Raw genomic sequence first — 144,179 nt, forward strand, 5'->3', positions numbered from 1 at the left:
CAGCAAAACTATTAAATCCCAGCAGACTAGGTGAGCATTGTCCTTTACTCGTTTTAATTTAGTTTTCACTTTCAGAGAGAAATCAATGTTTGGCTCCTGAGAGTTGTCCAAGAGGTAGATTTTTCCTATTCAGTTCTGTCTCCTGAGCGAGTGCCAAGATATGCTGTTAGGCTAGTTTCACACTAGCGGCAGCTAGTGCATGCGTGCCGCTGGGGGTCCACTCCGGCCCCATTGACTATAATGGGGGCGGGCTGGAGTTCCGGCGGCAGCACGGCAAACATGCCGACGGGCGGCCGGAATGAAACTATGACATGTACTATTACATATAAATCTTTGAACTTTGCATATTAATTTGTGAAGCACATAGCCTGTGATATATGTACTTGCCATATAGATTGCTTATCATTGCTTCACTTGGAATATATTAAGCAATTCTGCATTAAAGGTGAACTAAAAATTGAATATCATTGATGTGACCAATATCAGTGTTTTTTTTGCTGTTGAAAACAACTTCCAGTAAAGGAAGTTTTATTAGAATGAACTTGGAGGCACAAACTCAACACAACTCTTCTTATTATCTGGCATGCAAATAAAGAATATTCAAGGCAAGTACAAACTGAATAGCATTCGGTATTAAGCTATGCAACTCTGCTTTTCAGCCATTCGAGAAGATTCTGGGAGGATGTGCAGTCTTTTTCTTCCATTCATGAGTATCTCAATAATTGTTCAAGTGAATTTAAATCATAAATCTTTCCATATAAATAGTATAATAATAAAAAACCTTATTCATATAGCGACAACTTATTCAACAGTAATTAGGTAACAGAACAGAGGACCCATTCTGTCAGTATCTGCTCTGTGTACCTTTCACTATGTTTGTTAATTTATCCTTGCTCTGTTCCCTGAAGGCCCCTGCAATACTTAGGAAGAAATCGCCGTCCAGTAGTAGGCCATCATTTATGCATTCTATTACAGAATTGCATTATGATCTGTGGTAACTGAATTGGCTCAATGAACTTGAGTGCTGGCCAATCAGGGGGGGGGGTCGGAGTCAGTGTATGATGTCACAGGTCACATGGGTAGATGTCCATTATGACCTAAAAAGATATTTAAACAGGCAACTGTTAGCCACAGTTGCCTGTGATTAAGATGTTATTCTTATACTCTGGATTGTAATGTAGAATGTTTGTGCATTCTGGTTTCTGATTTGGCTTTGGATTTAATTCTCCTGGTATTGACTTTGGCTTCTATGAGTCTGCTCTTTGGTGTCGGCCTCCAGAGCGGAATGGAGACAGAACGGAAGCAAACTGATGCATTCTGAGCGGATTCCTTTCCATTCAGAATGCATTAGAGCAAAACTGATCCATTTTGGACCGCTTCTGAGAGCCCTGAACAGATCTCACAAACGGAAAGCCAAAACGCGAGTGTGAAAGTAGCCTAAGGCCACATAAAGAGGTCACAATGGTGCAAGGACATCAATCAACCAAGTACGATCAGATATTAAATGAAACACAGCACATACAATATAGAAGACTAAAATTTATTGAGTACAAAACAGTTTCACAGTGTTAATCAGAATGTAAAAATATAACATGCAGCTATTGTAGAAATGACAAGTATTTACCGTAATACCTATAAACAGACTGTGCTAGATTTGAGTACAAAGGCTAAATATTAGCATCATGTAAGAACAGCAATCTTATATCATCCAAATCCACAACAAAGAACTCTTTATTCACTAAGACACAGGTAAACAAATACTTAACACATACTGTATGGACATTTAGGGCTCATTCATATGACCATCCGTGACTGTATTGGGACCGCAAATGGTGGTTCCGGAATATACGGGCACCAGCTGGGTAAATCCCATATTACTGATGCGGACCCATTGACTTGAATGGGTCCGCATTCTGCAAGAAACGGTGCGGTGTACAGAGAGGTATGTATCGGAAGCCCACGGAAGAGCTTCCTTGGCCTTTCTGGTCCGGGTCTCCACAACAATATATGTCCTCTCCTTCACTGTATACTCAAGTCAGTGGGTTCGCGCCGCAATACAAGATTCAGAGGGCTGATGCCCGTGTATTGCGGACCGCAATGTGAATGGGCCCTTATACTGTAGCTGTTAGTATGGGCATTTAACAGACACCAAAATGAATTTTAACATGGGCATGCAAGGAACATAGGGACTCTCCAGGAGTCAAATGGTTGCATCAGCAACTGCACCACCCAGTGTGCAGAAGAATCTTTCAATGCCCAAAGTCAGATCAGGTTGGAGAATGGACAATATGTACCATATTGCTTGTCATGAGACTTTAAGGATAGCTTTGTTGTACAACTGGAAGATGCCACTTACATTGGAAAAATACATTATATGAACCATATGGGGGAGATTTCTCATCCCCCACATTATGGTTTAGGCTTTAAAAATTTACAAAACCTGGGCTTGCCTGAACCTCGTTGTAAATTAAATGCATCCTCTGGCAGTGCAGGGCCCATCAAGACCATTGTAGCACACACTGGCTTTGATAAGTCAGGGCCAATAGGTCCAAGAATATGCTCCATGTAAACAAATGACAAACTCAACATCTTCTATAACTGAAGCTTTCTCATTAGATAAAATGGTAACCGTTGACTGGATAATGCAGTTTAGTTGAATTTTTTCACATACATTGCAACAGATGAAACTCTGCATGAATAAAACTATATATTCTCCAGAAGTTCTTCTAACTCCAACACATCTCTACTAATTAAAACAAACAGGTTACCTTTTGTTGCAGCCTATTGTACAGGGACTGTGGAGGCTGTGAAAACTGTAAGATTTTGTTTTTAATACAAATATGGAAAATTATAAAAAGAAAAACCCTTTTTAAACAATGTTCAGCATAAAAAATTGGGGGATTGTCTCGCCATACATATTCCACAATTTTTAAACCAGCACCTGGATCTGAATACTTTTGTGACTGCATGTAATTCAAATGTAGTATAGCCACTAAGTTATTCGACAAAATATATCTGTACAGCGCCGCCTGCTGTTTGTTCTTTTCCTTATTTCTTTGTCCACCTCATACTTCAACTGCCATCAGCCGTCTCTTCTGTTAAAAGCGGTGACAGTTACAGGGAAAGGTACGGTATACAGGGCTGCTAGCTTGAAATAGATTTAGTAGAGCACTTGGCACAATGAATGGAGAGATCTCTGGATCCATGTTAGGTACAGGGCTGGTTCTAGCTTTGTTAGAAAGATATTGTCATGTGCTATATGGTGTCTGATTTTAATGTTTTACATTTATCATGGGATAACCCATTTAACTGAAATAAAAGGACCCAGCCTTCAGTCACAATTGGGTATATTTCTGACTAGTTAAACTGTAGAGCAGATGGAGATGATCAATATAAGGCTACATTCACACATCAGTATTTTTCTATATCCCGAATTTCGGTCCGTTTTTTGCAGATCCGTTGTTCCTGAAAATGTTTCCGTATGTCATCCGTTTTTTGCGGATCCGCAAAAAACTGAAACATGTATAAATTTCACAAAGCAAATAAAGTTGTTTGGATTTCTTTGAAAAAAAAAAAAAAAAAAAGTGATTTCTGTGGGCAGGATTTAATTTCCAGGAACGGATTCCGCATAAAACGGATGACATACGAATGTCATCCCTTTTTTGCGGAACCATTGACTTTGTATTGTACAAGGATCCGATTTTTGCGGAAAAGAATAAGACAAGTTTTATATTTAGTCGGACATGCGGAACGGAAGAACGGAAACGGACAGCACACATTGTGTTGTCCGATTTTTTTCAGGACCGATTGAAAATGAATGGGTCCAGAACTGGCCCTGATCTGTTCCGCAAAAAACTGAACAGATCAGGAAAGAAACAACGGACGTGTGAATGGACCCTAAAGGTGTATTTGCAATAGCACTATCATTTTCCTTATTCAGGTATTTTCATCAACATTTTCCAATAAAGAGCTAAATCATGGAGCACATATCTACATTTATCTTTTGCAGTCAGTTCATAGATACTCGTGCTTGCCCAGGTTTCCTGCTTCCAATGCCAAAACTTCGAAAACTGACTTCACTTGCTGTCTAAAATTTGCCACCCCTGGACAGATGCCATTATCAAAAGATTATCAATGTTATTCTCTTCACTTTCCAGAGGTTTTAATTTTAAGGCTGATGGTTGTATAAGGCTATGATCACAATGGCACAACGATTTTGAGGGATATATGATGAATATGGGGTATCCTTTTTAATAATGGTGTAACTGGCGTTAATTAATTTTGATAGGTCCGTTTAGGCTTCCACCAGATTTCCATTTTTTAACATGATAATATAGGGCATAGATATTCTGACATGGAAAACTGACAGAATGGAACCACGAAACAAAGTAAACTGAGCCTAAAGGACATTTTTTTTTTTAAGGAATGGTACATAGAAATACATAAAAAGTACAGAAATGTTAACCTAATGTTATATTTACCTAAAATTTTTCATACCATATATTAAGTATAGCAATTCATAAAATCTATTTCACTAGTAATAGACATAATGGCTTTTTGCATGCTAACCAATCGATAGGTTTCTGTATAAATACTTTCTCTTTCTATATTAGAACTCCAGTAAACATTTTGGCACAGGTTTATTATACTATTATCAGCTTAATCAATCAAAGATTTTAAATCGGGGATGTTTTTTATCTCAAGATCAAGTAACATTTGTCCAAATGCTTTTCCCTGAAAAAATAAGAAAAAAATAAATTGGAGTGTGAAGTCAAACATCTAGGAAGTGATACTTTATATACCGATATATAACCTACAAAGTTCAACAGATCCCTTTAAAATAGTTAAGACTAATCACAAATGGTGTTTATCATGCACTATGGCACATTTTTGGCATGCCGCATGCTCCCTAATAAGGCAGTCAACGCTCGCAAGAGCCTGTGTAGTCAACCAGCAGACTGATGTCTACTATAAACCTAGTAGATCACCTACGCCTTAAGGCCACTACTCAAACTTCAGGCTGATTATTGCTAACAATCGCTGGTACGAATGCTCATTAGCATTTATCTGCTTGTTCATTGGGTAATTAGATATTTAATGCAGTCACCTAAATTACTGTCAGCACTCTGGGGGACCTGATGGCAGGGAAGGCAGCCCGATGCCTTCCTTAGGTATCGTGGCTGCCTTCCGTGACAGCCTGTGAGATCCAGCCCCCTGGATCTCACAGGCAGGAAGCTGTAAATGCATTACATTCAGTAATACACTTACAGCCAATGCTTTACAATACAGAAGTATTGTAAAGTGGATCAGACCCCCAAAAGTTGAAGTCCCAGAGTGGGACAAAAAAAAAAGAAGTAAAAGTTTCAAGTAAAGAAAAAAAAAATGCGTCCTTTCCCAAAATTAAGTATTTTATTTATTTTTAAAATAGGGAAAAAAAGAAAAGTAGACATATTATGTATCGCCACATCCGTATCGACCGGCTCTATAAAAATATCACAAGACCTAACCCTTCAGATGAACACCGTCAAAAAAATAAGATAAAAACTGTGCTAAAAAAGCCATTTTTTGTCACCTTACATCACAAAAAGTGTAATACCAAGTGATCAAAAAGTCATATGCAACCTAAAATAGTACCAATCAAACCGTCATCTCATACTGAAAAAAATGAGCCCCTACATAAGACAGTCGCTCAAAAAATTAAAATAAACTATGGCTTTCAGAATATGGAGACACCAAAAAAATCTTTTTTTTTTTTTTCAAAAATGCTTTATTATGTAAAACTGAAACAAAGAACAAAAAACTGTTGTCATATTTGGTATTGTCGCGTCCGTAACAACCTGTTCTATAAAAATAGCCCGTGCCCGTACAGCAGTTTACGAACACATATGGGGTGTTTCTGTAAACTACAGAATCAGGACAATAAATATTGAGTTTTGTTTGGCTGTTAACCCTTGCTTTGTTACTGGAAAAAATTTATTAAAATGGAAAATCTGCCAAAAAAGTGAAATTCTGAAATATCATCTCCATTTTCCATTCATTCTTGTGGAACACCTAAAGGGTTAACAAAGTTTATAAAATCAGTTTTGAATACCTTGAGGGGGTGTAGTTTCTAAAATGGGGTAATTTTTGGGTGGTTTCTATTATGTAAACCTCACAAAGTGACTTAAACTTGTCCTTAAAAAGATTTGCTTCCAAACTTCTAATGTCCCAAAAAAATAAAATGGCATTCACAATATGATCCAAACATGAAGTAGACATATAGGGAATGTAAAGTAATAACTATTTTTATTACTATCTATTATAAAAGTAGAGAAATTGAATTTTTTTTGTAAATTTGGTATTTTTTTTATAAATAAAAATGATTTTTTTTTTACTCAGTTTTACCACTGACATGAAGTACAATATGTGACTCAGAATGGCCTGGATAAGTTAAAGCGTTTTAAAGTTATCACCACATAAAATGACATGTCAGATTTGCAAAAAATGGCCTGGTGCTTAAGGTGAATATGGCAGGTTCCTTAAGGGGTTAAAGTGTAACTGTACTTTCAAACATAGTGACATACCACAGGTTTTAAATGGTAGGGGTCCAAGCACTGGGACCCCTGCAGATTGCTAAAAAAAGGGAGTTAGAAACTGTGTTCTACAGCACTGTCTCTCCTCACTGCTGAAGACGGACTCAGTAAAAAGTCTATAAGGCCTGTCTCCTGTCTGTCATGCTCATATTGTATCTGTCAGCATGATCAACCCTATTAAAACAGGTATAATTTATGGTAGGGCTTACCTAGCTGATGCCTTTCCTCCTCTGATGTGGTAGGGCACTTAGGAGAAATCAGTGTTGAAATGATATACAAATTAGGGCTTAAGTGCCCCGAGGGTGGGTCCTAGCCACTAAGTGTACCTTAGCTCCTCTGCTCTACAAGACAGCTCTTCTTCCACTTGATTGACATGGCCAGGCGTCCATTTTGTCATGCCTTTTGGCCCTGTAATCCTACACCAGCATCGTTCACTTCATCCTTGGCACATGCGCAGTACATCTTATTTTCCTGGCCCTGTCACAAAGAAGATGCTGCATATGTGCCAAGGAGGAACTGAACAGTGCTGGTGCGAGATTACAGAGTCAGGTGAGCTGACAAATTAGATGCCTGGCCCTGTCAATGAAGTAGAGGGGAAGTGTTTTGCAAGGCAACTTAAAGAGGGCCCGTCTCCACTGCTGACATGTATGTTTTAGTAAAAACTTGTATTCCACATGTAATGGCTCTATGTTTTGCCATTGTTCTCTTATTCCTAGTACAAGTTTATGGATAAAGGTACAGATGGGAGCTATTTTGGGGGGTGTCCTTACACAGTCTAGCATTGTCCAATCAGTGCTGCCGGTGGAAGACTATGCAGGGACACCCCCAACTGGTAACACCCATTTGTACCTTTATCCATAAACTTTTAGCAGGATTAAGAGAAGAACGGTAGAACATAGAGTGATAAGAATTGTTATTACATGGGAATGCAAGTAGCTACTGAAACAGGAGAGGTGACATGTCCTCTTTAAGCCCTAATTTGCATATCATTTAAAACACATTTATCTTTAATGTCACAAATCATCAGTGGAGGAAAGGTACAGTATGGTTTTAATCAGCTGGGTCAACCCTACTACACATTATGCCTTTGTTTGTTTGATAGGGATGACAGATGCCCTTTAATAACATTCCTACTGAATACATGTAATATAATGTTAATGCCCTTTAAACTCTGCTGTCCTGATAATATAAAAACTATAAACTCAAGATTTGTATATTTAATGGACAGTATACAAACATTTATCCTGAATCTCAGTTCTCCATCGCACTACTATATTGGAATTAAAGGGGTTGTCCAGGATTAGAAAAACATGTTTTTTTTATTCCAAAAACAGCACCCCCCTGTCCATGGGTTGTGCCTGGTACTGATGCTCAGCTCCACTAAAATGAATGAGGCTTAACTGTAATACCACATACAGTGGTGTAACTAGAACTGACTGGGCCCCACAGTAAATTTTTGAATGGGGCCTCCCCCTCAGTCTGCAGACTTCAGAACGGACCAAAAAATAAATAAATACTCGTCTCACTTCTCCACCTATGGGTGCCTCTGCTGTTCGTGCAGCACCGCGTCTAGGCAGACACTACACTGCGACCTGACTTTGCACAGTTTCAGGTCATAGTGCTCTCTTACATACACTACTTCCAGTCTTGAGGCTGTGTGCTGCCAGGACTTAGTGCAGTGCAGGAACCAGCAGAGGTGTGGCGAGTAATAACAGTGCTAGGACTAGGAGCACTGAAAATAAACCCATTTGCCTTTCTCCTTGGCCCCTCCCTGAGTTCAGGCCCAGTAGCAGCCACTTCCCCTGCTTTCACAGTAGCTAGGCCCATGACCACACACAATCTGTGGAAAGGTGAGCTGTTGTTTTTGGTAGAAAGCCGCCATCCTTTTCTAGTCCGGAACAAACCCTTTAATAAGCACAGCACATACCGTATGTGCTTATTAAATACTATACCTGTGGGTCACTCCTCAATGATGCAATGCCTCCACCGCCTAGTGCATTCTTCAAAACAAAATTTAATCCATATATTCCTGGCAACTCATATCTGCAGAAAAGAAAAAGAAAAAAAACACAGCAAAATGTTAGATGTAAGAAACACACTCACTCCAAAATTTCTACCTATCCTTCTGATAACTCATGTGATCAAATACAATCTGATTCCAGACAAACTATTCAACAGAACCTGTCCTCACAAAATTACCAGTGACCTACTGCTAACAGGACTCCATTACTCCATCTCGACCTATGCTCTGCCCTTGGCAATAATTATCACTCTGCTCCTCCAGATTCTCTCCTCACAAGGCATCAAAGGTCTGGCACTGTCTTGGATCTTCTTGTTTAAGATATTTAGTGCCTCTCAGAATCTGTCCACAACACCCAGTATCCCTCTCCCAACAAGTGTGTTGCCTAGGGGTAACATGATTCAGCCATCATATTTAACCCCTACAGGATCCAGCCTGTTTGGACCTTAAAGGGTTTTCCCAGGATTTGGTCTCCTTTTAATTATGCCCCCTAAGATGTAGTACTTGAAAGGGTTTTTCTCACCAAAAATATTCTACAGTTTTCAAACTAGTACCTGGATTTGAAAACTTTTATATTTCCATGTAATTTAAAATATTGTATAGCTACTGAGTTATTCAATAAAAAGTGTATCTGTATAGAGCCACCTACTGTTTGCTCTTAATTTCTCTGTCCTCACTGAGATGGAAGCAAATGCTCAGTTCCATCCTTCAACTGCCACCAGCTGCAGCAGAAAGGACACACATCCCCAAGAAAGGACATACCCCAAAAAGTTGACAGCTTGAAATAAATCTAGCAGAGCAATTTGAGCAATGAATGGGGAGCTATCTGGGTCCATGTGGGGTACAGAGCTGGTTCTAGCTTTGTTAGGAAGAGATTGTAATCTACTAGATTATGTGGGATTTTCATTTTTTACATTATTCATGGGATAACCCTTTTAATGAAAGTATCATATTCACCTGCTCCCTGGTGCTCTGCCTCCATTTGGAAATCCTCCAGTCCCCGGTTTATTTACTTCCAGCTGCATTACAGGGGGTCACATGCACCGCTGCAGCCAATGACTGGTCTCAGCGATGATGTGTTCCAAAGCAGTACATCACTGCTGGGGCCCTTGAGGACACGTCACTCATTCATGAGGTAAGTCATTGGCTGCAGCAGTACTCATGAGTACCCGGTCCAGAAGTAAAAAAAAAAACGGGGACTGGACTATTGCCAAATGGAGCCATGGCACTGGACCAAAGGGGAGTAGGTGAGTATGATTCAATCATTGGGTACCAAATGCTAGGGAGCTTAATTACAAATGGAACAAATCCTGGAAAATGCTTTTAATTGGTAACTAAACTTTAGTACATCATGCAGGATTTGGTAAGCCCTGTAGCATGTAGTACTTTATGAAAGGCCTATAATAAATTTTTGTAACATACTTTATTTTTTGTATCATTTTATGTACAAAATAGGAACTCAAAGTTCAGGTTGTCTATATTACTTTAGAATCCGTACACCAGTATGCTGCTGACTTGTATGCAGTGTATGGCTGTATGGATTCCACTGTACTGCAGACATAGGGGCTGCAGTGAGCGATGTACTGGCAGAATCAGACAAATGTGCTATGCACAACTTTCAGCAAATTGGAGCAGGCGCTGGCCACAGGCAGGGGCAGCAATGTGCTATGCAGAGCTCCTGCCTTCGCCAGCTCTGCTAAAAGCTCAGCATAGCGCACTGGTGCAGGAGACTCTGTACCTATGTGCTATGCCCTGCTTTAACTGAGCTGGGTGGTCACTGACAAAAGAAGTGATGTCTGCTCCTGCCAGTATATCACTCACTCACCCCCGAGTCTTACTGTGTGGGCAGGAAAAAAAATTATAAAAAAGAAGAAAAAGTCCCAAATCGCTTTCCTACTCCGAGCGATGCTGGTTCCACGTGAAGTGGGTCCCGTTCACACAAAGTCTGTAAATAAATCTGAACCGCGCTGCTTTCACTCAGCAGAAACTGATCCAACCACTTAGAAGTATGTAGAGAGTTTTTTTGACATAGTCAATCACTGGTTCAACAGATGCGGCTTCTACAACCTTGCTCCTATCTCCTGTATTAACCAGAAAAGGATCACAACATAGTAAAGCTCCGCAAACTTTTTTCTTTCACCCAGCACTTTATTGTACTTACAAGAAGTTGTAAAATCACACGGCTGTAGTAATAAAAAGCCAGTTTTCCATCAAGTGCCTGACCCGGTTTCGCCTCAGCTATGTCAGGAGATAGGAGCAAGGTTGTAGAGGCCGCATCTGTTGAACCAGTGATTGACTACGTCAAAAAAGCTCTCTACATACTTCTAAGGCTACTTTCACACCTGCGCTAGGTGCGGATCCGTCTGGTATCTGCACAGACAGATCCGCACCTATAAATGCAAATAATGGTATCCGTTCAGTGCGGATCCGTCTGCATAACAGCTTTTTCAGATCATCGTGAAAACTCAGATCCGACAGTATATTCTAACACAGAGGCGTTCCCATGGTGATAGGGACGCTTCAAGTTAGAATATACTAAGAACTGTGTACATAACTGCCCCCTGCTGCCTGGCAGCACCCGATCTCTTACAGGGGGCTGTGATCCGCCACTATTAACCCCTCAGATGCCGCACCTGGGGGGTTAATAGTGGCGGATCGCAGCGTGGAGACATAGAGGCTGGGTGCCGGGTATGGGATATGTCCGGCAACCTGCGTTTGTATTAAAGGGAACCTGTCATGTGGATATTTGATTATAAGCTAACTAATTATATACAATCATTAACTACTAAAAAGTGCCTTAGATGTATTCACTTACTGGTGTGACAGATGGTTACCTCATAATATACACACAAAGATGCCACATGCCGCATGCTAATGAGCTGATTCGAGTCTGGCGTGATGTCATTGAGTCCAGCGTATATTTAATTCAGAGCTATAGCCACTCCCCTGCCCACCTGCTGCTGATTCATATGGAAACAAACTGTCAGTCAGCAGCAGGTGGGCGGGGAGAGTCAGGAGCTCATGAATATTCATGACTCATCATTATCAGCTGGAGCTTTTCAATACAAGATGTTGGCAGATTGACTGGGTCAATTAAAGAAAGTGAGCCAGCATTTTGCTAAGCGAATCAGTCACTTATTTATGTTGCCCTTAGTTAGGACACCATAAAACTGGTGACAGGTTCCCTTTAAGCATATACGATATTCATTGGTGGTGCAGTGGCCACAGCCCCTCCCCTCCTCCTCCCTGCTATCAGCCCATTGGTGGCAGCAGCACAGGGGGGAGGGACTGCCTCCTTCTCCCCTGTGCTGTTGAGAAGAACATGGCACGCGCTGACAGCAGCGCGCCCCATGTCAGTAATGTGAAAGCGGCAGAGGTCTAGGCGCAAATGGCGACAAGACTACAAAGTCTTGTCGCCATTTAGCAATTCTAGATTGCATTTGCAACCATTTTGGTCGCCATCTGGAGCCCTGCATTGTCTATTATGAGACAACCCCTTTAAAGTGCCACATGCTAGGATAGTTAAATAAAAAGGAAAAGATCCTGGAAAACCTCTTTAAGGGTATAAAAAAGAATGGGTGATGGCCCTCTACTGAGAAGAGGCTCTGAATGCAAATAGGCATAATCACACCCACTCCTAGCTCCTGTCCTGGCCACCTCAATGCTGCACAGCAATGGTGGACATATCCCCTGAATACGGGAAGTGTATGATGTGATGGAAAAATGAATGAAGCCAGCAAAAGAGACAATATGGACAAATACATTAGGAAGTGCCTTGTATTAACTTTCTCTACGTGGTAAATGTCATTTGCTGAAGTGAGAGTACCCCTTTAACATTAAATAAGAAAAATTAGGGCTGAAAATAAGGCAAAATGTTACAAAAGATAAACATTCCTAAAATTCCTAAAATTTAAAAATGCAACATTTCTGAGGCACTGGCTTAAAAGCATATTACTCTTTATAAAAATTATTTTCCAGATTCATTTATCATCACTATTCCGCAACCGATTCTGCACAAAGTCGAATGTGCAATGAATCAATCCACCAGTATCATAGGGTCACAAAGCTCATTCTGAACTTTCCTGCTTGCTTTCAGTGTAATGCAGTTTTGGCCACTTGGAACTGAAGAAGGTCTCCGTTTATTTAGAGATTTTCAGACATAAATGGTGACTTATGAGCTTTATATGATACACCGGGGTTGAGGCCAGTGCAGTGCTTTACACACTTCTGGATAGAGTGAATAATATCACCTCACATAGTATTTGAATATCTTTGAAAAAAACTATATATTTACCTAAATTTCCACTGTGATCTTTATCTGGTACACCTACCAGAGCATATAAATATGACTGAGTACAGCAGGCTGGTTTTCCAGCCTGCATTTGTGGGAGGGGCATAGGGTACTTAACCTTCCCTCGCTGCATCCATCAGACGTCGGCATCGCGTGGTGCGCATCTCGTGTTTCGGTGACGTCATCCGGGTGCGACTTCCGGTTCCGGCCTTCCCTGTGTAGACGAGCAGCGGCGGCGGCGTCTTTCATCTCCGTGGTAAGCGACTCGGGCCCGGTTTCATACTGTCGCCCGTCGGTACGTCCGGCCGGCCGGCCCCAGCCTCATGACCCCCCCCTCGCTCACCAAGCTCCCTCCGCATGGCCATCCTGGCAGCCCCTGCTGATTCCCGCCCGGTCCCTCCCACGTCCGGCACCCTCGTCAGACTCGAGTGCGCCATCCTCGGTTCAAGTGGCCACCGCAGCTGGGCGCCGGGGGGGCCGCGGGCAGCAGCGGGATTTTTTTCGCCGTCCCCGCGGCAGGGCCTGCCCAAGTGATCATAATAAACTTGTATTATATTGCATATTCTCCCATTATGAGCTCGTTATTTCTGCACATGACATAATCTGACCAAGCGGCAGCGTGCTACGGAGACGCGCGCCGGCCACACAAGCTCCTCCTCCTAGCCCAAGGCGGCCTACAGGGGGCGCTGTGCGGTCCAATACTGCACAGGGACTGTGAAAACGTGCATCCATTGCTTCCTCTCTGCACGTTCTTTCAATCCACGTTCACACACCTTTTTGCCAGGAACAACTCTCCTGACGGGCCAGGCAGTCTACGGCAGGGTCAGTGACCACCGGAGCACGCCATCACTCCTCAGAGGAGCAGCCCTCACCCACCCCGGAGGGGCTGCACCCAGACACGCACACGCAGCAGAGTGCCGGGGCCTTCTGCTCGGGGCGGGTCCGCCCCGCTACAGCTCCCCCAGGGTTCGTGCACCCCGGTTTCCGGTGCCGGAGCTGTGGTGGGGGGAACTTGCCCAGGACGGATCAGCAGGGCAAGTCAGGTCCCCTTTCCTGGCACGCTGCACGGCACAGGCGTGTCTTCCACCCTTCACCAGCCCCCCCTCATCCGTCCATTGCTCCTGGCAAAAAAATAAATAAATAAAAATATACCTCTTCGTGTTCTGTCACCCTGTTCCGTTCAGGTTCTCTTCGTGTCCTGTCACCTGATCCGTTCAGGTTCTCTTCGTGTCCTGTCACCTGATCCGTTCAGGTTCTCTTCGTGTCCTGTCACCTGATCCGTTCAGGTTCTCTTCGTGTCCTGTCACCTGATCCATTCAGGTTCTCTTCGTGTCCTGTCACCTGATCCGTTCAGGTTCTCTTCGTGTCCTGTCACCTGATCCGTTCAGGTTCTCTTCGTGTCCTTGTCACCTGATCCGTTCAGGTTCTCTTCGTGTCCTGTCACCTGATCCATTCAGGTTCTCTTCGTGTCCTGTCACCTGATCCGTTCAGGTTCTCTTCGTGTCCCGTCACCTGATCCGTTCAGGTTCTCTTCGTGTCCCGTCACCTGATCCGTTCAGGTTCTCTTCGTGTCCCGTCACCTGCTCCGTTCAGGTTCTCTTCGTGTCCTGTCACCTGACCCGTTCAGGTTCTCTTCGTGTTCTGTCACCCTGATCCGTTCAGGTTCTCTTCGTGTCCTGTCACCCTGATCCGTTCAGGTTCTCTTCATGTCCTGTCACCTGATCCATTCAGGTTCGCCTCGTGTCCTGTCTCCATATCTTCTCAGGTTCTGTTCGGGTCCTGTCACCTGATACGTTCAGGTTCGTTTCATGTCCTGCCACCTGATACGTTCAGGTTCGCTTCATGTCCGGCCACCTGACACGTTCAGGTTCGTTTCATGTCCTGCCGCCTGATACGTTCAGGTTCGTTCGTGCCTTCTCACCTGACACTTTCAGGTTCATTTCGTGTCCTGTCACCTTTTAGGTTCAGGTTTTCTCGTGTCCTGTCACCTGTTTTTTCAGCTTTCTCTTCATGTTCTGTTACCCTTCATGTCCGGGCGCCCGATACGGTCAGGTTTCGTCATGCCCCCTTGCTTGTCAGGCTCAGTTTGTCTCCTTCACGATCCGCACGGATTTTCAGGGCCGGTTGCCTGACTCTCCCACTATCACTCAATGTTTTCCAGTCGTCCTGTCAAGGTCCTTCACCCGTCCTTGTCCACCCATGTCAACTCCCTCCCCACTGTCCTGTCACGCTTTTTTCGGCTTCAACATGCCATCACAGTCAGTTCAGGCTCTTCACCTCTCTCATTCGGGTCCCGTTGGCTCTCCGTCGCCGTCATGCGCGGGTCATGTCGCCTCGCTGGCGGCCACTATGGTAAATTCCACGTTGACACCCAGCTGAGGCCTCGTCACCAGGGGCATCTCAGGCTTTCGGTCTCGTTTACGGGACCCAACCTTTCCAAGTCACCTGTCGAGCAGCTCATGCTCCTTTCATTACCCGACATGCTCAGGCCAACTCGTTTTCCGGCTTCGTGGGGGCCTCTCGGCCATGGTACCATTTTCTTTTTCTCCAGCAACCATTTCCCGGCATACCCCGGGGTCTTCAGTCCGATCTTTCTGCACAATCCATCACTCTCGTTAATTCCTGGCCCGCTCAGGTTGTCATTTTTCTTCCCTCATTCAGGTCTCGTTCTTCCTGATCATCATCTGCGTAAGTTCCGTTTTCAGAAATATTGTTCGGCGTACCTCTTCACGCAGGTACCTGTTAAATTCTGCCTCGCTTACAAATCCCAGGTTGCGGTTGCGAGGTCTCACCCTCTTTGTGAATTTTCCCGGGCTTTCGCTTACTCCCAGGTTCCCCTTTTTTCCACCCCCATTCCTCTTGACTCCAGGTAAGAAAAAAAATATAAAAAATTTTGTGGGGTTATTTGCATGAGTTTTGTCATTTCAATTTAGATCCTCCCAACAGGGTCCAGCTCAAACGAGGGCCATCCTTCCCGATACCATGTCCCACGTGTCTGACATTGAAGACTCAATGTCTATCCCGGAGTCAGCAATCTCCGAGGCAGCCAGCCGTGCTTCATACAGGCACTGGACCATCCCCAGGTTGATCACCGAACTCAAAAAGAAGGGGATCCGTTACTCTGCATCGGCTCGAAAGGCAGAGCTATATCGTCTGCTCTTTCCTGAAACGCCCAGGGCCCCTGAACCACCCAGAGCTTGCGAAGACCTGGTCTCCATGTCGACCATCCAGCTATCATTGACCCAGCTCCACGCAACCATAAACAATCTGGCATCCTCGATTTCGGACATCGACTCACGACTCCAGGTCATCGAGAACAAGGATTCCGCGTCTCCTCCCCCGGCGGAGCCCGAAGCCGTTCCTTCTACTTCCCGGACCAACCCACCAGGTACAAGTCTTGGCACTCCCGACATCGCCCCCGCTTTCTTTGTACCAGAGAACATCAGGCGGGATATCCTAGCAGGAAAGGACATCAACTTGGCCGCTATCCTGATCTCTACCCACGACACAGTCGAAAATCGGACAATTGCCTGCGGTGACGTATCGGTGGTGCTGAGATCTAAAGACGTCCGACTTAACAGAAAACTCCCTATTCCCGAGTTCATGCTGACCTTCAGCCTGTACCGTGACATCGTGTGCTCCGTTCATCCCCACCGCAGGGAAGAACTAGATACCTACCTATACCGGATCACCGAGCTAGGTTACAAGTACGGCGGCTCTGCTTTCTACGAGTATCACCGGTCGTTTTCCGCAAAAGCTGCAGCGGCGTTCCTCCAGTACCAGCATGTCACCAACTTGGCCGTCCTAGATATGGAACTCTTTTGCAGGCATTTTGCCGGCCAGAAAGCCCCGGCTTGTGCCAGCTGCCAGTCTGTCCTCCATGCTTCCGACTGGTGCCCCATATCTCCAATCCAACTTCTGCCAGACCAACGACCAACTCCAGTGTGCCAAGGTCCAACCCCCTTACGGACAAACTCGGGCGACCTATCACCTTTTTAGGGAAGAACCAAGTTTGCAATAATTTTAATCTGGGTTTCTGCAGCTATGACAAGTGTAAAGCCTTACACATCTGCTCCATTTGCTTTAGGGCCCATCCGCAGTCCTCCTATTCCCAGCGCACGGCCAAGCGCTCATGACTAGGCGGGGTCGACATTGACCTATTACTCTCCCTCCTCCAACGGCATCATGATCCCAGTTTCGTCCTTTTCCTCAAGCAGGGTTTCTCCGAAGGCTTCCACACAGGGTTAGTCACCCTCCCACAGGTCACCCATGAATGCCCCAACCTTCTGTCTTCTCTCGCGGACCCCGTGGCAGTGGACGAGTTGTTGGAGGCCGAATTGCAGAAGGGCTTCATAATCGGTCCGTTCGCTCAGTCTCCTTTCCTGGTGTATCGGGTCAGCCCCATAGGTCTGGTCACCAAAAAAACCTCAAATAAAAAGAGATTAATATACGACCTGTCTGCTGCTCATGCATCCAGCACCCCCAGCTTAAATTCCCTGGTCCCTTCAGACAAATTTTCAATGCAATACTCTTCTTTGGACGAGGCCATAGAGCTCATCTTACAGGTCGGGGCAGGAGCCTGGTTGTCAAAGGCTGACATTTCTGATGCCTTTAAGCTGCTGCCAATCCTGCCTCACCTGTGGAGGTTCTATGGCATCAAATGGAGGGCTAAGTATTATTTCGCCACCCGCTTGACGTTCGGGTCAAAGAGCAGCCCCTGGCTCTTTGACCAGTTCGCCCAAGCTCTCCACTGGATCCTGGTGAATCATGTCCACTGTCCGAGGGTGATCCATTACTTGGATGACTTCTTGCTCATCGAGCAGGCGGTGCCCGCCCCGGACAGGCTGGACAGCCTACTCAACCTGTTCAGCCGCCTGAACGTTCCCGTGGCTTCGGCAAAGGTCGAGGGACCGTCCAGGGTGATCACCTTCCTAGGCATCACCCTGGACACCGTCAAGATGGAGGCCAGCCTTCCCCTGGACAAATTAGTCAGACTCAGGGACTCTGTGGCCAGGCTCGTGGGTACCCGCACGGTGTCAAAATTGGAACTCCAATCTTTATTGGGGTCCTTCAATTTTGCCGCCAGGATCATGCCCCAGGGCAGATCCTTCACCTCTGGCCTGCTCAGACTCCTCCCAACAGCCTCGGATCAGCATGCCCTCGTCCACCTCGGACGCGATGCATTGGCAGACCTGGCCATGTGGTCAGTCTTTTTGTCCAGCTGGAATGGCATCTCCCTCTTTGTTCCTCAGTGGAACGATGCCTCCCCCTTGGTGTTCTCTGACGCTGCCGCTTCCCTCGGTTTTGGGGCCATCTGCGGGGACCAATGGTTTGCGGGTCCTTGGCCCACGCAGGTCTCTTCTGACCAGGAGGCTGCCAAGTCCTCCCCCTTACTCGAGGTATACCCCATCGTAGCGGCTGCTCACGTCTGGGGGCAGTCATGGAGGGACAAGCCGGTGTGCTGCATGACAGACAACCAAGCAGTTTTCGACATCCTCGCCAGGGGCAGATCCAGCTCCCCCAAGGTTATGCGTCTAGTTCGCAAGCTCACCTGGCTGTCCTTACAACACAATTTCCGTATCATCTGCAGGCACATCGAAGGCAAGAAAAACACTGCAGCTGATGCCCTGTCCCGCCTAAACTTTAATTTGTTTTTTCAGATCATGCCGGGAGCACGGAGAGTCGGGATCACCCCCCCAGGGTTCGAAGACTTGATAATGGACTAGATAAGTACATCTCCGCAGCCCATGGTCTCATCCGCAAGTCACTCTCAGCCAACACTGCCCGGAACTATTTAACGGGGTGGAACACCTTCAGACGGTTTTCACTTCTTCACCCCAGGGGGGACAGGGACAAAGTCTCCTTCGTCCTGGCCTTCCTGGCTTACTGCCACAAGGAGCTACGACTATCCCACAATACCATCAGACTCTACCTGGCAGGGATCCAGCATCACCACATGGTCAGTCACCCCAGTCACTCCTCCTTTTTTTCCTCTCAGGCGGTCAAGGCGGTCCTGAGGGGCATCCAGAAGCTCTCTCCTCCATCCGCTCCCACCAGGCAACCGGTCACAGGGGACATTTTCCCAAAAATTTCGGCTGCCCTAGATGGTAGTCCCTTTGGCCCTTTCAAAAGCCTGGTCCTCAAAGCTGCCCTCTATCTCATCTTCTACGGGTTCCTCAGGCCTGGGGAGTTCTGCTGCACCTCGGCACGGAACTTAGGGCCAGCAATCGGTCAGCTCCACCGCAGTCTCGACCATTTCATTTTCTTCCTTCCTTCCTCCAAGACCTCCCAAGTCGGTCCGCCAGTGCAGATCGAGTTTTTCAATTCATTCAACCCTTGGTGTCCCGTGACAGTTTTCAACCAGCTGCTCTCCGCTCTACGTGACAGAACTCCCGACAGCCCCTTACTGCCTTTTCCCGTGCTCTCTCTGACTTCTGCGCAGTTCATCAAACACATCCGCTCCTTAGCCTCGGGGCTAGGTTTTCACGCTGCCTCAATATCCGGGCACTCTTTCCGAATCGGAGCCGCATCCGCTGCTTCCAAACACGGCGTGCCCGCTCACGTCATACGGAAGATGGGACGGTGGCAGTCTTCGTGCTTTTCCCGTTACGTCCCCCATCCACGGGCCGAGATCGCCAGGGCCTTCTCCAGTCTGGTTCTGTAAATTCTCAACCAATAAACTGCCTAAATCCATGTTTTGCCCCCTTTTCTGGCTCACCCGCGTTACATGGCTAAAGGCACACCACTAGCCAAGTTAGGTTCCACATCTCCAGTTCTCCACCTTCGGCCAGCGCTCCCCCGGAGCCTTGACCACAAGTACAGCAGGCTGGTTTTCCAGCCTGCATTTGTGGGAGGGGCATAGGGTACTTAACCTTCCCTCGCTGCATCCATCAGACGTCGGCATCGCGTGGTGCCCCACCCTACCCTCCCTCATCTCCAGTCTCGCTCCAAGCTCAGACTCCCTGGGTTAGCCCCCTTTTCTGGCTCACCCGCGTTACATGGCTAAAGGCACACCACTAGCCAAGTTAGGTTCCACATCTCCAGTTCTCCACCTTCGGCCAGCGCTCCCCGGGAGCCTTGACCACAAATAATATATGGCAAACAATATGCAAAAAAAAAAACTGCACAAAAAAAAAATAACCAGGCAGCGGAGCTGCTCTGCTATATTATTTAATCAGGTGAAAGTGGCCATCAGGATCATAGGCCATAACCACCGCTGAGGTGCGGATTTCTTTGTGTTTCTGTCACATTTTCCATTCCATATGTAACTTGCGGATTTTATTGCCAATTCTGATGCGGTTTCACCTTGATCTCACCTTTTGCATTGCAAATCTGCACTAAAAATCCACACAAACAATTGACATGCTGCTGATTTAAAAATCGACACGGCAGGTCAATTTCTTAAAAAATAAATTAAAAAAAAGGAAAGCGTACATGAGATTTGTCAAATCTCATTCACTTTGCTGGTACTGTATCATGCTGCAGTTTTTCCACAAGAAAATCTGCACAGAAAAACTGTGTGTAATCCACAATGTGTGCAGGTAGTCTTAGGGTATGGCCACACGTTCATGTTTCTTAATGCCTCATTCACACGTCAATGTTCGGACAGTGATTTCCATCACTGATTCTGAGCCAAAGGCCGCATGCAACATCCGTGCAGTGGGTCTGACCCATTCAACTTAAATGGGTCCATGGTCTGTCCGCACTGCAAAAAAATATGACGTTGTATTTATTTGCAGTGCGGAGCAACGGAAAGAAACACCACGTAGTGCTTCCTGTGTTCCGTTCCACATCGCCGGAATTGCGGACCCATTCAAGTAAAGGCTGGTGGCCGTGGATTGCCGACCCGCTGTTTGCGGTCCGCAATACGGCCACGGCCGCCCAACGGCCGTGTGCATAAGCCCAAAACCAGGTGCGGCTGTAAACACACAACAGGTGCAGATCTTTCACTTATACCTAATGTCTGTGGAGGCTCCAATCCTGAACAAAACACTGACGTGTGAATGAGGCCTAATACAGTTTTGAGGAAAAAAAGAGAAGTTGTATCTATGCTCCTTTTATGATCCACTCTGGCTTTTGGCTCCCAAAACTGCATCAGGAAACCTGATTGTGTGGCTGTACCCTCAGGTTGCTGCCACACATCGTTTTGGTTGTGGCAAAAAAACATTAAAAACACGTGGTTTTTGCAACAACATAACTGCATTTATGCTGCTTTACTTCCGGCAAAGGAAAAAAAAAAACACACAGAAAATGTGAATTACATTAATTACAAAGTTGAATTGATTAATACAAGCCACTTACTAATGTATTGTTATTATCCATATTGCATCCTATGCTGGCTGAATTTAATTTTCAGTCTTATTATACACTGCTTGTATCCAGGGGTTACAACCACCCTGCAACCCAGCACCGGTGGCTTTGCTTGCACACTTTAGGAATAGGCGCCATCCTCTTTGGTGGCCAGGATTGTGGGAGTGCACATAGGCCGGCACTTCTTCTAGCATGCAAGCACGGCCACCATTGCTGAAAAAGACGGTGGTTGTAAACAAGCAGTGTATTATGCGACTTAAAAATGAATCAAGCCAGCAAAGGAGGCAATATGGACAATCACAATACAATAGAAAGTGTAATAGCATTCTTCTGGTGGCGTTTGGATGCTTGCTTACAGCAAAACCCACCTGAAATGGGCTGAACTGAAAAGTTTGAAATCCATGGGTAAAACCTGCAGTATAAATAAAAGTGAGGCTGATTGAGAACCCACACCACAAGTCATTTTATGCTGCAGATATTATCGGCGGTACATGCATGAAATTTCTAAAACCGCATCCATTTAGCTTGTACTGTAAATGCTGTGGATTTTCTGCACAAAATTCCACTGCTGAGAATCCACCGCGTTTATGCCACATGTGAACCTACCGCTAGAATGAGGCAGAAGGGGAGGAGATTTATAAAAAGCTTCATTATATATATTTATATAGTGAGGAACAGAAGTATTTGAACACCTGAGAAAATCAGTGTTAATATTTGGTACAGACGCCTTTGTTTGCAATTTCAGAGGTCAAACGTTTCCTGTAGTTCTTGACCAGATTTGCACACACTGCAATAGGTATTTTGGCCCACTCCTCCACACAGATCTCCTCTATAACTGTCAGGTTTCGAGGCTGTCGCTGAGCAACACAGAGTTTCAGCTCCCTCCAAAGATGTTCTATTGGATTTAGGTCTGGAGACTGGCTAGGCCACTCCAGAACCTTGATATGCTTCTTACGGAGCCACTCCTTGGTTATTCTGGCTGTGTGCTTCGGGTCGTTGTCATGTTGGAAGATCCAGCCAAGACCCATCTTCAATGCTCTGACTGAGGGAAGGAGGTTGTTGCTCAAAATCTCACAATAAATGGCCTCTCCTTAATACAGTGCAGTCATCCTGTCCCCTTCGCAGAAAAGCACCCACAAAGCATGATGTTACCACCCCCATGCTTCACAGTAGGGATGGTGTTTCTTGGGATGCAACTCATCCTTTTTTTTACTCCAAACACAACGAGTGAAGTTTAGACCAAAAAGTTATATTTTGGTCTCATCTGACCACATGACTTTCTCCCATGCCTCCTCTGGATCATCCAGATGGTCATTGGTAAACTTCAGACGGGCCTAGACATGTGATGACTTGAGCAGGGGAACCTTCCGTGCAATGCATGATTTGAAACCATGACAGCGTAGTGTTCTACTTACAGTGACCTTTGAATCTGTGGTCCCAGCTCTCTTCATGTCATTGGCCAGCTCCTCCCTTGTAGTTCTGGGCTGATTCCACACCTTTCTTATCATCAGTGATACCCCACGAGATAAGATCTTGCATGGAGCCCCCCGTCCAAGTTGAGGAAGACTGGACGGGCCGAAACGCGTCCTGTGTATGGATCAATCTGTGTATGGATCAATAAAGCATTGAAGAAAAAGCGATACGCCTGCTGGGATTTATTCAGATTCTATAGTGGGAGCGATCCCTTCCCGTGCAAGCAAATTTACAAGGTGGTGAGCTGTCTTTCTTCTATATCGAATATCCAATCTAAGGGAGACTGACAGTCATCGTTAGCCTCTTCCAATTTCTAACAATTGCTCCAACAGTTGATCTATTTTCACCAAGCTGCTTGGCAATTGCCCCGTAGTCCTTTCTAGCCTTGTGGAGGTCCACAATTTTGTCTCTGGTGTCTTTTGACAGCTCTTTGGTCTTGCCGATCATAGTAGTTGGCGTCTGACTGACTGTGGGGTGGACAGGGGTCTTTAAAGAGCTCAAACAGGTGCTACTAAGTTAGATTAATGAGTGGAGTAGAGGTGGACTTTTTAAAAGGCACAGTAACAGGTCTTTGAGAGACAGAATTCTTGCTGTTTCTCAGGTGTTCAATACTTATGTTCAGCAGTGCAAGACAAATAAATTCTTTAAAAATCATACAATGTGATTTCCTGATTTTTTTATTATTATTCTGTCTCTGAGTGAGAATGCACCTACAATGTGAATTTCAGACTCCTCCATGATTTCTAATGGTGTTCAAATACTTCTGTTCCTCACTATATATATATATATATATAAATATATATATATATATATATATATATACACACACACACACACATATATATATATTGTAAGAAGGTACAAGGAATCATTGTGGATGATAGTTACATGTTACCAAGGTTTCTGGCCTTCGGTGGAGTAAGAGCCGGTTTTTATGTGTCAGCAGCAGTTGCTGTTTGACACCTTAATACTTAGTATGGCTGTATAGCTGATCCGGGAGGGGCTCTTACTGGGAGTAGTAAAAGTGCTGGGTGGGTGACTACTCCCCAAGTTCCAGCCCGGGTTTTGCCAGGCCTAAAAACCAGCCAGCACTGCCAGGTGAGGAGGATTACCTCAGTCTGACAGTGGAGCTCAGGAGGCGTGTGTGCTGGGAACTGAGGCTTGTGCCGTGCTGGAGGGCTAAGAGCCCTGTGTAAGGGAAATGGTCCCCCTAAAAGCCTGCTATGGACTGCTGGAGGCAGAACTGCCAACAAGGTGATTTTTCCTATGTGGACATTCCATTGTGTGTGAAGACGTTTTGTTTTTGCTTTATGTGTGAATAAACATGGAAGTTTGATTTAAGAACTGGTAATTTGCCTCTGTACTGCGTCGCACACCCTGTCTACCAGAGCGAATCCCCACAATATATGTACATATATATATATATATATATATATATATACACACATACACACATACATACATACACACAATAATTATATAAATAAATCAATGCCAAAATATGCTACTCAGCATGGGTACGTACCTGGCCACTAGTTGCTCATCAGGATGATCTCTCTGCAGTAAGTGCTGGAAGTACTCTTCTACAACTTGCGAGGTAAGTGCTCTTTTCAGGTATGGGTAATACAAGGGATGACGAGCCACAACACCTACAGTACAGAAAAACAGCACTCTACAAATAAACTGCAGGACAGCTATTTTTTGTTTGGTGAGGCTGGAGATAAATTAGAGATGAACTAGAAAGCTTTAGTAAATTAACATCCAATAAAATCTCAAGAATTAGACTATAGTCTGCATGGTCAGAAATGTGCCAGATTATTTTAGTTTTGTAGTAAAAATATAATTACCTATGTTGGCAATGTTTCCTTTGTCGCCACTTCTAGTGTAAGCCAGGTCCTCTAAACGATATGTATAAGGGCCACTTGGTAAGTCTGCAGGAATATAAGAGGGCATATAGTATTACTGGTATTCAGTGATGTCTGATAAATGAGTTGTCCCATTACAAGAACATATCCCCTATCCACAGCACAGGGGATGAGTGTCTGATTAGCAGGGGACCCCGACGATCATGAGAACAGGGGCCTGTTACTCTATCTAAAGGATTAACTTACAATAAATGGATTGTACAACCCCCAGTCTAAAATCAGTTAAAGGCGTTATCCAGGAAAAGATATTTATAACTTATCCTCAAGATAGGTTATCAGTATCAGATCTGTGGGGGTGTGACACAGCTGATCAGCTGTTAGAAGAGGTCTTAAGCTCCGCCGCCTTTTCCTAGGCCAGTGACATCACTGTACATCGGTCACATAGTCAAGTTGCAGCTCTGCCTCATTCAAGTCAAGAGGCTGAGCTACAATACCAAGCAGTGCCACTATACGATGTACGGCATTGTCTTTGGAAAGCTGTGGGAAGCCTGCATCGCTCACCATAGCGCCGGTGAGCGCAGCGGCTCCCTGAAACAATTGATCATCGGGGATACCGGGACTTAGCCCCCCATTGATGTGATAGTGATGACCTATCCTGAGGATAAGTCATCATTATCTTTTCCAGGATAACCCCTTTAAGACCTGTAATGCATTTCTCACCTGTTCCTCTGCCCCCTGTAGACCAAAAGTATGACATCCAGTCCATTCACTGGCCTCAGCGGTGACATGTTCCTGAGTGACATGTAATCTGTTTTGGAATCTGAATGCACGGGTTGTTTTACATAATCAGCAATTCATATGAACAGCCGTCATGTAATACATTTTTCTTTAGCAGCGGTCCTTGCAGGAGAATTGCCTGAGTGGCCCCAGCAAAAACGTTTTTTTCCAGCAACAAGTCCCAGTTGATCAACCTGGGGCCCACATTCTAAAAGGGATTTTCTATGATGAGACAACTCCTTTAACTTATACTTAATGGGGTTTTCCACTTCCTGGCTACGGTTGATCAATTTGTTTGTTAGATGATTATATGGCACTTACTAATAAAGCCTTTGTAGATATTCTGCACCATTTTCTATAATTCATAAAGTATTCTCCCTTGTTGGCCAAGACACAGAGGTCCACTCCATATGTTGATATGGCTGCTGATGGAGAGTCATGTGACCAGGAAAATCACTGTCTCCTCCATTCAAATACACTGCACCTAAACTAAACTATCAACATTGCAAGTGCAGATGGTAGATGTGGTGTATGTGAGTGGAGAAGACTGATTGATGTGTCTGGAGTTACTTTTGCCTAATCACATGACCCTCCATCAGCAGCCATCTTATGGACAGGTCTCCTGTGAAGATTTGCTCAACAAGGGGACAAGAAATATAGCAAATGGCACAGAAAATCAACAAAGATTATATTAGTGTTATATAGTCATCTTACGTACACATTGGTCAAAAGTAGTCAGAAAGTGGCCAACCCCATTAATCTGATTACATTTTATTATGTCCACACACCTTTAGGCACCTCAGGTGTTACAGGCTCGACTTCAGAAATGTATTCATCCACAGTGAAAGAGTGATCATCCACAAACGCTTCTATATGTTTTCCATCCATAAAAATGTCAATCTGAAAGACATATAAAGACGTAACATGTGAATTTGATCCTTCTATTACAGATTATGTAGATCTAAGATTTCTTAAAGGAGAACCTGTCACATGGAAATGCAGTGCAGTCTGCAGGCAGCATGTAATAGAGCAGGAGGAGCTGAGCAGATTGATATATAATTTCATGAAAATAGATTTAGAGTAATAACTTGTAATTTATTTATTTAAACCTCTGTAGCACTGCCCATATGACTCCTCAGCATAGATTGGACAGAGGTTTTAGTCACTGGGTAGGACCGCCCACATGGCTCCTCAGCATAGATTGGACAGAGGTTTCAGTCACTGGGTAGGACCGCCCACATGACTCCTCAGCATAGAATGGACAGAGGTTTCAGTCACTGGGTAGGACTGCCCACATGGTACCTCAGCATAGATTGGACAGAGGTTTCAGTCACTGGGTAGGACCGCCCACATGACTCCTCAGCATAGATTGGACAGAGGTTTCAGTCACTAGGTAGGACTGCCCACATGGCTCCTCAGCATAGATTGGACAGAGGTTTCAGTCACTAGGTAGGACCGCCCACATGGTTCCTCAGCATAGATTGGACAGAGGTTTCAGTCACTGGGTAGGACCGCCCATATGGTTCCTCAGCATAGATTGGACAGAGGTTTCAGTCACTGGGTAGGACCGCCCACATGGCTCCTCAGCATAGAATGGACAGAGGTTTCAGTCACTGGGTAGGACCGCCCACATGGCTCCTCAACATAGATTGGACAGAGGTTTCAGTCACTGGGTAGGACCGCCCACATGGCTCCTTAGCATAGATTGGAAAGAGGTTTCAGTCAATGGGTAGGACCGCCCACATGGCTCCTTAGCATAGATTGGACAGAGGTTTCAGTCAATGGGTAGGACCGCCCACATGACTCCTCAGCATAGAATGGACAGAGGTTTCAGTCACTGGGTAGGACCGCCCACATGACTCCTCAGCATAGAATGAACAGAGGTTTAAATGAATAAATTATAGGTTGTACTGAATCTGTTTCTATAAAACTATATAGTATATCAGTCTGCGCAGCACCTCCTGCTCTATAACATGCTGCATTTCATAGTGGCAGGTCCCCTTTAAAGGGGTACTCTGACCACAGACATAAATGAACATAGCCATGTCTGATGGGGTGCGTTTCACTATCTTTAGGAAAAATTGAGTCCCATGAAATGCTTTGGGCCTGGAAAAACAGCAATTAGTAGGAAAAAAGTGGAGGAAATGGAAACAGTAGGAGTGGGTTCACACAGAGGTTCTTAGTGGCATTTTTATAGTAAAATGCAAGCTCCAGATATTACTTGAAAGTCTATGGGAAATACAGACGTGGACAAAATTGTTGGTACCCTTTGGTCAATGAAAGAAAAAGTCACAATGGTCACAGAAATAACTTTAATCTGACAAAAGTAATAATAAATTAAAATTCTATAAATGTTAACCAATGAAAGTCAGACATTGTTTTTCAACCATGCTTCAACAGAATTATGTAAAAAAATAAACTCATGAAACAGGCATGGACAAAAATGATGGTACCCCTAACTTAATATTTTGTTGCGCAACCTTTTGAGGCAATCACTGCAATCAAACGCTTCCTGTAACTGTCAATGAGACATCTGCACCTCTCAGCAGGTATTTTGGCCCACTCCTCATGAGCAAACTGCTCCAGTTGTGTCCGGTTTGAAGGGTGCCTTTTCCAGACTGCATGTTTCAGCTCCTTCCAAAGATGCTCAATAGGATTGAGGTCAGGGCTCATAGAAGGCCACTTTAGAATAGTCCAATTTTTTCCTCTTAGCCATTCTTGGGTGTTTTTAGCGGTGTGTTTTGGGTCATTGTCCTGTTGCAAGACCCATGACCTGCGACTGAGACCAAGCTTTCTGACACTGGCTAGTACATTTCTCTCTAGAATTCCTTGATAGTCTTGAGATTTCATTGTACCCTGCACAGATTCAAGACACCCTGTGCCAGACGCAGCAAAGCAGCCCCAGAACATAACAGAGCCTCCTCCATGTTTCACAGTAGGGACAGTGTTCTTTTCTTGATATGCTTCATTTTTTAGTCTGTGAACATACAGCTGATGTGCCTTGGCCAAAACTTCGATTTTTGTCTCATCTGTCCACAGGACATTCTCCCAGAAGCTTTGTGGCTTGTCAACATGTAGTTTGGCATATTCCAGTCTTGCTTTTTTATGATTCGTTTTCAACAATGGTGTCCTCCTTGGTCGTCTCCCATGTAGTCCACTTTGGCTCAAACAACGACGGATGGTGCGATCTGACACTGATGTTCCTTGAGCATGAAGTTCACCTTGAATCTCTTTAGAAGTCTTTCTAGGCTCTTTTGTTACCATTCGGATTATCCGTCTCTTAGATTTGTCATCAATTTTCCTCCTGCGGCCACGTCCAGGGAGGTTGGCTACAGTCCCATGGATCTTAAACTTATGAATAATATGTGCAACTGTACTCACAGGAACATCTAGTTGCTTGGAGATGGTCTTATAGCCTTTACCTTTAACATGCTTGTCTATAATTTTCTTTCTGATCTCTTGAGACAGCTCTTTCCTTTGCTTCCTCTGGTCCATGTCGAGTGTGGTACACACCATATCACCAAACAACACAGTGATTACCTGGAGCCATATATATAGGCCCAATGGCTGATTACAAGGTTGTAGACACCTGTGATGCTAATTAGTGGACACACCTTGAATTAACATGTCCCTTTGGTCACATTATGTTCTGTGTTTTCTAGGGGTACCATCATTTTTGTCCATGCCTGTTTCATGAGTTTATTTTTTTACATAATTCTGTTGAAGCATGGTTGAAAAACAATGTCTGACTTTCATTGGTTAACATTTATAGAATTTTAATTTATTATTACTTTTGTCAGATTAAAGTTATTTCTGTGACCATTGTGACTTTTTCTTTCATTGACCAAAGGGTACCAACAATTTTGTCCACGTCTGTATGAAAAGCAGGACACACAAGTGTTCTTTGGCTAATGGCGTTTTTAATAATTAGGTAACATTTTTGGGTCTCGGATAAAAAGTTGTTCACACAGTTGTTTAGGAAAATAAATGCCATGAAAACCACATGCAGTATGGAAAATAACACAAGCGTTTTATTGGTGAGCAAATTTGTGCGTATGGGGAATCTAAAGGAAATTTTGCAAAAACTGAACTATGTTTGACATGCATGGAGGAGTGAACATGGAGAACAATGGCTACCTAATTGCTCATGTAGCTAGTAATCATTTAGGCCTGGTTCACACCTGAGCGTTTTACAGCGCGTTCCTACGTGCTGTAAAACGCTCAACAGGCGAAAACCCATGTTTCCCTATGGGCATGGTTCTTACCTGCGCGTTTTACAGCGTGTGCTAACGCGCTGTAAAACGCCTTACGCCCAAAGAAGTACAGGAGCTTCTTTGGGGAGTATTGTTGCGCGTTCTGTACATAAACACCTCTGTTTTTCATTGAACGCCTCTGTGGTCAATCGCAAGAACGTGCGTATGACGCGCGTTTCCTATTTCCAAAAACGCGCTGTAATATGCCCCCGAAAACGTCCGACAATAACGCGCGTATCAAATACGCTCAAGTGTGAACCAGGCCTTAGAGTTATTTATTTAGATTAAGTTGCTCATTCTCCTGTTACAGCAGTGATCTCCAACCTGTGGCTCTCCAGCTGTAGCAAAAGTACCACTCCCATCATGTCCTGATAGTCACTAGATTAGCAGCAGTTGGGGAACACTGCTCTATGGATAGCATTTGCATTAAATAAATATTAGGACAGGCATGCTCAACCTGCGGCCCTCCAGCTGTTTTAAAACTACAACTCCCACAATGCCCTGCTGTAGGCTGATAGCTGAAGGCTGTTCGGGCTGTCTGGGAGTTGTAGTTTTGCAACAGCTGGAGGGCCGCAGGTTGAGCAAGCCTGTATTAGGAAATAAATCCTCAAATACACTTACATTCACATTTTTCCTGGGATAGAGGAAGAAAAATGGTTTCAGGACCGGAGACCTATGACGGCAAAGGAAGGGATATTAGTAGTCCACAAATCCAGTACAATATTTATACATTTTTGCTATTTTTTGGTAATTATATTATTACCCTAAAGGCCTCTTTACATGGGCGGACAATTGGGGCAATTATTGAGACAGAACATTCATTCCTAGGAACACTGGTTCCCAATAATTGCCCGGTGTAAAGGTGCCACCATAATTCATCAGGTTAAAGCATCGCTGATGTGATCATTTAAGTCATCATTTCTGGGCAGCAGACACTGATGTGTAAAGAGTAATCTGCTGCCCTGAAAACAATTAATGTTCGTTACTGATAATTGCCTGCTTGGTTGGCCTATGTAAAGGTATCTGGAAATAGAGTTTTCTTTTTGTTTATGCTTATGTTACATGAGTTCAGATAATTGTGCACATATGGCAGTGTAATATTGGCACAGATTACCGGATGAACAAGTAAACACTCATTTATCGGGTAATTGGAATCTTTAAGCAGGTTTAAAAATCGTTTGCCGGTGGCAGATCGTGCTGTTTAATCATGATCTGCTGCCTGAAAACAGTGATTCGGTGTAGGGGCGAGCTAAGGTTTAAAAGGATTACTCGATTGAATCGAGTAATTCGACACAAAAAAATCCTTTATGCAAGACTCGTTTTTGTCATGTGACCACAGAGAGTGAGTGAAGTGAAGCTTTTCACTCACCGCTTCGTGGCCTCCCGACTAGGCACCCTACACATCAGCGCACATACAGTATCAGCACCACTCCCGGGGGCCAATCACAGCGCTTCTAGCACAAGAGCAATGCAGATAAGAGCTCTTTTGCTATTGGCGTATGTTTGCAAAGGGTTATTGGCTGGTAACGGATGATGGGCGGTGCTCCAGGCAGATGGGCAGAGCTGTGCGCTGCCTGTATATTGTCGCAGCTTCCGGTAAACAATGTTACGGAACAAGTGTAAGTGTAATATGCTCTGTGTACGGCGTTGTGTGTGTGGACTCTCACGGCTGTCGTTCCCATGGCCCGGTAGTTGTTTGTAAGGGCAGTGGTGTGCTTCTACTGTGCTGTGGAGGGCTCACAATTCATTGTAGAGTTGGGGAAGTGCTGTGTCTGGATGTGTGCGCTGTGCTGGTCCTTGTGACCGAACTGTACAGAGGAAGGAAGGGCTTACCACCTTACTGCTTTGTGGCGGGCACAGGCGACGACTGGTCTGTGTGTGAGCAGTGTGGTTTCAGGAGGGCTGCCCCCTGTGAGTGTGGGTAGTATCTTACTGAGGAGAGTTTGTATATCCTGAAGGGCCAGTGGTGTCTATGTGGCAGGGGGTCTGGCAGCACATGGCTTTGTTGTTTGGGAAGGCCAAGACATGAGTGGTGTTCATTGGTCTTGGTTGAAATTGTGACACTGGTGGCGGTGGTCTGGATTGTGGCTGGCAGTAGAGAGAGTGGTGGTGGTCTGCATTGTGGGTGGCAGTAGAGAGAGTGGCGGTAGAGAGAGGCTCCCTGCTCCTAGGTCTGCCTTGAGCGCCGAGCTGATCACTCGGTAGTCAACTTGTTTGTCTGTTGGTCATGTGACGCTGGCCTCGTCACATGACCATCACTCCCCACTATAAATACAGGCAACCTACTGGTCCCTTAGGCTGTCTATTATTATTGTTATTTAGCTTACCTTTGGATTTTACCCTTGATCGGCTTCCTGACACCTCTTCTGCCTGCTCCCTGAACCTTGACGCTACCTCTCGGATTTTGACCTCGGCTTGCTTTTGGATTTTGTCTTTGCCTCTTCTCTTGTACTGATGTGACCTCCTGGATTGACCCCAGCTAGTTGACCCGCCTCGCCCTTCCATTTTTGGCGGTACCTTGCTTGTTCCACCTCTCTGTCCGCTCTAGTGCTACCTCTCATTGGCTGTCCGCTTCCCTGCTGTCTCTATCTCTCTGCTTGCACTTACTCAGGTCAGGGACTGTCGCCCAGTTGCGCCCCGTCACCTAGGGCGGGTGGTGCAAGTAGGCAGGGACAGGGGACCGGGTGGCAGCTCAGGGGGTGCACCTCCGCTCTATGTTTATACCTGCGACGCTACCCCATGACAGATCCCCATTACAGTCAATGGGTATCCAGCTATGACAGATTCAGCCAGTAAACTCTGTCAGTCTGTTCCTCCACCAGAACAGACTGCCGGAGTTCACAACATAACCTTAGATACACATTCTGGCAGAAGAACAGCCTGCTGGAGTATACTGTATGGAGTATAGCCAGATACAACCAGCTATATGCTCTCATTGACTGTAATGTGGTCCAAGGCCATCTGGCCATGTTCCGGCATACATGCTGGGTATTGTCCAAAAAGTTTAGTTTTTTTTGTCCGGCAAAAACCCAGCTTGAATGCTGTAACAAGGCCGGACCCCATTACAGTCAATTGCTGCAGCAGCCTGCAGTATCTAGCTATACCCAATATGGTACATTCTGTCTGGCTATTCTTCTGACAAAATGTATATTGCAGCTGTGAAAGAAGCCTTATGTGTGTGCAATTATTTGCTATACCAATGAAAGAAATAAAAATAAAGCAGAATACTCGATTTCTAAAATAATCGTTTACTGCAGCCCTAGGACGAGCAATGGCACAAGTGATAGCTCCTCCCCATACTGTAGAGGAGAGCGATGCATGTAATAGCAGGGGTCTACTCTGCTAAAGAGAAGGCGATTACAATCACCTTGAAGATCTGCACGTGTAATATAAGGTCAGTGTCCAAGTTCAGATACAGGTAATTGAGTTTTGATTAATACTATGAAAGTTGGTGCTGCCCGTCTCATTGAATGGGGCGGTAGTATAGTGATGACAACAGTGATGACCAGTTCGCATTGTTCACCCGTGAACATATGCGGGCTGCCATCTTTTTTTCACAAGTCCGGCCAGGCACTGGGAGCAGCCCGATGAAGGCCCCTGGTGGCTGTTCTCGGAACTGCCTGCTCCCGCTGACCGCACATGTTTTCAGACTGGCTCGCGCACAGGCACAGGTAAGGACTTACCTGTACATCGCCGGACTTGTGAAAAAGATGGCAGCCTGCATATGTTCGCGGGCGAACAATGCGAACTGGCCATCACTGATGACAAATGCTCTATTCAAACTTCTCCTCACTGCAGCCATGCAATAAGGAGAAACAGGTGCTCAGGATCTCCATTCTAGTGATCATGGGGGGGGGGGGGGGGGGAGGAGGAGGAGAAAGAGTGTTCCACCAGACATTTATCATCTATCCTGTGAAAAGGTGAGAAATGTCCTTTGTGGGAAAACCTCTTTAAGGCTATTGGGATCCCTTTTCACTAGCTAAGTCATCAAGTATGGGCTTTCTGTTATATCAAACAGCAGCATGAACTCTTCAATGTACTTTACTCTGTGGGGATCCGGAAAACTAGATTGGGTTTACCAAAACAGACAACTGCCTTGTAGTTTCCTTAACAGCTTTGTTCAGCACATGCTATGGTATTTTGTTCTCTATTCTACAGCCTGTGTGGGATTCCCTTTCTATAAGAACAGAAATAATCACTAATAAACCACTAATACAGTTCAGTGCAGAAAGTTAACAACACTCACACTCGAGGGCGTCCACCAACAACAGCAGTGAGACCTGGAGCTATGGTAAAAGTAAAAAAACATGACATTCATCAAAAAAAACTATTTTTTAAAGAAGCCATAATGTGCTGTCTGTGCTTTCTATAAAGGATAATGATATATAAAACCGGCACTCCTGTTTTATCTAAACATTTCATTATCTGTTAAAAAAATTCAAACAAAACAACTAACACAATTGGAGATATTAAACTAAAGCGCTGCTCTTCTGACAGGTAAGATCCGCAAGATCAAGCTCATGGACAACCAATAGTGACTGATATGACACCCTGGAAGATTTGGCAGTTCAGTTTAAAGGAGTTGTCTACAACAGATAAAAACAGGATCTGCTTTTTTCAAAAATCCTTTTTTTTTTTTTTTTTTTTTTTTTCACAACCTGTGTCTACTATTGAAGCTCAGCTCTACTCATCTGAAGTCAGAACTTTTATTTAATCTCAGACAACTGGAAATCCTACCTAAAACTGAATATGTAATTTCGGTTGATGTTTGCATAGATGTCCCAAGTTTAGTAGGAGTGTTTGAGCAGTTTTAGCATATAGGGACCTCAAGCATCCCTTCTAGTCTGAGCTTGGGGACTGAGTTATCATCTAACATATTACAAACTATGCAAAACTTATAATAGTCCAGTTGGTGGACTGTATAAATGGGATATGGAATGAAATTTTAGGTCTGAATGCTGTTTGTAATCTCTTGCTACAGGTGAAAAACACTGTTCAAGTAAATGATGTGGAAAGAAAAAAGACAAAGAAGTGAAAGGATTCGGCAAGTGCCCCTTGGAGACATACACAGAAATATATCCAGGAATGAAAGTAAAATGGGGCATTGAAATACATTTCTAGACAAATTTGCAAATGTAGACCAATTTTAATACAGTAAAAGGGTTTTCCAAGATGTTAATAATGATGACCTATCCTTAGGATAGGTCATCAGTGTGCGATCGGTGGGGGTACGACACCCGGGACACCTGCCGATCAGCTGTTCGAGAATTCGAGAAGATAGCAGTGCTGGCAGTAGTGCCGCTGCCTTCTCACTGCTTTCCCTAGGCCAAGTGATGACACTTTCATCTGTCAAGTGGCCTAGGCACAGCTCAGCCCCATTGAAGTGAATGGGGCTGAGCTGCATAACCAAGCACAGCCGCTATACAATGTATGGAGCTGTGCTTGGTAAGCTCTGAGAAGGCTGCGGCACTCACAGGAGTGCCGGTTCCTTCTCAAACAGCTGATCCTCGGGTGGCCCCAATGTCGGACCCCCACTGATCAGATACTGATGTCCTATTCCGAGGATAGGTCATCAGTATAATCTCGGGAAAACCCTTTTAATCTTACAATATACCTCTAATGGTATGCAGAGCATATAAATTGCTTAATAAAGTTGCGGTTCTTCCTAGCAATGTATAATAATGTTAAACTGTGGGAAAATGAGTGTCTCAAGTCATAATGGATTCATATCTCTTTTAGTTAACAGTCTTGTTTTGATGGCCTGCATAGGGAAATACACTGTCACCAAGCCATTGCCCTTGTTGGCTAGGAAAAGTCTTGACATTGTCAGCTATTATCTGTATGAGTAGGGTCAAACAGGGAGCAGGTCAAACCGTTAAACTTATGACTTCTTTTGCAACGCGTCTTCAACTTGCTATGTACTTCTTATCAGTCCTAATATTTATACATACAGAAGCACTTTGAAACCTCAATACACTAACCAGCTGCCATTGAGGAGTCAAATGGAGGTCAGACCAATGTGAATTACAGGTCACTTGCATATATATACTGTGAATGCATGCAGATGCTCTCTCTACAATCTCTTTATCAAAAGTAAGCTATTCAACCAATTTCCATGCAAAACAATCTTGTTATAATTCTCTAAGACTTTTGACTTTTTATTGCAAAAATAATAAAAATATACAGCTGGACAATACAACTATGAAACCACCATTTTTGAGAAATGATTCACTTATTTTGTATGCTTTTCTATGAGAAGGGTACGTTACATATTGACTGCTGAGGGTCTTGGGGCTGTGATCCCGTCAAATTCCAAAGAAAAGAGGCAGAGGTGCTTAGATGTAAAAAAATTTAAGTTTTTCCCCATTATACTTCACTTGATATCCCATAATGAGAAAGTGAAAACAACATTTTTGAAATATTTGCCAATTTATTGAAAAGGAAAACACTACAATCTTGCATTGACATAAGTATTCAGACCCTTTCTCAGTTGAAGCACCTTTGGCAGCGATTACAGCCTCCAGTCTTCTTGGGTATGATGTCTACACACCTGGATTTGGGGGTTTTCTGCCATTCCTCTCTGCAGACACACTCAAGCTCTATCAGTTTGGATAGTGACCATTAGTGGATAGCCATTTTCAGGTCTCTCCAGAGATGTTAGATTGCGATTCAGGTCAGGGCTCTGGCTGGACCACTCAAGGACATTCACAGAGTTGTCCGTAAGCCACTCCTGTGCTGTCTTGGCTGTGTGCTTAGGGTCAGTGTCTTGTTGGAAGTTGAACCTTCAGCCCATTCTGAGGTCCAGAGCACTCTGGATCAAGATTTCATTAAAGGGGTTCTCCAGGAATTAAGAAAATGAAAATACTTAAAGGGAACCTGTCATTAACTTTATGCTGACCTCACTGAGGGTAGCATAAAATTAGTGACAGCAATGCTGATATCCACAGTGTGTCACTCATGAGCTAAAAGTAAGTGGGTTGCTAAGAACCAGCATCATAATCATTGCAGCACAGGCCTTGAAAAGAGTTAAATCTACCCGAGAAGAGTCATGGTTATTCATAATCTCCTGCACGCTCACCCATCTGCTGCTGATTGGCAGTTCTCTCCTAGAGAGAAAGGGAGAAAACTAGGTAGAAGACTGTCAGTCATCAGCAGGTTAGCAGGGTGAGCAAGAATTCATGAATAACCAGGACTCTTCTCAGGTGGCCATGACTCTTTTCCAGGCCCAGTCTGCAATAATTGTGATGTCGGTTCTCGGCAACCACTTACTTTTAACTTATAAATGACAGACCGCTGAAATCAACTCACCTGTCTCGACTTTTTTCTGCCATTAGTATGGGCAGCATAAAGTTGATGCATCTGCTCATGAACTCAATTCCTACAGAGATTCAGCTAAAGATTCTATCAGCTGTATTCAGGATCATAATCCCTGACAAGTAGGAGAGGAGGGTGAGGCAGCTCTTTACCTCAGTGCTGTGAAGTAACTTGTCCTTATGTGTGATTAGGACAGGTTTTGTGTGTACTAATAGGACAGCGGCCATTTTGTTTCTCCTAATCATTGCTCCCTAAACAAAACAATCAATTATACCTAATGAAAGGTATTTGGGAATATATTTAGAATAAAGTAATATTTACGTATTTTCATTTTCTTAATTTCTGGAGAACCCCTTTAAGAATGTATCTGTACTTTGCTCTAGTCATCGTCCCCTTAACAATAACCAGTCTTCCCTGTCCAAGCCACTGAAAACACGCCCACAGCATAATGTTGCCACCACTATGCTTCACTGTAGGGATGGTAATGGCCAGATGATGAGCAGTCCCTGGTTTTATCCAGACATGACACAGTTGAGGCCAAAAAGATAAATCTTGGCTTCACAGTCAGAGTCCTTTATGTGCATTTTTGCAAACTCCGGACAGGCTTTCATGTGTCTTTTACTGAGGAGAGGCTTCTTTCTGGCCACCATGCCATAAAGACCAGATTGGTGGAGTGCTGCTGTGATAGTTGACCTTCTGGAGTTTCTCCCATCTGCACACAGGATCTTTAAAGCTCATCCAGAGTGGGTTCTTCGTCACCTCTCTTACCAAGGCCCTTTTCCCATGATTACCTACTGTAGTTTGCTGTTAACAGCTATAGGAACTGGTTGTTCCAGACTTCTTCCATTTATGAATTATGGGGGCCATTGTATTCTTGGGAACTTTCAATGCGGAAGAATTTTTTTGTAACCTTCTCCAGATTTGGGCCTCCACACAATCCTGTCTCTGAGCGCTACAGACAGTTCTTTCCACCTAATGTAAGACCTTTTCTAAACAAGAGAATGTCTTTTCAAATCATGTCTAATCAACTGAATTTACCACAGGTATATTCCAAACAAGGTGTACAAACATCCCAAAGATGATCAAGAAAACTTGAAAACTTATGTTCATGCAAAGTTTTTGTTTTCCTTTTTTAATAAATTTGCTAAATTTCTAAAATTCTGTTTTCACTTTCTCATTATGCGGTTTTGAGTTCAGATTGATGAGGGGAAAACGTTTTTTTATTTGTGTAAAAAAGATTATGTCGAAAAATGATGTATTTTTCTTTTCTGAAAGTTGATTAAATTCTACAGCCAAAGTATGGATAATTTTGGACTCACCCTCGTATACTGGCTCCTGGTAAGTCTGTGTGTGCATACACCCATTGCATAGCAATCTGGGGAGGTCCTGAAGGGGCACAATGCTCACCTAAGCTTTCACCTCTTCATTTGTTTTAGCAATCGGCGAGTGTGTGCAGCTTTGAACATTTTGACGTTCCATCACACCAGGTGAAAGGTTCTTTCTGAGGACCTTCTTTTAAAGAAAGATCGTGGAGGAACAATCTATCGCTAGCAAAAGATCTGACTTTCAGGTGAAAAATTCTAAAACAGATGACATTTTTCCAGTAGATGACTATTATTTCTCAGCTAAAACAATTGTTCCTTGATAAATTTCACTTGTCAAATGTTTTCATATAGTTGAAATGGTCTACTTTAAATAAATTTTAGTCTAATATCTATAACCACCTTAACAACTGGACTTTGATGAAAATGTGTGATTAGCAAGAAGAATTGAAGAAAAAATACAGAATATTGCAAACTCTGCATTTAATCACAGACCACATGCTTGGTAGGATTTCTGTGCCAAATTTACTGAAATCATGAGAATGACTTTCTGTAAATGAGAAATGACAGTGACATTTGTTGTGTTCATTTAGAGCATTTGACCATTGATTGAACTCTCTTGTATAAATATAGCTCTAAATACAATAACACAGCCATCTTGGTATCTTCACAGCTCAGTTCAAGCATACTTGAAGGTCAAATTCCAAAATATTGCTGTTAATTATACTTAAAAATAATCGCTGAATCTGTAATGAACTTGAAAAAATAAAACATACAAAAGAAGTGAAACCAGCTAAATGGGGGCACCCTAGCATTATGTTATTATGGATAAATACATGTTAACATATGGTCCATGGGCATTACTTTTATGACACATTGTACATATATGGCTTTCATGAGCACTCTATACTGTATGTGGGGAACTTCACATTTTGGCTTATGCATAATGATTCTCTTTATTTACAAAACATAATCTCCTGTTGGTATATACACTTCTCAACATTGCAATTGGACAAGAAGAATAAGTCATGGAATTATGGAAATCAGGCTTAATAGACATGTTGATGATATGCAAATGATAAATAATGGCGAGTATGAGAGCCATGTGTAGAAATACATGAATGTCAAGATATGCTTCTGGCAACTGCCATTGCAATTTCTAACCAATGATGTCCCAGATGTGCTCGATGGGAGACTAGTCTGGAGATGCTACAGACCATGGTAGCTTATTTAGGCAATGCAGGCTGCTCACTATAGCACAAGCAACATGCAGTCTGGCATTGTCCTGCTAAAAAAATGGCTCCTGGGACACGACCAAATCAATGTAACGCCGAGCAGTTAGTGTGCCTGAAATGACTAGGGGGGTCTGGCTACCATGCATTATGCCACCTCACACCATAATCACAATAGTAGGACTAGTGTGATGTTCCCTTGTGTAGACCTCTTCATGGTGTTGCCCACGTGGTCTCCAAACCAAATTTCCAACTATCATTGGGTCCAAGACAAAAGCAAGACTCATCACTGAAAGGGATAGAACTCCTTTCCAGCTTCCAAAGAGGTCTTCCTGTAGACCATGATAGCCTTTAAAGGCTATGTACACCTTCAGAAACAATTTTATGACTGCATCAAATAATTTTTTCAGTTGGCCTTTATTAAAAATATTGAGCTGTTTTGTCACAAAGGTTTAACAGTTTTTCTAGTTGTGTGACTGGAATTTTCACTTTGTGCTCTAATAAACCTTATGTCTACACTAGTGGGAGACCATAAACACTTATTTATGCCACCTTCTTATCAGTAAGATAAGAACTGAGCTATAATGAGTGATTAGTAGGTCAGAGAGCAGAAATAAAGAATCCCTGTGCTCATGGTCTGACGGAAAAGACTGAAAATCCAAAAGGGTGCCACTAGAGCATCTCAGCTCTATACAGAAAAAAGGGTTCCATATATTTAAAAAAGACCAATTCAAAAATTATATTTAGCTCAAAATGAGTACAATGCAATCATAAAAAAAATGCCCTCAAAAGGTGTACATAGCCTTTCAAAGCGGTGGTGTGAAGTCAATGAAACCCTGTAGTTAGGAATCTAGCTTATAGCCCAAGGTCATGTAAACACCTTCTAATGGTCTATGTAGAGACTGTATGCCTCGCTAGCGTTCCTTCCTGACAGTTGGCTGATTGCTCAGTGAAGGAGAGCCTGGAGGAGATCTCCTTCACTGTATGAGGATGACGGATCGCTATTGTGATCCCTCATCCTCATACAGAATCATAGTTTCTAAGCAGCAGATGACAGTTTAGACCACATGATCTGCTGCCCAGGAGCCATGATCGGTGGTGCTTGCATGAGTGACAGGATCGATGGCACAATTACATGGCCAAATTGTTGTGAATGAATATTTTCGGGCCGTGTAAATGCACCTTTAGTGTATAGTTTAGTGGGTGCACTGTCTATTCACTTTTTATCTGTCAATTATAATAACAGGTACAGTACAAAGAAACTTACCCATTCCAGTGCCTGCAGGTGCAATCTCCCTTGCAAAGATTTCTAGAGCTTTTTTCTGCTTATGTTGAACACCAAGCCAAATGACTGCTTCTCGAACAAGCTGAAATATGGAGTATTTTAATAAAATCACTAAAATGGAGTTTCAAATATTACACAAATTTCATGTTCTGTGTAAAATACAGCACTGTTTTGGGCAGGTGTAGAAAATGCTGCACAGTAAGGGATCTTTCACACCAACATTCTTCATTCCCATTGTCCTGTTCCGATAGAGAAAATAATGGAAGTGCTGAATCTGTCACATAAATTTGACAAACTGACCTAAAATAACTCCACTAACTAGAATGGAACCCATTCAATTTAGTTTTGTGATTCTGTTGTTTTACTGGACAAAAAAGTCCTGCACACAGGACTTTCTTGTCTAGTCTGTTTGACAGAATCTTTAACAAAAGTCTCAAACGTAGCTCACGATGCAGATGTGAACGAGCCCTAAAAATGCTTTAAAAAATAGAAGTGTTAATAGTTTCTTTTTATCAATAACCAAAATGCAAAGTCAATGAACAAAAGACAATTAGACATCAAATGCCCTTTTACACCACTATTATTTATTTCCGTTGTTCTGTTCTGTTATAGGAGTAGAACAACAAAAATAAAGTAAGTGCTGGATTCAGCACATACCGTAACTGACACAAACGGAGCCAAAGAGATCCCATTGACTATAATGGGATCCATTTGGTTTCTGTCCGGAAGAACGCTTTTTCAGCAGAAAAAAAGTCCTGCAAGACTTATCTCTTCTGGTTTTGATGAAATCTATGATGGAGGCCCCTAACAGAGCCTCCAACGCAAATGCGAACATGCCCTAAATCAAAATAAATATTTGGCGTGACCACCCTTTGCCTTTGAAACAGCATCAATTCTTCTAGGTACACTTGCACATAGTTCTTGAAGAAACTGGTTATGGAAGTTGTTCCAAACAGTTTGGAGAACTAACCACAGATCTTCTGTGGCTGTATGCTTGCTCATATCCTTCTGTTTCTTCATGTTCTAGACAGATTCCATTGCGTTGAGATCAGTGTTCTGTGAGGGCCATATCATCACTTCCAGGACTCATTGTTCTTCTTTAGATAGTTCTTAACACTTAGGATACCGGAGGGTTTCGTTTTGCGTTTTGCTTTTTTCTTCCCTGTCTTCCTGGAGCCATAACTTTTTTCTTTTTCTGTTCACATATCCATATGAGGGTTTGTTTTTGCGGGACAGGTTGTACTTTCTAATGCCACCATTTAACATAGCATACAATGTAGCTGGAAGTGAGAAATAAATTAAAAACTGGAAAAAATAAAAACTTTGAAAAAATATTTTTTTACATCACCATATTCTGATCTGTAGTTTTTATTGATACCATTTTAGAGTGGGTGTGTCTTTTTAATCACATTTTGTAAATTTTTTGGGGGTAAGAGAAGCAATGAAAAAATGGTGAATCGGCCATTATGATACTTTTTCCGTTACGCCATTTGCCATATCGGAAAAATAATGACCGCGATCGTCATTATTGCCAGTTGTGGACAATAACCGTGGGCCTCTGCAGTTTGAAACAGCAGAGACCTGCCAGCTATAGCACCCGAGCAGGCAACATATTTAAAGACCCTACCAGCTGCGTACCTGTACAGCGCTGGTAGCTAAGTGGTTAAGGACACTGGCAGTATGTTTGGGGCCATTGTCCTGCTGCAGAATACATGTGGAGCCAATCAGATGGCTTCCTGATAGTATTGCATGTTGGATAAGTATCTGCCTGTATTTCACAGAATTGAGGACACCGTAAAAAATTTATTTTACTATTGATGACCTATCCTCAAAGAGATCAGCTGTTTGAAGAGAACACACCTTTGCCTTCTCTGCTCTGTAGAAATTGCAGTGGTGAGCAGGTGTATGGCGTCCCCATTCACTTCTATGTGATGGCTCTGCAGTATTCACATGAACAGACAAAGCTGTCCCTTAGAAGTGAATGGGGATACAATACTTGCAATTACACCTGATGACCACTGCAATTGCTGCCACGAGCAGGTAAACAGAGCAGAGAAGGCATTACCTAAAAGAGTGCTGCCTTCTCTTCAAGCAGCTGATCGGAGGGGGTGCTGGGGTCGGACCCTGCTGATCTGATATTGATGACCTATCCTGTGAATAGGTTCTTCAATACCAAATAGTGGACAACCCCTGACCAAATCCCTAACTCAATTTGCTGAAATGAAGCCCCAAAGTTGCAAGGTACCTTTACTATACTTCACTGTTGCCTGCAGACAATCTGCACCACTCTCCAGCCTTTCACTGAACAAACTGTCTTCTCTTACAAACATTTAGGGTACGGCTACATGATGACACTGGTTGCGTGACATGAGTCGCTGACAGGATAGCAGAGTAGTGGTGATTCCACAGAAATGAATGGGATCGCTGAAGGAGTCACAAAAATCCAGCTGGATTTTTTGCAACTCACACAGTGATCCCATACATTTCTATATGATCACCGCTACTCTGCTATCCTGGATGCTACCAAATGTCACGTGACCAGGGTCACCATGTTGCCATAGGCTTAATATTTTGACTCATCACTTTAGAGCACCTGGTTGCGTGACATGTATCGTGGCCAATTTTCTGCACCAGAGTTATTATGCTGGTCTTGTTTCCACGTCAAAGCTATGGCTTTTTGGCTAAAATTATTCCACAAAACCCCTTCTGACCAGACTTCTCAGAGCAGCAGAGAGGTGTACTGGTTTCGACCAGTTCTGAGCTGATGTCACTACTGGATATCGTCGTATTTTGAAGGGAAGTGAGCATGATGTATCTTTCATCTGCTGCACTAAGTTTCCTTGGCCAACCACTGTGTCTACGGTACTCTACATTGCCCGTTTCTTGGTGCTTCTTCAAAAGAGCTTGAGCAGCACATCTTGAAATTCCAGTTAACTTTGAAATCTTTGTCTTCGGGGGACCTTGTGATGCAATATAACTTGTGTGTTGTTGCTGTGCTCAGTCTTGCCATGGTGTATGACCTGTGACATGATACTCTCTTTCACAAACTCACCTCGGTACCAGAGTTTGGCTGTTTCTCACCCAGTTTTAGGCCTCCTACACAGCTGTTTCCGTTTCAGTTACTGACTGTTTCAACCTACATCTGAAAATTAAGATCATTATCACGTTTGGTATAAATGGTTAAGGGTACTTGCACACTTGCGTTAAACTTTTCCGGTATTGAATTCCATCCTAGGGGCTCAATACCGGAAAAAAACTGATCGGTTTTATCCTAATGCATTCTGAATGGACAGCAATCCGTTCAGTATGCATCAGGATGTCTTCAGTTCAGTCACTATACGGTTTTTGGACGGAGAAAATACCGCAGCATGCTGCAGTATTTTCTCCGTCCACAATTTCGGAACACTTGCCGGAATGCCAGATCCGGCATTATTTTCCATTGAAATGCATTAATGCCGGATCAGGCCCCAAGGGTTCCGGAAAAAGGGATGCGCAGACTGTTAAAAATGTGAAAAAGATAAATACTGGATCAGTTTTTCCGGATGGCAACCGGAGAGACGGATCCGGTATTGCAATGCGGATCCGTCTACAAATGGTATCCGTTTGCATACAGATTGCCGGCGACAAAACTGCCTGCCGGAATCCAACAACGCAAGTGTGAAAGTACCCTAAGCATACACCTGACTATAATCCTACAAAATCCCTGACTTTGTGCAAGTGTACCTAGAAGAACTGATGCTGTTTTGTAGGCAAGGGTCACACCAAATATTGATATGATTTAGATTTCTCTTTTGTTCATTCACTTAGTAGCATTTTGTTAAAATTAAACTATTGATTAAAAATTAACTATTAACACTTCTAATTTTGAAAACATTAATTCTTTAAAACATACCTGCCTAAAACATTTGCACAGTACTATATATCATAATAAGGAGGATAACACTAGGCTAGGGCTCCATGGTGACTTTCCACTGCAGGAAAACCACAACCAAAATGTTTCCTTTGCATGTGATTCTCACAATAAATCCGACCATACCCAAATTCATGCAATTATTATGCAACCAATATCCTATATAGTGTAAATTGTGAGGTTACAACTTTCTATTGAAAAATACACCAAAATCTCTGTGAATCTTCAGCCTTATTTAAAGGGGTTATCCCATGACTAAATAAAAATTACAAATCAAACATTATATAGTACATGACAATCTCTTTCCAACAGAGCTAGAACCAGCTCTGTACTTTACATGGATGAAGGGATCTCCCCATTCATTGATCTGCTACATTTATATTAAGCTGTTAGCTTAAAGGGGTTGTCCGGGATCAAATATTTTTTTTTTTTAACTGCTTACTCACTGTTAGTAGCCAAATCTATCTTCCTAAGATGTTTTTAGGTAGCTTTTGCTCTGCTGCATGGCTCCTACAGTCCCCAGCAGACTGTGTACATATCTGTTTCTGTATGCCATCACTTCCTGCTGCAGTGCATTGTGGCTCCCAGCGCAGCTCAGCAGCTCCTGGTTTCTACAGTGTAAGATCACCTCCCTGCATCCGCCCCCTCATACATAGTCAGCCTCCTCCATAGATCCACCCCCCTCTTACATAAACTCCTCCTTGCTCTGTCTCTTGCACACGTCATGTGCTCAGTGTTTGCAGACAGTGAACCAACACACAGGGAGCAGCTCCATCTTTCCACAATGGTAGATCATTTTTATGCTTGTGCTAGTTACTCATGGTATACAACCTTAGGGATAGCAGACTGCAACAAACTATAAAGGCCACGCTCCCACATCTATCCATAAACATCGCTGACAGCGTCACACTATAAGGGCCACGCTCCCACATCTATCCATAAACATCGCTGACAGCGTCACACTATAAGGGCCACGCTCTCACATCTATCTATAAACATCGCTGACAGCATCCCACTATAAGGGCCACACTCCCACATCTATCTATAAACATCGCTGACAGCATCCCACTATAAGGGCCACGCTCCCACATCTATCCATAAACATCGCTGACAGCGTCACACTATAAGGGCCACGCATTCAAAATACCGGAATGCACCCGCACTAAATCTGGACCTATTCACTTCTATGGGGCTGTGCACATGAGCGGTGATATTCACACATCACTAGTGCGTTGCGTGAAAATCGCAGCATGCTCTATATTGTGCGCATGGTGCGCAATCGCAAGCAAGTGTGGATGCGGTGCGATTTTTCACGCATGGTTGCTAGGATGAAAGTCTATTCACTGTATTATTTTCCCTTATAACATGGTTATAAGAGAAAATAATAGCATTCTGAATACAGAATGCATGGTAGAAGGTCAATATAATAAACATTGGTGGCGCAGTGCGCCCCACCTCAATATAATAAACATTGGTGGCGCAGTGCGCCCCCCCTCAATATAATAAACATTGGTGGCGCAGTGCGCCCCCCCTCAATACAATAAACATTAGTGGCGCAGTGCGCCCCCCCTCAATATAATAAACATTAGTGGCGCAGTGCGCCCCCCCTCAATGTAATAAGCATTGGTGGCTCAGTGCGCCCCCCCTCAATATAATAAACATTGGTGGCGCAGTGCGCCCCCCCTCAATATAATAAACATTAGTGGCGCAGTGCGCCCCCCCTCAATATAATAAACATTAGTGGCGCAGTGCGCCCCCCCTCAATATAATAAGCATTGGTGGCGCAGTGCGCCCCCCCCTCAATATAATAAACATTGGTGGCGCAGTGCGCCCCCCCTCAATATAATAACATTGGTGGCGCAGTGCGCCCCCCCTCAATATAATAAACATTGGTGGCGCAGTGCGCCCCCCCCTCAATACAATAAACATTAGTGGCGCAGTGCGCCCCCCCCTCAATATAATAAACATTAGTGGCGCAGTGCGCCCCCCCTCAATGTAATAAGCATTGGTGGCTCAGTGCGCCCCCCCTCAATATAATAAACATTGGTGGCGCAGTGCGCCCCCCTCAATATAATAAACATTGGTGGCGCAGTGCGCCCCCCTCAATATAATAAACATTGGTGGCACAGTGCGCCCCCCTCAATATAATAAACATTGGTGGCGCAGTGCGCCCCCCTCAATATAATAAACATTGGTGGCGCAGTCCGCCCACCCTCAATATTATAAACATTGGTGGCGCAGTGCGCCCCCCCTCAATATAATAAACATTGGTGGCGCAGTGCGCCCCCCCCCCCTTATTTTAATAAACATTGGTGGCACAGTGAGCAGTGCCAATGAGGGTTAAAAAATAAATAAAAAAATTAACTCACCTCCTCCAATTGATCGTCTCCTGTTCTTTCTTCGGGACCTGTCAAAGGACCTGTGGTGACATCACTGTGCTCATCACATGATCCATCACCATGGTAATGGACCATGTGATGAGCTCAGTGACGTTACCACAGGTCCTGAAGAAAGCACAGGAGACCGGCAGCTACGCGATCAACTGGAGGAGGTGAGTTAATTTTTTTAAATTATTTTTAACCCTCATTGGCACTTCCCACTGCGCCACCGATGTTTATTATACTGGGGGAGGGGGGGGGGGGCGCACTGTGCCACCGATGTTTCTTATACAAATACAGGAGGCGGTGCCGGAATCAAATTGCCGACACCCGACCTCTGTGACAGGGAGCTGCAATCAGCGACAGTTAACCCCTCAGGTACCGCACCTGAAGGGTTAACTCAACTGCAGCTGATCGCAGCTCCCTGTCACAGAGGTCGGGTGCCGGCTATTTGATTCCGGCACCCGCCTCCTGTATTTGTATTAAAGGTCAGTTTTCTTCATTGGTGGCATTTTGGTCGCCATCTGGAGCCCTGACTAAGGCTAATCAGACCTCAGGGTCTGATTAGCCTTAGGTCCATAGCAACCAGGACGCTTTTGTTAGGCGTCCGGTTGCCATGGCAACGATCGGCCGCTGCAATCGCAGCAGCAGGGGCGCGATGGTAGAGAGTGGGAGCTCCCTCCTTCTCAACCACATGGATCAGGATGCCGCGCACCTGTTACAGAGTGTTAGCTGTTACAGTTACAGCTAACGCTCTCTGCTGATGGCAGCGGCTCCGTTCCTGAGCCGCTGCCATCAATATCTGCACCACAAGGAGCGGACGCATGGGGGGGGGGGGGGGGGCGCATTTGTTATATATGGGACAATTGGGGCAGAAAGGAGTGGAGCATTTTAGGGAAGGCACTTTATTTCACTTTGACGTCACCGGACTGGAGGGGCGGAGCTTAGCGCAATCTTGGCCAGGAGAGTTACTGCCCCTCCTAGACTTTTGAATAATTAATTAGGCTGTCAGTGACGTCACCGGGCTCCCTGAGCAGCGGAAGAGGAAGCTTTCCTCCTCTGCAAGGGACCCGGTACGTCGTCACTGACTGAAAGAAATCAGTTACCGTATATGCCGGCGTATAAGACGACTGGGCGTATAAGACGACCCCCAACTTTTACACTGAAAATATAGAGTTTGGGATATACTCGCCGTATAAGACTACCCCTTTTTCAACACACAGCACCATCCCTGGGTACCTCTGCCATCCCTGAATCCCACCACCATCCCTGGGTACCACTGCCATCCCTGCATCCCACCACCATCCCTGCATCCCACCACCATCCCTAGATACCACTGCCATCCCTGCATCCCACCACCATCCCTAGGTACCACCGCCATCCCATGGTATCACCACCATCCATGCATCCCACCACCTTCCTTGTCCTCCCTCCCTGCCTCCCAGACCCTAAACATGTGCCACCTATACCCTGAACATGTTTTTGTTATGTTATTCTTCATATTCACATTCACATATGCACATCTGCGCCGCACTTAGATACGCCGCACTTAGATACGCCGCACGGAGAACTCGCACATGCGCAGAAGCGAGATGCGAGCGGCCGGGATGATGGCGGTACAAGGAGCATACAAGGTACAGAGCAGGGGGGAGGCATACAAGGTACAGAGCAGGGGGCGGTATACAAGGTACAGCGCAGGGGGGGCATATGCCGTGGGTTAGATCGCAGCTCTCAGCTGCTGGAGATACAAGGCAATAGCCCGGGCTCTCTCTGTTGATAATTCGGGCGTCCCGGCACTGCAGCGCCCGCCATAACCGGCGTATAAGACGACCCCCCACTCTAGAAAATATTTTCTAGGGCTCAAAAGTAGTCTTATACGCCAGTATATACAGTACTTCCTGCCATAAAGGTTTTGGGTAAAAAGGCTACTTAGAAACATGCTGAAAAGGTAGGACATGGGTGTATGTAAAGTGTGTGTATGTGCAATGCTATTAAACAATGGTCCCTAATCCCGGACAACCCCTTTAAGGGGAGTATGTTTTCTACTACAGCTCAGGGGGCGTGTCCATGCTCTGCCTATCATAGCTCAGGAGGCAGTCGAAGGATGAAACTGAGCATGTGCGGCCTTTCTCAGTGAGCAGGACAAAGAAATAAGGAATAAAACAAAGCAGGTGGCGCTATACAGATACATTTTATTTAATAACTCAGTGGCTATGCTATATTTTTTATTACATGCAGTTTCAAAATAATTCAGATCCAGGTGCTGGTTTGAAAAATCAATATTTCTCATGGGACAACCCCTTAAATGGTTAAGTTCATCAATATATCTACACATGCGTGTATTGGTTAACTGTAAAAACTAGTAAAATAGCAGTATAGGTGACAATTTTTGAAACATAAAAATGTAATCACTTATATGAGATAGAATGACACATTCAAAGTTCCTTTGAAAGTCTTGATATACATTTCCTGTTAATAAGTGATGCACAATAGCATGTCTTTTACAAAGTAAAGAATACATTAGTAAAATTGACTGCAACAAAGATAAGTCAAATCCACTAAAATGAGTATTAATGTACCCTGGGAAGCATTTTATAAAAAGCTTTCCCACGTGTACCGTTTTTCGTGAACATAATAAAATTCCAGTTGAGGATGAATTACCAATAAAGCATTCCAAATAAATATCATTGAACGAGCTGTCTAATGCCTCATTCACACAGTCAGTGATTTCTATCAGTGATTGTGAGCCAAAACCAGGTGCGGCTATAAATACAGAACAGGTGCGGATCTTTCCCTTATACCTTATGTCTGTGGAGGCTCCACTCCTGGTTTTGGCTCACAATCACTGATGGAAATCACTGACCAAAACACTGATGTGCGAATGAGGCTTAAAGGGGTTGTCTCATCTGAGACAATGGGGGCATATCACTAGGATATGCCACCATTGTCTGATATATCCTAAACAGAGCCCCTAAAGTGGTGGAAGGTGCACTGCGCATGCGCAGCCACCCTCAATTCATTTCTATGGGGCCGCTGAAAATAGCCGAGCGCTGGCTTTTATCTGTGGGCCCATAAAGGTGAATGGAAGCGGTGGCCGGTCATGCGCAGTGAGCGATGGGACTGGCACCTATCAGACAATGGGGGCATATCATAGCAATATGCCCCTATTGTCTCAGATGAGAAAACCCCTTTAACAAAACAGGCAAACTAGTACATTACATGTATGTACATGTAGATCCGTGTCAAACTCTGCATCAAACCCACGTCAACATCCATATGAGCTATATGTGGATTCTGACTTGGAATTTGCTCTGCATTTGCCACGAATTTCATCCTAGAGTGAAATGGAGAACTCTGCAGAATATATTGACATGCTCTGGATTTAAAATTTACATTGAGTCTCAATTTCCACATGTATGCTGTGAAGATTTTCTGAAAGAGATTCCTCATCCACTTTGCTGCTACTGTAAAAGTCTGCATATTTTCTACCCACAGTTCTGCAGTAGAAAATGTTTAGAAAAGCACTTACATTTGCTACAAATCGTGCAAAATGCGATTTATGAAATCACTTGCGCTAAAGGGAATCTGCTACCACCTTCATCCTGAGCATTGTCTGTGCTATATGTAACTTTCTGAGAAGTTTACGGTTTACCGCTGGCAATCAGAGTGCCTGTTTACTATCATATGCTGTCCACATAAACCCTATGGCTGCATACAAACTCTGTGGCAATGCGTGATATCACTTGGGTCCTTCATTTGAATCTGACCAAGGACAACATCTGCATGGAGCTTGTATGTTCTTCCCATGGGTTACCTCCAGGTATTCCATTTTCCTCCCACACTGATAGGAAATTTAGATTGTGAGCCCCATTGGGGTCAGAGTGATGCTAAGGTCTGTAAAGCGCTGCGGAATATGTCAGTGCTATAGAGGTGCATAAAATAAATAAAACTTCTGAGATTCACCTTCTTTGTTCCTGACTAAGGATTATAAAATAATCTGCAAACCCACAAAACTGGAAATAAATAAGACTGAAATGATAGTAACACAATGATCAAAATGATAGCAGCGTATGCTATATTAGCATTTTACTTTCGCTTGCCTTCATAGAGGTTCATGGGGCTTACAAATAATGAATATACTCTTGCAAGTGCATTGATCCCAAAAACTTGATAACCTGACATCAATGAAGACCTGTTAATGGCAGACTGAAGAAATTTTACTATATCTTATACAGGTGAAATTCGAAAAATTTGAATATCATGCAAAGTTAATTTATTTCAGTAATGCAGCTTCAAAGGTGAAACTAACATATTAGATAGACTCATTGCATGCAAAGTGAGATATTTTTAAGCCTTTATTTGTTATAGATTGGATGATTATGGCTTACCGCTTATGAAACCCCAAAGGTATCCTTTGCTCAGGGGGTTTGGATTAATTAGCTGACTACAGTGTGACACTTTGAGCCTAGAATATGGAACCTTTTCACAAAATTCTTATTTTAAGCTACATTACTGAAATAAATGGACTTTTGCACGATATTCTCATTTTTCGAGTTTCACCTGTATACTTATGCACACAAGCAAAACGATTGGAAATACGCACATCTTTGCCTCTGGTATGTGGCCCATAGACATCTTCAGCGCCAATAACCTGCACATGCACGGCACTATAATCCTCCAAACCAAGCCGTGTAAACATTTCTCGCGTTCTAAAGGAGTGCAAAACAGAAATATAACAGTATTAATCACAGGTCAACCTCTTAGGAATGTCACCTTGTCTGGTCTATGTATGCAAAGCAAAAGTTTCCCGCGCAGTCCCCAATTGCTGTGTGATCCAAATAGGACAAAAGGGGCCCACGAACTGAAGGGAAAAGTAGCTGCACATGAGCAGCCACCCTCCTTTCACTACTATGGGACTACTGAAAAAGCCCACGCGCACAATCCCATAGCATTCAATGGAGAGGATGCGGCACATGCCCAGTGCATAGAAATGTATGCAGTTACCACTGAATGCAATGGCAGCTGTAATTCATCTCTGTGCGCTGAGCTACCCCTAATGTTGGCTGCAGGAAAATGTATTGGATTTATGTCAGGAAGAGAAGGAGTTTAGTGCTGTGAACCTTCTTCCCCCATAGCAGCTGCACAGGTCTGCCTCAATGGTAGATAAGCTACTAAATATATACTTATCAACATTGAAATTGAAACACCAAAAAGGAAAATGTGAAAATAGTGGAATTATGGAAATCACACAATCAACAGGCATGTTAATGATATACAAATGATAAAAAATATTTAAAACATCTCGATTTATTCAGCATTGCTGCTTGTTAAGTGGAGGTGAAGAGCTGCATTTACATGCAGCAATCACCTCCACAGTATAAGGGCTAGTGATGGCTGCTATCACTCGTCCCCATACAAAATCATTGCTCCTGGGCAGCAGAGTGCTGTTTAGACAGCATGATCTGCTGCCCGGACATTATGATTGAGGTGTCCCCTCCAATCATTTCACCCAATGAACGAGTGATCCACTTGTTCATCGGATGATCTGCAGCACCTTTAGACAAGCAGATTATCGGGAACGAGAGTTTGTAGGAACATTTGTTCCCAATAATCGGCCCAGATATCAGGCCGTGTAAATCCACCTTTCAGGGGAGGACTGGGAAATTAAAGTGGCTCTGGGGAAAAAAAACTAATAGTTGATTCTAACTTGACCGAAGGCAGGGCCAATATAAGTAGGCAGGGCCAACAAAAGTACGCGGGCCAGCAATACTGCAGTGCAGCACAAAATGCTGCCTCCACACTGCAGCATTCAACTCTGAGGGCGGTTGAATGCAGGAGGGCACTCTTTTCTGCCAGCTAGGTGCAAAAGTATCAGAATCTGCTAGCATTAAGGGTCCATTCACACGTCCGTGTGTGTGTTTTGCGGATCCACGGATCCGCAAAACACGGACGACATCGGCGATGTGCGTTCCACATTTTGTGGACCGCACATCGCCGGCATTCTCATAGAAAATGCCTTTTCTTGTCCGCAATTTTTTCGGGATCGGAATTGAGTCCCCGGAAGTGCGGATCCGCAATTCCGGATCCGGGCAGCACATTGTGCTGCCCCATTGAAATGAATGGGTCCGCAATTCCGTTCTGCAAAATGCGGAACGAAATTGCGGACGTGTTAATGGACCCTAATGCTAAGAGCATCATTACATACCCGACCGGCAGCCATGAGGAGGGTTTGTGCTGCTCCCTGGGCATTGGCCCACTGGGAAGTTTCCCTGTAGGGTGTATGGTAAGTCCACCCCTGCCACCTTTACAATTGCCAACCAATGATGTCCCAGATGTACTCGATGGAAGACAAGTCTGGAGATGCCGCAAGCCATGGTAGCACATTTAGGCCATGCTCACAGTGGCGCAAGCAAAGTGTGGCCTGGTGTTGTCCTGTTGAAAAACAACTCCAGGGACACTTTGGAGAAATGGCCATACCACTGGTTCCACGACCAAATCAATGTAACACTGAGCTGTTAGTGTACCTAAATTGAAGACTAGAAGGGTCTGGCTATCATACATTATTCCACCTCACACCATAATCCCAGGAGTAGTCCCGGTGTGTCAGTCCCTTGTGAGGGCCTCTTCATGAAGTTACTTGGTATTTTAATGCTGAGGAGTGTAATATAAAATCCTAATCAAACTGTCAGATTCTACTTAAAGGGAACCTGTCACCGGGATTTTGTGTATAGAGCTGAGGCCATGGGTTGCTAGATGGCCGCTAGCACATCCGCAATACCCAGTCCCCATAGCTCTGTGTGCTTTTATTGTGTATAAAAACCGATTTGATACATATGCAAATTAACCTGAGAGGAGTCCTGTCCCTGACTCATCTCACATACAGGACTCATCTCAGGTTAATTTGCATATGTATCAAATCTTTTTTTTTTACACAATAAAAGCACACAGAGCTATGGGGACTGGGTATTGCGGATGTGCTAGCGCCAATCTAGCAACCCATGTCCTCAGCTCTATACCCCAAATCCCGGTGACAGGTTCCCTTTAAAGAGATTAAAATTACATTTTGAAATGGAAAGAGACATCAAAGCTGTTGCAAAGACAAAGCTAGATTGCATCATTCATCTTGTACTTTCTATTCCAATTAAAAGGGTTGTTCGGGCTTTTACTATTGATGACCTATCCTCAGGATAGGTCATCAATATCAGATCAACGTCGTCCGACACCTGGCACCCCGGCGATCAGCTATATGAGGAGACGTGCAGTCTCCCTTCTCTCTCCCTGTCCACTGCTGCTGTCTATGGTCTTTGCCATAGACAGCACTAGCGGACAGGAAGAGAGAAGGGAGATGGCACATGCCCCCGCTGATCTGATATTGATGACCTACTGTATTCTGAGGATAGGTCATCAATAGTAAAAGCCCGGACAACCCCTTTAAGATGACTAGGCTTGAGCGAATTGAGCTTCGGATCATAGATCCCAAGTCGATTTATTCAAACAGTTCGTTTTAATGCTGTACGTAGACCTGTTTAGCATCCGACTTTGGGTGAAACAAATTTTTCCTTCACGGAGGCAATGCATTTTAATGCTGTATTGAGACAGGTCTCTCTAACACTTTGTTTTAATGATGTACAATGAATTGACTTCGGATCTAACACTAAAGATGACCCATGATCAATAGCCAGTGGGCACTGTACGGTTTCCCTGGCAACTGAACCACCAAGCTTGCAGTTGCATCTTTCCACACAGTTGTGAGATCAGACTGGAGAGTATGCTAGATGTACACTTAAAGGGAACCTGTCACCAGTTTTATGGTGTTCTAACTAAGGGCAACATAAATAAGTAACTGATTCTCTTAGCAAAATGCTGGGTCACTTTCTTTAATTGACCCAGTCAATCTGCCAACATCTTGTATTAAAAAGCTCCAGCTGATAATGATGAGTCATGAATATTTATGAGCTCCTGACTCTCCCCGCCTACCGGCTGCAGATTGACAGTTTTTTTCCATATGAATCAGCAGCAGGTGGGCAGGGGAGTGGCTATATCTCTGAATTAAATAAACGCTGGACTCAATGACATCACGCTGGACTCAAATCAGCTCATTAGCATGTGGCATCTTTGTGTGTATGTTATGAGGTAACCATCTGTCACACCAGTAAGTGAATACATCTAAGATACTTTTTTAGTAGTTAATGATTGTATATAATTAGTTAGATTATAATCAAATATCCACATGGCAAGTTCTCTTTAAATATATTTTTAGAGAAAGGAGAAATTGAGCCAAGTTCTATTACCTTTTCAGAATGCTCTCTGCTGTGCGCCTTCCTTTTTCTGCTGACCTTGGCCCTGCCACAGCACATACAGCAGTAGCTCTGTATCCATCAAGATATGTGGCACAAACCTGGTTATGGTTATTATACTTGTTACATTTAAAATTCATTGCTTGGATTTGTTGTAAAATGCATTGCAAAGACATACAAAAATGCTTGACAAGGAAATTGTATGCTTCATTTTTGTTATAATGCTTTGTATTAGCTCCTAATTTTAATTTGCCAGAAAAAAAGGAGATTTTTGTGGACTCACCTGTAAAATCTCTCTCTCGCTGAGTTCATTGGGGGACACAGGACCGTGGGTATAGCTGCTTGCTGCCACTAGGAGGTGAAACTAAGCTAGAAAGTGATATGCTCTCTCCTGACTAGGGAGGGTATAGCTGGCAGGGGAGGAGCTATCACTTTCTAGCCTAGTGTTGCCTCCTAATGGCAGCAAGCAGCTATACCCACGGTCCTGTGTCCCCCAATGATACGAGCGAGAAATATTACCACTACTTTGTAATATATGTTACGGTATTTTTTGCTTTATAAGACACACTTTTTTCTCTCAAAAGTGGGGGGGGGGGGGGGGGGGGGAATGGCAGTTCATGGTAAAAAGCAAAAACTAATGAGCTCTTCCATTAAGTACTCACTAGTACACAGAAGGACCAGACAGTGGTGACCGAGCTCTGCTGTGGCATGACTGCATACAGCTGTGTGATGTCAGGTCACAGTGCAGCGCTGCAGGAAGAGCGTGCTTGATGTCCCAAGTAATAGCGTTGTCCGAACAAGGAGAGGAGGTTCTTTTATCTATTTTTTTTTTGTCTGATCTGAGGTCTGATTAACATTGGGGATGGGGGTGTTATCTGATATCTGATTAACATTGTGGGGGGCTCTGATATGAGGTCTTATTAAGATTGGGGGTCTAAGGTCTGATTAACATTAGGGGGTCTGATCTGTGGTGCGATGAAGATTGGGGGTCTGATGAGAATATATATTTTTTTCTTCTTTTGCTCCTCTAAAACCTAGGTGCATTTTAATGGTCTGGTGCGTCTTATATAGGGAAAAATACAGTAACCATGTACGGAATAACTAAATTTATTATACAAAAACATGTACAATGTACTGATGTACTACGGGTTCAAGAGGTCAAGCATGTGGCAAACATTTGTGAATGGCTTATATTTACTGTCAACGTAGTTTGATTTAGCACTTTTGCAGAAACTAAAATGGAAGTGAACTGCCTCTACAGTACTGTGCATAGAGCTACTCTTTATGCAGTTCTCTGACATGTTTACAAACCTAGAGGTTATATTACACTGCTCAATGTTTGGTCAGTGCATGATAGCATGTCCATAGGCACTTATTTGCATCGGCCTCATCTTACTGACAATGATATCGTACAAAACATATCTATTAACTATGTATACTGCTTTCTAAAAAGAGCAAACCTTATAAAATGAGGAAGGTTGCACTCCTCGGGCACCTTGGACAGAGACCGCTTCAGCGTCTGAGAAAGCAAAACACAACGGTGAGCTGGAATAAATTAGACTTGTATGCTTTTCTAAATAGTTATTCATTTTGAAGCTCAACAACTATATTACACTCAGGTACTCTGTTTAATCCACAGAAAGTGGCAAAACTCAACTAGTCAGTGAAATCATAAATTCTTTTTTTATGTATATTTTAGGAAACCTGCCACCTACTTCATGCTGCCCTCGCTCAGCATAGCATGCAGTAGTCACTCGCATGCTGATATCAAATTTACATGATACTTGCTGCAATGTGCTGCCAGCACTGTAAGCAAGGAGTCTGGCATATTCATAAGCTGTGGTCTACCTTGCCCACTAGCCATTGATTGATAGCATTCTCTTATTACTGTGCATAAGGAGAAATCTGCCAACCAGAAGCAGCAAAAAAAAAAAAAAAAAACCTCACTGACAGCATGCTGCAATTAATAACATATATATTTGGCCAAGTTACAGCATATTCAACATTGTAGACAAACTGTTGAAATCACTGTGACAGTGACTACTGCATGTGCAGATTCCAGGTCCATGTCCTAAGCCTGAAAAATTGTCAGTTTCATCAATTAAAACAATTTTACCAGCTCTGGGTTGATATTTAAATATCAGCTAAACAGAACTCTTTGTAACTGCATATTATGGCACCTTTCTCCAGAGTGATCTCAGTGCCTAAATAAGCAATTTCTATCACAAGTCACAAACCTGCTGAGAACAATCAGGTCTGTGTAGCCTGCTGCTAAATATTCCCTATTCACATACGTTATTGTACAGTGCATAAATCTGCACTTAGGGCTTTTCACACTTGCGTTCTTTTGTTCCGGCATAGAGTTCCGTCGTCGGGGCTCTATGCCGGAAGAATCCTGATCAGGATTATCCCCATGCATTCTGAATGGAGTGAAATCTGTTCAGGATGCATCAGGATGTCTTCAGTTCAGGACCGGAACGTTTTTTGGCCGGAGAAAATACCGCAGCAAGCTGCGCTTTTTGCTCCGGCCAAAAATCCTGAACACTTGCCGCAAGGCCGGATCCGGAATTGCCATTGAAAGGCATTATTCCGGATCCGGCCTTAAGCTAAACGTCGTTTCGGCGCATTACCGGATCCGACGTTTAGCTTTTTCTGAATGGTTACCATGGCTGCCAGGACGCTAAAGTCCTGGCAGCCATGGTAAAGTGTAGTGGGGGAGCAGTATACTTACCGTCCGTGCGGCTCCCGGGGCGCTTCAGAGTGACGTCAGGGCGCCCCACGCGCATGGATGACGTGATCGCATGGACACGTCATCCATGCGCATGGGGCGCTCTGACGTCATTCTGGAGCGCCCCGGAAGCCGCACGAACGGTAAGTATACTGCTCCCCCGCTCTCCACTACTACTATGGCAACCAGGACTTTAATAGCGTCCTGGCTGCCATCCGTCTTCAAATGCTTTCAGTTCACTTGCGTTTTTCCGGATTCCGGCAAATGGAGTACAACGCAAGTGTGAAAGAGGCCTTAATGACTTGTAATGACTAAGTGCAAACAGAATTTCAGAAATGTTTGTAAATGTATTAAAAAAGGAAACATTTTAGATGTTTTTACACCCTACTTGGAGTTCACCTGTGGTAAATTCAGTTAACTGGACATTATTTGCAAAGACACATGCCTGTCTTTATAAGGTCTCACAGCTGACACTGCATATCAGAGCAAAAACCAAGCCATGAGGAGGAAAGATCTATCTGTAGAGCTTAGAGACAGGATTGTGTGGAGGCACAGATCTGGAGAAGGGTACAAAAAATTTCTGCTGGACTTAAAGGGATATTCCCATCTTGGACATTGGGGCATATCGCAAGGATATGTCACCAATGTCTGATTGGTGTGGGTCCCACCTCTGGGACCCACACCTATATTTACAACAGAGCCCACAATGTCCAGGAAGGTGCACTGTGTATGTGCGGCCACCCTCCAAACTAAGTAATCATGGGACTAAGTAATCATGGGAGAAGGGCGTTGGTAAGAAAGCTAACCAAGAACTCAACGGTCACTCTGGCTGAGCTCAAAAGATACTGGGTGCAGATGGAAGAAACTTCCAGAAGGACAGCGATCACTGCAGCACTCCACCAACCTTTTTTGGCAGAGTTGCCAGAAAGAAGCCTGTCCTCAATAAAAGACACATCAAAGCCTAAAGGACTCTCAGACTATGAGAAACAATATTCTCTGGTATGATGAAGAAAAAGAAAGCTGTATGGAGCAAAGTTCAGATATATTATTAATGAAAACCTGATCCAGAGTGCTTTGGACATCAGACTGGTCCAAAGGTTCACCTTAAACAAGACAATGACCCTAAACACATAGCCAAGACAACACAGGAGTGGCGTAGGGACAACTCTATGAATGTCCTTGAGTGGGTCAGCCTGAGTCCCTGGCTTGAACCCAATCGAACATCTCTAGAGAGACCTGAAAATGAGCTGCCCACCTACGGTCCCCAACCTGAGCTTAAGGGAATCTGCAGAGAAGAATGGCAGAAAATCCTCAAATCCAGGTGTGCAAGTCTTGTGGCGTCATAACTAAGAAGACTGGAGGCTGTAATTGCTGCCAAAAGGTGCTTCAACTTAGTATTTATTTTATGCACTTATATAGTGCTACTACATTCCACAGCGCTTTACAGACATTAGCATCAAGCTGTCCCCATTGGGGCTCACAATCTAAGTTACTGGGCTAATGCAATAATTTAGTTGTTCCTTTTCAATAAAATTTGCAAAGATTTTTTAAATATGTTTTCATGGATTTTCTCCCACACTCTAAAGGCTTACTGATAGGGATAGACTGTGAGCTCCATTGGAGACAGCAAGCAGTGATAATGTCTGCAAAGGGCTGCGGAATATGTCATCGCTATAAGAGAGTAAAATAAATAAATAAAGTGAAAGGGTCTGAGGACTTTCCAAATACACTGTAGATGGTCTGCACACTGTAAGCAGCAAGGAAAAACAGTACCTTCCAAGAGCCAAATGAGCAATAAAGAAGGGAACTAGTTTCTGCAGCCAATGCTCTAGTGTACAGAAGAGGTACATACAGCCAGGTCCATAAATATTGGGAAATCAACTTAATTGTAACATTTTTGGCTCTATACACCACCACAATGGATTTGAAATGAAACAAACAAGATGTGCTTTAACTGCAGACTGTCAGCTTTAATTTGAGGGTATTTACATCCAAATCAGGTAAACGGTGTAGAAATTACAACAGTTTGCATATGTGCCTCCCACTTGTTAAGGAACCAAAAGTAATGGGACAATTGGCTTCTCAGTTGTTCCATGGCCAGGTGTGTGTTATTCCCTCATTATCCCAATTACAATGAGCAGATAAAAGGTCCAGAGTTCATTTCACGTCAGCTATTTGCATTTGGATCCTGTTGCTGTCAACTCTCAAGATGAGATCCAAAGAGCTGTCACTATCAGTGAAGCAAGCCATCATTAGGCTGAAAAAACAAAAGAAACCCATCAGAGAGATAGCTAAAAAATTAGGCATGACCAAAACAACTGTTTGGAACATTAATAAAAAGAAGGAACGCACCGGTGAGCTCAGCAACACCAAAATACCAGGAAGACCACGGAAAACAACCGTGGTGGATGACCGAAGAATTCTTTTCCTGGTAAAGAAAACACCCTTCACAACAGTTGGCCAGATCAAGAACACTCTCCAGGAGTGTGTGTCAAAGTCAACAATCAAGAGAAGACTTCACCAGAGTGAATACAGAGGGTTTACCACAAGATGTAAACCATTGGCGAGCCTAAAAAAACAGAAAGGCCAGATTAGAGCTTGCCAAACGACATCTAAAAAAGCCTTCACAGTTCTGGAACAACATCCTGTGGACAGATGAGACCAATATCAACGTGTACCAGAGTGATGGGAAGAGAAGAGTATGGAGAAGGAAAGGAACTGCTCATGATCCTGAGCATACCACCTCATCAGTGAAGCATGGGGGTGGTAGTGTCATGGCGTGGGCATGTATGGCTGCCAATGGAACTGGTTCTCTTGTATTTATTGATGATGTGACTGCTGAAAAAAGCAGCAGGATGAATTCTGAAGTGTTTCGGGCAATATTATCTGCTCATATTCAGCCAAATACTTCAGAACTCATTGGACGGCGCTTCACAGTGCAGATGGACAATGACCCAAAGCATACTGCAACAGCAACCAAAGAGTTTTTTAAGGGAAAGAAGTGGAATGTTATGCAATGGCCAAGTCAATCACCTGACCTGAATCCGATTGAGCATGCATTTCACTTGCTGAAGACAAAACTGAAGGGAAAATGCCCCCAGAACAAGCAGGAACTGAAGACAGTTGCAGTAGAGGCCTGGCAGAGCATCACCAGGGATGAAACCCAGGGTCTATGCGTTCCAGACTTCAGGCTGTTAAAGACTGCAAAGGATTTGCAACCAAGTATTAAAAAGTAAAAGTTTGATTTATGATTATTCTGTCCCATTACTTTTGGACCCTTAACATATGCAAACTGTTGTAATTTCTACACAGTTCATCTGATTTGGATGTAAATACCCTCACATTAAAGCTGACAGTCTGCAGTTAAAGCACATCTTGTTTGTTTAATTTCAAATCTATGGTGGTGTATGTATAGAGCCAAAAATGTTAGAATTGTGTTGATGTCCCAATATTTATGGACCTGACTGTAATACCTCAGTCTGCATAAGGAAATGCTCTCCATCGAATACTGAACTGTTAACACTTAAGCACTTTTTCCAAGGTGAGCTTTTACCTTCTGCACTAATTTTGGGTGAACAAAACAGATGAAAAACATAGCCTGAAAAGTTCAATTTCAGTTCATACAGTGTCCACAGGAAGTATGTACAGCACAGATAACTTCAATTAACAAAAATAATGAATGGCAAATGAAAAGACATTAACTTCCAATCTGCTTCTGTACGTGTCAAAGCACTTGAGTCTAAATTGTGTAAGGGATCTAAGTTTTTACCATCCGCTCCAGAGAATGTTTAAAAAGTTCACAGGAAAGTTCATTTAGAGTTCAACCATGTTATATTAAGTTTTTGTCAAGGTAAAAGTTCATTGGGAGGTTAAAATACATTTCTTTACATCAACCCTGAAAAATACACTTGTGGCTATAAGTCAATAGAATATAGATCACTAGGTAAACATTTACATTCCCAATCTGTCTTCGGCTTTAAACCTAGTACATAGCCCATCAGATTTCAGATGGTAGTACATAAATCACTACATGCATATACACTTAGAGGAGTACAAAAAGTAATTTTAGGAAAATCTGAGTTTCGCATATGCAACTGAAGTGTCATAAATAACAAAACTGAAAGAAATAAAAGCACACATATATTAGAGGTCATCTATAGGCTAGTATGTTCACATTAGCTTCCATCCCAACCTCTGCTGTTCCCTAGCCTGTTCATGAATGACATGAATGTCAGTGGAGGTGAGGAAGACCTAAAAAACCCAAGTCTTCATGGACAGCCTTACCCTCCATTTATTATGAAATAATTTTGCAGTTTAGTAGTCTGGGAAAGAAGCTGGTAGAGTTCTTTTTGCCTTGTATTATAAATGACCACATCAGCTGCCATTTATAGAAGGCCCTCAATAAAAAAAAAACATGCATGGATAACCCACCACACAACAAGTTTAACTACTCACAATTAGGCCTCATGCACACGGCCGTTGTTTTGGTCCGCATCCGAGCTGCAGTTTTGGCAGCTCGGATGCGGACCCATTCACTTCAATGGGGCCGCAAAAGATGCGGACAGCACTCTGTGTGCTGTCCACATCCGATGCTCCGTTCCGTGGTCCGCAAAAAATATATAACCTGTCCTATTCTTGTCCGCGCTTTGCGGACAAGAATAGGCAGTTACATTAAAGGCTATCCGTGCCGTTCTGCAAACTGCGGAACGCACACAAGCGCCATCCGTGCTTTGCGGATCCACGATTTGCGGACCGCAAAACACACAACGGTCGTGTGGATGTAGCCTTATTGTCTCTTTTTATCACTCTCGAATAGTAGTTAGTGTTAGATATTACTCAGGGAAGAACTGGGAATTCTCTCCACAAAATACCTATCCAAAGCGTCCCACAAATCAACAAAACGTAGAATGGTGTTTCATTCAATCAGGGGCAGGGGGAGACAACCTTGGTGCGGTAAGAGCTCTATTATAGCAATACTATGGTAGTTTCTAAAGATCTACCTTGATAAAAAATCTTGACTGAATTTATCAGGAGGGGAACTTCTGAAGTCAGTTTTTCCTGAGTTACTGGAATTTTGGACAAATGAAGCGTTGCACATTGCTTGATAAATTTGGAGCTTCTTTAGGCTACTTTAACACTGCCGTTTCTGGGTCCGTCCTGTGAGATCCGTTTCAAGGCTCTCACAAGCGGCCCCAAACGGATCAGTTCAGCCCCAATGCATTCTGAATGGATAAGGATCCGCTCCGAATACATCGGTTTGGCTCAGTGCCGCCTCCATTCCGCTCTGGAGGCGGACACCAAAATTCTGCTTGCAGCGTATTGGTGTCCGCCTGGCGGTGCGGAGCCAAACGGATCCTTCCTGGCTTACAATGTAAGTCAATGGGGACAGATCCGTTTACATTGACACAATATTGGTGCAATTGTAAACGGATCCGTCCCCCATTGACTTTCAATGTTAAGTCAGGACAGATCCGTTTGACTTACACTTAGACTTACATTTTTTTTTTTTACTAAGTTATGCAGACGGATCCGTACTGAACGGATATCAGAGTTTGCATTTATAGGTGCGGATCCGTCTGTGCAGATACCAGACAGATCCGCATCTAACGCAGGTGTGAAAGTAGCCTTAAACATTACAGTTTAATCTAGAAAAGTTACTCAAATTTACATTAGGACAACTCTCCACTGGAGTAAGATTGCACCTACTTTTGCAACTTTTTGTAAAGTAAATAATGTTTTTACAAGAAGATGTTTTGCTTATTTTTTGTGCCCACATATTCTAAGAGAAAAGACACTGCATGTTTGCAGCACAATAACCTTATCACAGAAGAACATTTTCACTGGAGCAGATGGATGTATCAGGTTAATAACAGAAACAAAGAAGAGGCAACCAGTGACTCCTCATAGTTCAGCTAAAGCTGGCCTTACATTGGTGATTTTACCCTACACTGGTCACCCCTAATGACTTATTTCAACCACTTATCGCTGTCAGTCACCCTTTGTATGTGACACAAAAAAATGGATTTATGTACTTACCGAAAAATCCTTTTCTCGTTGGATGCATTGGGGGACACAGCACCATGGGTATATGCCCAGCTGCCACTAGGAGGCTGACACTAGAAAGGAAAAGTGTTGGCTCCACCCAGATGGGCTATACCCTCTGCACAGACACTAAACTACCCAGTAGGTCCTAAAGCAGTAGGAGCATCAAAAAACCAGAGCGAAAAGTGAAACCAACATGTCCGAAACCAGAAAGAGGACCATTATCAAAGAGTCCCGGGAAACCCGGAAAACCTGAACAAAGAAAAAAACAACAAGGGCGGGATCTGTGTCCCCCAATGCGTCCAACGAGAAAAGGATTTTACGGTAAGTATAAAAATCCAATTTTCTCATGAATGTACAGCACCATGAGACGTCCCAAAGCAGTCCCTGAGGGTGGGAAGAAACAGCCATGCGAAGAATCTAGTGCACAGCCGCTTGCAGAACCCTGCAACCCAAACTGGCATCAGCAGAGGCCAAGGAATGGATATGGTAGAACCTGGAGAAGGTGAGAAATGAGGCCCAGGTGGCGGCCTTGCAGACCTGGGAAGCAGAGGCTAGATGCCGGACCGCCCATGATGCCCCCGACCGCCCTAGTGGCTTCCTTGACAGCCGACCTAATCCAACATGAGATGGTAGCTTTGGAGGCTTGTAAACCCTTACGTGAGCCCTCAGGGACGACAAAGAGAGAGTCAGAACGACGAAAGGACTCCATTAACTGTAGATACATCCGGAGAGCCCATTCCACATCCAGACATTAGAGAGACCGCTCTCTGGGATGAGAGAGGTTGGGACAGAATGAAGGCAGGACAATCTCCTCATTAATTTGGAAGGAGGAAACCACCTTGGTTTCCTCCTTCCAAATTAATTAATTAAGAAAAGAGGGAATTGGGCGCAGGACAACCTTGTCCTGGTGAAAAAAAACAGAAAGCGGGACTGACAAAAGAGCGCCGCCAGATCGGAGTCTCTGCGAATGGAAGTAATCGTGACTAAAAAGGCAACCTTAAAGGAGACATAAGAAAGGGAGACCTGTTTCAAGGGCTCGAAGGGAGAGGACTGAAGGGCATCCAGGAACAAATTCAAATCCCAGGGTTCCACTAGGGAACAGAATGGAGGGACGCGATGAGCCACCCCCTGAAGGAAAGTCTTAACTTGGGAATGAGAAGCCTAGGGCCTTTGGAAAAGAACAGACAGGGCCAAGACCTGACCTTTGAGAGAGGCCAGGCGGAGACCTTTCTCAAGGCCGGCCTGAAGAAAGGCAAGAATCCTAGGGATGGAAAAAAGGAGAGGGTAAACCTCCTATATCTCTTCCCTCCCCTTCTACTTCTTCCTCGGGTATTCAAACTCTTCAAAATGGATCGGGTCCCGGCAATATTGATGGCTCCGGACTGGCCCCGCAGGTAGTGGTACGCATATCTCATCTTCCTGCTCGCCGACGCCCCATGGCGGCTACCTCTGCGTCCCGACCTCCTTTCCCAAGGTCCACTATTCCACCCCAGTTTACCTCGGCTTCATTTAACGGCGTGGCTGTTGAAGCTGCTGTCCTGAGATTCTGCGGTCTCTCCGAGTCAATTATCCAGACTATGCTTCATGCTCGTAAACCCTAGTCAGCCAGGATTTACCATCGTACCTGGAAAGCTTATTTTGCTTGGTGTGAATCTGCTGAGACTGAGTTGGGACCACGGGAGCACCAAGGCATCTACCGCCAGAGCCTGAGGATCCCGAGACCTGGCGACGGAAAGCAGAAGTTTATGATTCAGACGGGAGGCCAAAAAGATCCATGTCTGCGATTACCCAACGCTGACAGAGCTGTTGGTTGAAACACCTCTGGATAGAGAGACCACTCGCCTGGGTCGAGACGTTGGCGACTGAGGAAGTCAGCTGCCCAATTGTCCGGCGTTGTAGACATCGAAGAAAGCGGGCACCTGTCCCTCTGCCCACTGTAGGATGTGAAAGGCTTCCTTCAGGACCGCCGCGCTTCTGGTGCCCCCTTGCGGCTCAAATAAGCCATCGCAGTGGAGTTGTCCATCTGAATCCGGACAGGATGACCACAGAGGAGATGAGTCCAACAGGACAGAGCTAGGTAAACGGCCCTGAGGATATTGATCTGTAGGGAGCACTCCCACATCGACCACTGACCCCGGGCAGTGAGAGACCTGAAGACTGCCCCCCAACCTGTCAGGCTGGAATCTGTGGAGATCACCTGCCAACAGAGAGGAAGGAAGGATCTGCCGAGGGAGACGGTTAGCGGGTTCAGCCACCAGCGCAAGTCCCGGCGGACCTGATGGGACAGGCGGATCGAGCGATCGAGGCCTGGCGGAGACTTGTTCCACCGGGCAAGAATTGAGAGGGTCCGGGTGTGGAATTGGGCAAAAGGAATTGCCTTGAAGTTGGCAACCATCCGGCCTAGAATGCGCATGCGCACCCTGATGGACAGAGGAGACGGCTCCCGAGGGCTCCCCAGGTGCTGTGTCCCCAAAGAAGTGCTGCAGCAATTGTAGGAGAGTGCATAAAGGGCTGCAGGAGAGATCTGGAGAGTGTCCCTCAGGAGTGCTGGTAAGATGGGGGCCCAGAGGAAAGCAGCAAAGCAGGAAGAGAGAAGGAAGACTGCACGTGTTGGACCCCCACCAATCTGATATTGATGACCTATCCTGCATATAGGTGATCAATATTAAAAGCACGGAGAACCCCTTTAACCTTTATTCATCCAGAATAACAACCATTTCATACCAAACCATTAAAGATGGTTCAAGGAACTCATAGAGAAGAGAAAATGAGAAAGCTTTGCATCCATGGCCACCATGGCCACCTTTCCACACAGTGCATCTGGCAAATGGGGCTCCATTCTTGATATAGATGTGACCCACATTTATCAGACTTTTATTACATATTCTGTGGAAAGGCTGAGAGGGAAATACCCCTTTAAGTGCAGTTATTTTCTTTTCTTATCATCTGTGAATTATTCTATGTGGTTTATGTACTTTGTGTAGTTGATGGCTTTGATGGAAAATGCAATGAAGGTCATTTCACTGACCCTAGGCTTATTTCAAGCTTTCATAGTTCATCAAAAACATTATTCTCAATATGATAAACCCATAGCTTTTTATTATGGCTTAAATGAGGGAGAGAAAAAAAATATCTGAAGAAACAAATCTGAAAGTCTCTTTCAAGATTCAAACGTGGGATCTTTACATGCAAGGCTGACCACTTAACTCCAGGATACAGCCTTATCATATTGAGGACTGTGTTTTTTTCTATACTTAGACAGCTAACACATATTACTGGTTTCATTATAATCATATATTGTGCTTGTGAATAAAGCAGTAATATGTATATTAGTTTTCTAAGCATAGAAATCCACTTTTCTCAACATGGTAAGGCTATAGTAAGCAGTGTGATAAACACCCATGTGATAAAGTAATTGACCACCTAGTGTAATAACTAGTTGTGCCACACTTGGCAGTAACAACTGCAAATAATTCAAACAATTGTAATAATGTGCAATGAGTCTTTTCTATCACTGTGGAGGAATTCTGTCGCACTCTTCTCTGCAAGATTGTTTTAATTCCTCTACACTGGAGGGTTTTCAAGCATGAATTACCCATTCAAGGTGTTGTTACAGCATCTCAATGGGATTTAAGTTAGGACTTTCACTTGGCCCTTAATCTTGTTTCTTGTGACCCATTGAGAGGCAGACCTGCCTTGTCTGGTTTGGATAATTGTCCTGCTGCATAACTCAACTGTGTTTGAGCTTTAGGTCAAAATTTGATGGGCAGACATTGTCCTTTAGGATTTTCTAATAGCAGGGGCTGACTGGCCAAATACCCTACAGGGAAACTTCCTGGTGGGCTGATGTCCAGGGAAGGGGGGCTGCCTGAGCTCTCCTCACGGCCATCAGCCAGGTAAGTAATGATCTGGCGCCAGCCGTATTGCCACCCTGAGGCAACTAGAGTAGGACAGAATGTGGTAGCTGGCTGTGCCACCACAGAATGGCATTTTTGGGAAGGTATTTTGTGCTGCTGGTATAATGTGCCACAATATGGTATTGCTGGCCCTATCTACTTGTGTTGGCCCTGCCTTCTGTCAATTTGGACCAGACTACAAAATGGGGCCTCTTATTTTTATTTTTTCTAGGGCAACTTTAAATTCCCAGTCTGCCCCTGTCTGATAGAGAGCAGAACTCATGGTTCCAGCAATTAAGGCAAGTCATCCAGATGTTGCAGAAGCAAAGCAGTCATTGACCATGACACTATCACCACCATGTTTAACTGTTGGTATAATGTTAATATGGACAAATGTGATATACCTTTGTGCCTAATGTAATGTGACCTACTGTAATTTTTCCAAAGTTCCACCTTTGACAAATAAGTTCACAGAATATCAACTTAAAAGTGGTACACTACATTGTCCAAAAGTTCATTTATTTCAGTACTGAAATACTGAGACAATTTAAAGGCTCAGGTATCCTTTGCTCAGAGGGTATGGATTAGCTGACTAGAGGGTGACACTTTTAGCCTAGAATATTGAACCTTTTCACAATATTATCATTTTCTGAGATTGTAAATTTGGGGTTTCATAAGCTATAAGCCATATTCATCCAAATTATAACAAATAAAGGCTTAAAATATCTCGCTTTGCCTGTAATGAGTCTATCATATGTTAGTTTCACCTTTTAAATTGCATTACTGAAATAAATGAACTTTGCACTATATTATAATTTTTCAAGTTTCACCTGTAGATGATTTTTGAAAATGCAATACAAGCCTCTGTGTTCTTCTCAGTAGTGGTCTGCATCATACAATTCTCCTATTTGTGGAATTATGTACATTGACCTTAAAGGGGTGGGCTTATTGCAACCTTAAAGGGGTGGGTTCATTGCATACATTGGGGGCATATCTCTGCCCCCAATATCTGATAGGTGCAGGACCTGCACCTATCTCTAGAATGGCTGCCCTCAAATAATTTCTATGGGTGTGGGGTGAGCACTGTATCATCTATTTCTGTCAGCTCCACAGAAGTGAATGGAGCAATTGGCAGCGCTTGTGTGGTGTGCTTCCCATTAATTTCTATGGCACTTCCGAAAATAGCGCGCTCTGCTATTTTCAGCACTCTCATACAAATGAATGAAGGGTGGCTGTGCATGCAGGACAGCTCTTCGTCACTTGGTAGGCTCTGTTCTAGAGATAGGTGTGGGTCCAAGAGGTGGGACCTGCACCTATCAGACATTGGGGGCATATCCTTGCAATATGCCCTAATGTATAAAAAGGGCCAACCCCTTTAACCGAGGCAGGTGAAGCCTGCAGTTCTTTAAATATTCACATGGGTTCTTTTGTGGTCTCTTGGATGAGTGGTTGATGTGTTCTTTAACATTTAAAAACAGCATTTTGTGTTCTGAACATTCAAGCAAATCATTTTTCACAGCACTGTAATCTGTTTTCCAACCATACAAAAATATTCTTCTAAATATATGTTGGGATTATCTAATAATATAATGTGAGATGCTATTAAATCTACATACCTTGAAGTTCACTTATAAAAACATGAGATAAATCACAGGATACATCTGGAAGAAGATAGTGCTCAGGATCACTAATTTCATAAACTAATTGCTCAGCAACAGTGCCAAAAGAGATAAGTCCTCCAGTTTCCGGAGGCTTTGATATGGTAAACGTCCCATCTGAGGTACACTCCACTATTGGAAAGCCAATATTATGCCTGGTAAGAAAAGCATCAAATCTCACTTTGGAGAGAAGGGAAGATACAAGTAACAGTTCAATAAATTACAGAATATATAGAAAATGCATGGAAAAGAAATAATAGTATAGTATAAAATACTACAGTACCAAAGTCCTTAGCATACTTTGCTAGGGATACTCAGCTTTCTGGGATTCCTTATATCTCATCCAGCTTTCCCTGGAGCCTAGTACACATATGAGAGGGATCTTGGGGAAATAGAACAACACCCCCAACACTTTTCCTGTCTCACACAGTCCTGTCGTCTTTAAGGCTACATGCACACGACATGCAATGTAAATTTTTTTAACGCCCATCGCACATCTGTTTTAAGACCAATGGTAGTCTATGGGGTAAAAAACGGACGTAAAAAAATAGAACATGTTATATCTTGTTTGTTTTTCAATGACAGACTACCCCCATACAATTGAATGGGTCAATTTTTAACATCCGTCTGTCAGAAAGGCATCAGTAAAAATGAACGTCTGTTAAAAATATCAGTTTTTAACGGACTTTTATTTTAACTGTCGTGTGCATGTAGCCTTACTAACAGAATTTTACCCCAGAATTATGGCCCAATTGTGATGGTAAATAGAACCTATTAGGTCACACCCTTTTCTTGGTAAGTGGCATTAGTAAATGTGGGCCACTGTTTATGCAGGAACATTTCAGAGTGGTTTAGTCTCAAAAAGGCCAATAACATTGTACTGTTCTTCCTAACCACTTCATGTCATGCCATTTGCCCCCTTCCTGACAGCGGCTAATTTTGCAAATCTGACATGAGTCACTTTATGTGGTAATAACTTTGGAACGCTTTTACTTATCCAAGCCATTCTGAGATTGTTTTCTCGTGACACATTGTACTTCATGACAGTGGCAAATTTGAGTCAATATATTTCACCTTTATTTATAAAATAATCCAAAATTTACCAAAAATGTAGAAAAATTCTAAATTTTCAAAATTTCTACTTCTCTGCTTTTAAAACAGAAAGTGATACCTCATAAAATATTTATTACCATATTTTTCGCCCTATAAGACGCACCGGCCTTCAAGACACACCTACGTTTTTGAGGAGGAAAATAAGAAAAATATATTTTTTTAACCAAAAGGTGTGCTTTTGAACTAATGGTAGTCTGTGCATAACACTATTATGGGGGATCTGTGGATGACGCACTGTTATGGGGGATCTGTCTATGGCACTTTTATGGGCAGAAGCATCTGTGGATGGCACTATTATGGGGTGGGGGATCTGTGGATGGCACTATTATGGGGTGGAGGATCTGTGGATGACACTGTTATGGGGGAGATCTGTGGATGACACTGCTATATATGTAGAAAGCGATGGCCACAGCCGCATATCCAACCAGATACTTCTTTATTTTTTAAAACTCCTTGGTACAGTGTACAAAATAGCAACGTTTCGGCTACAACTAGCCTTTGTCAAGCATATATTACAAATTATAATGCCCACATATAAATAGTTAAAATCATGCACACCCACAATATTGGTCATCCAATAATCACTTAGATCTATGAACACACTCTGGTTATAGCCAATGAAAATAGAATGTCACAGCGATATCTAATTAAGGTGTATACGCCTCTCTGTCTCACCTGTATAAACTTTCCATGATCGCGACCTGTGCAGCAGTCGGCGTGTCAATAGAATGACTGCGCATGTCCGTGCACGTCATCAGTCCGCGACAGTGCAAAGTTTGATGAAATCACGCGGGATTAAATTGGAACGTCAAGCTATTGTGTCTTTAGAAAAGGATGATCGCATCATCATAAAGCCTGCCGATAAGGGTGGGGCGGTGGTCGTCATGGATACTGCAATGTATGTCAAGGAGGTCAACAGACAATTACAAGACTTGGAAGTATATCTACAACTTCCGGGAGATCCTAAATGGGAGATTATGCGTGACATAGGAGTGATATTGGAGGAGGCACTACAAAATTCCATCATTGATGATGGGCTATGCCAATATCTTACAGTGCACCATCCAGTCACTCCTATGCTATACATACTCCCCAAGATACATAAGAGGTTGGACAATCCACCTGGCCGACCGATTGTGTCAGGTAGGGATTCAGTTTTTAACCCAGTGTCGATATTCCTTGACAGACTATTGCAGATCCGGGCGACCTCCGCCCCTTCCTATGTAAAGGACACCGGACACTTCTTGTCGAAACTACGTGAGTTACAGTTGCCAACACAATACTTATTGGTTAGTTTTGATGTTGTATCCCTGTACACGTCCATTGATAATGCCATCGGTCTTAATGTCGTCGATGTGGCCCTGGCCGACATGGGACTCTCCCCGGGGGTGTGCCGGTTTGTCCTCTGTCTTTTGGAGGTGGTCCTGAGGAGAAATTATTTTCTCTTTGGGGACACCTTCTATCAGCAGAAGCGGGGTGTGGCCATGGGGTCCAATGTGGCCCCCACCTACGCTAATATCTTCATGGCCGAGGTGGAGGACAAGCTGGTACACCAATCCCAATTTTTTGGGAGGCTCCGATGTTGGTGGCGCTACATCGACAACATTTTCATGATCTGGACCGGTACAGTCGATGAGTTAGAAGATTTTCACTCACACCTGAATGCAGGTGTACCTGGGTTACAGTTCATTTTCTGGATGTTTGGGTATATGTAGTAGGGGGTCAAATTAGAACAGACCTTCATCAGAAGTCCACTGATAGAAACATCATTCTCACACATGACACTTACCACCCGTGGCGCATGTTGGACTCCTTACCTTGGAGCCAGCTACTAAGGGTCAGAAGGATTGTATCCGATGACCCCAACTTTACACAAAGGGTGGATGCCATGTGTGATAGATTCATCGAACGGGGCTATCCCAGGACCCTCTTAAATAGAACGAAGAAGAGAGTGGCTTTGATTGGCAGGGATTCTGCATTCCACAAACCAGCGACTGCCAGGCTCGTGGCTAGAGTTCCTTTTGTATCTGTGTTTGGTCGGGACAGTGGCGACATTGCTCACATCCTCAGAAAGGAGTGGCACATTCTACAAAGAGGTCTACCAGACATAGAAGAATATAAGGTCCCACCTATGATGGCCTAAAAAAGGAACTCTAACCTACGTGACAGGCTAGTAAAAACTGATGTTGGTGGCCTGGGCTTGGGCACACAAAGGCTTCTGGCCCCAAGGAAAAACTGTACTTTTCCATGTTTGTCTTGCTGCAATTGTGGTAACATCCTTAAAGGAGACCACTTTTCACATCCCTATAGTGGAAAAAAGTACAAAATTAATGGTTACTATAAATGCAGATCACGTGATATAGTTTATGTTATACAATGTCCTTGTAGTCTCATCTATGTAGGTGAGACTACCATGGAAATCCGTGATAGGATCAATAAACATAAAAGCACAATCCCCAAGGCAAACATGGACAAACCAGTAGCGAAACATTTTGTGGAGGCAGGACACTCTGTCAATCAATTGCGCTTTAGGGTGATATACAGTGTAGGCACCCTATGCAGGGGTGGAGACAAGGATGCTGTGCTCCGAAAAAAAGAATTGAAATGGATATACACTCTGAGGTCCTTACAACCCTTTGAACTCAATCTTGCGTTCAATGTGGCGGGTATCAGTTAGGTCTTCATCTGTTATACGCATTGTTTTATATGCTTTTATGAATGATGTTTATATGCACCCCCGGTCAAACTACTTCACTATTAAAGATATATCTATGTAATGTTCTGGATATTTAACCATGGTGGGATTTTTTTCACCATGGCGTGCTTATAGTAACTATTTTTATCTCCTGTGAACATGTGCCTTTCTTTAATTATGAGTGTACAACATACCTTGTGGTCTTTTGCTGCTAAATTTAAAATAGTGCTAGTTTGACATAATGTTATAGCGTGGTTAACAATAACATATGTAATGACAGCGGTCATGTGACGGAGTCGTCTCGGTCACGTGACTTGCACTCCGGCTATGACGCCGCCAGTGCGGGCATCTCTGATTGGCTGCTGATGCCGCTGATTTAATCCCGAGCGATTTCATCAAACTTTGCACTGTCGCGGACTGATGACGTGCACGGACATGCGCAGTCATTCTATTGACACGCCGACTGCTGCACAGGTCGCGATCATGGAAAGTTTATACAGGTGAGACAGAGAGGCGTATACACCTTAATCAGATATCGCTGTGACATTCTATTTTCATTGGCTATAACCAGAGTGTGTTCATAGATCTAAGTGATTATTGGATGACCAATATTGTGGGTGTGCATGATTTTAATTATTTATATGTGGGCATTATCATTTGTAATATATGCTTGACAAAGGCTAGTTGTAGCCGAAACGTTGCTATTTTGTACACTGTACCAAGGAGTTTCGAACAATAAAGAAGTATCTGGTTGGATATGCGGCTGTGGCCATCGCTTTCTACTGTCTACTACTGGACCACCATGGATCTGGGGTCTTTCGCTCAGCTGTTGCAACTACACAACCAGAGCTCTGAAAAGCTGCTCCTACCCCCCCTTTTTTCCACTGCTATATATGTGTCATTCACAGATTCCCCCCATAACATTGTCCCCCAATACACCGAGCCGCTCACAACATTTTTTATTAACCGTAATCCTTAGCCTCTTAATAACTTTAACTAAAGTTGCTCTCTTCCCTGTATCAGCACTTACTAACGAGCATCCGGAGCAGGCAGAGCGGCTGGCAGCGTTACGTCACTCACTGACGTCACGCGCGCCTGCTCCTCCTGCTTCATTCATAAAGTGGGAAGAGCAGGCGCGCGACGCAAGTGAGTGACGTAACGCTGCCAGCCGCTCTGCCTGCTCCGGATGCTCGTTAGTAAGTGCTGATACAGGGGAGAGAGCAACTTTAGTTAAATTATTAAGAGGCTAATGTCTACTTTATGTTGGCATTATTTTGTAAATGTCATTCTATTTTTTTAGGACGTTAGAAGGCTTAGAATTTTAGAAGCAATTCTTAACATTTTTAAGAAAATTTCCAAAACCCACTTTTTAAGGACCAGTTCAGGTCTGAAGTCACTTTGTGGGGCTTACATAATGGAAATCCCCCCCCATAAATGACCCCATTGTAGAAACTACACCCCTCAAGTTACTCAAAACAGATTTTACTAACTTTATTAACCCTTTAGGTGTTCCACAAGAATTGAAGGAAAATGGAGATGACATTTCTAAATTTCACTTTTTTGACAGATTTTCTATTAACACATCGAGGGTTAACAGCCAAACAAAACTCAATATTTATTACCCTGATTCTGAGGTTTACAGAAACACCCCACATGTGGTCGTAATGTAAGGTGATGTAAGGGCACAAGGCCGGGTACAGAAGAGAAGGAGCACAGTATGGTTTTTGGAAGGCAGGTTTTGCTGAACTAGTTTTTAGATGCCATGTCCCATTTGAAGCCCCCCATTCTGCCAATCGTGTTGTGCAGGGGCTATTTTTTTGCAGGAAGAGTTGACGTTTAAGGGTCTATTCACACGTCCGTTTTTTCTTTCCTGATCTGTTCCGTTTTTTGCTGAACAGATCTGGACCAGATCTGGACCCATTCATTTTCAATGGGTCCTGAAAAAAAACGGACAGCACAATGTCTGATTTTTTTTCAGGACCCATTGAAAATGAATGGGTCCGGATCTGGTCCAGATCTGTTCAGCAAAAAACGGAACAGATCAGGAAAGAAAAAACGGACGTGTGAATAGACCCTAATGGTACCATTTCTGGGTACGTGATATTTTGATCATTCATTATTACACTTTATGGGGCAAGGTGACCACAAAATTGGTTGTTTTAGCACAGTTTTTATTTGTTTATTTTTACAGCATTCACCTAAGGAGTTAGGTCATGTGACATTTTTATAGAGCAGATCGTTACGGACGTGGCAATACCTAATATGTATACTTTTTCTCATTTATTTAAGTTTTACACAATAATAGCATTTTTGAAACAAAAAAAAAAAAGATGTTTTAGGGTCTCCATAGTCTGAGAGCCATTGCTTTTATATTTTTGACCGATTGTCTTATTTAGGGTCCCATTTTTCACAGGATGAGGTGACGGTTTGATTGGTACTATTTTGTAGGGCATACACCTTTTTGAACGCTTGGTGTTGCACTTTATGCGAAGTTAGGTGAAAAAAAATGGCTTTTTTGGCACTGTTTTTATGGTGTTCACCTGAGGGGTTAGGTCATGTGATATTTCTATACCGAATATGTCTACTTTTTTTTATTTATTTCACTGCAATTGCGGACAGGAATAGGACATGTTCTAATTTTTTGCTGAGCCGTGGCCCGGAAGTTTGGGTCCGAAGCCCGGAAGTTCGGGGCCGCGCACCAGAAATGCGGATGCGTAGAGCACATAGTGTGCTCCCTGCATCTATTCCTGCCCTACTGAGAATGAATAGGTCCGCACCTGTTCCCGATATTGTGGAAGTGTAAATGTCAACCATATATACGCATTGATGCAGCTTACCAGTCAGGTACAAGATACCAGTCAGTGTATATCCCACCAGTGCACTGTGCACCACATTCAATAAGATGACCTGCAAGGCTGCCAAGAACAGAAGACGTAGGTTAGCACTAATGTAAATTATAGGTTATACACACGTGTCGTGTAACGATTATTTTTATAGCATTCCAGTGCAAGCCAAAGTAAATGAATGGTTTCAAACTCCACAAAGTTTGTTTGTAGTCTATAACCATGGAAACACATAGGCCTGCATATGAACTGTACACATGAAATGCTTCATTATTTAATTTGCATTAATTGAAGCAATAAATAAAGACTACAAACGTGTACATACCATTAACAAAAGTACAGTCCTGCCAAACCTAAGAAGCAATCTGTACATTATCTCTTAGTTGTATAATTTTATACACAATTTATAAATGTATTACATTACGTCACACTGGACATGACAGTCATATATGGAAGCATATAAGCCTAGGATTATTTTTTTGTTCTGGTAATATTCCTATCTTATTCTACCCAGGTGAAATGGAGAAAGTCAATCTTGTATTACTAATTAATAACTTTCTCCCTCCAGTCACTCCGTTATATTGGCATATTATGCACTGCCCAGGGGCATAACTATAATTCATAGGGCTCTATAGCAAAATAAGATGGGACCCCACCACCTAGTTTAAGAACATTTAGGCTAAATGCACACCATCAGGATTGCATGCGGATTTTCCGCATGGATTTGCATGCGGAAAATCCGCACCGTAGGTCATGTATATTATTTTCTATGAGAATTTGAAATTCTCATGCACACGATGCTGATTTTTTTCCATGCGGATTTTGAAATCCGCAGCATGTCAATATATTTTATTTTTCCTGATCGTATTTTCCTTATTCTCTTCAATGTTTAGAGTAAAATTCACATGGGGAACATCCGCATGTAAGTCCGCACCAATTGATGAGGATGACCGCACGTATTTCCCTGCGAACACCTGCGGATTTCAGTGCGGATTGTCCGTACATAAATCCTGAACATGTGCATTTACCCTAAAACAGCAGCACAAGTAGCAATAATTAAAGGTATGTCTTATAGCACCATATATGAGAAAACTGGCAGCATAGCAAAAAGCCGACATATTGTTATTTTGCACAAAAAGGTACAATATTCTTGCACCTGATTGGTCCCCCCCTTGTGCTATGGCTATAGTTACACCTATGGCACTGCCCAATGCTTTACAGAAAGAAGGTTCTTATCCAGCCAATCCAAAACGCTGATCCAGCTCACCCTAAAAACCTATGCAGTACGTTATGCATCTACAGTTATTTACATCACTACACAGAGAAGTAAAATGGGGAAATCAGAGTCTTCAATGCTGCTCTGAAAATTGGTCAAGTGAACCTACACCTTCAAAAGAGAACAAGGCAGCACTGATCGTAAATGACTTGCAGTATTCCTGCCTGTAAATAGGTACAGTGCACTGTGCCTGCAGCAAAATGGTATCTGGCAACATATGTTCAACTGTACCCACCACGTTTAGCATCAGTTATAGGAATGTGGCCAGGGATCACAATCTCAGACAATAGGGGAATATTGCCATCTCGTAAATGCAGCCGAAAACGAAGAAGGCAAAGTGGTGGCCGGCAGTCCCAGGTCCGGCCACCACTAAGCATTTCTATTGGCCTGCCGAAAATAGCAGGTCAGCGCGCTCGGCTATTTTTGGCAGCCCGATAGAAATGAATGGAGGGCAGCCGCGCATGCACGGGGCGCCCTCCTTCACTTTGCCGGCTGCGTTTACGAGATAGGTGCTCTGGTGATATGCCCCCATTGTCTGAGATTGAAATACCCCTTTAAAGATAACAAAGAATTGTAACTCACCTCCACTGATCCCTGTCACTGCTCTGGTCCCCGTTGCTCCGCATTTCCTGCCCCGGTTTGACTCAGACGGGACAGAAAAGGCCAGCTCAGCCAATCACAGACGTTAGTGGTGACTCGTCTCAGCCACTGATTTGCTGAGATGGCCTTTCCCAGAGTTCCCAACTACACTGAGCCAAAACAGTAAGTAGAAAGCAGTAAAGGGCAGGCAGTGGTAAAACTGCAGCATCTGATAAATTGACAGAGGTGAGTAATGATTCTGTGTCATTTTTAACATCTTCTGGCCCCTTTAAAAAATTAAAATAAAAAATTCTCCCCGTAAAAAAAATACTGAACTAATGTGATTGAAAAGCATCAAGTAAAGTCAAATTTCATCATAATAGTAATCATTACCTTCCAGCAGCAAGTAGGTCAAAATCATTTCTCTTCCAACCAAACTACAAAAGGAGAGACAGTGAGAGAAACAGTTACTTCTTACTCAATGAACAAAAAATAACAAGCAAGCTACTGTATTTCCCGCCGTTTTTATGATACTATACTACTCCATGTACAAATTAACACGACAGAGGTGTTTGGGTATAATGCAATACAATAGCTTAAATTCAAACCATAATACAAAACATAAACGTTCAACAAATGTGCAGAATTTAGCCAAGCAACTAAGTAGTTTTGTTTCCGCACACCTCACTGAATTGTTCAATGTCGTAACTCCATCTACCATGGGAAGGAACTATATTATCTATGTTTGTCAGTGAAAATTATTGTTCCATCTCAGGAAGAAAACACCAACGCTACTGGCACCACCTGCTGGTAATGCGTAGGATGGCAGGTTTAACTTTTCCTAAAATAGTTCAAACCAATTTTTTACAATTGTGCCCAGTCTGAATTTTATTGAGGACTACGTTTGTGACTACTAACACTTCAGGTTGGGGCAACATAATGACTTTTGAATTAAGGAGGCCTGTAGCAGGATAAACAAAAAATACCTGCATGCATAAAATGAACGCATGTGGCTTTTGTCCGTACTTGAAGAATATGTTAAAAAGTACGTTGTATTTAAAGGGGTTTTCCAGGAGAACAAACTATAAATAACCACAGTAGATGGTGGTACACACTTGATGGTATGTCTCTTAACAATATTGTCAGAGAATCACATTGAATATATAACCAGGGGCACGCCTCTACTGGGAAAGACAAGATTTAAAATTTAGATTTTAATTAATCTAGATAAAATACAAGGCCCAAAAGAAAACACCTTTTTGAAATAAAAAATATACAAAAGACCGTTCTGGATCTAATAGAATCCGGCTACCGTGCAAAAAGTGGAGTATTCATTTTCCACTGTAGCCAGATTCTACTAGAAGCAGTAAGACCGCTTCCTTGTATTTTATCTACACTAATTAAAAGCTAATTAAATTATTGTCTTTCCCAGTAGAGGCATGCTCTTGGTTATATATTCAATGGTTTTCCAGGAGTACAATACTGATGACATCCTCAGGATAGATTCTCAATACCTGATCGGTGGGGGTTTGACAAAATTGTCCGAATAGGCTGCAGTGCACCAGTGAGTGATTTGGCCTGTTTCTAGGCCAGAGACATCACGTTTATTAGTCACATGGCCTAGGCGCAACCAATTCTCATTCAAGTGAATGGGCCTGGGCTGCAATACCAAGAACAGCCACTACACAATGTACGGCGCTGTGCTTGGTAAGCTGCGAGAAGGCCGCAGTACTCTCCAGATCACCACGGCCTCTTCAATTAGCTGACTGGCAGGGGTGCTGGGAGTTGGACCCCCAAAGATCAGGGCTGCATGCAGTCTACTGTACCATTCAATGGAGTAAAGAAAATGGGCTAAAAGTATACTCCCTCAGTGTAGTGGGGCCTATGGTTCTGTTACTGGTGCATACAACAAACTGACCAAAAAACATGTGTGAAAACAGCCTAACCTATAATGTCCTTTGTCTTGGGCACATTAAGAAATTTCTTGTCCAACAGTAAGAAATGTACTACAGAGAAATTTGTCCCAAAGAAGTCAACAAGGCCCAGTAAGAAACGTTCCCATAACATTGTTTCCATTATTTCTATAATCATTAGAACTGCAAGTTTTTATCATCACTGTTATTCTATATATTGCTGTCGTCTCCTCATCTTATCCTTTGGACAATCCATTCCCATATTCTCTGGACCCTCCATGTACTAGATTGAGCTACTGTGAATAGAGAGAAATTAAAATATCTTGCTGCGTGATATCCTCAGACTGCTATCCTTATCTAAAGGAACTCTCCCATAACAAGCCCCTGTTGTGTCTGACCATTGAGACCCTATGTTCTCGGTAACCAAAGGTGTACACAGATATTATAGGGCCCCTTAGCAAAATTTAGTATGCCCCTCACCTAGTGTGGAGGAATCTTTCAATTAAAAAAGTGACAACACCCACTTCCCTTAATTTCTGTTTTGCAAAAAGTGAAACCAATGATTTATATACAGTGAATATGGTGCTATGTCTCCTGCTTCTTATCAAACAAGATGTGATACACCTAGCTGTCAGCAGCCGCCACTAGGGGCAGCTTAGAGCACTGCAATATATACCGCTTCTCAATGTAAGGCTACATTCACATGATCGTATGTATTTTATGGTCCGCAAATTGCGGATCCGCATAAAATACGGATGACATCCGTGTGACATCTGTTTTTTCTGCAACAATTTTTCCATCGTAACAATGCCTATCCTTGTCCGCAAAATGGACAAGAATAGAACATGCTCTATATTTTTTGCGGGGCTACAGAACAGACATATAGTTGCAGACAGTACATGATGTGCTGTCTGCATTTTTTGCAGACCCATTGAAATGAATGGGTCCTCATCCAATCGGCAAAAAAACGGAGTGGACATGGAAACAAAATACGTTCGTGTGAATGTAGCCTAAGTAATAGAAAACTCTTTCCCCCTAGTGGCGGCTGTAGGTAATTGCCCTGGATTTATTTTGCAAGGAAGAAGACGGCACACAGTGCCAGGTCCTCCCTCTTCACAGGTCCCATAGCATTGTTGTGGTCTGTCCCTATGGTACCTAAGCCACTGCTGGTAACTATGGGGGGCTCTAAAGTCATCCCCACCTATTATTCTTTTAAGACCAACCAATTATGAAAGTAAAAAAAAGGCTTGTTATGGTCAAGCAAATTGCTGGAAGTAATATTACTACCAGGATCACCTATGGTACTATGGATGTAATCATTTTGGCTTGCTTCAATCTAGATTTGTCAGCCAAGGTGTGACAGACATGTAACATAAAGTACATACAGAGTGTATTAGTGGTCCCAGAACAAGGCTGCTGTCCACACATCGTCCAGTGATAACAATATCAGCTCCAAGATCCAGGGCCCTGCTAATCGGTCTTGCCCTAGAAAAAAGACAATATAACAATGAACTGTAATGAAATAAATAGTTGAAGATGAAAGCTTACAGTAATAACGTGTGCAACGCTAATAGCACGGAATATGCCTATATATAAAGTGGTAACCATGGCACATTGTAGCCATAACAGCAGGGGGCTTAAGACATAAGGCCTGAATATGTATCATGGTAAAATAATATAATATGTGAAGGGTCTTGTTCCCTACATAATACTGTCATGCACTGAACACTTATAATAAAAGATACCATAGTACCTATACAGTACATACTTTTTTGTGTTTTGCGTTAAAGAGCCAAACTATAAAAAAAATACCTGGAAGATCTTGTCCTCATAAGTGCTGATGCATTAGCAAAAAAAACAAATAAAAAACTAAGTTGACATTCGCACTGTAATTATCCATCTGGGAATCCGACAGAATGGGTTTCACCTCTGCTGTTTTATGTCTGGAGTGCAGTCCAGCACTTTATACTCCGATATAAGACTTTTTATAAAGGATACGCACTTATTTAGTAGTGATAATGTAGCAAATCACATTTAGCCTTTACTCTTCATGGTACAAGCTTAAAGGAGTAATCTGTTAATTAATATTGGTGACCTATCCTCAGGATAGGTCATTAATATCAGATCATCGGGGGTCTGACAACCAGGGACCCCCACCGATCAGCTGATAGAAGAGGTTTGGCGCTCTGTGAGTGACGTGGCCTCTTCCTAGGCCAGTGACATCACTGTACATCGCCTAGCTGCAGCTCAGCCCCACTGAAGTAAACGGGATTACGCTGCAATACCAAGCACTGTACAATGTACGGCGTTGTGTTTGGAGAGTTGCCATGAGCCTGCTGCGCTGACTAGAGCTCCGGTGAGCATGGTAGCTCCCTCTAACAGCTGATCGGATGGGCTGCCGGGACTCGGACAATCTGATAATGATGACCTATCCCGAGTATAGGTCATCATTATTATTTCCCTTACAACCCCTTTAATTATTTCAAGTCAAGTACAGGCCAGACTTAGGGCTGCAAGCCTGGGGGGAGGCCTAGCATGACAGAGGCTTGGAGGGAGTGGAGCTGTTAGGGAGTTATGGGGGTTAATTGGTAGGTAAATGTGGAAGTTGCATTAGGGGAGGGGGTTAAGGTTTTAAAAGGGGTGGGAAAAGGGGCCATTTTGCAGGGAAAGCGGATCTGCAGCAGCCCCACCCACCCAACCACCCACCCTGTGGGCTGCATTATTTCAAGAGGTGGTTTGATTTCCTGAAATGTTGGAGGTTCTTGGTTTATGGCACAGTTATGGGTGGTTTTTGGTTTGGTCAGGCAGGTACTGTTTTTAAATGTCATAGCGGCCGGGGAGGTGGTGGGTCTTTGAAGTTAGTGGTTATGGTGGATCAGACATGGTGGGAAGGGAGCTAAGTGGTCTCTGGACTCCCCAGGTACTGGAATTCGGGGCGTGATATGGCAGGTATCTGCCCACGTTTGCTGTCCATGGTTACCGTTATTTCTGACTCTAAGCTGGTGTTTATCGGATAGAGGTAATTCAATTTAATTGAGGGGTGGGACAGTTACCCGTTAGGTTTGCGGGGCTCCAAGGACCCTCCCTGTGTTTTATGTGTTCCTTGGGCGGCCCTTCAGGTGGGAAGGCCTTTGGGGTTGATTATTTATTGTATGTTTGTTATTTAATAAAATGGCTGCTGTGGCCAATAAAATCCACCTGAGGTGTTGTGTCTTTATTTGGTTGGGAATGGGGGGGATATAGGGGAGAACGACTCGACAGTGCGCTTGTCATGTCTCAAGGTCTGTTGAACATTGACTTACAGGATAGAAAGAGCCAGAGCTTGCTAAGAATGCATTTGCATAACGTCTTCCCAGAATTCCAGGGGAGCGTTGCCTGGCCTATAAGACTCCTCATACTGATTATGTCTCCTTGGTACACACACATTTTATCAGTATATGTAGTTCACTGCTGCAGCTGTAACAGCCAGATAATATGTACACATGGATATAATCTACATCTACTAGGAAAATACACCATTACCACCTAAATGCCTTTTTCATGGTGCCAAAACTGGTTCCCTGATGCTATGTAATCAATGTCAAACTCAAAGGGGCAAGAGGTTCAAATCCTGAAAATATGCCTTAGGGCCCTTGCACATGACCGTATGCCCCCCGAGATATACGGTCCGTAAGCGGGCCATATGTCCCGGAGCGGCATTGAATGTGCGCACGGGAGCACACAGCATCGTAGATTACAATGATGCTGTGGACACCGGGCCGCCTGTGGTGCTATTGTCCTGCACTCATATGATCTTATAGTCCCGCGGGCGGCCCGACGTCCACAGCATCATTGTAATCTATGATGCTGTGTGCGCCCGATGAATGCCGCTCTGGGGCATATGGCCCCCTTAAGGACCGTATATCTCGGGGGGCATACGGTCGTATGCAAGAGGCTCATACTGCTTGGGGTAATGCATCAGCTGAAAGTGAGTTTCTCTCCCCAATACATTTAGGGGGGTACCCTTTAATTGGGGATAGCAGCATAAGATTCTATGATTAGCATATGCAGGTCTTTCACAATGATTAGAGTGACCTACCCTAAGTACGCATTCATGCTTTGGACATGGTCAGGAAAGGGCTTCCCGCTGTCCATATCAGTGATCCCAGCTTCTTTAAATGCATCTTTCTGGAAACCAAAGAGCAGAATACAGTACTAGAAATCAGGTTTCAATAAATTATTAATCACAGTGGAAATAAACATGCTACTGTTAGGCTCTGTTCACATTGTGTCTTTCAATGCCAGAATTTTGATGCCAAAAAGCCTCTTGGGGCTGTGCTGGAGCTGGTGGCCTATTGTTTCCAATGGGAAGCTTCTCTGCTGTTTGTGTGGTTGGTGGTATGAAGCCGCAATTGTGCCAAGGAAGGACATATCATTTCTTGTTGCAGTGTCCAGACAAATGCCATTGGAACCATGCTGGGTGTCCGTTTGCGGTTTAGATCCATTCAATGGGTCCATGTCATTAAAACTGAAAAACCAAGGCAGAACCCTTTGAAAAATCTGACATGTGACTGGGGCCTTAGAGTTCCTTTACGTTTGAGGCCACATTACCTTTTATGCCATGGCACAAGTTAGTATGTCGGCTGGCGTAGTGACATCATAGGTCACCGCTTACGGGATTTTGCGCATGATCTTCAATCAAGATGGCAGCAGCCCGGTCTTCGCGCTCAAACGGATGAGGTAACTATGATTTTTTTTTTTTTTACTGCCATTTCAGGGAAAGTCAATTCGCTACCATGAAGCACAAGAAAATTCAGCTTCGCAGCGAATCAAATTTTACCTGAAATTCAGATAAAACTCCAATTTGGACTTCGATTCGCTCAACACTAGTCAAGGACAGTCACAGGTTAAGTTGCCTTAGGAAAGCTTGCGTGCCAAAACATAGCTGGATCTAGGTGGAAACCACCTCCAAGTATGCACATCTTACACTTGCCCGGCGCTCACAATGCCTATACAGATAAGGATCTGTGCATTTAAAGTTTTTAACAGAAGAGCCTTACCTTTTTTTAAGGCTACTAATAAATTCCTCCAGTTTTGTAAAACCAGTTAGAATGACTGATGTTATTTCTTAATTTTTTTTTTTTGCCTACTTTCACACTAGCTTTTTTGCTGGATCCGGCAGAGTTCAGCAAAAACACTTTCGTTACTGATAATACAACCATCTGCATCCGTTATGAACGGATCCGTTTGTATTTTCTGTAACATGGCCAAGACGGATCCGTCATGAACTCCATTGAAAGTCCATGGGGGACGGATCAGTTTTCTATTGTGTCAAGAGAAAACAGATCTGTCCCCATTGACTTGCAATGTAGGTCATGGCGGATGCGATTTGCTCTGCAACCCATTACGGAAATCAAACCGCATCATGCTGCGGTTTGCTCTCTGGTATGAGAACGCAACCAAACGGAACGGAATACATTTTGGAATATTCGGTTCAGTTACGTTTTGTCCCCATTGACAATGACAAGGGACAAAAATGAAGCGTTTTTTTCCGGTATTGAGACCCTATGACAGATCTCAATACTGGAAAATATTAGCGCTACTGTGAAAGTAGCCTTAGTTGTGGGATACTTGAGCTGGAACTCCTCTGACTGCTAACATGATCTCCCCATCACCGAGCTACGTAAATGTTACACTGGTCCATACAATACACCCCATCCCATTCCTAAATAGCCTCTGTACCATTCAACAAACTTTGCATAACGCACTAGTACAAGTGAATATAAGAAACTTTGTAATATGTGTTATTAGAGAAAAGGCCTCTGTCTCCACTTTTCAGTCCCTTCTTTTCCCCATCTCCTGCACTGATCATTCACCCTCGATTTCATGGTAAAATGAGAGACATCAGGTCACATGCTGCCCATAGAAGTCTATTGGAGGGGGAAGGAGTAAGGTACTAGAGAGAGACAGAAGAAGAGATACACAGAGAGATGCTGCTGCAGGCTCTAGTACACTTTCCATCTCACCACAGTGCTGTATTTACAGCAACACTGCTCAGTACTGCTGTACAATGTCCTCCATGCTACAGAAGCAGGATCTTCTCTGCTCCATGTGTGATGTGGATGGGAGACATCGCAGGAACTAGTATTTACCCACCCAGGAGCTGATCTCAGGGGAAACGAAAAATGTGATATAGAGCAAACAAAGGAGATAACTTGTGACAAATGCAGGATACAAGACAAATAATGGCTCATGTACTACACAACACAGTTTATAATGTCATGTCACCTGAAATTACATTTAGCCCAGATATCTCCAGGCTAAAAGCTGAAATGCACTGATGCCTCTTCTGTCTAGCAAATAGTGTTCCAGCAAACAGACCATCCCCACGCCGGAGGAATATCTGAATTTTGATTTGTGTATATTTGGTCATAATTAAAACCAAGTGCTCTAAGATCTGATTAATTGCAGGTAGGAACTACCATTGTAAAAATGCAAGGTCCTCCACACAATCAGTGCAGCTTTACTGAGAAGGATTGCATTTACTCTTGTAGCAAATGTTACAGGCAAAATTGGCCAGAAGGGAGGAGATCATCTCTTTTTTACAGTTCAACCCTATATTATGGGGACTGATGGGTTACTTACTATATACAGGATGACTTCTCTGAAACCTTAAAGCTTACCTGCTCCATCAAGTCATCTCCAGTCACAACAGCAATTTTCAGATCTAGACCATTTTTCTTCACAATATCATGCAAAGCAGCAGCACATGCCTGAGGGTTTGTACCTCCAGCATTACTGACTACACGAATACCTGGCAAAATAGATACATTATTATTAATACATCATTACAATGAACTGATCATCTAGCTTAACGGGATATCCTTGTAGGTAAAAGTTATCCCCTATCATGTCCTAGCAGATCGGTGGATAGGGGATAATCACGAGAACAGGGGCCGCACATTTGTGCAGCTTCTCCATTCATTGCTATGGGAGTTCTGGGGACAGTGGAGCGCTCTACTCGGCATCTCCGAAACTCCCGTCCAAATGAATGGAGTGGCTGTGCACATGTGCGACCAGCCACTCTGGTCATTTCAGGGGAGCCTCAAGTGGCCTGAAGGGGGTATGAGGCCCCAGTCCTTGTGATCGGTGGAAGTCCCAGAGGTAGAACTCCCACCGATCTGATAGTTATCCCCTGTGGATAGGGGATAAGTTTTACCTACCAGAAAACGCCTTTAAAGGGAATCTGTCACTGGGATTTTGTGTATAGAGCTGAGGACATGGGTTGCTAGATGGCCGCTAGCACATCCACAATACCCAGTCCCCATAGCTCTGTGTGCTTTTATTGTGTAAAAAAACGATTTGATACATATGCAAATTAACCTGAGGAGTCCTGTATGTGAGATGAGTCAGGGACAGGACTCATCTCAGGTTAATTTGCATATGTATCAAATCGTTTTTTTTACACGATAAAAGCACACAGAGCTATGGGGACTGGGTATTGCGGATGTGCTAGCGGCCATCTAGCAACCCATGTCCTCAGCTCTATACACAAAATCCAGGTGCAGGTTCCCTTAAACTAGAATATAATGGAAAGTTTTGACATTTCTCACCATTGTCAATATTTGTGCTTGCTGTCTGTGAATGGAAACATTACAGAGGTTGTTCAACCATAAAAACGAATCCCCTATCCACAGAATAAAGGACAAGTGTCTGATCGTTGGGACCCCCACTAATCACAAGAATGAGATGCTGGAGTCCCTGGGGTGAAAGCAGTGGAGGTCACTGCTTTATTCAACGCTACAGGGCTGCCGAAGAGAGATGAATACCACACTTGGCTATCTGCATCCTTATAATCACCAGTGGGCGATCAAACACTTATCAGCTCTCCTGTGAGCAGGTTATAGGTTACTATGGTGGACAATCCCTTTAACACGCAAAACAAAACATTTGGTGTAATCTGGGTGAGTGTAGAATAATCATTTAACAAATGAATGACATCAAATACCTGACTTATGAAGGTCTTTCAGATATGGGGCCATAGCCGTGTGTATGAAGTCTGGTGTATATCCAAGGCTCTGCAAGTACAATGTAATCCTATCAGAACACCTCATCCTGTGTCAGGAGCATACTATACCCTACCTGATGAAAGGTTATCAAGAGGGCACACACAAAGTCTAATTTCATTCACATGTATAAAGCCAAGTAAAGTAATACCAAAGCAAAGCTGTCCCTAGTGTCCTATAGCTGGCCCTGGCTTAACCCCTTATTAACCAGCCTGTTTTCAGCTTTCGTGACTAAGCAATTTTTTTCATTGTCGCATTCCAAGAGCTGTACCTTTTTTATTTTCCCGTGGATGCAGTGGTATGAGGGCTTGGTTTTCTTGCAGGTCAAGTTGTAGTTCTTAATGACACAACTTTTATGAACTCTTTCTTGGGACGGGAAGGATCAGAAAATCGGAAAATACTGCCAATGAGTTTTTACATTATAAAATTTTGCAGCGTTAATTTTTTGGCATAAAAAACATAATTTCTGGGTCAGTATGATTACAGCGATTCCAAGTTTTTTTTAAGTTTTACTACTTTTGCACAATAAAAAAATATTTTTTTGCGCCTCATACCAAGACCCATACATTTTGTATGTTTCTTTCTATGGAGCTGTGTGAGGCCTTGTTTTTTCAGGACTTGTAGTTTTCATTGGTATAATACAACAAGAATGGAGGGTAGGTTCACTGCCAACTGGCTCACCTACCCAGTATAAAGGAAAATTCAAAAGATGCAAATAGGCGGGCACACCACCTTTTGTCGCTTGTGTTAGATAAAAGATTTTTTATTGGTAAACAATCAATAATAAAATTGGATCAACATAGACATGATTGTGAAAGAATAAAAAAAAAAGTAAAAATACTATACTGAACACCTTAAAATAAAAAGAAAAGAAAATACACACCCTAGTGTAACTCATGCAGATATATCATGTAAACATACTCCTAGGTATATAAAAATCACACCATGTCCGGCAATATATCACAAGCCATAATCCGGATCAATATAGTCACTTGACTGTCACTTCCTAAAGGAAGATGGTATATCAAATATACAGGTGAGAGAAGGTGTCACTGGACGTGTATATGTCATTTTTGGTGAAATAAAGACCAGACCGAAAACTTTCACAATGCTGCTGGATACTTCCTCTTTGTTTATATCAAATATATGTCAGGTGATTGCACCAAAAGTATAGATCCCTGTATTATACCCCAGATATGTGGACAGGTACACCTCTAACAAGTGTACCTGAACTCTCCCCTATTAATCCTACTAGAAGTTTATGAATGAAAAGCCATCTGGCTGTTACCAGTGGATGGGTGTCCCTGCCCAGTCTAATACTATTTAATCAATGCTGCCAGTGTCAGACTATGCAGGGACACAAACCCCACTGGAAACACCTAGTTGGAATCTATTGCAGACTATCAGCAATTCATTCATAAACTTCTAGTAGGAATAATGAAGGAGTGTGTGGAGAGGAGACATATGAGTCATTGAATTATTTAAATCGAGAAGAATACATTGCTTTGTTGTTACACAGTGGGTCTTTCTGGGTAAAAAAAATGATGGTATTATTTAACACATAGGTGGGGAGAGTAATTTAGTGTCCCTCAATATACCTTTTACAATTTTTGAGTGTTTAAGAGGTTGTCGGGGCTTTTTAATATTGATGACCTATCCTCAGGATTGGTTATCAATATCAGATCGTCGGGGGTCCGACACCTTGCACCTCCACCGATCGACTGTACAGGCAGACAACGTGCGCAGTGCGCGCTGCTGCTGTCCATAGACCTATAGAAGCAGACAGGAAGACAGAAGGGATAAGTCTCCTTAAACAGCTGATCGGCGGGGGTCATCAATGTTAAAAAGCCCGACTACCCCATTAATCTTCCTTGCAAATAAGTTTGCAAATGCATATACTGTAATTACGTGTTAAATGAAAACTACAACATTATCTAAAGGTCTGTTTATGCTCATTATAGCTCTCATCCCTCTGCACTTAGGAACGTTAGAGCAGAGCACTTACAGTCTACATGACAACACAGTGGGTCCCACGTCTATCGGACATCTACGGCATATCCCTTAAAAGCGATCTTTCCATCTTGTACAGTGATTGCATGTCATTATAATAGGCCACCACTTTATGATCATGGGACTCTGACCTGTGGGACCCCAACAATCCTGAGAATGAACGGGCTGCGTACTGATTCAGCACTGCAGCCCTTCACTGACCACACACTGTGCAGGGGAACTGTAAATAGCTCTGTTCATGTGAGAAAAGAATCTCAGGATCGGTAGGTGAACCTCAACTTTCATAAGGTGAAGGCAGATATATAATCACTTATAAGGAGGGAGGGAGATAAAGGGCAATATGACGACAGCTAAAAGGGGTAGGAAATCACCCAGTGATAACGGCAGATTACATAAGATTGGAAGATATGAAGTCATAACCTGATGCCTGCACAACGTTCTACATTCATGTGAATATACTTACAGGAGACTTGGCTTTTACTGCTGTCAGGAGAGACATGGTGATTTCTGAGAGGTAGTCAAAAACTAAGAAATCTAACTTTCCATCATATACAAGCTGTGGAACTGGAAAAAAAAAAAAAAGAAAAAACATTACATTGTGGTATATTATACAGTACTATTTTATGAATACTAAATGTTGCAGTAATGTAGCATTTTTGCATATTAAATATTGCAAATATCAATTAGCAGCCATTTGGATCCAAAGACTGTCTATATTGTTCACAGTAATACCCTGAAGACTATTTATGCATAGTAATTATCTTTATGATGTACACGGTCACAACCATTTGTGTCAACTCACAAGCTACAGCCGGGTCCATAAATATTGGGACATAGACACAATCCTAACATTTTTGGCTCTATACACCACCACAATGGATTTGAAATGAAACAGACAAGATGTGCTTTAACTGCAGACTGTCAGCTTTAATTTGAGGGTATTTACATCCAAATCAGGTGAGCGGTGTAGGAATTACAACAGTTTGCATATGTGCCTCCCACTTGTTAAGGGACCAAAAGTAATAGGACAATTTGCTTCTCAGATGTTCCATTGCCAGGTGTGTGTTATTCCCTCATTATCCCAATTACAATGAGAAGATACAAGGTCCAGAGTTAATTTCACGTGCGCTATTTGCATTTGGAATCTGTTGCTGTCAACTCTGAGATCCAAAGAGCTGTCACTATCAGTGAAGCAAGCCATCATTAGGCTGAAAAAACAAAACAAACCCATCAGAGAGATAGCAAAAACATTAGGCATGGCCAAAACAACTGTTTGGAACATTCTTAAAAAGAAGGAACGCACCCGTGAGCTCAGCAACACCAAAAGATCCGGAAGATCACGGAAAACAACTGTGGTGGATAACCGATTAATTATTTTCCTGGTGAAGAAAACACTCTTCACAACAGTTGGCCAAATCAAGAACACTCTCCAGGAGGTAGGTGTATGTGTGTCAAAGTCAACAATCAAGAGAAGACTTCACCAGAGTAAATACAGAGGGTTCACCACAAGATGTAAACCACTGGTGAGCCTCAAAAACAGGAAGGCCAGATTAGAGTTTGCTAAACTACATCTAAAAAAGCTTTCACAGTTCTGGAACAACATCCTATGGAGAGAGGAGACCAAGATCAACTTGTACCAGAGTGATGGGAAGAGAAGAGTATGGAGAAGGAAAGGAACTGCTCATGATCCTAAGCATACCACCTCATCAGTGAAGCAAGGTGGTGGTAGTGTAATGGTGTGGGCAATATTATCTGCTTATTTTCAGCCAAATTCTTCAGAGCTCATTAGACGGCGCTTCACAGTGCAGATGGACAATGACCCAAAGCATACTGCAACAGCGACCAAAGAGTTTTTTAAGGGAAAGAAGTGGAATGTTATGCAATGGCCAAGTCAATCACCTGACCTGAATCTGATTGAGCATGCATTTCACTTGCTGAAGACAAAACTGAAAGGAAAATGCCCCACGAACAAGCAGGAACTGAAGACAGTTGCAGTAGAGGCCTGGCAGAGCATCACCAGGGATGAAACCCAGCGTCTGGTGATGTCTATGCATTCCAGACTTCAGGCTGTAATTGACTGCAAAGGATTTGCAACCAAGTCTTAAAAAGTGAAAGTTTGATTTATGATTATTATTCTGTCCCATTACTTTTGGTCCCTTAACAAGTGGGAGGCACATATGCAAACTGTTGTAATTCCTACACCGTTCACCTGATTTGGATGTAAATACCCTCAAAATAAAGCTGACAGTCTGCAGTTAAAGCACATCTTGTTTGTTTCATTTCAAATCCATTGTGGTGGTGTATAGAGCCGAAAATGTTAGAATTGTGTTGATGTCCCAATATTTATGGACCTGACTGTATAACAGTAGGTATTGTCTATGGGTCAATCAGAGAAAAAAAATAATCATTTATGTTTGTGAGATATTGTTGAATATGTGAACGGTTCTCCCAACGTATAACTGGGCATCAGTGTAAAACTGGTCCAGGTACATGCAATAGATGTAATGGTGCAAACATACATCTCATGGTTGTAAAGATTTCAGGAGACGGCTACTGGAATATTTTAGCTTTTCTTACTTTTAGTCTTCATGTAAAGAGCCTGATTATATGTATCAGGGAGAATAACCTATCACAGCCGCTATACAATGTACGGTGCTGTGCTTGGTAAACTGCGAGACGTGCCTTCTCAAAACAGTTGATCGGTGGGGATCCAAGATGTTGGACCCCCACCGATCAGATACTGATGACCTATCCTGAGGATAGGTCATCAGTATTAAAATCTCAGAAAACTTTTTAAAGGAACACTGGATCATTATTGACTAAACCTAGCGATTGGTCAATCATCTAATGTGCATTGGAGGCCACCAGATGCTCCCCAACAGCAGAAGTTGGGGGGAAAAAGGGATTAAGTACGTTGGCGTTCTATTCTCAAGAGAATAGACACCTCAGGAACATATGTATGCGCGGCTGAGCCACAACTATATGTGTGGGGGTCTGGAGGAATAGCTTTTAACCCAGTGTATTGCCTTTAGTCTTATTTTAAATTGTCAATGAAAGAGGTGTGCCCTCCTTGCCTGACACACGTGCAACACACGGGGTTCATGTTGCATACAGTGCCCACATCGAAGCGCTGTACAGGAATGCACAGCGGGATTTGGGCACTAGAAAGCACAAGGGGGTCCATGCTTTGCAGCTCCTGTGTCAAGCAGTTCCTGTTGCCTGCCCAAGAACATGGATGAGTGGGGGGGGGGGGGAGTGGCAGGTGTCCGGTCTTCACCAGTACATACGAAAGTAGGCCAATGGGGCAGTTGGAATTGATTTGTCCTATCGGATTCTAACAGCCCAGCTGATTGGACAAATCAATTCTGTGGAATCATTTTGCTCATCTCTAAAAGGGACCTGGGTATCTTGTATATCCCAAATAGCTGATGCCTTTGCAGTACAACTATTATTCCTTATTCTACAAAGTAATTTCCGTGAGCATGGACACTTCTACATTTTTATAAATATACACTCACCTAAAGAATTATTAGGAACACCATACTAATACAGTGTTGGTCCCTCTTTTGCCTTCAGAACTGCCTTAATTCTACGTGGCATTGATTCAACAAGGTGCTGATAGCATTCTTTAGAAATGTTGCCCCATATTGATAGGATAGCATCTCGCAGTTGATGGAGATTTGAGAGCTGCACATCCAGGGCACGAATCTCCCGTTCCACCACATCCCAAAGATGCTCTATTGGGTTGAGATCTGGTGACTGTGGGGGCCATTTTAGTACAGTGAACTCATTGTCATGTTCAAGAAACCAATTTGAAATGATTCGAGCTTTGTGACATGGTGCATTATCCTGCTGGAAGTAGCCATCAGAGGATGGGTACACGGTGGTCATGACGGGATGGACCTGGTCAGAAACAATGCTCAGGTAGCCCGTGGCATTTAAACGATGGCCAATTGGCACTAAGGAGCCTAAAGTGTGCCCAGAAAACATCCCCCACACCATTACACCACCACCAGCAGCCTGCACAGTGGTAACAAGGCATGATGGATACATGTTCTCATTCTGTTTACGACAAATTCGGACTCTACCATTTGAATGTCTCAACAAAAGTCGAGACTCATCAGACCAGGCAACATTTTTCCAGTCTTCAACAGTCCAATTTTGGTGAGCTCGTGCAAATTGTAGCCTCTTTTTCCTATTTGTAGTGGAGATGACTGGTACCCGGTGGGGTCTTCTGCTGTTGTAGCCCACATTTCTTTCCCATTCTGACATTCAGTTTGGAGTTCAGGAGATTGTCTTGACCAGGACCTCAACCCTACATTCTTTAGGTGAGTGTAGATTGTAGTGATTGTCCTGGAAGAAGAACTCTGCCCTCAAGTGGATGCATCTCATATTACAGTCACTATCCTGGGATGAGCTATCTTCTAGTTATATATAATTGTGTCTATGGGTAAATGGGACATTTTAAACTGATTTGCAAGTATACCTGAAGCTGCAGTGTCACCCCAGAAGCCAGACGCACAACCAATTCTTATTGAAGAACGTTTCTGGGTGGAAGGTGGACAGTTTTGTTCTACAGAACCTACAGACAGCTGTCGTAAGTAGGTCCGGCATACTGTATGACGAAGAAACCCAGTTTCAGGCCTCCATGATGATATGCAACTTCTTGCTAAAAGAAAAACCGTCCACCCCATATCTGAAGCTGTGAACAAAGCGTGGCGCACTGCAGATTTTTAAACTCCTTTCAGTCCTCAATTCACTCCTTTCAACTACAACGCAACCTGAAAGAATAAGAATAGTTTCCAATTATTTATTCAATAATGACATAGTTACATACAGTACATAGTATGATAGAAGAGCAACATTGTAATTCCCAAAATAAGCAACTAATTGAAGTGCCACTGTTCTCCTGCCAGATCTTAAAGAGGACCTGTCACTACTCCTGACATTCCTGTTTTAATAGCTACATGTATTCCCTATGACATAACAATTCTGGAGCATCTATTCTTATGTCTCTATGTTCTGCCATTCCTCTATTATTTCTACTAGAAGTTATGAATGAATTGCTAGCAGTCTGCAGTAAGGGTACAGAGGGAAGAGGTAACCAGTTGGGGGGAGGGGGGGGGGGGGTGTACCTGCACAGACTGACCATCCAATCAGTGCTGCCATTTTCAGACTGTGCACACACCCCTAAACTGGTTACCTCCCCTCTGTACCCTTACTGAAGGCTAATAGCAATTCATTCATAACTTCTAGTAGTAATAATAAAGGAACGGGATTACATAGAGTAAATTGAATAGATGCTGCAGAATTGTTAGTGCGTTGGGAATGCATGTAGCTATTAAAACAGGCATGTCAGGAGTGGTGAAAGGTCCTCTTTAACCACCTCCGGACCGCCTAACGCAGATGTGCGGTCCGGAGGTGGCAGCGCTGCGCAGAGTCACGCATATACGCGTCATCTCTGCTATGTCCAGGACACGATTTGAGGTCATCCTGCACTTTAGTGACAACACCGCCTCCCGTCCCAGGGGCCACCCTGCTTTTGACCGGCTCCACAAAATTCGGCCCCTCATAGACCATTTCAACCTGAAATTTGCAGATATTTATACCCCAGAGCAAAACATCTGCATAGACGAGTCCCTAATACATTTTACCGGGCGCCTTGGCTTCAAACAATACATCCCAAGCAAGCGCGCCCGGTATGGGGTCAAATTGTATAAGCTCTGTGAAAGGGCCACAGGCTATACCCACAAATTTCGTGTCTATAAGGGAAAAGATCAGACCCTGGAGCCGGTCGGTTGCCCTGACTACCTGGGAAGCAGTGGGAAGACAGTTTGGGACTTGGTGTCACCCTTATTCGGCAAGGGGTACCATCTTTATGTGGACAATTTTTACACAAGTGTGGCCCTCTTTAGGCATTTGTTTCTAGAACGGATTGGCGCCTGTGGTACCGCGCGAACTAGTCGCGCGGGCTTCCCCCAACGGCTCGTTACCACCCGTCTTGCAAGGGGGCAGAGGGCCGCACTGTGTAACGAAGAACTGCTCGCGGTGAAATGGAGAGACAAGCGTGACGTTTACATGCTCTCCTCCATTCACGCAGACACGACAATACAAATTGAGCGAGCAACCCGTGTCATTGAAAAGCCCCTCTCAGTCCACGACTATAACCTCCACATGGGAGGGGTGGACTTCAATGACCAGATGTTGTCTCCGTATTTAGTTTCCCGCAGAACCAGACGCTGGTATAAGAAGGTGTCTGTATATTTAATTCAATTGGCTCTGTACAATAGTTTTGTTCTCTACAGTAAGGCTGGGAGAACTGGATCCTTCCTCAAATTTCAGGAAGAGATCATCGAGAACCTCCTGTACCCAGGAGGTTCTGTGGCCCCAACCACCAGTGTAGTTAGCCGTCTACACGAGCGACATTTCCCCAATGTCGTTCCTGGTACCTCAACCCAACCGTCACCCCGAAAAAGATGTCGTGTCTGTAGCAGGAGTGGAATAAGGCGTGACACCCGCTATTTCTGTCCTGACTGTCCTGACCACCCTGCCCTATGCTTTGGAGAGTGTTTCCGGAAGTACCACTCACAGGTACACTATTAGCATAGGGATCATCTCACCAGGATAGGCACACAGGGCTATTAGGGCCCATTCACTCACTGCTGCTGCAAAAGTCTCCTTTCACATGGGACAAAGTGCATAACGCACTTCGCCACATCTTTGGGCGATTTGCGCTTTGCACATTGACCCATGGGGAAGGAGAGGTTTGTTCTATAAAGGTAAAAAAACAAAAAAAAAAAAAAACACACACACACCAGTAAGCAAACACGTTAATGTTCAGTTCAAAAAGTTAAAGTTACATGTTCTGTTGCAAAGTTAATAAAATTATTGCGTTGCGGCCTGGTTTTTTCTTTTTTTTTTTTTTTGTCTTTTTACCTTCCAGGTGGACCAACCGATCTACTAGCTGCAGCACCGATGTGCATTCTGACAGAAGCATTGCGCTGCTGTCAGATTACACGCAAGTCGGTGTATGCGGCGCTGCAAGACGGGATTTTCTCCTCTGCAGTGACAGATACGTTTGCCGAGGCATACGAGCTGAGGAGGAGGCGGCGTTCCTATGCTTTGGCAAACACTTTGTATATATATATATATATATATATATATATATATATATAAAAAAAAAAAAAAAAAAATCCCGGCAATGATTTATTCATCCACATCGATTGATGCGAATGGAGAAATCTGGTTTGCCAGGGCATACGAGCTAAGTGGGTATGGATGTAGGGCGGAGCTCCTATGTCCTGGCAGACGCCTTTCCCCTCCATTTTTTTTTTTTGCCAGAGATTTTTTCATCCACATTGATCAATGCGAATGAAGAAATCTGTGCCGTTCATTTTTTTCTTTCAGCCCAGAGGCTGAACGGAAAAAAAAATCTCATTACCTGTATGCTCAATATAAGGAGAATAGCAGAAACTCCTAATGCTGGCCATACATGTAATGATTGCGGAGACCCTCAAATGCCAGGGCAGTACAAACACCCCACAACTGACCCCATTTTGGAAAGAAGACACCCCAAGGTATTTGCTGAGGGGCATATTGAGTCCATGAAAGATTTAAATTTTAGTCCTAAGTTAGCGGAAAGTGAGACTTTGTGAGAAAAAACAAAAAAAAAAAAATCAATTTCCGCTAACTTTTGCAGAAAAAAAAAATTTCTATGAACTTGCCAGGCCCCTCATTGGATACCTTGGGGTGTCTTCTTTCCAAAGTGGGGTCACATGTGGGGTATTTATACTGCCCTGGCTTTTTAGGGGCCCTAAAGCGTGAGAAGAAGTCTGGGATCCAAATGTCTAAAAATGCCCTCCTAAAAGGAATTTGGGCACCTTTGCGCATCTAGGCTGCAAAAAAGTGTGACACATCTGGTATCGCCGTACTCAGGAGAAGTTGGGGAATGTGTTTTGGGGTATCATTTTACATATACCCATGCTGGGTGAGATAAATATCTTGGTCAAATGCCAACTTTGTATAAAAAAATGGGAAAAGTTGTCTTTTGCCAAGATATTTCTCTCACCCAGCATGGGTATATGTAAAATGGCACCCCAAAACACATTCCCCAACTTCTCCTGAGTACGGCGATACCAGATGTGTGACACTTTTTTGCTGCCAAGGTGGGCAAAGGGGCACATACTCCAAAGTGCACCTTTCGGATTTCACCGGTCATTTTTTACACATTTTGATTGCAAAGTTCTTCTCACACATTTGGACCCCTAAATTGCCAGGGCAGTATAACTACCCCACAAGTGACCCCATTTTGGAAAGAAGACACCCCAAGGTATTCTGTGAGGGGCATGGTGAGTTCCTAGAATTTTTTATTTTTTGTCGCAAGTTAGTGGAATATGAGACTTTGTAAGGAAAAAAGAGAGAAAATCATCATTTTCCGCTAACTTGTGACAAAAAAAAAAAAAATTCTAGGAACTCGCAGTGCCCCTCACGGAATACCTTGGGGTGTCTTCTTTCCAAAATGGGGTCACTTGTGGCGTAGTTATACTGCCCTGGCAATTTAGGGGCCCATATGTGTGAGAAGTACCTTGCAATCAAAATGTGTAAAAAATGGCGTGCGAAACCCGAAAGGTGCACTTTGGAATATGTGCCCCTTTGCCCACCTTGGCAGCAAAAAAGTGTGACACATCTGGTATCGCCATACTCAGGAGAAGTTGGGGAATGTGTTTTGGGGTGTCATTTTACATATACCCATGCTGGGTGAGAAAAATATCTTGGTCAAATGCCAACTTTGTATAAAAAAATGGGAAAAGTTGTCTTTTGCCAAGATATTTCTCTCACCCAGCATAGGTATATGTAAAATGACACCCCAAAACACATTCCCCAACTTCTCCTGAGTACGGCGATACCAGATGTGTGACACTTTTTTGCTGCCAAGGTGGGCAAAGGGGCACATACTCCAAAGTGCACCTTTCGGATTTCACCGGTCATTTTTTACACATTTTGATTGCAAAGTTCTTCTCACACATTTGGACCCCTAAATTGCCAGGGCAGTATAACTACCCCACAAGTGACCCCATTTTGGAAAGAAGACACCCCAAGGTATTCTGTGAGGGGCATGGTGAGTTCCTAGAATTTTTTATTTTTTGTCGCAAGTTAGTGGAATATGAGACTTTGTAAGAAAAAAATAAAAAAAATAAATCATCATCATTTTCCGCTAACTTGTGACAAAAAATAAAAAGTTCTATGAACTCACTATGCCCATCAGCGAATACCTTAGGGTGTCTACTTTCCGAAATGGGGTCATTTGTGGGGGTTTTCTACTGTTTGGGCATTGTAGAACCTCAGGAATCATGACAGGTGCTCAGAAAATCAGAGCTGTTTCAAAAAGCGGAAATTCACATTTTTGTACCATAGTGTGTAAACGCTATAACTTTTACCCAAACCATTTTTTTTCATCAAAGACATGTAGAACTATAAATTTGGCGAAAAATTTATATATGGATGTAGTTTTTTTTGCAAAATTTTAAAGCTGAAAGTGAAAAATGTCATTTTTTTGCAAAAAAATCGTTACATTTTGATTAATAACAAAAAAAGTAAAAATGTCAGCAGCAATAAAATACCACCAAATGAAAGCTCCATTAGTGAGAAGAAAAGGAGGTAAAATTCATTTGGGTGGTAAGTTGCATGACCGAGCGATAAACGGTGAAAGTAGTGTAGTGCCGAAGTGTAAAAAGTGGCCTGGTCATGAAGGGGGTTTCACCTAGCGGGGCTGAAGTGGTTAAGATAAGCATGGAGAGATGCTAGTTCATGAGGTGCGGTAGAGTTGCTGAGGCTGCTCTATGAAGTAATAAGACCTGTGCACGAGGTGCCTTGGGATGTTATGTGGTTGACTTAGCAACTGTATCGCATGCACTCTCCATGCCAATGAAAGATCTGGTGGGAAAGCAAAAGAGGAGTTATACATTTTAGAATTGAAATGGGAACCTCATACGCCATGCTATCAAGTGAAACCAAACAGATATCTTGCAGCTGCAAGTGGTCGACACAACTATAGGATTGTCGGAGATACTAGGTTAACACACATTAGAGCGGGTCCATGTTGCATTGAACATTGTGGGTAAGATTTGTCTATGGAGTCACAATGCTACCTGCTGGCAGCTTTTGGATCTTTGCATCACAGACCACAATGCCAGTCATGTGTGACAAATTTTTTCTCAGATACAGCTGTTCATTTTACAGCCAGATCACAGCTCTAAAACAGTCGTTGTGTAGCCCCAGCCTAATACCATTCATTAGGGCTGCAACGATTAATCGATGTAATCGATAATAATCGATAACTGGATTCGTTGTCGACGAATCCAGTTATCGAATAATCGTCGATTCGTTGCTATACGGGCGGGCGGTTTACTTTAAGTCACTGCATCTTTATTTTACCTTACAATCGTGACGCTCCAGTAACAACAGGCAGAGCGGAGGGCGGCGTAACGTCACTTACTCATGTGACGCGCCTGCTCCGCCTCCATCATTCATAAAGTGGGCGGAGCAGTGCGTCACGTGAGTAAGTGACGTTACGCCGCCCTCCGCTCTGCCTGTTGTTACTGGAGCGTCACGATTGTAAGGTAAAATAAAGATGCAGTGATAAGTCTGCTGTGAGCAGCGGCGCCGGGGCTGTTATGGGGAGGGGGAAATCTGTCTATGGCACTGCTATGGGGAGGGGGAAATCTGTCTATGACACTGCTATGGGGAAAGGGATCTGTGCACTGTTATCCCCATAGCACCACCCACAGATCCCCCTCTCCATAACAGCGCCACCCACAGATCCCCCTCTCCATAACAGCGCCACCCACAGATCCTCCCCATAATAGTGTCGTCCACAGATCCCCCATAACAGTGCCATCCACAATTTGTTTTAATATGGCCTTTGAACATAATTTTTCAAGTAAAATCATATAAACCGCTTTGTTTTGTAATTTTGTCGTTTTTCCCGATTAATCGAATAAATTAATCGGCAACTAATCGATTATTCAAATAATCGTTAGCTGCAGCCCTACCATTCATGCACAAAAAGATAAAATAAGTCCTATTCTTGTCTGCAATTACGGACAAGAATAGGCATTTCTATCATAGGGCTGGCCGTGTGTGTTCCGCAAAATGCGGAACGCACATGGCCAGTACTTGTGTTTTGTGGATCCGCAATTTGTGGACCACAAAACACTTACGGTTGTGTTAATGGACCCTTAGGTTGGTTTCATACGTGTCTGCAGAAGCTCCCGTCCTGACCTCCCAGCACTAACAGGGTCGTATAGCATTATATTGATTTACGATGCTATGTAACCCTTAAGGGACACTGACAGCCCCAATTAGCATATTTAGGTATATATACGTGAGTACAGGTCTTATAAAGTCTATTAAAATGATCTAAGTATCCCCCCTGTCCACCTTATAAGTACCAAAATATAAAGTTATATAACCTGCTTGTCTGGTCACCAATCTGCCCAAGGGGCGGCGTTTTATCACAAAATGCGCCCAGCCAGCCGCTCCCAACTGCCAGTCTGAAGCGCCGCCCAGCTCATCAATATTCACTTAGCTGGGCGGCGGCTACAACTCTCCGGACTCAAGTGCTGCAGCCTCTGCTTTATGCGTCAGTGCTAGGGAGGTCAGGACGGGAGCTTTGGCAGACACACGCTGCAAGTTCAATGTTTTGAACTCGCTTGTGTGAAACTAGCCTTATAGTCAGCGGGTCCAGCAGGCACTGTTCATTATCATCATTTGATGGTTCGGATGCTTCTGTTATTTTTGTTGTTTTGATGCTATAAAAGGTCACACTGTCAGATTAAAATCAGGACTGGATCATAAAAAGTGAGAAAGTATAAAGGACAGATACTACAGGTCCTCTTTCTTGAAATCACTCCCGGGGGGTAATTTATTATGAGGGTTTTCAGAGATTTTTTTTACTGATCGGTGGGGGTCCAACACCCGGAACCCCCGCCGATCAGCTGTTTGAGAAGGCAGCGGTGCGTGGCCTTCTCACTGCTTTTCCTAGGCTCAGTGACAACACGTTCATCGATCAAGTGGCCTTGTAGCAGCTCAGCCAGTGCTCCAGACAAAAAAATATTAACAGCCATTGGCTCCTAAACTAAAATTTTTAGTCGCCAAATTGAAAATATATATAATTAAAAAAAAAGAAGACTTGGAGAAGATGAGACACAGGTCACAGTAATGAGCCAGCACTACATATAGGAGAATACAGCACCACATACCTCTTACATCCAGTGACATCTCCTGTCAAGTAGACCTTCTTTTTCCTCTTCTCCATTTGACCCAGACCTCCATGACAAAGTCTTTCAGCAGCATCTCGTCTCTACAGAGTTTGTTACAGACACGTTAGATTTTAAAAATTTGCCATCAACCACCGCATCCTGGTGTCCCAACAATGTCATCCTGCTGCCATTCCCAATACTGTGCCCATGGTGCTCCCCAATGCCCCAGGTACTATACTGCTGAAAAAAATAGTGACCCCACTAGAAATAATGTCCCTATAGTGCCTACAGCAATTATAAATGCCACAGAGTGCCCCCAGTAATAATAAGAAAACCTTAGATTAATTCCCCCCCACTCTGCCCTCACATAGCAATTCCCCCGCCACACACACAGAAACTTCCCCCCCTCACATAGTAATTTTCTCCCACACTGCCCCCATATAGTAATTTCCCCACACATAGTAATTACTCCCCCACAGGAGAAATATGCTCCACAGTAGTAATTTTTCCCCCCCATACTGTCCTCTAGTACCCCCCTTATGGCTAGTAATGTCTCCTAGTGCCCTTCTTACTGACAGTAATGTCCCCCCACTGCCCCCCTTACGGTTAGTAATGTCCCCCCAGTGTCCCCCTTACGGCCAGTAATGGTCCCCCAGTGCCCCCCTTACGGCCAGTAATGTACCCCCAGTGCCCCCCTTATGGCCAGTAATATCCCTCCAGTGCCCCTCTTTATGGACAGTAATGTCACCCAGTGCCCCCCTTATGGCCAGTAATGTCCCCCAAGTGCCCCCTTTATGGCCAGTAATGTCCCCAGTGCCCCCTTTATGGCCAGTAATGTCCCCAAGTGACCCCCTTATGGCCAGTAATGTCCCACAGTGCTCCCCTTACGGCCAGTACTGTCCCCACTGTACTCCCTTATGACCAGTAATGTCCTCCAGTGCCCCCCTTTACGGACAGTAATGTGCTCCCTTATGGCCAGTAATGTCCCCCAAGTGCCCCCTTTATGGCCAGTAATGTCCCCAAGTGACCCCCTTATGGCCAGTAATGTCCCCAAGTGACCCCCTTATGGCCAGTAATGTCCCCTCAGTGCCCCCTTATGGCCAGTAATGTCCCCTCAGTGCCCCCTTATGGCCAGCAATGTCCCCTCAGTGCCCCCCTTATGGCCAGCAATATCCACTCAGTGCCCCCCTTATGACCAGCAATATCCACTCAGTGCCCCCCTTATGGCCAGCAATGTCCCCTCAGTGCCCCGCTTATGGCCAGCAATGTCCCCTCAGTGCCCCCTCTTATGGCCAGCAATGTCCACTCAGTGCCCCCCTTATGGCCAGCAATGTCCCCTCAGTGCCCCCCTTATGGCCAGTAATGTCCCCTCAGTGCCCCCCTTATAGCCAGCAATGTCCCTTCAGTGCCCCGCTTATGGCCAGTAATCTCCCCTCAGTGCCCCCCTTATGGCCAGTAATGTCCCCTCAGTGCCCCCCTTATAGCCAGCAATGTCCCTTCAGTGCCCCGCTTATGGCCAGTAATCTCCCCCCAGTGCCCCTTTATGGCCAGTAATGTCCCTCCAGTGACCCCCTTATGGCCAGTAATGTTGGCACTTAAAAAAAAAAGCTAAAATCTTAAACTCACCTGTGTCCTTTCGCTGGCGCTCACTGGCTGCTGGTACGGCCTGGGATGGTGCAACGCAGACGCGCACACCTCACTGCTGTGCATCCTGGCACAGGCAGGCGTGATGATGTGATCACACCGGCCTGTGCCGGGACGCACAGCAATGAGGTGTGTAGCCTGTAGCGTAGGTGAAAAAGTATCGTCACCATCTGCAAATTTTATGGCGCATTGGCGACCATTTTGGTCGGCATCTGGAGCGCTGTCAGCCCCATTAAAGTGAAAGGGACCGAGCTGCAATACCAAGCCCAGCCGTTATACAATGTACAGCATTATGCTTGTTAAATACAGGAGCGCCACTGCCTTCTCAAAACAGCTGACCAGCGGGGGTCCCAGGTGTCGGACCCCCACCAATCAGATACTAATGACTTATCCAGAGGATAGACCATCAGTAAAATAATCTTATAAAGAATTCCGTTATCGATTTCGGTACCATGGACCATAAGTTATGGTCAAGGGTGGTGGAATCCATAACAGAATTCTTAGATAACCGAACCTTGTACGCCCAACTTGCAAACAGAAGTTCGCTAATCCCTAGTCTTGATAAATTCCTCCAATGCACTGTATTGGTAGCTCAGCTGAATGTAATGTAATGATTCACTAAAAGTCCTGTTACAAAGACAGATTATCAGGCAAATTATCGGAGATGAGTATTTGTAATCTGCTTGTGTGAAAGGTGTCGGCAATAACCGGATGAACGAGTAAAAGCTCTTTCATCAGGTGATCATGCCATTCTCTAGGCACCAAAAAACTAGATTTTTGTACTTACCGTAAAATCTGTTTCTCTTCAGTTCATTCGGGGACACAGGCTTGACCATGGATATAGCTGTTGCCGCTAGTAGGCGGACACTAAGGACACAAAGTGTAAGCTCCTCCCCTTTAGCTATACACTTCCTACAGAGACTAAGCTAAATCAGTTAGTGCAAAAGCAGTATGAGACGCAATACCAAAAAATTACACTATGTACAAATTGTAGGAAGGAACAAGGGGCCATCATTGATAGTCTATACGTGTCACCGAGGTTCCTGGCCTCGGTGAGGAAAGAGCATTTTTTTTTCCTGAAGTGTCATTTTTGCTTTGCAGTCTGACACTTCAATTGTTTAGTATGGCTGTAAAGCCGATCCGGGAAGGCTCTTACTGGGAGTAGCCAAAGTGCTGGGTGGATGGCCGGGTCTTGGGAGGCTTATAAAAGCAGTCACCATTAATCAGGTGGGGTGGATTATCCTCCATCTCACAGTGAGGCCCCATGCACACGGCCGTTGTTCACGGCCGTGTGCGGGCCGTGGAACCGCGGCCTGGATCCCTCCTGAGAGCAGGAGCGCACGGCGTCACTGGTTGCTATGACGCCGTGCGCTCCCTGCTGCCGCCGCAATACAGTAATACACTGGTATGATCTATACCAGTGTATTACTGTACTGTGCCGGCAGCAGGGAGCGCACGGCGTCATAGCAACCAGTGACGCCGTGCGCTCCTGCTCTCAGGAGGGATCCAGGCCGCGGTTCCACGGCCCGCACACGGCCGTGAACAACGGCCGTGTGCATGGGGCCTGAAGCTGTGGAGTCTCTGTGGTTTGGGATCTGAAGTTGTGTGCCATGCAAAAGGGCTGAGAGCCGCATGCTGGAAAAGAGGCCTCTAAAGCCTGCTGGGGACCGCTGTTGAGAAACTGCTAACAAGGTGAATGTTTGTGTTCTGTGGACTTTCCATGGTGTGGACAAACACCAAGACAGCAAACTGTTATTTTGTTTTAAAAACAATGTAACACTGCGCGCTCTACTCTACAATAATTAGGCCCCTTTTACACCTGCGTTCTTTTCTTCCGGCATAGAGTTCCGTCGTCGGGGCTCTATGCCGGAAGAATCCTGATCAGTTTTATCCTAATGCATTCTGAATGGAGTGAAATCCGTTCAGGATGCATCAGGATGTCTTCAGTTCCGGAACGGAACGTTTTTTGGCCGGAGAAAATACCGCAGCATGCTGCGCTTTTTGCTCCGGCCAAAAATCCAGAAGACTTGCCGCAAGGCCGGATCCGGAATTAATGCCCATTGAAAGGCATTGATCCGGATCCGGCCTTAAGCTAAACGTCGTTTCGGCGCATTGCCTGATCCGACGTTTAGCTTTTTCTGAATGGTTACCATGGCTGCCGGGACGCTAAAGTCCTGGCAGCCATGGTAAAGTGTAGTGGGGAGCGGGGGAGCGGTATACTTACAGTCCGCGCGGCTCACGGGGCGCTCCAGAGTGACGTCAGGGCGCCCCAAGCGCATGGATCACATGATCGCATGGCACGTCATCCATGCGCATGGGGCACTCTGACGTCACTCTGGAGCGCCCCGGGAGCCGCGCGGACTGTAAGTATACCGCTCCCCCGCTCCTAGCGTCCTGGCTGCCATAGTAACACTGAAAGCATTTTGAAGACGGATCCGTCTTCAAATGCTTTCAGTACACTTGCATTTTTCCGTGTAATTTCCGTGTAATTCCGGCAAGTGGAGTACACGCCGGATCCGGACAACGCAAGTGTGAAAGAGGCCTTAGCCAAAACTTGTCACCACCTTCCTACTCTCACACAGATATATACCACAGCACTGATATCTTAATACATCAATCCTACCTTGATATAGGTATCCGTGCTGTGGTTTTGTATCATGCGGCGGTCCTCACTCCTCTTCTATACGTGCAGGGCCGTCTTTAATATTGATTGGACCCTGGGCAAAAATGTACTTGGGCCCCCTGGATCCCGCCTTCCCACACCTTAGCAGGCAATCACGCCCTCCACCACAACACACACACAAAAAATCCACACGCCTGGTAGAGTCCAGTGAATGACTGTAAATACTTCCAGTTCTGAAGACTCCAGCGGCTCAGGATCAGTGCTCTGGGCAGCTGGGCTCAGGCTGGAAGTGGGCACCGCTCTGCAGGAAGGAGACCAGGGCTCGGCTCACCCTAGTGTTACAGTGCACCCCAGCACCCCACAGTATGCAGTATAGCACCCTATAGTATACAGTACCCCACAGTATGCAGTATAGCACCCTATAGTATACAGCACCACACAGTATGCAGTATAGCACCCTATAGTATACAGCACCACACAGTATGCAGTATAGCACCCTATAGTATACAGCACCACACAGTATTCAGTATAGCACCCTATAGTATACAGCACCACACAGTATGCAGTACCCCACAGTATATAGTAGAGCAGTATAGCAGCCCACAGTATACAGCACCTCACGGAATACAACACCTCACTGTATACAGCACCCCAAACTATACACGATACAACCCCCCACACTATACAGTACAGCAGTATAGCACTCCCCCCCCCCCCCACTATACAGGCCCCCCCACACTATACAGACCCCCCACACTATACAGCCCACCACACAATATACAGCCCATTACACAATATATAGCCCACCACACAGTATACAGCCCACCACACAGTATACAGCCCACCACTATACAGTAGTTTACAGTATATTAACATAACAGCCCCTGTCACCTTTTTCTGATGTAATCTTTACACAAAAAAGCTCCACAGTTAACTTCAGTAGGACCTGTGATGACCTCATAGCCATGTGACCAGTAATTGCTAGGTTACTGGTCACATGGTAATGATGTCATTAAGGTCCTAGAGCAAAACTCATTAAGGTCCTAGATTTAAGATCATTAACACAGTACGATCATGATGCCTGTGTAGCCGACAGCCTGACACCCGGGGCAGTAGCTAGCAGGGCTCAAGAGGCAGCTGCCTTGGGCCCCCCAGGAGCAACTGGGCCCAGGGCAGCTGCCCCTTTTGCCCCTTGGTAAAGACGGCCCTGTATACGTGGGGCAGCAGGAAAAACAGATCCGAGGGAAGGTGGCTTCAGCATAGACTATAGCATAGTCTATGCTGAAGCCACCTTCCCTCGGATCTGTTTTTTCCTGCTGCCCCACGTATAGAAGAGGAGTGAGGACCGCCGCATGATACAAAACCACAGCACGGATACCTATATCAAGGTAGGATTGATGTATTAAGATATCAGTGCTGTGGTATATATCTGTGTGAGAGTAGGAAGGTGGTGACAAGTTTTGGCTAACTATTGTAGAGTAGAGCGCGCAGTGTTACATTGTTTTTAATCAATTGCGTTTTTTACGGCTGGGCCGCATAAAGTCTAACATAGCAGAAAACGGGACTGCTAAGGGTACTTTCACACTTGCGTTGTTTGATTCCGGCAGGCAGTTCCGTTGCCTGAACTGACTGCCTGATCAGGCAAACTGTATGCAAACGGATGTCATTATTTCTGACTGATCAGGCATTTTTCTGACTGATCAGGATCCTGATCAGTCAGAAAAATGCCTGATCAGTCAGAAAAATGCATTGCAATACCGGATCCGTTTTTCCGGTGTCATCAGGCAAAACGGATCCGTTTTTTTTCATTTTTTTCATTTTTAAAGGTCTGCGCATGCGCAGACCGGAATGACGGATCCGGCATTCCGGTATTTTGAATGCCGGATCCGGCACTAATACATTCCTATGGAAAAAAATGCCGGATCCGGCATTCAGGCAAGTCTTCAGTTTTTTTCGCCGGAGATAAAACCGTAGCAAGCTACGGTTTTCTCTTTTGCCTGATCAGTCAAAACAACTGAACTGAAGACATCCTGATGCAAACTGAACGGATTACTCTCCATTCAGAATGCATGGGGATATGCCTGATCAGTTCTTTTCCGGTATAGAGCCCCTGTGACGGAACTGTATGCCGGAAAAGAAAAACGCTAGTGTGAAAGTACCCTAAAACACTGAAGCGGCATTAAGTGTGGATAAGCGCCAGTTGATAACACTGTGTGTTATTTTGTTTTGCCTTCTGTGAGAATAAACACTGAACTATTTAAGTTAAAGACTTTGTGATTGCCTCTATACTGTGTCCGCTTACCTTTCTACCAGAGCGAAACCCCACAAAACCCAGAACGCGGCAAAGAGAACCAAACGGGAGGCAGCTGATGCCACTTGCACCAACTAAAGTAGGGCTTTCAGGTCCAGTGGTAGATTCTGGAAGATAACAGCTTCATGGCCCGAATCATGGTCTGGACCACCGCATCCAAAAAACCCTGAGCCTTCAGTACGATGGCTTTAACAGCCATGCCGTTGAATGTAGCGACCCTAAATTCGGGTGGAAGATCGGCCCCTGTGACAGAAGGTCATCCCGAAGAGGAAGACGCCAGGGTTTATCAGCGAGAAGGGCTACTAGAGACGCGTGCCACACCCGGAGCGGCCAATCTGGGGCCACGAGAATGACGGGCAGTCCCTCGGACCTGATCTTCTGGATGAGACGCGGAATGAGAGGAAGAGGCGGGAACACACAAGGAAACGTGAACAGACTACAAGGAATCACTAGCACGTTGCACGCCAGGGCTATGGGGTCCATAGACCACGCAACGGAGTCCTCAACCTTGTTGATGAAGCAGGAGGCCATGAGATCCACATCCGGTCGCCCCCACCACTCGCAAATGGCTCGAAAGCCCACTCGCCGGGTTCGAGATGCTACCGGCTAAGGAAGTCTGCGATCCAGTTGTCGATGCCGGGGATGTGAACTGCCGATAGTTCCGGAACATGTTTCTCCGCCCAGCTGAGAATCAGCGCCGTCTCCACCATGGCTACCGGGCTCCAGGTGCCGCCCTCGTGATTGAGGTACGCCACCGCCGTGGAGTTGTTGGACTGAACCAGACAACCCCTGAGATGGTCGGCCCAATGGCGCAGAGAAAGTCGGATCGCCCTCAACTCCAGAACATTGATTGGAAGTAAGCGTTCTTCGCGTGACCATACTCCTTGAACAGAGAGATTTTCCAACACCCTCCAACCCCTGAGGCTTGGGTCCGTTGTTAAAACCTTCCAACAGAGAGGAAGGAACGAGCGGCCCGACGTCAACATCAGAGAGACCAACCACCATCTGAGGGCCCGGCAAACTGGGGCAGTGAGACGCATGGGCCGATCCAAGGAGGCTGGGGAGCGGTCCCAGCTGGACAGAATGGCTCGCTGAAGCATTCTGGTATGAAATTGAGCATAGGGAACTGCTTTGAAGGCAGAGACCATGTGCCCCACAGCCCGCATGCAGCGACGAATGGGAACTGGAGCTGGCCGCAACAAGGGGAGAATCTGAAGACGGAGAGCGGATAGCTCCTCCGGAGACAAGAACACCTTGGCCTCAAAGGTGTCGAGCACCATGCCCAGATAAGTCAACTGCTACGATGGATAAAGACTTCTGCCTGTTGAGGATCCATCCGAAGAGCTCCAGGGTGTGCAGAACTATGCCCAGGCTGTCCGCCGTCACCCGGAATGACGGACCCTTCACCAGGATGTCGTCTAAGTAAGGAATCGCTACGATCCCCCTGGTATGGAGCAGGACCATTACTGCCAGAACCTTCGTAAAGACCCTGGGAGCCGTGGCCAGGCCGAACGGGAGGACTAAAAGTCTCTGACTGATGCAGATGCGTGCGAATCGCCTAAAAAAAAAAAAAGAATCCGCGGGTATCTGAGGTAGAGTTCGGAGGAGACAACCCGAAAAAAACTAAACGGAGGGGAGGACTTGAATTCCAGCTTGTAGCCCTCTGCAACAACTTCCCTCACCCACGCGTCCGACACGTGAGCCAGCCAGACATGCCGAAACAAATGAAGCCGGCCGCCCACCCGAACGGAGGGCACCGGGAACCGCCCGCCATGCAGCGGAGTTCTTAGGACTAAAGGACTTGAAGCCCTGTTGGAGGGAACGGCAGAAAGGGCAAGGCTTAAAGGAAGGTTTGTGTTTCTGATCCGTGGCCGACTTGTTGGATGCCCTTCTTGGGCCTGAAAAAACTCGAAAGGGGCAAAAAAAATGCTTCCACTTTTTTAACCTACTAGACCGCCCCCTGTTCTATGGTAAACGAGTGCTCTTACCACATGTAGCGTCTGAAATGATCTCGTCCAGGCGTTTAACAAAAAGTCTGTTGCCAGTAAAAGGGAGGGCTGTCAGGGTCCGCTTTGAAGCATCTGCCGCCCAGCAGGATAGTCATAGGGTACTGGGAACAGCCACCAACAGGGCTGACGAACGGGCCATAAGCCTGACAGCATCCAAAGATGCTTCAGAAATATACACACTGGCATGAGAGAGCTGCAGGACCATATGTGCAAGTTCCCCCGACGGGACTCCCGAGTCGAGACCCTGACGTAAATTACTTGCCCACTCCCCCATAGCTTTGCTCACCCATGTAGAGGCAAATACCGGCTGCAGTGCTGTGCCCACTGCCTCAAAGGAAGATTTTGCAAACGCTTCCAGCTTCTTATATCTGATATCAGAGAAAAAAGCCCCATCCATCATTGGCAAGGTAGTATTTTTAGCCAAGCAGGAAACCGGCGGGTCTACTATAGGTGAGGACGACCATATTTTTGTCAAATCCTCCGTAAAAGGATAAAGGACGTACAAGCGTTATAGCAAGGTAAAACGTCTATCCACTACGTCCACTCCTTGGAAATAGAGGAATCAAACTGCTGGTGGTTAAGGAAACACTTGTGCGAGCGACGGGACCTTCTAAAGGTAAAACCCGAGCTGGAAGATGACGGTGCGGGATCCTCAACCTGCAATGTCTCAATAACTGCTGTAATAAGATTGTCCACCATGTAGGACAGTTTGGACAACAGCGAGACAACATCATTATCTGACCCCTCCTCCTCAAAACACGCCTCTTCCACTGAGAACACGTCGGAGCGAGACTCTCTAGCAGGAGGAGGAGAGGCCAAGGAAATGGTAGACACAGACCCTCTTTTGGGGGGAGTATGTTCTGGCCTGTCTTGCGGAACGGCCGCGATGGGCGTGCACCCTAGAGTCAGACCGGTCAGAGGACTGCCTTGCCGACAAATGCCCCAATATCTCCACAATGGCCTTGCTGGTATGGGAGACATCCTATAACACCCTAGACAGGGAATGCGCCCATTCCGGTTCTACCATAGGCTGGGCAGTAGGAACCATCGGATCCGGGGCCGAGCCACTTGATGGCGGAGCAGCACACGCAAAGCAGAGGGAGTCTGACTGAGGGGATGGAAATTTTGGCAACACAACCCACAGGCAAAATGACGCACCGAAGGGACCGCCTGCTTCAGGACCTGGGGTCTGGGCTCAGACATAATGATAACCATGGCGTCTAAGCAAGGGAAAAGGAAGAGGGAAAGGTTAGGCCCTGTAAGAAGGGACAAACAGCACTTACCCAGCCTGTGTCCCTCCAAGCAGCACGACCAGCTCGTCAGCGTCTCGCCAGGTTTTTTAAATCCCGAAAGTGGGCAGAGCCCACTCTCTCACTGCTGTGGGCGTGGGGACATCACATGCCCGCATCCCCGGCCGATGCCAGCCGAGGAAAAATAAGCCGTGGGGGGCCCTGTAGTACCAGGCCGCCCAGAAGCCGTGGCCTTCATAAACCATGGCCCCGGCACCGAGCCACCGCACCGAACAGGAAGCGGCGATACACTAAACAGGGAAGGACACTCCGCCCCCATGCACATGTCGGTGGCTGCACAAACGCCAGTGCAAATGCCGCCGAGGTAGCAGCAGGAGGATGCCCTGCAGTGAACGCTGCAGAGCCGGCGCAGCTGATGTGCCCCTCACTGGAAAACAGACGCCCCCCCAACACCGTGCATATTGCACCGCGACCTCCTGGAGGGGCCCAGCCACATGGGGACCAGGTAACCTGGGGAGGGTACTGGAAGGGGGAGCACTTTTATTTTTTATTACTCTCATCTATATGTCCTCCGGGAAATGAAGGGTACATTTATTCTGCTATACCCAGGAAAAATGTGATTTGACCCGGGGTAGAAATGACATAGTAGATCGCGTTGTCCACAGACGAATAATAGCAATGCCCACTATTTGCATGTAAGGGACTGCGCTAATGACTGCTCATAATTACTGATCATCACATGCAGGGGCGTAGCTAAAAGCTCATGGGCCCTGGTGCAAAAGTTCAGCTTGGGCCCCCGTCCCTCAGTGCTTGTTGGCAGGGGAGCACATAGCCTTCCTGCTGCCTGAGGCAAACATTGAAAGGGCACCCCCTCATGCCAAATTCTTAACCTAACCCCTTCCCTCCAGCCAGAGGTGTAAATTGACCAGGATGCACTATCTATAATGCCAGTGTCTTACATAGCAGAAGGGTCTTTGGGCCCCTCAGGCTCCTGGGCCCGGTAGCGACTGCTACCTCTGCACCCCCTATAGCTACGCCCCTGATCACATGAGAAACTGGCAGCGATTTTCCACAGACATATAACGTAGGTCAGGGGTAGGCAACCTCCGGCACTCCAGCTGTTGTGAAACTATAACTCCCAGCATGCATACTTGCTCTGCTCATCTCAGAACTCTCTTAGAAATGAATGGAACATGCTGGGAATTGTAGTTTCACAACAGCCGGAGTACCGAGGGTTGCTGATACCTGAGGTAGGTGCCCATTCTGGGACTCACACACAACCGAGAATGGCACAGCAAACTATTACCACACATGACGAGGACAAACGGGTGCCACCTACACTGGCTTATTCACTGGACCATGGTTATTGGGCCGAGTTGGACCAAAACCTTTATGAATTGTTCCGCACCTCAAACTTGGTGGAACTGTTTCTATCACACAGGGACATCCTGGAACTGAACACATCCACAATGTTGCCCTGATACTCGATGGAGAGTAAATTGTGCAGCAGCGATGTATTATTTTTCGAGTAGCCTCCAGGATCTGTATATCTACAGTGCACAGGGTTTTTTCCAACCAGATACGATAAGGAGAGGGTAAAGGTTTCTCTGCAGGTGCCGCTCTCTACCTTGTAGACCACAGTATTCTACGTGCCTGCTAGCACAGACATTACGTCATCTCTCCTGACATGTCCGTTTTAGTAAAAGCTTGTATTGCCCATGAAATAAAGATTCTGGAGCAGCTTTCCTTTAGGCCTGTATGCACACGACCGTAGTTTGTGTCTGCATCTAATCCGCATTTTTTGCAGATGGGACGCTGACCCATTGATTTCAATGGTGCCGCAAAAGATGCGGACAGCACAATCCGTGCTGTCCGCATCCGCACGTCCGCTCTGCAGCCCCGCAAAAAAGATTGAACACGTCCCATTCGTGTCCATTTTGCGGACAGGGATAGGACATTTCTACAGAAGTTAAAAAATAAATGGTGGCATGCCATCCGCGTTTTGCAGATCCACAATTTGCGGAACACAAAACACTTACGCCGGCGTGCATGAGCCCTTGTAAGAAATGGTACACCAGATACTGTAGAGGCAGCTTCCCACCATGTGTGGGCTCCATGTTCAGTGTACTCACCTGGAAATGATTTCAAGGTTACCAAATGTGTCCATCATTAGCTAAGCACATACCATGGGTTCAGCTACATGGCAGGACAGCTGTCGCACCCAAGGAATGCGGTGCTAACATAGAAATGATGGGGGTTGCAGCGTGACTTGCACATGTGAAAGAATCGCAAAAGATTCTGGGGTCGCAGTCAAGGTCACGCTGCGACTACATTCGTGTCCATGCGCGCGTCACTACGCTGGGATCCCACTGCTATAACTTTTGCATCAGAAGGAAGTGTAAGTAAAGTGAAGTGTGAGGGCAGTCCACATGGCGGAATTTGCTGTTGCAATATTGGCATGGATTCTGCACCAAAATTGCATTAGTGACAGTGTGGTTACTGCCTCCCATTGTAGGCACTGAATGGAGCTAAACCAGGTCATGAGTGGGCCCACAGCATTCAAAGTGAAAAACTCGGCAGAAACCGCCTTCTGCTGCGGAGTACATGGCGCATTCTGACGTGTGAACATACTCTAAGGGTACTTCCACAATGGACCCGGTCTTTGTAAATGACCCCCAGTATGGCTTTGCATAGTTTTTTTTTTTTTGCTATGCCAAGGTATATGTCACACATGTGGCGAAGCGCGGTGTGAACGGCGTCTAAAGTTTGTCATAATTCGTGCAGTAAATATTTGTATTTTCTCACAGAAAACAGGAGATGGACTGTCACTTATTACATCATCACTTGTTATGTAACCTCCAGCCTGCACCCCGACCAGTGCCCATGCTGCCAGCCACTATCGCTGCTGTGATCTTAATGGAGCCATAGATCGCACTGCGACATTGCTGCCCGGGAGCGACAAATGCTCAGACCCGTGCCCAAGCCAAAGGTGGCAGAGGGGCAATGCCGAGCCCCCGTAACCCTCCCCCCACACATTAATGCACCGGCTACTTCCCTGTACCCGGGCACCGAGCAGCTTCCTGCATTTACCCGAAGTTTCCTACTTACTCCACAGCTGCAGCAGCTTTCTCAGGAGCCCATGACAGTCTCACCCGGCCGGCACATTAAAACAGGGGTTACCCGGCTGCTGTCCATGGAAAACGAAACACAGTGCAACTGAAAACGAACATTTTAAAAAAAAGTTTACTATGGATATTGATTTACTCCCCAACCATGTTTCTTCACAGTATTTATTCATAATGGTCACAAATCATTCATATAATATTTTCGCTTCCCCCCTTCTACAAGTTGGGACCGTCCACAAATAAAGGGAGGGCGGCTCTGTTGTTATCCCACTAGTCTCCAGTAGGTGGCAGACGTGCACTGTTATTTGTACACTATGAAGGGAGCAGATGATAGTAATAGTCCCGCTCCCATGTTATTCTCAGCAGCCCCCGGCTGTTAGGAAACACAACTCCCAGTATGCATACTTGCCCGCCGCTGTTCTTAGAATTTCCATAGAAATGAATGGAGCATGCTGGGAGTTGTAATTTCATAACAGCTGGAGTGCCAGGGGTTGCTGACCGCTGACTTTCTGTATAGAATGGAAGGACCCCGGACATTTAGGAGGGGTACACATGACAATATTGGCATTGGCTGTTATGTATAAAGGTTCATCACTGGGCTAGAGGTGAGAGGTTTTCTGCCCAGTGATGCAAGGCTATTTATAGCCAGGGTTTTGGAGGGAAAGTTTCCCGCTTTTTCCAGGGTTACTGGGAAGAAGTTGGATTCTGCCCGATGACCCCTTTTTTATTGGTCAGGCTAAATGACCTATTGTGTCTCAGGGCTCCGGGTAAGATTACCCGGACCCTCGTAACAAAGGTCTAATTAGTGGAGGTGATTGGGATGTGGGCTATAAGTGTTTGAGCTCCGCGGGCTAGTTCACCTTTCTCGCTCGTATCATTGGGGGACACAGGACCGTGGATATAGCTGCTGCTTACACTAGGTTGAAAAGTGTTAGCTCCTCCTCTGCCAGCTATACCCCTTCCAGCCTGGAGAGAGCATATCAGTTTTTAGCTTAGTGTCGTAGGAGGCAGGCATCCCTGCTTGCAGGGCGGCTTCCTTTGGTTATTTTTTATTTTATCTTTTTCCCTTTCAGGTGTGGGAAACAGAGTCACCTAGCCTCTCTGTCTACCCGGTGAGCAAGGCCGGTGCCGGTTTCCCTCACTGCCCGACCTCTCCAAGAGCCTAGCTTCCCTGCTTTCCGCCAGCCAAAGGGTCACCTGGATCCGGCAAGACCCTCCCGCCATACCAGTCTCCTGCCGTTTCGGGTGCCAGCTGCTGAAGAGGTGACCCTGCTGATCCACTGAGCCCCCTGTGAAGAGAAGAGGATGAAGATGCGGTGAGTAATAGGGATTACGTGAGTATTCTCCTACCCACCCCCACCCCCAGCTCTGGGCCACAGGGATACCCTTACTGGGACACCAGACTTACGCTGAATCCTTGATAACTCCCGGCCTGCCACCGCACTACTTTAGGCCCCGGCTTCTTTTCGGGCCTACCCGAGTTTAGGGTTGCGTCCGCTCTGGCTTGTTCCTGGACCGCCGGTGGGTCCCTGCGTTCTCCGGCCAACCCCAGAAGTGCGTCCCGTTCGGCCGCTCATCTCTGATTTGGGCCGTGGCTCCAGGGGCGTGTAGGCTGCAACTCGGCTTTCCCCCCGTGATGTGGGGGTGGGGCTAGGCTTCCCGCCGTGGCTCAGAAGACAGTGCCGGACCTCAGCTTCTCTCTGCAGCACGCTTCTTCAGGGAACACAGGGCCTGGGATCTCCTGCGAGCTGGTAGGACGGTTACTTTCTCTCTCCAGCCTTGAGACTAGTAGGGGGTTTGGTAGGCAGCCATGTCCGAACCCACGAGTGACCCCCCTGCATGCCACCAGCCGCCACTTATTATGTATGCATTAAATGTAAAATTAAGTTCCCTCGCGGCTAGTCGGACTCTGTATGCTCCGCATGCTGTGCGCCCAGACAGGTTCTGCCCCCCCAGCCTACGCAGCCGCATGACCACCCGGACAGTATGGAACCAGACTGGGCCCGTGCCTTATCCCGGGCAGTGGAGGACCTATCTAAAAATTTCCCAATCCACCCTCTCCCTCATGGGTCGTTTGGTTGATAAATCCCCACCTGCACAGTCCACACCCTCCTCAGGTGAGCACCTTAGGGGCAGACCTTCGCACAAGCGGCCCAGAGCAGGACGTCATTACTCCTCTGACGCCTCAGCATCTTTTCCCCCCCTATGGGTCACACTCGGGATGCATTCTTTTTCCCAGGTGAAGTTCTGTCTGACGGGGAGATTGGTGACTCAGACTCTGATATGGATCCGTAACAATCTTCCTAGATTGCTTCCATGGTGGACAGCTTAGTTACTGCTGTCCATGACACCTTTCAGGTGCAAGATGAGTCCCCCTCCACGTGTCACCAGGGAGTGTCTTTTCTCCACTCCAGACAAACTCTCAAGGCCTTCCCCTTACATGACGACTTTTCGGTTGTCATTGCCAAGACGTGGGACCATCTAGATCGTCGCTTTACCACGTCCAAACTACTTGATCTACTTTATGCCTTTCCGGCGGATTGTGTGGCTAAATGGTCCTCTCCTCCCAAGGTGGATCCTCCGGTCGCACGTCTAGCCAAGCACACCGCCATTCTGGTAGCCAATGGCTCATCCCTCCAGGACCCAGTGGATCGCCGTATGGAGTAATTTGCTAAGTCCGTTTTCGCGGCAAGTGGCTCAGCTCTTCGTCCTATTTTTGCATCCACCTGGGTGGCTAAGGTGGTCTCGGAGTGGGCACTCCAGTTAAACCAGGACTTGGTGGCGGACCTCCCCCTAGCTGAGCTCCAGTCCTTGGCCCTGCAAATCTCACAGGCGGGGAAGTACCTCTGTGAAACTTCTTGGACGCGGGGGTGTACTGGTTGCCCACTCATTGGCTCTCGCGGTAATCCTGAGGCGCAAACTATAGCTTAAGGTGTGGGCAGCGGACTCATCATCAAAGCGTTCCCTTACAAGCCTTCCATTTTCCGGCTCCCGATTGTTCGTGGCCCGGTTAGATGAAATTATCTCAGAGGCTACGGGCGGTAAAAGTACCCACCTCCCACTGGGCAGATCCAAGCGCACGTTCCGCGCTAAGCCTTCCAATTCCCCGGGCCCATTCCTTTTGCCGCTTCTCTGGCACACGACCGGCAGCAGGAGCCCCTCCCAGATCCTCCACGCAGACCAACGGAAAAAGCCATTCTTTAGGCCTCAACCAGCCTGGTGCCCGCGAGCAGAGATCGCCCGTCCCTCCACCAGCAAACAGTCCTCCGCATGAAGTCGCGCCCCCACCCTCTTGGGTAAGGGGTTGCCTCCTCCTTTTTCAGGAAATTGGGCGGGCTCACATCTCAGACGCGTGTGCGCTCGAAATCGTAACCTCGGGTTACAAGATCGAGATTGCGTCCCCTCCTCCACAACGTTTCTTTCTGTCCCAGACCCCCAGGGATGCAGGTCTGGCTGTTCCAGTCTCTCCTCGCACGAGGTGTGATTTCCCTGGTTCCTCTGGCGCAACAATTCGCAGGTTTTTATTCAAACCTATTTGTTGTCCCCAAAAAAGAAGGATCCATTCACCCGGTTCTGCACTTCAAGTTGCTGAACCGGTCCCTCCGGGTTCCACGCTTCAGGAAGGAGTCCCTTCGCTCATTATTGCTTCACCGGATCGAGGCGAACACCATTCTTCACTAGACATTCGAGACATGTACTTACACGTCCCCGTTGCCGCGGTGCATCAGCGCTTTCTCCACTTCGCAGTAGGGTCCCATCACTTCCCAGCACTGCGAATCTTCACGAAAGTACTTGCTCCTCTCCTGGCACTTCTTCGTACCATCACCATGGTTCCCTATCTGGACGACATCCTGGTCAAAGCAGCAACCTTCAATCAGAACGAGGACAGTCTGCGTATCACTCTGGATACCCTGGCACGGTTCGGCTGGCTGGTGAACTTCCAGAAGTCTTCCCTCTGTCCCACCAGACGAATCACTTTTCTTGGCATGATCCTCAACACGGCAGCAGCGTTAGTGTGCCTCCCTCTGGACAAGCGGCTAGCCCTTCGGCGGTCAGTCCGTCTTCTCCTCCGGCGCAGGTAGGCATCAATTCGGTTTTGCATGCAGGTCTTGGGTGCAATGGTCGCTTCCTTCGAGGCAGTTCCAATTTCACACCCATGCACTTCAACTGATAATTTTGTCGTCGTGGGACAAGTCACCGAAATCTTGGACCGTCACATTGTCCTGTCCCCAGGGGTGCGTTCGGCACTCAGGTGGTGGCTCTTGGCCCGACCTTTGAGTCGGGGAAATCCTTTCTCCCGGTCTTATGGACAGTCATCACCACCGATGCCAGTCTTCAGGGTTGGGGCGGAGTCTTCCCGCCTCGGACAGTCCAAGGCGTATGGTCTCAGTCGGAGTCCATACTGCCCATCAACATCCTAGAACTCCAGGCCATTCATCTATCCCTTCTCCATTGAGCCCCTCTCCTGAAGTGCCGGCCAATCCGGATTCAGTCAGACAACGCCACGGGAGTGGCTTATATCAATCACCAAGAAGGAACGCGCAGTCAAGCTGCTCTTTTGGCGGTCTACATTTCGGGAGTGGAGAATTGGACGGCAGATTTCCTCAGTCAGACGACCGTGGACTTGGGAGAGTGGTCTCTGCACCCGGAGGTGATCGAAGCAATCTGTCTCCGGTGGGGCCAACCGGAGGTAGACTTGATAGCATCCAGGCTCAACCACAAACTTCCCGCCTTCTTCTCTCGGACAAGAGATCCCAGGGCATGCCCTGTAGATGCTCTGGTGGCACCATGGGACGGGTTCTCCTGTTGTACGTGTTCCCGCCTCTTCCTCTCCTGCCCTGAGTCCTACGCAGAATCCGGATGGAGGGCATCCAGACGATCCTCATCGCTCCGGACTGGCCCCCGTTGCGCGTGGTACACTGATAACATCCTTCTTTTAGGAGACGAGCCGTGGCCCCTTCCACTCAGGGTCGATCTTCTCTATCAGGGACCTGTCTTCCACCAGCATTTAGAGTCTCTACGTTTGACGGCGTGACGACGAGGTCATCCACACCATAATTAAGGCCAGGAAACCAGCGTAGTCCAAAATCTATTACAGAACTTGGAGGTCTTTTCTGCATTTCTGGGCGGAACGTGACCTCCCCCCGCTCCGTTTCTCTCTTCCCATCCTCCTCTTCTTTCTGCAATCGGGCCTGGATTTGGGCCTGGCATATAGTTCCTTAAAAGGCCAGGTGTCGGCGCTGTCAATTTTTTTCCAGTGTCCTCTAGCACTTCAGGCCCCGGTTAAGACCTTTCTACAAGGGGTTGCTCACACTGTCCCGGCTTATCGCCCCCCTTTGCCCTCTTGTGGCTTGAACCTTGTCCTTGGTTGACTCCAATCTGCTTCATTTGAGCCTATGAGCGCAGTTCCCATCCGTATTCTTTCCTGGAAGGTTACATTCCTGGTGGCTATCACATCCATCAGGCACGTTTCGGAATTAGCAGCGCTTTCTTGTAAGTAGCCCATCCTTATTCTGCACCAAGATAAGGCATTGCTCGGCCCCATACCTTCTTTTCAGCCGAAGGTGGTCTCTGCCTTCCATGTCAACGAAGACATTGTTCTCCCTTCGTTCTACCCCTCTCCCTTACATCCTAGGGAGCAGGATCTCCATCAGCTGGATATGGTTAGGGCTCTCAGGATTTACTTATCCGTTTCTAGCTCTTTCCGCCATACAGACTCTCTGTTCGTCGTTCCTGAAGGTCGTCGCAACGGCTTGGCAGCCTCCAAGGTGAATATTTGCCAGTAGGGTTGAGCAAACTTTGTGTTTCAAGTTCGGCGTACAAGGTTTAGGTTATCTAAGAATTCCGTTATTGATTCCGCTACCACAGACCATAAGTTATGCTATGTACCAAGGATAGGTGAATACAGAAGTGTTAATAAACCACTGTTGTCTTCTTCTCAGAGTCACTTCTTGCCTATCACCGAGAACTGGGAACCTGCTTCTGCTAGAGTGCAGGAGCAGGAGCTTTCTGGAATTTTTCATATTGATGGCCTATCCTCTGGATGGATCACATCAATATGAGAATGGGTAGGAATCACACACCTGACACCCCCCGCTGATAAACTGTTTGAGGAAGCTGTGGGGCTCACTGAAGCTCAGATAAGTGCTGCGGCCTCCTCACTGCTTACCATGCATAGCGCCTTCCATTTGAAAGCTGCTGAGCCCCATTTACTTGAACGGGACTGAGATGCGACTAGACCATTTGACAGATACACATGACGTCACTGGCCTAGGAAAAGATCACACCGCTCACAGGAGCACAGCTGACCCCCACCGATCTCATATTGATAATCTGTCCTACGGATAGGCCATTAATATGAATCTAACAGAAAACTCCTTAAATCCTGCATTGTACGTGAATGGCACTCTGGATTAAAGCCTAGCACTAAGTGCTGTACATGTGTGTTGCTTGCTCGTGATCAGGTTAAGACAACAAACTTAATTTTCTTTTTTACATTGTATTGTTACATTGTCATCTACTCTGTATGCGATTATCCTTCAAATAACAGGTCTAGAAAAAGAGAAAATATAGTAAGAATTAGAGTAGACCCAACAATATCCAGGGGGTCTCTGCCACTCTTTACAAGCTCATCTCTAATAATAATTCTGGTGGGAACAGGAGATGGCGCTCTAAACTGCTTTGTTGAGAGGAACTAACTTAGCTATCTACACACCTAGTATACAGTCCTTGGACTCTCTTCACAATTAATATCTTCCTGATCCTGCCCTGTAGACATTGCATGTTTCCATTATTATTTGTATTTTTCATTAGATGCAACTAATTCTCACTAAACCTAATGAAATTGAGCAATATTTACTTTGGCACTTAAGTCATTGATTAATTGCAACAAAACTGCCAAATGAGGCAGAATGGACATCTCATCTGTCATTCTTTCAGTTCATAGCATTTTTAAATAAAGAAATAAATGACTACACATACGGTATATAATAAAGTAAAAGAAAAGTACATGTACCATGCTTGCAACAGATCTTGATATATACATTTGAATGATGGTCTATAGCAGAAATTGATAAATGCTGGCTGGAAGTATAGTAGGTACTATGAAGAACTGAATTGACCGCAAAGAACAAAAAGTGGCAAAATGTAAAAGGCCTCAGTAGATAGTAAAATGACATGGGAAAATGTTAATCAAATTATCCAAAAGTAAAGAATGGAGAAGAAGAACAGAAAACTAAGAAATATAGAAATAATGGACAGAGGAGGGAAAGGCTCAGAACAAACTGTAGCAGAGTTCAAGAAAGCACAATAAAATGAGTTTAGCCAATGGAAACTGAAAATGTTGTCCAGCGAGCAATTGTTCCTATTGGTGTTCAAGCCTCACCAGTAGGCACCACTGGTCCAGCCAGGTTGCAATCTTTTGTAAGTCTACCTTTGTCGTAAGTGGGATGCCAATGACATGGTTTTATTGCTTATTTTTGTGTGATCCCTTATACTGTCTTGACCTTGACCATCTTGACTTGACTAATGGTACATTTACACTGCACCAAACAAGCAGACAATTATTGGGAAGGAACTGTTCCTTTCCAATAATTGCCTGCTCTTCAGTGGAGTTAAAGAGATGATTTACATGCAGCAATCACCTACATCATATGAGGGTGAGCAATCACTCATCCTAATTCTCCATTCATTGCTTCTGGGCAGCAGATAACTATTTACACAGGACAATCTGCTGTCCGTAAACAATGATTTTGGCGTCAGCATAAAAAATGATTCACCAGATGAACATGCATTTGCTTGTTCATCTGTCGATCCATGGTGGAGGGCTTGTATGAATGAAACCCTATGTAGACGTTTGTTCCATATAGGAACCTGTGCAGACACTACAGTATATAATAAGTACACATGTAAATAATACAACAAAGGTTCCCAAAATCCTAACTCTGGTGTTATCTTTTCAATAGACAGAGAAGATATCGTTTTAGCACTGGGTAACATAAATTACACAGAGAACCCTTTAAACAGATGAAAGCCAGTACATTGTGAGTAGTAAGAATGGTATCTGGCTATGTGTAGAAAGGCTCCTCTGTCAAACACTATTACTACTGAAAAATAATATATCCTATTGTTGCCAACATCCTAAAATATTGTTGAAAGGTAATTTTTCCCCTGAACAGGTGTATATGCAGCAAATGTGTGATGAAATCTAAATCAAACATCATTTTTTGTCTTTTGCAAGTATATACAATGCATTTAATTTGAATGAATGAGTCTCCCCTCCAAAGTGTCTTGGAGAGCTCCAAAATATTTTATCTGGTATCTCCTTACAGCTTGCTTAGCGGTTGTGTAGCCTTCACTAAAAATTGTCACATGTCTTAGCTGTTGACATGCAATAGAATTGTTACTCTGTTTGGAATTTAGAGCAATTACGGAAACTTGTAATTAATCCCAGTTCTGTCGCCCCCAGGGACCATAACAATGAGGCAACTGTAGCAGAAATCTTTCCTAACAGTGCTGAGAATAAATGGAGCGGATTAATAGATGTTGGATCTGCATTTCCTCTGTGTCTATTATTGAAGCTCTTAAAGTGTCAGTCGGGCAGTTTCATAATAAGGTAAATATTTGAATGTTACTTATCTTATTTGGGCAATCTGATGGAGTTCAGTAAACTCAAACTTTCAAGGTAATGGATTGTGCTTTAAACCTGCAAAATGAACGGCTTTGTGCCCAGTTACTCTACTAAAAATATCCAGTGTCCTCAGTAGAATGTATACTAGCCATTCATTCTTGAACTCAAAGCAAGATAACATGTGATACTTCTTTAAGAACTATATCATCACTTTAGATTCACTGATTGGTACACTATTTGGCCAAAATTATGTGGACACCTGACCATCAGACTTACAGTGCCTTGGAAAAGTGTTCACCCCCCTTGACTTTTTTCGTATTTTGGAACATTACAGCCTTAAGTTCAATGTTTTGTTAATCTGAATTTTATGTGATGGATCAGAACACAATAGTCTAAGTTGGTGAAGTGAAATGAGAAAAATATATAAATAAAACTATTGTTTAGAAATAGAATACAGAAAATTGGCATGTGTGTATGTATTCACCTCTTTTGTTAGGAAGCCCATAAAAAGATTACCTTCAGAAGTCACATAATTAGTGAAATGATGTCCACCTGTGTGCAATCTAAGTGTCACATGATCTGTCATTTTTGAAAGGCCCCAAAGGCTGCAACACCTAAGCATCACTAACCAAACAATGCCATGAAGACCAAGGAACTTTCCAAACAAGTAAGGGACAATGTTGAGAAGTTCAAGTCAGGGTTAGGTTATAAAAAAAATATCCAAATCTTTGATGATCCCCAGGAACACCATCAAATCCATCATAACCAAATGGAAAGAACACAGCACTACAGCAAACCTGCAAAGAGCAAACAAAAAGGCATGTTGTGAGTTTGCGGAAAGGCATGAAAGACTCCCAAAATGAATGAAGGAAGGTGCTCTGGTCTGACGAGACTAAAATTTAACTTTTCGGCCATCAAAGAAAACGCTATGTCTGACGCAAAACCAACCCATCACATCACCTAAAGAACACCATCCCCAGCAGCCGGGACTGGGAAACTGGTCAGTGTTGAGGGAAAGATGGATGGTGCTAAATACAGGGATATTCTTGAGCAAAACTTGTACCACTCTCTGCGTGATTTGAGGTTAGGACGTAGGTTCACCTTCCAGCAGGACAGTAAGCCAAAAAACAGTGCTAAAGCAACACTTGAGTGGTATAAGGGGAAACATGTAAATGTGTTGGAATGGCCTAGTCAAAGCCCAGATCTCAATCCAATAGAAAATCTGTGGTCAGACTTAAAGATTGCTGTTCACAAGCACAAACCATCCAACTTGAACGAGCTGGAGCAGTTTTGCAAGGAAGAATGGGCAAAAATCCCAGTAGTAAGATGTGGCAAGCTCATAGAGACTTCTCCAAAGCGACTTGGAGCTGTGATTGCCGCAAAAGGTGGCTCTATAAAGTATTGACTTTAGGGGGGTGAATAGTTATACACATTGACTTTTTCTGTTATTTTGTCCTATTTGTTGTTTGTTTCACAATAAATAAATAAAAATCTCCAAGTTGTGGCATGTTCTGTAAATTAAATGATGCAAATCCTCAAACAATCCATGTTAATTCCAGGTTGTGAGGCTCCAAAATACGAAAAAAGTCAAGGGAGGTGAATACTTTTGCAAGGCACTGTATATGTATGTTAGACATCCCACTCTAAAACAAATACTGCTTGGTCCATTTTGAAGCTATAACAGTGTCTACTGTTCTGGTAAGGCCTTCCGGAAGATTTAAGAGTCTGTATGTGGGAATATTTGCACATTCAGCCAAAACAGTATTGTGAGGTTAAGTAGTGAAATTAGACAAAAAGGCCTGGCCACTCAAGTTCTTCAATACTTCACTAGTCATACTCATATTACCACATACTATCACAATATTTTAGCAATTATCTACACAATCTGCTTAAGCAGCTAAAATGTTTACATGTTGTAGGCTATTAACCCCTTCAGGACCCAGCCATTTTTTTAAGGATCAGGAAATGTTTTGCAAATCTGACGTGTCACTTTATGTAGTGATAACTTTAAAACGCTTTTACTTATCCAAGCCATTCTGAAATTATTTTCTCATCAGATATTGTACTTCATGACAGTGGTAAATTTGAGTCAAAATCCCAATTTTTTTTTTAAATACCAAATTTACCAAAAATTTTGAAAAATTAGCATTTTTCAAAATTTAAATTTCTCTGCTTTTAAAACAGATAGTGATACCTCCTAAAATAGATTTTACTTTACATTTCACATATGTCTAATTTATGTTTGGATCATTTTGTAAATGACCTTTTATTTTTTGTGTTGACGTTAGAAGGTTTAGAAGTTTAGAAGCAAATCTTGAAATATTTCTAAAAATTTCCAAAACCCACTTTTTAAGGACCAGTTCAGGTCTAAAGTCACTTTGTGAAGCTTACATAATAGAAGCCACCCATAAATGACCCCATTTTAGAAACTACATCCCTCAAGGCATTCAAAACTGATTTTAGAAACTTTCTTAACCCTTTAGGTGTTCCACAAGAATTAAAGAGAAATGTAGATGAAATGTCAGAATTTCACTTTTTGGGCAGATTTTCCATTTCAATGAATTTTTTCCAGTAACAAAGCAAGGGTTAACAGCCCAAAAAACCTCAATATTTATTGCCCTGATTCTGTAGTTTACCGAAACACCCCATATGTGGTCGTAAACTGCTGTAAAGGCACACGGCAGAGCGCAGAAGGAAAGGAACGTCATATAGTTTTTGGAGGGCAGATTTCACTGGGATAATTTTAAGTTGCCATGTCACATTTGAAGACCCCCCTGATGAATCCCTAGAATAGAAACTCCAAGAAATGACCCCATTTTGGAAAAGTGAGAAGCTTGGCAAAAGCATTTTGTACAAAACCATCTGAGCCCATCTGCCGAACGTCAAGGAGATCTCTGTAAGACGGGAACCTAACACTAAATACTACCTGTTACATAATCGCCTCCATAAAGTTCAGGAAGTGTTGGTTCCACATGCATGCTGGATCCACTCTGCCTTTTACCATTTTTGGTGCCAAAATGACCTCCATTACTTCCAAGGGATGCAGGTACCAAAATGCATGTCGAGCCCACTCCATATTCGAATAAATGTAGTGAGAGCAAGCGACAGCTTTATACTAAAACTAATTAAAATCAGCCTATGGGGCAGACAGGCTAATAAGGAGTGCACGACTCGCCGAAGTTCCACACCTCCAGCGCTGTAAATCTGCAAAGAAAAGGGGGTTAGTCAGCACATCCCAATGCGCAGGTGCACGCTGCCATGGCTGAAAACATAGAGAAAAAAGACAATGCAACAGCACTCTGCAAACCAGATAACGTACAATAATGCCATAGTCACAAAAAAATGTATAGTGCTAATACTACGCTGTTTTTTGTGACTATGGCATTATTGTACTTTATCTGGTTTGCAGAGTTCTGTTTCATTGTCTTTTTTCTCTATGTTTTCAGCCATGACAGTGTGCACCTGCGCATTAGGATGTGCTGACTTAGGGTACTTTCACAGTAGCGTTTTTCTTTTCCGGCATAGAGTTCTGTCACAGGGGCTCTATACTGGAAAAGAACTGATCAGTTTTATCCCCATGCATTCTGAATGGAGAGTAATCCATTCAGGGTACAGAGGGGAGGTAACAAGTTGGGTGTATGTACCTGCACATACTTACTCTATCCAATCAGTGCTGTAGTTTTCAGACTGTGAAGGTACACCCCCCCAACTTGTTACCTCCCCTCTGTACCCTTACTGCAGACAGCTAGCAATTATTCATAGCTTCTAGTAGAAATAATGGAGGAATTGGACAACATATAGACATAGGAATAGATGCTCCAGAATTGTTATTACATGGTGAATGCATGAAGCTATTAAAACAGGAGTGGTGAAAGGTCCTCTTTTAGTTACATACTCTCCTCCTTGCTCCCAACTAACTTTCAACTCACTTCCTATCACTGAGTTACCCTATATAAATAATGTAACAGCACCACCTAGTGGTGAATGTTTGTAAATGCAGACACCAGCCTGTTGTAAGGAATCAGCAGCTTAATACATAGCAATAGAGAATGGAAATTGATGACATAAACACAAGTTTGGTGTCCACTTTTCACACATAGTGGGACACTGCATACACCACTGCTTTAAACTAAGCCGTCCTCGGCTTTGGACTTAATGGAAGCAGTGGATCTCTACGCCGTCACCTGAAAAACACCAAACATGCGCCGCACACATATACATATATCCAATTCCACATCTGCATAATATTATTAAGTTACTTCAGATTTCACATATCAATGCACATTATTTAAAACAGTATAGACACAATTGCTTGGTTCTCATGGCGCAAAAGGACATTGGGCGTAGTGACTTCTTTGCTTGACGTTGACAAAAATGGGCGTTGATCTTAGACTGGGGGAGTCCATAACAAAAGTCTATCCCTGATTTGGGGCATAAACATTTGTGAGGCAATTGTTTAAAGTGAAAAGTCACTGACTTGTAAAACAAGAACTTTTACTTGATAAGGTTAGCCTTGAAATAAGTGATATCCATACTGATAATTCCTTGGTACAAAAAAGTATGCAAGCTGCGACTTCATAGAACAGGCACGATGTGCAGTGGAAGATAGCAGGTTCCAGCTTAGACTACAAGACGATGACACTTTCCTTCAACTTAGCTCACGTGCTTCAGCCTTTCAGGTACTGGGATCTTCCTCTAAACTAGAACTTGGCACTTAGCCACCAACAGAGCGGTCTCCCTAGCTGCAGGCATCAGTCTTCTGCTCCATTATTTGCACAGGTTGCTTCCATACACTACTTGATCCACTTAGTCTCTGACTCCAGGACATTGGCACTACACAAAGGGGATCCTGTTATTCTTGAGCTTAGTTCCTTATCTTCCTTTACCCCTCCGGGGAGTACCCAGGGGCACACAGCTTAAAGGGATTATGTCACCTTGTTTTCGGTTATAGAGCTGCGGACATGCACGGCTAGATCGCCACTAGCATGTCCGCAATATACCGGTCCTATAGGGCTGTGTGCTTTTATTTTGTTTAAAAAATGATTTGAGAGATATGTAAATGAGCCTTGTAAGGTGCCCAAGGGGCTGTACGAAGCTTCCTGGTGCCCAGCAATGCCCCCCTGTGAAGGAGCCCAGCACCGCCTATGTCCTCCGAATCTCCTCCTTTCGTCACAGTTAGATCGCCGTAATCTCGTGATGCGCGAGCTCGCGCATGCGCAGTTCCTTCCCTGAGGCTGATGCCAGCACAGGGAAGGAACACTATACCGGCACTGCGCATGCGCGAGCTTGCGCATCGCAAGATAACGGCAATCTAACTGTGACGAAAGGAGGAGATTCGGAGGACATAGGCGGTGCTGGGCTCCTTCGCAGGGGGCGTGGCTGGGCACCAGGAAGGTTCATACAGCCCCTTGGGCACCTTACAAGGCTCATTTACATATCTAAAAAATAATTTTTTTAACTAAATAAAAGCACACAGCCCTATAGGACCGGTATATTGCGGACATGCAAGCGGCGATCTAGCCGTGCGTGTCCGCATCTCTATAACCTAAAACAAGGTGACAGAATCCCTTTAAGTTACATACTCTCCTCCTTGCTCACAACTAACTCTCAACTCACTTCCTATCACTGAGCTGCCCTATATAAATGATTGGACAGCACCACCTAGTGGCGAATGTTTGTAAATGCAGACACCAGCCTGTTGTAAGGAATCAGCAGCTTAATACATGGCAATAGAGAATTGAAATTGATGACATAAACACAAGTTTGAAGTGTCCCTTTTTCAGACGTAGTGGGACACTGCAATTACGCTGCACTTCATCTTGGAAGTGCAGGGTAATACAAGTACCTGCTCCATTCAAGTGAATGGAGCAAGTGCTAGTAATTCCACTATGCCGCCACTCTACTGGAGACCTAGTGTAATGACGAGGAAGCACCTTCTTTTTAAACAGCTGATCGGCAGGGGTCCCTGCTGATCAGATATTGATGACCTATCGTGAACATAGGTCATAAATATTAAAGTCTGGACAGCCCCCTCAAGGTTTCTACATGTTTCCCTGACCTACCTGAAAAAGGAGCAATGCTTAACAAAAAAGTAGGCAGGGCTTTGCTGGAAAGGAGGCGGGTTTAAAAAGCGCCATTGAATACAAAACTTTTGCAATAGTTGATATACAGTCAAAGAAAAATGTCTATCCCTGCACCAGATTTATCCGGCAGCCTGAGCCCCTGTGATAAATCTGGTGCAGGTCCAGACAGCCGGTCTAAGCTTACAGAATCTACACATTAGTAAATCTGGACCATTGTTTTTATAAATGTAAAAACATAAATCAATAATATTTTTTTATGTAATGACAAGCTGCATTATATTATTAGACCTTTCCATACTGAGAAAGAAATGGTAAGAAATATAGAAGGTATCATTAACATTATATGCATAACATTTGTTTTTCTATACAAAAAATGAACACCATCAACTTGCTCTCCAAAAGTAAATACATGTAGCCTTCAAGATAAAGCGTGGTCGTGAGCGCGTCACAAAACAAGCAATGCAATCTCTATAACTTTGCCTACTACTAAAACAAACAGTGTTTAAGAAATCCCAGCTCTAGACATAATGTTTTGTACTGTCAAGTTGCCATTTACCGTAACCCATACAAAAAAAAATACCAGGTTAAAAGGGTAACAGTTACTAGTGCCATTCAGTTTATACAACTATTACATGAAAGGAAATGACTGTCAATGAGGATTCTGTAAACTCCTACGGATTTTAAGGACAGCATGTTGCACAGCAATCTCTTCATGAAAAACAGTACTGGGACGCAATTCTTGTTAACAATGGTGGGAGTTGCAGTAGTTGAACCAATGTGATTCCTCTGATATGCTTCACTAATATCATAAGAATTAATTATTGGAAATATGTCTAAAATGCCCGGGTTCCCTGTCCCTTACCTGGCACCCGCGATTCCTGCTCGGCCGCCGCTGCATCTCCCTGTCGCTCTGATCAAAACATGCGGCAACGGGGGGGGGGGAGAAGCCAATAGCAGGACGTGACGGGGGCGAGCCCCCTTGAGGCTTGTCATTTAAAAAAAGTAAAGCATCGGTGAGTGTCCTGTTTGCTTCATTGCAGTTATTTTAATTGAATTTAGAACAAGAATTAAACTCCATAGATGCTGCTGCAGCCCTAAAGACTTTCCATATGTGCTATAGGTCACCGTTAACATACAAAGAAAGCTGTGGGACTCGAAATGTACAAAAAATATATAGCAATCTTTATTAATTGATAAATATAAAAAAATAGATCATTCTAAAGAAAGAGGCAGGGTGGATATTGATACAGAGAACATCATTGCAAGGGGCGTTATCCCCAATATAGTAATCCACGTCTACAAGATATATGATAGAAATAAATGGCACTACTGAGCATATTATTACCAAGGTGATGAGATATAAAATCTTCAACAACCACCAATGGATCGTACAAGAACATCAATATGTTCAATGATTGCACAACAAAATTGCCCCATAGGCCCACAGGTATGTCAGTTAGGCACAATATTGCATTAGCAGTGTCGCTGAACAAGATACCACATACATGTAGATGTCTGATATACAAATTATAACTGCCGTGCAGACTACACTGGCGGAAAGAAATGTACGGTAATTCGTACAGCAGCACTGCAAATGCATAAAATATACCAAAAGTTTACATATGATGCGCCTTATAGTAAAACAGATATACACTGTGACATGGTTCACTTGTAATCAGGAATGCCGCCCCGCGCACAAGTACCACAGGTCACCGTTACACTGATTATTACGGAGAAGGCGCCCAATGTGAATCTTTGAATAGTAGTAGTGGTAGGACCAGCCTTTTCCTGATGATTGTTCCATAGATGGGGCCAGCAACTATAAGATATTCATCACATATTCTCAGGCATTTATGTACTTTTGTAGTTGGTTGCTCAATATACTGTCCTGAGTATTAATATATAGTGCTTCTGGCTTTAATACGGAGCCATTGTCTTTCACTCATTTATAATGTCTATCAAGCTATTCAGTGTTCACTATCATTTACCCAAAACAGAATATGATAACATAATGTACTGAACACTTTGATATAGAGGAAGTCTAGGCATGCTGTAACTAGCCTGGTTTCTTCTTATATTGATTGGTTGGTTCTATATATGTCGCTGGAACAGTTAAAACTTATCTATAAATCACCAATAGTATCTGAACTGCAAATAACTACATAAAGATTTACTATGGCACTATCATCTACAAATTTCTCTCTTCCACATACAGCTTATTAGGTTATGACTGTATTGCATAAGGACTATTCATGTAACCCCCCACTCTTCAAACACAAATAACCACAGCAAAACAATACTGTGGCAAATAATTTGTGGCACTAGCCACACTTTTAGTTATAACACCATACAGCACAATTGGCTAAACTGATTGTGGCACCTGAAAGATGGACCATGGCATGAATGACATCTAGGCCCTCATACCAACTAGGAGCCAGCAGTGCCCACCATTCCACTGGTAGACCAAGGGCAACTGATAGTGTTCCTTGACCAGTCTTCATGATCTGCTGCAAATCCTAAGTCCCCCAATAGGTGAGAAATAGTTCCCTTATCTCACCATGGCCCATAGCAATCAACAACATACGATTGAAGTACCGCAATCCCACCTTACGGCATAAATTATCACAACAAAATTTATAATAAGGGCGGATTGAGTTGTTTCTTGATTTCTGCTAACCTCACCTGCTCTGTCTTAAATTCTGCCCAAACTGTCTCACTTCTGATCCCCAATTACATTAACACCGTTTTTTCCAATCAAAGAAGTACCCTTATTTTATTTTTTGGTTGTCTAAACCTGGGGTGCATCTTATAGTCTGATGCGTCATATAGTGTGAAAAATATAGTACTTGCTCTCCTTAATGAAAAAGAGCACCCCCAAGAGTACCTCCAAGGCCACTCATCTAAGCAGGGCAATTTTCTCTTGAGACACCTAGTAATTTGGTCTTTTTGGAAATAGAACTGGCTTGCATGTCTCATTTCTAGTGGCGTATTTTGTGTTGGCCTCTATTTTCAGAACAGTCCTAGGAGACAACAGAATATTTTATACCAATTTAGAAAAAATTTGTAAAAATCGGATGGAAAATACATTTTGGGATTTTTGGGATTTGATGTGATAGACCAACACAAAGTAGAAAGTATGTATGAAGTTAAAAATAAAATGACACATAGTTTTAAAAAAAATTTATAAATAAAAATTGAAAAGTGTGGCATGTACTTGTATTCAGCCCCCTGTACTCTGACAGCCTTAAATACAACTCAGGGTGACCTATTGCCTTCAGAAGTTATCTACTGTAATTAGTACATAGAATCCACCTGTGTGTAATTTATTCTCAGTATAACTACAGCTGTTCTGTGAAGGCCTACAGTTGTGGAGAAGTGTAAAGCAGGATTAGGTTATAAAAAATATATCCCAAGCTCTGAACATCTCACTGAACACTGTTTAATCCATCATCTGAAAATGGGAGGAATATGGCACAACTGCAAACCTCCCAAGACAGGGCCATCCACCAAAACTGCCAGCCCAGGCAAGGAGAGCACTAATCAGAGTAGCAGCCAAGAGGTCCCTGGTTCTACTTTCACACTAGCATTTTTTGCAGATCCATCGTGGATCTTCAAAAACGCTTCCGTTACAATAATACAACCGCATGCATCTGTCATAAATGGATCCGATTGTATTATGTTTTATATAGCCATGACGGATCCGTCATGAACACCATTCAAAGTCAATGGTGGACGGATCCGTTTTCTATTGTGTCAGAGAAAACTGATCCGTCCCCATTGACTTACATTGTGTGTCAGGACGGATCTGTCTTGCTCAGTACCACATCGCGGACAGAAAAACACTGCTTGCAATGTTATTCTGTGTGCGATGGGAACGCAAAAAAAAACCTGAACGGAATGCATTTCGGAGCATTCCATTTCGTTCAGTTCAGTTTTGTCCCCATTGAAAATGAATGGGGACAAAACATAAGCGTTTTCCTCCACTATTGAGATCCTGTGACGGATCTCAATAGCGGAAAGGGAAAATGCTAGTGTGAAAGTAGCCTTAGTTGTGTACTCCACAAATCTGGACTTTATGGAAGATTGCAGGAAGAAAGCCATTTTTGAAAGCAAGCCATAAGAAGTCCTATTTACAGTTTGCCACAAGCCATGTGGGGGCTGAATACAAATGTACGCCTCACTTTCCAGATTTTTATTAAAACATTTTTAAAACTATGTATCATTTGCTTTTCACTTTACACATAAAATAAATTGAATTTCGTGGGAGTAATGTGAAAAAATGTGGAAAAGTTGAAGGGGTATGAATACTTTTTCAAGGCACTATCATCTATCTATCCGGTAGTCCCTCAAGTTACAATATTAATAGATTCCTAGACAAACACTGTATGTTGAAACCATTGTAAAAAAAAACAACTAAATAGATAAAGCAAGTTCTTACATATTGTATAACAGTCAGAAATAGATGTTGGAGGCTGTAAATGACTTTCTATGATGAGAATAGGAGGTTCTTCAGGGTCCTATATACTACACAATATACCAGAAATTTAAAATACAGCTGCTGTCACCTGGTGTCCAAAGGAGCAGCTCATCCTAGCACAGACAGAGGGCAGCAAAGGACATATATTACCTCACTGTACTGTAGAAGAACCAATACAGATATTCTCTCTCTCTCTCTCTCTCTCTATATATATATATATATATATATATACACACAGTTGTGTTCTAAATAATAGCAGTCAGACATCACTAACCTGGTCAATCACTGTTTTTTGGTAGAAATTATATTTCTGCATGGCAAATAATTTACTAGCAGGTGTAGTAGAGTAATAGAAACAGACTCAACAGTCATGACATGCATAGCAAATAATAGCAGTGTGGAGAACAATGAGTGAGGTCATTCATTCTGTGAAAAACAGGTGGCAATTATTGCCCTTATTTAAGGAAGGAAGGCAGCAAATGTTGTACATGCTGGTTACAGTGCATTTCTCTTTGAAATTCTGAGGAAATTGGGTCGTTCTAGACATTGTTCAGAAGAACAGCGTACCTTGATTTAAAAAGTTGATTGGAGAGGGGAAAACATATAAAGTGCAGAAAATGATAGGCTGCTTAGCTAAAATTATCGCTGAAGAGGTTACAATTTGCCAAAGAGCACATTGACTGGCCTAAAGATACATTTTGTGGACTGATGAAAGTAAGATTGTTCTTTTTGGGTCTAGTGGCCGGAGACAGTTTGTCAGACGACCCCCAAACACTAAATTCAAGCCACAGTACACTGTGAAGACAGTGAAGCATGGTGGCGCAAGCATCATGATATGGGGATGTTTCTCATACTACGGTGTTGGGCCTATTTATCGCATACCAGGGATCATGGATCAGTTTGAATACATCAAAATACTTGAAGAGGTCATGCTGCCTAATGCTGAAGAGGAAATGCACTTGAAATGGGTGTTCCAACAAGACAACGACCCCAAACACACCAGTAAACGTGTAACATCTTGGTTCCAGACCAACAAGATTGACGTTATGGAGTAGTCAGCCCAATTCCCGGATCTTAATCCAATAGAAAACTTGTGGGATAACATCAAAAATGCAGTTTCTTAGGCAAACTCAAGAAAAAGAACTGTGAAATGTAGTCCAATCATCCTGGGCTGGAAATTGGTTGACTCCATGCAACACAGATGTCCAGCAGTTCTCAGAAACGGTGGTTATACAACTAAATATTAGTTAAAGGGATTCTGTCACCTCCCCTAAGCCAAAAAACGATTTTAAAGCAGCCATGAAGCACAGCTTACCTGGATTAGGCTGTGCTCTTTTATCTTGCAATCCGTCCAGCAGTTACTGCAAAAAACGACTTTGATTGATATGTAAATGTGTCCTGAAGGTGCCCAGAGGGGCGTTTTGTTCTTCTTAGAGAGCCCAGTACCGCCCCTCTTTCAGTGCCCAGCCCGCCTTCCTTGTACTGTCTAACCGCCGCCTCCAGCCTGCCACAGCCTCTCCTCCCTCTCCTCCCCCTCCCTCACGCCGAACGAACTCTCGCACAGGCGCAGTACCCACTGAGGGCTGCGCCTGTGCGATCAGCAGGAGACTGAGGGCAGCAGCTTCATCTTCGTCACTGGGCATGCGCCGAGCCCAGTGACGTCCGATGTTCGCTCTTCCCTGCTGAGGGAAGAGCGAACATCAGACAGTGCAAGGAAGGCGGGCTGGGCACTGAAAGAGGGGCGGTACTGGGCTCTCTAAGAAGAACAAAACGCCCCTCTGGGCACCTTCAGGACACATTTACATATCAATCAAAGTCGTTTTTTGCAGTAACTGCTGGACGGATTGCAAGATAAAAGAGCACAGCCTAATCCAGGTAAGCTGTGCTTCATGGCTGCTTTAAAATCGTTTTTTGGCTTAGGGGAGGTGACAGAATCCCTTTAAGTGATTCAAAGGAAAGCAAAATCTTCAAACATTTTTCAGTTTATTTAGTGAATGTTTGAGTTTGTAAAGAAGAATACAAACATTGCTATTTTTTTGAACAGTCTAATATTCAATTTTCTTCAATTTTTGATATATTTTTCTTCATGTTTTGATTTGGAATAGAATGTGTAGTGTTCACAATGCATTTGTGTGTATGGAAATAAAAGCTATTAGAAGGATTTTGAGCTTTATTTACTTTTTTAAACACACTGCTATTATTTTAAACACAACTGTATATATATATATATATATATATAGAGAGAGAGAGAGAGAGAGAGAGAGAGAGAGACACACACACACAGTGGGCTTCAGTGTGAGTAACGAAAACGTGTCCATCTGTTTTGTGATGTTACAGTCTAGTGTTTGTGTGTGTGAGGTGTCTATGTTATGCTATGCAGTGACTGTACAACGGAAATGAGAGTCTTCTTCAAGACACAGTGAGAGATGTGGTGGACTGCTAAGCCCAGAAAGAGCATGGTAATAGCTGAGGACTAAAGACGGATTTAGATGGGCCAATGGAGTGCCTGATTGTCGAGAATGAAGCATTATTTCCTTACAGTCGGCTGCTTGTTCAGTGAAGGAGACTGCTGCATTTACATGCAGCTATTTTCTTCACAGTATGAGGATGATGGATTGCTATAGCAATTCTTCATCCCTATACATAGCTGCCAACTGTCCTGAATTTGCTGTCCCGGGCTGAAAAGTAGGCGAACTAATGCAAACCCCACCCAGAAATCTGTGTTTCTGGTGGTTCTGGGGTGTTCCCAGGGGTGGGGCCTATATGCCCCAATTGTACCAATTTAAATGTTGGTAAGTATGCCCATACAGAATAATTGTTTTGGGCAGCAGATTGATGACTGGTGGTGTCGGCACAATCGACAGGCTTACCCATTCATCGGGTGATCGTGGCACATTTAGATGGCCAGATTATTGTGAACCTAGATGATTATTAGTTTGTCTAAATCCACCTTAGGGTCCTTTCACACTAGCGGCACGGATCTCTGGCAGGCTATTCCGGCGGGTGAACAGCCTGTCGGATCAGTCCTGCCGTTAGTGCACGCGTGCCCCCAGACTACCGCTTCGGTCCCATTGACTATAATGGGGGCGGATTTCCGACGGCAGCGCACGCCGAGAGGCCGCTGAAATAAAAGGACGACATGTCGTACTTTTATTCCAGCGGCCTATCGGCGCGCACTGCCGTGCTGCCGCCATAACTCCGCCCCGCCCCCATTATAGTCAACGGGGCTGGAGTGGTAGTACGGGGACATACGTGCACTAGTGGCAGTACGGATCTGACAGGCTGTTCACCCGCCGGAACAGCCTGCCGAAGTCCCTTGCCGCTAGTGTGAAACTAGCCTTATTAGCAGCAAGGGAGGGCTGATAAGATGAAAAGGTTTGAAGCCATTCACGGACAGTGCAGACTAACCATGTGAGGTACCAGACATTTTTACTGAGGGCCTGCTCAAAGTATTTTTGGAGACCTGATCACCATATAGCACCCTACTGCATGCCATGATAGGGCAACAGAAAGATTGGAGATTGGGCTTTGAAGGTAGTGAACTAGAGATTTGGAAAATGTGCTGCACTGCACAGGAGGTTATTGAGAGAAGAGTATTGAGGTAGTACAACTATCTTTTTAGCTGCAAGTCTTGAAGACATGTCACAGAGGGAAGTACAGTGTGAGAGGTGTGCCTGCCATCATTCTGTGTGGGCTGCATCCTCAATGGAGAGCAATATTAGATCTGGAGAGTCCTCCAGAGCTGTGACAATAGATAGCTTAATTTGGGCAACAGCATTTGGGCAAATGGTGCTATATGCTAAACCAGGAAAGGCTGTAGATATTGTAGATAAGTCCTTGTTGTGATTAGAGAGGATCTCTGCAACAAAATGGTAGAACAACTGCCATCATAACATGGTTTCCTTCTCTATAAAGATGTTTATAAAGCAATGTGTTGCCATTTTAATCAATCATATGGCCTAACGCACACAGGAGCACAGTGTTCTGTTCAGTTTTGTACTACAGACTCACAAAAAAATGTGTTCTGTAGGGTGCCATATGTACAGAGGTAGTATTTTTTTTATGTAAGAATAGCTACACATATGCCATCTCTTAAAGCAAGGTATCTGACAGAAAACAACATCAATATAAAGCCATGTGGAGGTTAAATGTATCACATGCACCTCTACAGCAGAGGTGTAACTTATGAAAGGCTGGAGTCCATAGCAAATTTTGAAGGGGATATCGCCCCAGGGAAATTTTATTGCAATTCAAACCCCCTACCCCTTGCCTCTAGGCAAGACTGCCCACGCTCGACATACAACCCCCACCCATTCAGTAGTTATTCTCCATTAGGGTACCTGCACATGGATGCCAGGTTGCAAAGCAGAAATTTCACACAGATTTTTGTGCAGATTTCTTTGTCTTACCGCACCAAAATCCATATGTGTAACTTACAGATTTTGTTGCCAATTTTGATGCGGTTTTGCCCTAATTTCACCTTTTCCATTGTTAAGGGTGAAATGCGCAAAAAACATCTGCACAATTGACATGCTGCATATTTCTAAATCTGCACGGCAGGTCAATTTCTGCACAGAAAAAAGGCAAACTGGACATAAGTTTTCTTAAATCTCATTCACTTTGCTGGTACTGTTTAACACTGCGTTTTTGCCTTAGTGCCCCATTCACAATGACATGCCACCTTTGTGCCCCCTTTACAATAGCATGCTCCCTTAGTGCTCCTTTCACAGTTCTTATTCCCCATTAGGGCATTAACATAGTAGAATGCCCCCTTAGTGGACTCAGACAGTACTCATGCCCCCGTCGTAATGCCCTCGTACTGCCCCCGCACATGAGAATACCCCTATAAGTGCCCCCCACATAGCTTTTTAGCCCCCTTAGTGGCCTCTTCACCTTAGCATGTCCCCTTAATGCCCACACACAGTAATGATTCCCCTTAGTGCTCCCTTATATTAGTGCTGGACCTGTGATATAAATACAATTTAAAAATAAATAAATCCTCACCTAGCCCTATTCCCCCAATGAATAGAGCACACCCTGCTTTCCCCAGCAGGCACAATGTAGTGACATCATCATGCCTGCTGTGATGAGAGAGCGCACTGGCCAAGGACAGTCCTGGGAAATAATCCTCGGCCCTCGTGCTTGCTACTCAGCCCAGCAGGCGCAATGGTGTGACTGTATCACTCCTGTGTGGAAAGCACAGGCTATTGAAAGAAGCCCAGGTTGTAATGGGTGACAGTCATATCATGACCTGAGTCCCTGCCAGTTTTGGTTGTTCACAATACTGCAGTACTGAACATCGCTAATAGCTGTCTACTTTCTTGGGCACTTACGATGTCTTCCAGTACTACTGATTTCTCCAGGACTTTTATAGGGCCAAACTGTAACAACCAGACAGTAGCAAGAAGTATATTATGAATGTATAGCATGTAGCATGGCAGGCAAAATTATAAGGAAACAAATGCAATAATAGATCACAGGAATCGGATGATGTCAAACAGATGGAGAAGGTGGCAGTCTGACAACGGAGCAGATGGAAAATGGTGATGGTAAACAGAGAGAAAAGAGGCGAATAATGGTCAAAAGAAATAAATGACACTGACAGAAACTGATTCTGATCTGAAGTATTAAAGGGGTTTTCTGGGATTTTTTTAACTGATGACTTATCCTCTGGATAGGTCACCAGTATCTGATTAGTGGGGGTCAGACAACTTGGCCCCCTGCCGGTCAGCTGTTTGAGAAGCACCGGCCCTTGTAGTAGTGCCTCGGCCATCTCTCAGCTCACCAAGCACAACACTGTACAGATGTAGTAGGGTTAACACGCAAACTCTTAACTTAAATTTCTTAATTCATCGCATTATCTTGAAACAAAAGCCACTGAAAAGCAATTGAAGGTGTTTGCTTAATGCATTAAGTTTAGATAACACGTCTCATAAAACGTGTGTTAACTCTACTACATTCGTACATTGTACAATGGCTGTGCCTTGTATCGTCACATGGCCAAGGCAAAGCTGCAAGAAGGCTACGATGCTATTGCCAGCACCGAAGCCTTCTCAAACAGCTGATCGGTGGGGGTCCCAGGTGTCAAACCCCCACCATCAAATACTGATGATGTATCCAGATTGTAGGTCATCAGTAAAACATTTTTTAGGAAAACCCCTTTAAAAAAGTCAAACAAGAAGGATCTAGAACAGACACAATTAAAAGCCAAACATAGCAAACTCACGCTAAAAGTAATGCTCAGGGAAACAACAAGAAACAAACCTCAATGCTAGCAGTAAATAGAAGCAGAAGGACTACAGGTCTCAAGTCACACCGTCAAAACAAATAAGCTAGGAACAGGATACTAACAATACTAGAATTATGGATTCAAATGCACAGAGATCATGCTATACCCAGTGACTAAAAAGAAGAAAGCACAAACTTTTCAAGGAAGGCTAACCAATTAAAAACTTCTCAAATAAACAAGGCTGATCCTGATCAAGTGTAAGGCAGTTGCACAGCAATTGCCCCAATGTTAGTAAACAGGAGAAAATGAGACAATATGGATATCCACGCTGCTCGAAACAGCAATTTTAACATATTGTGACAGATTCACTAATCCTGACTAATGACTTAAACACCTAGTGTCACGGAAGGTGTACAGGAAACAAGACAATGCAAAATGAATATATGACTCACTGGATCCAAAACTAAGGAACAAAAGGGACACCCCTGCATAAGACCTGGCACTCTCCCTAACTGCTCAGCCTATGCGAACACCCCAATGGTGGATGATCGCATATCCTCGTACCTCGACTATATAATACCTGAATACCCTACAATAGTGAGGGGGCACGACCACCGGCTCCCTACACTAGACACGGAGGGAGTTGGGGTCACCTGGGATCCAGCAAACATAAAATCACAAATGAATGTACAACACTTATCTTGTAGAAGACTGGGAAATAGGATCAGCATGCACTCCAGGAAGTTGTATAAACCGCACACTAATGCATTATAGGGAGGAATTTAAAGGGATGCAATCAGTCCAACTACAAGACAGCTGAGAGAGGCTAACGAGATGAGGAACTGAAAACCAAAACAAAGCTCAAGGAGGAGGTTCTGAAAGGCATCTGTCAGAGCTTCTCAGATGTCTGGTTGTGACACCTAGCTATCCTATTCTATGGTACTGTATGTTTTTTCTCATGGCCTGTTTTTTTTGGAGCCCCTATGTTTCCTTCAGCTTTAACAGGTTGCAGGTCCATACACTGATCAACCATAATATTAAACCACCTATGACAATGGAACCCATGAAGGGGTGGGATATACCAGGCAGCAAAGTGGACAATCAGTGCTTGGATCTGTTGGTAGCAGGAAAACTGGGCAAAAGATAATTGTAATGGCTCAATGTCTGTTTCAGAGCATCTCTAAAATGGCAGATCTTGTGAGGTGTTCTACGTATGCAATGGTTAATCCCCACCAAAAGATGCCCAAGAAACTCAGCCAGTTGACTACCAAAAGGGTTACTAAACATGGCTTATTGATGTGCATGATTCGTGAAGGCTAGCCTATCAGTCTCACAGAAGAGCTACTGGACCATAAATTGCGGAAAAAAGTTTCTGCTGGACACCTTCAGGGGCATGTGGAGTCCAGTCCACAGAGATGTTCTGGTGGCACAAGGAAGATCACCACAGTACTTTAGGTAGGTGGTTTAAATGCTATGGCTGATTGGTGTATATGAAATAAATGTACACATAAAGCTTAGGGAGCCATTAATAGAATTCATCTAGGGATGCTATTTTTTTTTTTTTACTGTAAATCTTAAGCGAAGCTGAATAGTATTCTCATAGTACACTGAAACCTCTTTGACCACACAAAAGTGCAATGAAAAGTGGTCTTCTAGGGGATGGATCTTTTCAAGGAAGATGGCCATATATGGTGGAACTGAAAATATATCACAGGAAATCTGGTCTGGATAAGGGGGTGGTCTTCCCGAAGAGGTGGTCTTTTAGAGAGATTTCACTGTATATTTTAAGATAATAACGGATCCTAATTGTTTACAGCACAGACCATTACGAGAACTCAGACATATTGAGCAATTGTGAAATTCATCAATCAACATCCACAATTACTTAAAAAAGAGCCAAGATGTGTAATAATGGTCTCTAAAGAGTTAAAACTCTGCATGATGCTCACTGCAATCAAAGTGACCAATGTTCTCCTCTCCTGAGGGTCATCACCTCCTCCCTCCTGCCCTTTCATTTGACCTTTGGACAACTGACTTGCAGGGTTTTTGCTGGCCAGGTAGAGCACATAAAACAGCAGCAACCTGCAAGCTCCACTTCATTTGTGAACTATCCAGCTAAGCAGGACACAGAGGACCTGCTACAATGCCACGATTATACCACCAGGGTGTTCTATTTCTCCAGTCCATACTGTTCTTCTCAAGCACTTATTGTGTGAGTATAGAGCCTAAATAATGCAATGAATAACACATTTATTTAGTATTCTTTCTGCAATAATCCAATTTAATGACTGCAGCTATGTAAATGCACACACTTCCTACGTATGGACTAGAACTATTAACCGTAGCAATGTATTTATTTCTTTTAGCAAAATCTGGTGCCAAACACAGATAACTGCTGCATCTTAGATCAGCGATTTGTAAGTACATCTTAATTAAATATGAATATGTCTAAGAGCTCTTAAGTGTCTTTGGGTAAATGTTTCTAACGACTGTGTGATATTGCTGGTGAAACAGATGTATCCTGACAAAATGAAGCAGCCCCTTAGCATAAGTTTGATGCCACATGCCACTGGGGTTTGTGGTTGCATCCAGCTGCATCAGGGCTGCCACCTTATACCTTACTCTAATTCGTTTTACATGCCGTTTGATCATAGGGGGAGTACTGTCCAACCACATGTGGGGTCTCAGACTTTCTGAACACATACTACGAAGAAGTAGACGTAGATCTGCAGTATTTTGAAGGACTTCTAAATCAAATTAAAAATGAAACAACCACTACTACTGTAATTGTGACCGACATGCAACATTTAGGGACAAAACCCCAACCGCCTTCACAAGGTAAGGAAAATTACTTGTGTGAAGATTAACCGCTTATTATCTCTGTAAACATACATGCCCACCATTGTGGTCAGTGGTCTTTATTATAGAATATCTCTTCTTACATAGGGCCTAAAGACCCTACACAGAAATCAAGAAGCATGCTGGATGATATTACAAGATATGAGAGGACAGTTATAGACAACGAAAGGATCATACAGTAAGTACCCATAAGGACTGTTGTCTGCAGGAGTAGGTGTAGATCTGAAGCTAAGAGCAATATAGAAAAAGAGCATACAATACCTACATGGTCTAGTGTCTACATTTTTTGACAATATAAGGCCTCATGCACACGGCCATTGTTTTGGTCCGCATCCGAGCCGCCGTTTTGGTGGCTCGGATGCGGACCCATTCACATCCACATCCGTTGCTCCGTTCCGTGGCCCGGCTAAAAAAATATAACCTGTCCTATTCTTGTCCACGCTTTGTGGACATGAATAGGCCTTTATATTAAAGGCTGTCCGTTCCCGTTCCGCAAATTGCAGAATGCGCACGGACGCCATCCGTGTTTTGCTGATCCGCGACCGTGGTGGTCGTGTGCATGAGGCCTAATATAGAGAGA

At 44.2% G+C, this 144,179-nt stretch overlaps 2 protein-coding genes across 2 annotated transcripts in view; one reads left to right on the forward strand and one right to left on the reverse strand.

The window, feature by feature from the left end:
* Nucleotides 1-4,569: 4,569 nt before the first annotated feature.
* Nucleotides 4,570-115,378, reverse strand: LOC122942539. Its single transcript, XM_044300193.1, has 21 exons — nucleotides 115,306-115,378; nucleotides 94,587-94,881; nucleotides 90,564-90,664; nucleotides 88,033-88,102; nucleotides 86,708-86,838; nucleotides 84,124-84,212; nucleotides 81,431-81,530; nucleotides 78,526-78,569; nucleotides 76,272-76,349; nucleotides 69,585-69,781; nucleotides 56,760-56,818; nucleotides 55,294-55,400; nucleotides 51,606-51,711; nucleotides 40,697-40,796; nucleotides 33,808-33,847; nucleotides 30,183-30,234; nucleotides 26,097-26,208; nucleotides 24,514-24,597; nucleotides 24,192-24,315; nucleotides 8,525-8,615; nucleotides 4,570-4,734 (listed from the first exon to the last, which is right to left on the reverse strand). The coding sequence occupies exons 2-21, from the start codon at nucleotides 94,792-94,794 to the stop codon at nucleotides 4,660-4,662; spliced, it is 1,968 nt and encodes a 655-aa protein (XP_044156128.1). The 5' UTR covers nucleotides 94,795-94,881; nucleotides 115,306-115,378; the 3' UTR covers nucleotides 4,570-4,659.
* A 27,448-nt stretch (nucleotides 115,379-142,826) lies between these two features.
* Nucleotides 142,827-144,179, forward strand: part of FGG (fibrinogen gamma chain) — an 8,374-nt gene continuing 7,021 nt past the window's right edge. The window contains exons 1-4 of the mRNA XM_044300207.1: nucleotides 142,827-142,952; nucleotides 143,107-143,157; nucleotides 143,395-143,578; nucleotides 143,687-143,777. Coding sequence (XP_044156142.1) covers nucleotides 142,884-142,952; nucleotides 143,107-143,157; nucleotides 143,395-143,578; nucleotides 143,687-143,777 — 395 coding nt within the window. The 5' untranslated portion in view covers nucleotides 142,827-142,883. The remainder of the gene's footprint in view (nucleotides 142,953-143,106; nucleotides 143,158-143,394; nucleotides 143,579-143,686; nucleotides 143,778-144,179) is intronic.

Source organism: Bufo gargarizans, chromosome 1, assembly GCF_014858855.1.
Source record: "Bufo gargarizans isolate SCDJY-AF-19 chromosome 1, ASM1485885v1, whole genome shotgun sequence".
Classification (NCBI taxonomy): domain Eukaryota; kingdom Metazoa; phylum Chordata; class Amphibia; order Anura; family Bufonidae; genus Bufo; species Bufo gargarizans.

Bases quoted from the DNA above. Each gene is read 5' to 3' on its own strand.
- LOC122942539 (XM_044300193.1), bottom strand. From the start codon at position 94,794: ATGGGGTGGACGGTTTTTCTTTTAGCAAGAAGTTGCATATCATCATGG. The intron at 33,848-40,696 runs GTAAGTTTCTTT...CTTTTACCATAG, and splicing joins ACCTGCAGGCACTGGAATGG to CTCCAGGTCTCACTGCTGTT. The intron at 24,598-26,096 runs GTGTGTGGACAT...ATATTCCTGCAG, and splicing joins AACACCTGAGGTGCCTAAAG to ACTTACCAAGTGGCCCTTAT.